Here is a 126,491-nt window from a genome sequence, read left to right as displayed (position 1 = left end):
CTGCGTGTGTGTCCCTCTTCTGTCTCTTACAAGGACACCTGCCGTCGGATTCAGGGCCCCCCTCATCCAGGATGAGCCCACCTCAGATGCTTCACCTGCTCACATCTGCAAACACCCTGTTTCCAAACGAGCCCCCATCCTGCGATTCCAGCTGTTAGGGCGTATCTTCGGGGGGGCGGGGGGGGGGGGTGGGCACCATGTAATGCACCGAGGACAGGGGATGGGCTCAGTTCCTTTAAGACAGGTGACACGGGGAGGGCGCTTCCAAGGCGGGGGGGTGGGGGGGGGGTGGGGGGGGGGTGGCGGCGCACGGTGGGGCCTGGCTGTGGGGATCCCTCTCGCTCTCTCCCCCTCCCCCCGCCCTTGGGAGCTGGGTCCTCCTGGGACAAGTTAACGCCGGGGCAGGACGGGCCCCGGTGCCCAGCACTGCGGTCGTCAGCACCTACCAGGCCGGCGGGCGGGAGGCGGGGTCCAGGCTGCGCGCAAGACGGTTGTGCGCAAAGTTCACGTGAGCAAGGACGGGGGCAGGGAATGTGCACTGGGCTGAGGGCCGAGGAACAGAGAGGGCGCAGACACACAGCAGCCAGACCACACCGGGGTAGTGCTAGTTTGTTTTAATTATTGTATTTCATTTTATTTCATTTTATTTTGTTTTATTTTATTTTATTTTGTTTTATTTTGCTTTATTTTATTTTATGTCTTATTTTATTTTGTTTTATTTTGCTTTATTTTATTTTATTTTATGTCTTATTTTGCTTTATTTTATTTTATTTTATTTTGTTTTATTTTATTTTGTTTTATTTTATTTTATGTCTTATTTTATTTTGCTTTATTTTATTTTATGTCTTATTTTATTTTATTTTGCTTTATTTTATTTTATTTTATGTCTTATTTTATTTTATTTTGCTTTATTTTATTTTATTTTGTTTTATTTTATTTTGTTTTATTTTGCTTTATTTTATTTTATGTCTTATTTTATTTTATTTTATTTTGCTTTATTTTATTTAATTTTATGTCTTATTTTATTTTATTTTATTTTGCTTTATTTTATTTTATTTTATGTGTTATTTTATTTTATTTTATTTTATTTTGCTTTATTTTATTTTATTTTGTTTTGTTTGTATCTTCGTTGACGTCCTCGCAGCGTATTTTATTCTGTTGCTTTCACTGAACGCAATCTCCGCGGGACGCGATGCCAGTGTTCCCAGCGTCCGGACGCCGCCCCCCGTTCCCCGTGTGACCTGAGTGTCCACCGTGTGTCCCCACGTCCCCCGGGGGCCGAACTGCATCCGTGCGCTGGCGCCCGGCAGGTGCAGGGGCCCATGAGCATCATCCTGTCTCCTGCGTCCACACCGCATCCTGGGAGATGACGTGGTGTCGTCTCTACTGCTCTGCGCCCCCGTCCGGTGGGGTCCCCGCTGCTGGGCTTCTCCTCCTCGCAGGCTGTGAGTCAGGCCTTCAAAGTCTCCGAAGAAATGCCCCGCTTTTCCGATGCAGACGACCCGGAGCAGACTGACCTGCCATCACACGTTCTGATTCATGGGTCGCTTCAGTGTCCGACTTGGGCTCAGGTCATGATCTCACGGTTTGTGGGTTCGAGCCCCGCGTCGGGCTCTGTGCTGACGGCTCAGAGCCTGGAGCCTGCTTGGGATTCTTTGTGTCTCTCTCTCTCTCTCTGTCTCTCTCTCTCTCTGCCCCTCCCCTGCTCATGCTCTGTCTCTCTTGGTCTCAAAAATAAATAAACGTTAAAAAAAATTAAAATAAAAAAAGATCACATATCTAGGGGCGCCTGGGGGGCTCAGTCGCTTAAGCCCCAACTTCAGCTCGGGTCATGATCTCATGGTTCGTGAGTTCAAGCCCCGCATTGGGCTCTGTGCTGATGGCTCAGACTGTGGAGCCTGCTTGGGATTCTTTGTGTCTCTCTCTCTCTCTCTGCCCCTCCCCTGCTCATGCTCTGTCTCTCTCGGTCTCAAAAATAAATAAACATTAAAAAAATTAACATAAAAAAAGATCACATATCTAGGGGCGCCTGGGGGGCTCAGTCGCTTAAGCCCCAACTTCAGCTCGGGTCATGATCTCATGGTTCGTGAGTTCAAGCCCCGCATTGGGCTCTGTGCTGATGGCCCAGACTGTGGAGCCCGCTTTGAATTCTGTGTCTCCCCCTTTCTCTGCCCCTCCCCCACCCTCGCTCTGTCTCTCTCTCTCTCAAAAACGAATACACATTAAAAAGAGAAGTTAAAAAAGATCACGTATGTACATTCATTCTCATGAACTCATTTTTAGCTGGTGTCTGTCCCGCCTCTTTGTGCACAGAACCTGCAGGTGCGACAGTGAAGGGCCCTCTGCAGGGTGGCGGCCACTCAGGACCGACACAAGGAGCAGCCACGGCTCACATTTGCTTGATTGAAGTGCAGGCTCAGCCCCTCGGAGGGGACGCCCCATCCCCAGCAGGTACAATCCCCCGGATCTCCCGTTAAGACGATTACTTTCCTAATGAGATTGAGGGCTGAGAAGGCACCGGATCCTAAGGAGAAAAGCTCAAGGTCGGTGCTCAAAGTCGGCCCCTTCGGAAGCAGAGTCTCGGACACGACTAAGCAAAGGACTCGAACCACAGAGCTGCTGGAAACGCCGTTCGCACGTGGCCGGTCATCGGGACAACGTCCATGCTGGGCAACTAACACCAACGGTCCGTGCTTCGGGCCAGAAAGACACGCCATACGGACGAGAGAATTCCCACCGCGCAAGCTGGAGACAGAACGGCATGTGCGTGGACAGGAGTTCTTTAAAAACGGACCGAGGTTCGAGCCCCGCGTCGGGCTCTGTGCTGACGGCTCAGAACCTGGAGCCTGTTTCGGATTCTGTGTCTCCCCCTCTCTCTGCCCCTCCCCTATTCGCGCTCTGTCTCTCTCTCAAAAATAAATGAACGTTTAAAAAAAAAAAAAAACAGACCCAGGCAATGGGTTTCTTTTGGGGGAGGGACAAAAATGTTCTCAAGTTCACTGGGGGTGACACTCACACACGACTATACCCCAAGATGCTGGATTGTACAATTCAAAGAGGCAGGTACGGGTGCCAAGGCCCTGGGGCAGAGCATGTGTGACCTGTTCAGAGAAGAGCTAAAGAACAGAGGTAGTTGCAAAGGCCCTGGGTCGCAGCATGTGTGACCTGTTCACAGAAGAAGAACGGAGGCAGGTACAAAGGTCCTGGGGCAGTGCATGTGTGACCTGTCCAGAGAAGAGCTAAAGAACAGAGGTAGGTGCAAAGGCCCTGGGGTCGCATTGTGTGTGACCCATTCAGAGAAGAGCAAAGGGGCAGGGGCAGGTGCAAAGGCCCTGGGACAAGACCATGTGCAACTTGGACAGAGAACAGCAAAGAGGAAGGGGCAGGTGCTAAGGCCCCGGAGCAGCAGCATGTGTGAGCTGTTCAGAGAAAAGCAAAAGAACACAGGCAGTTGCAAAGCCACTGCGGGCAGCCGTATGTGTGACCTGTTCAGAGACAGCAAAGAACACAGACAGGTGCAAAGGTCCTGGGGCAGTGCATGTGTGACCGACCCATTCAGAGAAGAGCCAAGGGACAGGGGCAGGTGCAAAGGCCCTGGGACAGAAGCGTGTGTGACATGCTCAGAGAACAACAAAGGAGCATGAACAGGTGCAAAGGTCCTGGGGCAGTGCATGTGTGACCGACCCATTCAGAGAAGAGCCAAGCGACAGGGGCAGGTGCAAAGGCCCTGGGACAGAAGCGTGTGTGACATGCTCAGAGAACAACAAAGGAGCATGAGCAGGTGCAAAGGCCCTGGGGCAGTGCCGTGTGTGACGTCCTCAGAGAAGAGCAAAAGAACATGGGTAGGTGCAAAGGCCCTGGGGCCGCAGCGAGTGTGTGAGCTGTTCGGGCAAGACCAAAACAGCATGGACAGGCGCCAAAGCCCTGTGGCAGCAGCGTGTGTGGTCTGTTGAGAGAAGGGCAAGGAACCAGCAGGAGTGCAGGGGGGAGTGAGCAGAGTAGGGAGAGGGGGTGGCGGGTGGAGAGGCCCCAGGCCTGCGGGGCTGAGACGCCAGGTGTACTGTTGCCAGCGGAGACCTCCTTGCCACGCCCCCTCCCGGGATGGTGCTCTCGGCCCCCTCCCCCTCCTCACCCGCCGCGCCACCCCCCTGCCCCCCGACGGGATGCGACGGCACAGGTGCTGAGCAGGTGCCAGCCGGCGTGGACCACGTGTGGAGCGCCGCGCGTGCACGTTCGCGCGCACACCCGGGTCCGGAAGGGTCCGCGTCCTCAAGGGTCCGCGTGGCGCACACGGAGCCTGGCTGCGGGCGTCACGGGCGGGGCTCCTGCGGGGAAAGACGGCGCCCGCGGCCCTGCCGTGTGCGGAGCGAGGGGCTGAGCGGCGGCCAAGGGGCGAGGCCAGGCGCGCGGGGCGCGGGGAGGTCACCCCAGGCGTGCGCCCGCCTCAACAACTCGGCGTCAGCCGGTGTCTGGGCTGCGGCGGCGGGAGGAGTAATGGCACAGGCGAGGCCGGGCGCTTGCGAACGACGGACGCGTGCTTGTCGTGGTCCTGGGGCCTGCGCGTCCCACATCCAGAGGCGCGCGGACCCCGGGGTCTGGTGAGGACCTGCTTCCTGATTCGCGAATGACCGCCCAACCCGCTCCCTGGCGCCGTGGAGGGGCCAGGGGGCTGTCTGGGGTCTCCCAGGGACGCCAATCCTGTTCATGGGGGCTGCGCCCTCGTGCGCTAACCCCCTACCCAAGGCCCCACCTCCTAACACCACCAGCTTCAGGGTCAGGATCCACTTACGAATCTCGGGGGCGACAGAGACACACAGCCGGGCACCGGCGCCCTAGTGGGGGGAGCGGAGGGGTGATGCGAGCCTGGGGGCCGTGCCAGCCCGTGCTGCAGGGAGGGGGTGTGCGCAGGAGCGAAGATGCTCCAGCTGGACAGGGAGGGGGCTGCGGGGAGGCGTCTACACTGCGCAGGATGCGGTTGGCCGCCTGTTTGCACCGCAAGCCGGAGGGAGGGGCTGCTGGCACGGGTCCTGGAGCAGGAAGTATACGCATGCGCAGTGGGGGAGGGGGGCACCCTGGCATCCACCGTACTTCCCCAGCCCCGTGGGGAGCAAGGAGAGGTGAGCGAGGGGGCGGAGGGGCGGGCGGTGAAGCCGCACACCTGGGGCGGGAACACGGTGCACCCTGGGGCGCCGGCATCCGGGCCTCCAGGGACCCTCCTGACCGAGGGCCTCTCTGCGCCCCCAGACCCGCCGGCGGGAGCCGGCCCCGTGACCTCACCCCGACGCTGTCCCCGTGCACCTGCAGGGCTGAAACCAGACCCCCGTCCTGGACACCGTTGCACACGTTCCCCCACCAAAGTTCATTTATTTTGAGAGTGTCAGCAGGGGAGGAGGAGAAAGAGAACCCCAAGCAGGCCTCCGTGCGGTCAGCGCACGGCCTGATGTGGGTCTGGATCCTGGACAGATCATGACCTGAGCCCACAGCAAGAGTCTGACGCCCAAGCCACTGAGACACGCAGGCGCCCCCACCTTCCCACACTTATGTTCTCTAACGTGTTCCCCAAAATGCAGACGGTGCGTGTCTGGGCAGACACTGGACATTTCTAACAAACTTTGCCTGCGGTGTTCAGGATGGGCCCCAGACGCCCCTGTGACCCAGTGCCCTTGGGTCTAGAGAACATGTCTGCTCTGTTCCTCCATCAGGGTGCAGCCAAGGAGAAACAGGGCCCCCAACAGTCGCCTCAGAGTATAAATCCGGGGGGGGGGGGCAGGGGGGGAGAGTTGTTCCAACGGCTTTAGATCGGGTGACACAGGGCACGTGAGGTACAGGGGACTTTCTCGGCAAAAGGGTGGACACATGCCGAGGTCCCAATTGGAGACGTAGGGACATCGGCGGCCCAGTGCTCAGGGAGAACCTCAGCGTCAGAAACCGGGAACGAACTAGGATCTCCCTTTGTCGCCCCCCCCCCCCCCCCCCCGGGGTGGAGAGTCGGCCAATTCACTTGTGTCAAAGTTCAGCCACGTAGAACCACAACAGATCAGGGGGCGGTTTTGAGTTCCCCACAATGAGATCATGATGCCGCTCACCTAGAAAAAGGCTTGGGGCAAAATGCTATAAAGGACAGACAGACACAGAGACAGAGGGACAAGCGGAGCCCCAACCTCGCCTCCCAAGTGTGTGGGAAAATGCTTGCGGGGTTGAAATATCCCGGTGATTCAGGACACATTGTCTATTCACAGCCCCCACTGTCTGCAAAACAGTCGCCTCGGCACGAAGGGAGAAACCCAGGTTCCGGCACAAGGATAAAACCTCATCAGTGACAAGCATGTTTCAACCGATCTGCACTCCTGCCGATGACCCCTTGTCGGCTGCTAAAATACCCGCAGGAAACAGTTCTTAGGATGTAACTGCAGTACGTGAAAAAATCCCACCCTCACTCCTGAAAAGAACAGGAGCGCCAAGTCCAAAGTGAACCGAGACGGTGTCCTTCACATCATCCCCACTTATCACTGGCCACCCCACTCTCCCCGTGGAATACACGTTAGGGAAAGCGGTTCAAAGCCAGGCACTCTGGTTCCGGATCCACATTCATCATCATGTTGCTCTGGGGTCTCCAGAAGAATCTGCTGCATGACAACAAAACTCCCCTGGCCTTCATCCCTGTCAAGTGCACAACGTGGCCGAAAGGATGCACTCGTGTGTCGAGCCACAACCCTTTTTCTAACACCCTTTGATATTGTGTGTGTGTGTGTGTGTGTGTGTGGCTAAGACTCCATCGTAAACCATAATGGACACCTCTTCCTGACAGATTTGTTTCTTCCCCGTTTCGCACCAGATACTTCTGAACAAGAAAAATTACCAGAAGACTAAAGAAGGGTATGCCCCATGACCGAGGAGTCAGTCCTCCCCAGAAAGGCCCATCCTTAACTCATACGCAACTAATAACACAGAGTCAAAACACAAAAGACAAAAACTAACAGGACACCAAGGAGAAACCGCTGCATGTACTATTATGGCTGGAGACGTCAACACTGCCGCTTTCAGGAACAGATGGATCCAGCAGGCACAGGAACAGTGAGGCTGGCCTGGACCGCAGCACTGTGAGCGCTCCACCTTCCTCGTAGCTCGGGATAGCATCAGTGGGTGGGGTATTCAAAACTCAGATTCCTCAGTGGCTTTCCCAGCGATACGCCCTTTGCTGTAGGTCTGGTGCTGGCATTCTCCAGCTTCCTAGGGCCCTCCCCGGACCCCATCCACATACATAGCCCACGCTCTGTGATGGCCACACGCACCCGTTGCACCTATCCTGGCCTCTCCCCTGAACCCCTTGCCCACACGACGTTGACACCAGTTGCCACAAGTCCCCTCCTCACCCCTGCTCTCTGCACCACTGTGTCACCGTGCCCCCAAATTAAAGCTCGCCTCCCTCTCCTTTTCTGCCTCCACTTCCCATTGCTGAACACACCGCCTCTGTTCCCATCACACAGACCTCTGCCCGGAGCACATCGCTCAGGGAGACCCACCTCACTGACCTCACGCAGAGACCTCCCCATGACCTCAGAGACTTCCCCACACCCGGTCCCAGGACATTGCCAAGAGCACAGACCGGACACACGCTCAGTGCTGGGCTACAGGGACCCCGACAGGACTCTTGAGGGGAATTTCCAATCACTGGGCATCTGGGCACATCTCGCACCCCTCGCCCCAGCAGGTGAGGGACGAAAAGCACTGCAGACGAGGAGATGTGCGGGTCGACTGTGTCCCTCGGGGTCAGGGAAGGTGCAGCGAGCTGGGGCGGAAGAGGAACGCCCCCAGCCACACACGTGCTGACAAGCGCTGCCTGTGAATTAAAGACGGACGGATGGTCGGACGAACGGGTGGAGGGCCTTTTGGGGTCTGGAGTCCCAGCAGGGCCACGGACGCCTTCCCACCTGTTACAACTGGAGGTGAGGAAAGAACCACCTTTACTTTGCGTCATTTGTAAAACGGGCTGGTAGCTGTGACCCGAGTGCTTGAGCGAATTTGCTAAGCTTGTACCCCGTGAAAAGAGCGAATGCTGCCTAGGACTCCGGATTCTCCGTCCACACGGTTATTTTACGCTAACAGCCCCCCGGCGAGATGCGTCGTTGACCTCGGCCAGAGTGATTTCTATCCTTTACGAATCTGCTCCACTGGGCTCCCCGTTCGGTACCGCAGACCAAAAGGCTCAAACGGAACAAAAGAAGGATGCAAAACACGAGTTCATTGGAAAAAAATTTTATTTCACAAAAAATGCAAACTGGAATAAACACCATCTTCCCTCACGCAAACATTACAGCTGCTTTTAAGTATCTCTCGCGCTTCACCTGGGGAAGCAAATGATTATAAAATTTAACAAGTGTGTAGCCTTAAATCTGTTTGAAACGTTCCAAGTAAAAATAATTTAGCAAAACAGCTTCTTAAAAAAACCACACACGCTAATTCTTGAGGAGGAACCAAAGCTTTTGACCCATCTTCTTTTTTTTCCTTCCGGCTTCGTCACCAGTTTGCGACGCGAAAGTGTGTGAGGCGAGGAAGAGCGCGGGACGGCACGTGGCGACTTGCCCCCCTTCAGGACCCGCCCGCCTGCACACGGCCGCCAGGCACCGGCCGGACCCCCGGGTTCTGCCGGCGCACCCCCCAAGCGCGCCTCCCGAGCAGCTGAAATTGCGAAGGAAAACCCGCGAAACCACCACCGGGGCAAGGCGCTCTCAAGTTCTCGGGGCCCTGGGGGGGGGGGGGGGGGGCCTGGCCGTGCATCCTCCGCAGTTTGTCCCCAGCGACGGGCCACGGGCCTCGCGTGCAGTCGCTGCCCGCGCGGGAGTCACCAAGCGGGACAGAAAAGGCGCGGCGGCTGCGCACTGGTCGCCGCCGCCGCCGGCCGGCGCGCTCTCCCTGATTGCGAGGGACGTGGTGAAGTTAAAGCTATCAGATGAACAGTTTCCGGGGAAAACTAAAGCTGGCGAGCGAGGCCCAGGCCGCCGCCACCGCCGCCGCCGCCGCCCGCGGGACACCGGAAGCGCGGGGTCCAGCCGCCCGGGAGGCCCCGGGGCCGTGCGCTCCGCGGCGGCTCCCCGGTCCCGGTCTTCGCGGGATGGGGGTGGGGGGGGGGAGTGGGGCGAGGAGGGGGGGGCGGGACGGCCTGCATTACCTGTTCCAGGTGCTGCGGTGCCGGCCGGGCGACCCTGAGCGCGAGCGGTCGCGGTCCCCGCGGCGGTGGCGGCTGCGCTTGCGCCCCGAGCCGCCCCTGCGGTCCCGGCTGCGCTCCCGGCGGCTGGAGCGCTCTCTGCTGTGGGACCGGCAGCGCGCGGGCGCGCTCGGGGCTGGCGCTGCGCCGCGGGGGGCTGTCGTCCGGGCGCGCGTGCTTGCGGTGGCGCCGCCGCTCCTTCCGCGGGGTCCGCGCGTCGTCGCGGCTGCCCGCCCGCCGCGGCCGGCTGCGCTCCCGCTGGTGCCTGTCGTCGTCCCCGCGGCCCCCGCTGGCCCGGCCGCGGCCCCCGCTCGGCTCGCGGTTGCACTTGTCTTGCTCGGAGCGCGCGTCCTTCCTGGGCGCGCTCTGCTCACAGGCGGCGGCGGCGGCGGCGGGCACGGCCTTGGGCTGCTGGTTGTTGTCGGGGATGCAGGCGAGGACGCCGGGGCAGCGCTTGTCCGGGGAGCCGTCGTCCGCCGCGCCGCGCCGCGCGCCCAGGCCTTCGCGGCAGGGCGCGCCCTCGGCCAGGCTGCCGTTGACGCCGCGGGGCGCGCCGTCGGCGTCCGGGCGAGGCGGCGTCTGCTTCGGGGCGCCGGGGGCCGGCGGGGCCCCCGGGGGGTGCAGGGCGGCGGCGGCGGCGGCGCCCGCGCAGCCAGCCGACACCGTGTGCAGGATGTCCAGCACGGGCTGCAGCAGGTCCGCGTGCGCCACGCCCAGCTCGTCGCGCGCCGGCGGCTCGTCCGGCTTCCTGCTCAGCAGGATGGTGAGCAGCCGCTCGCGCAGCTCCCTCTCCCGGCGCTGCAGCCCCAGCGCGCGCTCCTTCTCCTCCTCCACGCGCCGCAGCTCGGCCTCCTGCAGCCGCCGCCGCTCCTCCAGCCGCTGCAGCCGCAGCGCCTCCTCGCGGTGCTCCTGCTCCTGCAGCTTCACGGCCTGCGGCACAAAGGGGAAGGCGCGCGTGGGGGCTCCGCACCCGCCTGCTGGCGCCGAGGCCCGGGGTGGGGGGGGGGGTGGGGGGGTACCGGGCGCGCGGTCCGGCCGCGGTGCACCCCCCGCGCCCCCCACCCCGGGCGACAAGCACGCGGCCCGGGGCGGGGCGGGGCTGGCGGGCGGGGCGTGGCCCCGGCCCGCCGGGAGGTCGCCCGCGGTCACCCGCGACGGGGAGCGGAGATGACGGGGCGCACATCCGCCGCCGCGGCCGCTTGGGCGAGCGTCTTCAATATTCACCATGAACCAAGAGCGGAGCTGGCCCGTCTCAGCGCGCCTGCCAGTCTCCTTCCCGGGGACTTATCCCAACTGTAATCAGACAACAGGTTACGGGGTCGCCCCGCGCCCGACTCCGCGGGGACACGCAGCCTGGCCGAGCACAAGGAGGGCCCGGCGAGGTCCGCACGTGTCCCCCGCCCCCGCCTCTTGCGGGGGCTTCTGGCCCGGCCTCTGGGAGGAGCGGGAGGAACGAGGCGGCGCGAAGGCGCTCCTCTTGTGCTGCGCTGGCTGTCAGATCCGCGGCTGCGAGGACGGACGTGGCCCAGCCCGGCTCTGCGGTCCGCCCTGAGCTCCCCGGGGACGCCATGGCGCTGCTCTCCATCGCCAAGATCAGCCCGCACCGCCCCGTCCTGTCGCCCTGCCCACTGGCCTTTGGAGTCACAGCAGAGGGCCTCCTGTCCCAAGGGCCCTGGCCGCTGGCCCGTGGGGTCAAGGCAAGGCCCCTTGTCCAATCGCCCTGGCCGCTGGCCCGTGGGGTCACAGCAGAGCGCCCCCTCTCCGGTCTCCGTCGCCACTGCCTGTGGGGTCACAGCAAGGCCCCTTGTCCCGGCGCCCTGGTCGCTGGCCTGTGGGGTCACAGCAAGGCCACTTGTCCCGTCACCCTAGCCATTGCCTATGGGGTCACAGCAAGGTCCCTTGTCCCCTCACCCCGGCCGCTGGCCTGTGGGTATCACAGCAGACCCCATCCTGTCGCCCTGGCCACTGGCCTGTGGGGGTCACAGCAGAGCCCCCTGTCCCGTCACCCTGGCCGCTGGCCTGTGGGGTCACAGCAGAGCCCCCTGTCCCCAAGGTCCCGGCTGCTGGCCCGTGGGGTCACAGCAGAGCCGCCTGTCCTATCGACCTGGCCGCTGGCCCGTGGGGTCACAGCAGAGCCCCCTGTCCTGTTGCCCTGGACGTTGCCTGTGGGGTCACAGCAGAGACCCATCCTGTTGCCCCACCCACTGGCCCGTGGGGTCACAGCAGAGCCGCCTGTCCCATCGACCTGACCGCTGGCCTGTGGGGTCACAGCAAGGACCCTTGTCCCGTCGCCCCAGCTGCTGGCCCATGGGGTCACAGCAGAGCCCCAGCCTGTCGCCCCAGCCACTGGCCCGTGGGGTCACAGCAGAGCCGCCTGTCCCATCGACCTGGCCGCTGGCCCGTGGGGTCACAGCAAGGACCCTTGACCCGTCGCCCCAGCTGCTGGCCCATGGGGTCACAGCAGAGTCGGCTGTTCCGTCGCCCGGGACGTTGCCTGTGGGGTCACAGCAAAGCCCCCTGTCCCGAGGGGCCCCGGGGAAGACGGCGTGCAGCAGGAGGGGAGCCCTGGGGGCTGGGAGACCCTCCTCGAGCTCGGTCGCGCCCTCCCTCTGGGGGACCCGGCGAGCCTGCGCCCCAGCGCCCGGGCGGTGTGCCCGCGGTTGCGCCCGAAGTGCTCCGCGCCCCGTGAGCCTGGAGCGCGCGTTCTGGCGCCCGCGACGAGGCCGGGAGGCCGGCAAGTAGCAGGCGGCGGCGCGGCCGGCGTATTGAGAGCCGCGGGGAGGCGCCCTGGCGCGGCCCCCCGCCCCCGCCCTCCCCCGGGCTGCAGGCCCAGGACGCGCGCGCGCCCGCCCCCGCGCGCCCCGCCTACCTTGGCCCTGCTCAGCAGCTCGGCCACCAGGCGGATGGACTGCAGGTTCCGCTGCGCCAGCAGCAGCTTCCGCTCCTCCAGCCGGATCTTCTCGTGCAGCTTCCGCTGCTCCTCCGCCTGCTGCTTCTCCAGCTTCTTCTGCTGGCGGCGCAGCTCGCGGTCCCGCTGCTTCTGCTCCCGGCGCCGCACCTTCTCCTCCCGCTTCCGCTCCCGCTCCAGCTCCTCCAGCTCCTTCTGCTTCCTGCACGACAAGCGCGCGGCACCGCTCAGCACGACGGACCGCGCGCCCCGGCTGTGCGCGCGGGGGCGCCGGCGGGGAGGCGGCGGGGGGCGGGCGCGACACCCGCTGTTCCAACGCGCGTCCGCACGCGGGCCGCGGCGGGACCCGAGGATCTGCGCAGGAGGCCCCCCGGAGCCTCCGGAGGGCAGGTCTCGCTGGGGAACCGGACGCCGTGAAGGACGCGACCGATGGGCGGGCCTCGCGACACGGAACCTGCTTCTCAACGACACACGGCAGCTGGGGGAGAGGCCGGCGCGCCGAGGACCCCCCCCCCCCCCCCCCGCAGCGGCAGGCAGGGCCACCCCCGGGACCCCTGGCACGCGGCAGTGCTCACACACAGAAACGGGCACGTGCCGCAGGGAGAACGGCCGCCCACGCCACGGACGAATAGAGGCCAGACGGGAGCCTCGTGTGCGCCCGCGTGCTGCCCGGAGGGCCCGCCGCGCGCACACCCCCGTGCTGGCCCAGAGGACACCGCGGCGCACAGACAACATGCTCGCTCACTGCACACAGCCATCCACCCAGAAACAACTGCTCAGCGCACGACTGATACTCAGAGGTGCTGGCAGGGTGCACAAAGCCCCATCACCGGGGCTCCAGAGAGGCTGTGGGAGTCCCTACACTGAACGGAGGACCCGTGAGCAAAGCCACGCGGAAGGTTCTGGAAGCACCAAGCTACGGGAAAGACCACACACAACAGACGATGCACCTACGAACCCCTTTGCTCCAGAGTCTGGAAAAGGCAAAGTCACTATAACAAAAAACCCAGCACAGGGAATACCAGGCTGTGACCCCCAGGATCCGGTGAGTCCTGGGCTGTGACCCCCCCCCCCAGGAATGTGGTGAGCCCTGGGCTGTGACCCCCCCCCCCCCCCGGGGATCCGGTGAGCCCTGGGCTGTGACCCCCCCCCCCCCCCCGGGGATCCGGTGAGCCCTGGGCTGTGACCCCCAGGATCAGCGGGTCCCTGAGGGAGCGGACCTGCTGACGGAGTATAAGGAACTCCTGTGACGTCACCAGAGAAAAAGCACCTGGAGACGACTGCTTCCCTTTCCAGCAAGCCCTCAGGCCGCCCAGCAGCTTAGGTCGTCTGTGCTCGGCCAGAGGCGGGGGGGCCCCCACCAAGAGACCCCAAACGTAAGCAGGAGACCCCGGGCCAGGTCGGAAAGAGCCCCGGGTGAACCACCCTCACGTGCACCTTGATGGTAGCCTGAGTCCAACCCCAAGGAACGCGGTAGGAAAAGTCCCAGCTGCCCTGGGCAGGACGAGACGCAGAGCGCGAGACCGCCAGGAGCCCAGGTGGGACACGCCCAGGCCGCGGAAGGGCAAGGCCAGTCCTGGGCACTCCAGACGTGCAGACGTGCAACCCAGCGAACAGGGCCCGGGGATCAGGGCCCGGGGATCAGGACGCACGTAGGTCCCCAGCCCCCTCAGGACCCAGAAGGAAGCTGGGGCCTCACACTGGGACGTGGGAACAGACCCAGGGCCACAGCTCCCACAGAGGGAGGTGTACCAGGGCTCCCTAGCACCCGTGTCCAGGCCCCACAGGTCGGGGCCCAGCTCAGCATCCATCCAGGCCACACAGGTCAGGCCCCAGCTCACCAACTGTCCAGGCCCCACAGGTCAGGATGCACAACACCTGCCATCCAGGCCCCACAGGTCGGGGCCCAGCTCAGCATGTGTCCGGTCCCCAGCTCACCAACTGTCTAGGCCCCACAGGTCAGGATGCACAACACTGGCCATCCAGACCCCACAGGTCGGGGCCCAGCTCACCATCCGTCCATGCCCCAGAGGTCAGGATCCACAAGACCATCTGTCCAGGCCCCAGAGGTCAGGATCCACAACACCGGCTGTCCAGGCCCCACAGGTCGGGGCCCAGCTCAGCATCCGTCCAGGCCCCACAGGTCAGAACCCACCACACCGCCTGTCTTAGCCCCCCGCACAAAGAGTGAACCAAACGACGTGTCTGGGCCCCACGAGGTCCGAGGCCCCGTGCTCCCCACCTCCCAAGACAGGACGCAGCATCCAAGCTCCAGTCCTGCGTGGAAGCCAACCGGCCACGTGCACGCGCACCCGGACCGAGAACAGCGGCCGGGCTCCCCAGGGGGCAGCCTGCACACGCAGGCCGGGGAAGCACCCTCTGTGGGAACCGCGCGGCCCCCTCCCCAGCTAGCACCTCGCGTCCAAGCGTCAGCGACCACAGAGGAGGCACCGCCCACTGTCCGGGATCCCTCGGTCCTCCCCGCCTCTGGCCCAGCACACGGGGCAGCTCGTGCTGAGGGCCACGTGCCCACTTCCTCCCACGGACATGGTCCAAGACCGGCCTCTTGAAACTTCCCAGTATTTCGTGGGACGCGACAGGCGAGCGTGTGCGAGGGCAGGTGTGCAAAGGAGGCACGCTGGCCAGGGTAGGCGTGTGTGCGAGGAGAGGCACTCGAGGGCAGGTGAGGGCAGCGCCTGTGCGACAAGTGTGTACGTGAGGGCAGGCGGGGGCGCGAGGGGAGGCACACGAGGGGGCAGGTGAGGGCACGCTGGAGGGGACGCGTGGGCACAAAGGCAGGCGCGTGCGAGTGACGGCCCGGGGGCTCGGGGAGCGAGCGGTCGCAGGCTCGCGCGTAGTGACGGGGCCCGAGCGCACCGGCCCCCGCTGCCCCGCACGCCGCGCAGCGCCTCACGAAGCCTCCCGCCTCTGCCGCCCCAGAGCCGCTGCCTGGGGAGCCTGTTTCTCTGGGAGCCCCCCCCCCCCCCCCCGCCCGCATCCCGCAGGTGGGGCCCTGCAGCACCGCGAGGCGGCCGGCACGCACCCCCCCGCCCCCTCGGCGGCCCCAGACCCCAGCCCCGCCCGCCGCGTCTCCCGGTGCGCGTCAGGCCGTCCCCGGGCCAGCAGGCCGACTGTCCTCGGGGCGGGCGCGGAGCTGGGCCAGGACTCTCGCGCCCGGTCGGGGCTTGAGTCCGCTGCCGAAAGGAGGTGCGGACACGCCTTCCTCCGCGTCAGGAGGAAGGTCAGAACACGGCCCGCACGCGGCCGCAGGGGAGACGCCGAGCGCTCGCGACGCAGAGACGATCTCCGCTGGTAACGGGCGAACCCAGCAGGCCCGACGCATCTAAGCTGCGCACTCGCCGAAGGCGGAAAACGCGCCTGCGAAACCCACGCAGCTGGGGAGACAGGCCAAAGACCGGACTGGGCCAGCATCTCGCGCACGGGACAGCGAGCACAGCGGCTGTGCGCGGAGGACGTGTGCACACCTGCACGCACACACCTGCACACAGACTCCCGCACACGTGCACACACGCGGCCACACGCGCTGTGAACGGCCAGGCACGCGCGCGCTCGAGCCCGCACCCGGAAGCGCGGTGCCCGGGCGCGCGCGCGAGCAGGCAGGCCCCGCGGGCGCGCACGTACCTTTCCTCCGCCCTCTGCCTCTCCTCGGCCTCCTTCTCTCTGCGCTTCTGCTCCTCCCTCTGCTGCTCCAGCTCCTGCAGCTTTTGCCTCTCGAGCTGCCGTTTCTTAATGGAGGCGTCGCTCAGGTGCTTGGTGGAGTCGAAGGAAACCTGCGGGGGAGGGCGGCACGGAGCACGGTTCGCCACGAACGGCCGCGGGCCTCAGCTGACGGCGGCCGGCTCGGCCGCGCCGCACGCAGCGCGCTCGCTCCGCGGAGCCCTGCCGGGGAGCGAGCGCGGGTGTCGGCCGCCGCGTGGGGCCGGGCGCCCGCGGACGCCCCCGACGGCACACGCTGCCTTCGTGGCCGGGGACTGAGCTTCCCGACGGCACACGCTCCCTTCGTGGCCGGGGACTGAGCTTCCCGGCGAAGCCGCAACCTGACCCGGACGTGACCCGGCCTCAGCGATGACGTCCCCCTGTGACGCCGGGCGGTCTCGCAGCGTGCCGGCGGGATCCCACCGCGCGCTCTGGCCGAGGCCGCCACGGCGCGTCTGCCTCCGCTAACGAGGACGGCCAGCGCTCACAGGGGCACGCGGCCCCCGGGTCGTCCAGGAGGCCGGCGAGGCCGACCCCAGTGCGAGGTGGCGGCGGGACAGGGGACCCTCGGCCCCGGGTGACGGGGACGCTGGGGAGGCCCGCGGCCCCGCTGGGGCGCGGTTTCGGGGTGCTTCGGCGGCGAGGGTCTCCGCCTGTCACCCCGTCCCCCACACGGAAGTGCTCTCACATCCGCGTCCGGATGCGGGTGTGTCCAAGGCCGACTGCGTGTGGCCGCTGGTTTCGCCTGCACCTGCGCTGGCGGGGCGTGCAGCCACCCTGCCGGAGAGCCAGCTGCGTGCGTGTGTGCTGTGCGCGCGGCCGCGAGACAGGCCCCCGGGGGCCGGCGCGCGGGGCGGGGCGGGGCGGGGCGGGCGCTCACCTTGATGTTGCAGGCCACGGCCTTGCCGTCCTCGCCCTTGTACATGAGCTTCATGCCGCGCAGGGCGCTCATGGCCTGGATGAAGCCCACGTACTCGCGGTACTGCACGTACGCCTCGAAGTTGAGGTGGCCCCCGAAACTGAAGGTGTGGAAGTTGCGGCCGGTCATCTCCTCGCGGTAGGGGTCCAGCATGGGGATGTCCACGTTGCGGATCGCCCCGAACTTCTCGAACACCTTGACCAGCACCTCCTCGCTGGGCTTCTCGGAGCCCGAGTCCTTGAGCGCGAACCACTTGCAGGGCAGGCCCTCCAGGTGGATGGTGTCGGGCCGCTCGCCGGGCAGCGTCTCGTTCATGTCCTTGGCGTCGCGGAAGAAGGAGTCCCAGTCGTGGCGCGTGGGGAAGTCGATCCTGAACTCGGCCGCGCGCACCTTGAGGATGTCGGAGAAGCCGCTGAGCTTGATGGTCTTGCCGTCCAGGCAGGCCAGGAAGGCCTTGACCAGGCTGCGGTTCTCCACCTCGCCCTCGAAGCGGATGAAGTCCATGGTGCTCTTGGAGATGCGCAGCGTGGAGAACTGGTGGTGCTGCACCATGGCCTTCAGCCTCTCCATCACCTCCCAGTTGGAGATGGACTTGCCCGGCTGCTTCAGCTGCGGCAGCGCCACGCTGATGGTCATCTTGGTGATGGGCTTCAGGTACAGGCCGTACGGGGGGCACAGCTCCACCGCCTCAGACGTGTCGTGCACTATGGTGGCCGCGGCCATAGCCGGGCGCTGGGGCCTGAAACACACACACACCACACACACACACACACGGCGGCGGTCAGGGCCGGGGTCGGGGCGAGGGTCCGCGCTGTCCGCGGGCCGCCAGGGGACAAACGAGTCTGCGTTTGTCTCATCAAAAGCCGCGGCCGCCTGAGACGAGGTTCTGTCTCCTCGAACCGAAGGGAACAGAAAACGGGGGTGAGACACCATCGGAAGGGCCTAGCGGCCAAGCGGCGGCGGGCGCCCAGCCGCAGCCAGCCTGCAGGAGCGGGTCTCCCAGGGCCGCAGGGCGTCGAGTGGGCGGGGACAGCTGCCACCCCCACCGCAGCGGGCGCACGCACGCACGGCGCACGGCCCGGAACCGTCCCGCGCGCGCCCCTGCGGCTGCAGCCAGGACGGGACAGCGCAGGGCAGGGTGGGGCAGGGCTCCCGACTCCCTCCGGCAGCGTGGATGGAGGATGGGGCCCCCCAGGAACAGGAAGGAAGTTTCTGGCCGAGACAAGATCGGAAGCGTCAGCTTCAGTGACTCTGGGACTGGCGCGGTGTCCTGCTTGCCCGAGGCCGAGCGACAAGCGCAGGGCCCCTCCCGAGCCAGCAGCCCCCAGGGCGCACCTGTCCTCCCCCGCCTTCTCCGGGCAACACTTCCCCACTGGGCGGACCGGGGTTGGGGGGGGGGGGGGGTTCTTCCCCCACCGGAAAGCCAGGCTCCGCCACAGGAACCCAAACAATACAGGTGCCTGCTCCCGCCCCCACCCACGCCCCCACCCACGGGCGGCTCCCTCCCAGGCTTGTGGCGAGGCCCTGAGGCACGGCCCGGGGAGCGGCCCCCACACGGGCGGGGGCTGGGACAAGGCACAGTCCGGGGCACGGGTGACAGGCTCTGGCCTTGGCTGCGACCCAACACCTGCCCCAGGACACCAAGCCCACACAGGGCAGCGCCCCCACCCCGGTCGCCTGCTACCCACCTCCCCTGGGCCCCCGCCCCGTCACCCCTCCACAACCCCACCCCCTGTGACGTCACTCCCCCACCCCCAGCTGCCCGACCCCAAGCTCTGGCGTCCACCGAACATTACCCTGCGGACCCCGGCCCCGCAACGCCCCAGGACAAGCCCATCCCCCCACCCCTGGGCCATGGCCTCCAGGCCGCACCGGCTGCCCCAGGACCCTTGGCCTCTCCACCGCCCTCAGTCTCTCCAGCACTGCCCAGTCCTTCGCCTTCACAGGCCCCCGCCCCCAGTGCCCGCCTCATATCCCTGCTGCCCCCACCCCTGCCCCCAGCCCCCACAGCCCTGAGACCCCCACCCACTGGAGCTCCCAGCCCCCATCCCTGGCACACTCTGTCCCCCTCCCCTGCCACCGGCCCCAGAGACCCGCACACCAGGACCACCGCTGCCCTGGACCCTGCAGACCTGGGTCCCCAGCAGACCCCGGCTCCAGGAGCCCCTGAGACCCGGAGTCCCCAGCTCCACAGACGCCAGCATCACCCCCCCTCCAGCCCCTTCCCCGAGACCCAGGGCTTCCCAGGCTTCAGCCCCCCACCACCCCCCACCCGCGGCCTCGAGCCCCAGGGCATCCCTCGCCCTCTCTCAAACCCTGGACTCCACGGCCTTCATCCCCTTCCCCAGTTGCCGGGGACCCCCGCAGACCCCGAACCACCGGCCCTCGCAGACCTCAATCCACCCAGAGGCAGCGACCCTCAGAGACCCCAAACCCCTACAGTTCCAGAGCCCCTAAAACCCCAGTCCTCACAGACCCGGACCCCCAAAGACCCCGTGACGCTGGCCCTCGCAGACCCCGGAGCCCCCGTCCCCCCAGAGCCCACGTCCCCTCAGAGCCCCCATCCCTCACAGACCCCTTCCCCCAGGGGTCCCGAACCCTCACAGACCCCGGACCCCAGAGACCCCGTCCCTCCAGAGCCCCTGGCCCTGGCAGACCCCGGAGCACCTGTCCCCCCAGCCCTCGCAGACCCGGTCCCCCCGACCCTCGTGAACCCCGGACCCCAAAGACCCCGTGACCCTGGCCCTCGAAGACCCCGGAGCCCCCGTCCCCCTAGAGCCCTCAGCTATCACAGACCCCGGTCCCGCGAGGCCCCCGGCCCTCACAGACCCTGGACCCCCCAAGACCACGTCCCCCAAAGCACCCGGCCCTCACAGACCTCAATCCACTAAGAGGCTGAGACCCTCAGAGACCCCAGACCCCCAGAGTCCCCGAGCCCCTAAGGTCCCCAGCCCTCACAGACCCGGACCCCCAAAGACCCCGTCCCCCCAGAGCCCCTACCCTCGCAAACCCCAGAGACCTCGACCCTCGCAGACCCCAGACGCCCCAGAGCCCCTGGCCCTCTCAGACCCTGGACCCCCCGTCCCCCCAAAGCACCCGGACCTCACAGACCCCGGACCCCCGGAACCCCCAACCCTCACAGACCCCGTCTCCCCGGAGCCCCCAGCTCGCAGACCCTGGACCCCAGAAGCCCCCAGCCCTCACAGACCCCAGCCCTCCGGAGCCCCCGACCCTCGCAGACCCCGGAGCCCCGGAGCCCCCGTCCCCCCAAAGCACCCGGCCCTCAAGACCCCGGAACCCCGGAGTCCCCGTCCCCTCAGAGCCCCCGAACTTCTCAGACCCCAGACCACCCAATCCCCCAACCCTCGCAGACCCCGTCCCCCGGGGCCCCCGGCCCTCGCAGACCCTGGACCCCCCCAAGCCCACGTCCCCCCAAAGCACCTGGCCCTCACAGACCTCAATCCACCCAGAGGCTGAGACCCTCAGAGATCCCAGACCCCCAGAGTCCCCGAGCCCCAAAGTCCCCAGCCCTCACAGACCCGGACCCCCAAAGACCCCGTCCCCCAGAGGCCCCGGCCCTCGCAGACCCCGGAGCCTCCGTCCCCCCAGAGCCCCCCAGCCCTCACAGACCCCAGCCCTCCGGAGCCCCCGACCCTCGCAGACCCCGGATTCCCGGAGCCCCCGTCCCCCCAAAGCACCCGGCCCTCACAGACCCCGTCCCCCGGGGTCCCCGGCCCTCGCAGACCCTGGACCCCCCCAAGCCCCCGTCCCCCCAAAGCACCCGGCCCTCACAGACCTCAATCCACTAAGAGGCTGAGACCCTCAGAGACCCCAGACCCCCAGAGTCCCCGAGCCCCTAAGGTCCCCAGCCCTCACAGACGAGGACCCCCAAAGACCCCGTCCCCCCAGAGACCCTACCCTCGCAGACCCCAGACACCCATCCCCCCAGAGCCCCTGGCCCTCGCAGACCCTGGACCCCCTATCCCCCCAAAGCACCCGGCCCTCAAAGACCTCAATCCACTAAGAGGCAGAGACCCAGACCCCCAGAGTCCCCGAGCCACTAAAGTCCCCAGCCCTCACAGACGCGGACCCCCAAAGACCCCGTCCCCCCAGAGCCCCTACCCTCGCAGACCCCAGAAACCTCGACCCTCGCAGGCCCCAGACGCCCCATCCCCCCAGAGCCCCTGGCCCTCGCAGACCCGGACCCCCCGTCCCCCCAAAGCACCCGGCTCTCGCAGACCCTGGACCCCCGAAGCCCCCAGCCCTCCGGAGCCCCCGGCCCTCGCAGACCCCGGAGCCCTGGAGCCCCCGGCCCCCCAAAGCACCCGGCCCTCAAGACCCCGGAACCCCGGAGTCCGCGTCCCCCCGAGCCCCCGACCCTCGCAGACCCCGGACCCCCGGGGCCCCCGGCCCTCACAGACCCCGTCCCCCCAGAGCCCCCGACCCTCACAGACCCCGGCCCTCCGGAGCCCCCGGCCCTCGCAGACCCCGGAGCCCTGGAGCCCCCGGCCCTCACAGACCCCGTCTCCCCAGAGCCCCCGACCCTCGCAGACCCCGTCCCCCCAGAGCCCCCGGCCCTCGCAGACCCCGGACCCCCGGACCCCGAAGACCACGGCCCGCCGGACCCCCCCGGCCCGGTTCGCGGAAGAGGGTGGTCGCAGGTCGTCGCTTACCGGCGCGGGGCTCCGCTTGCGCCCCCGGCCGCCGCCGCCCAGGCCCGAGCTCACCGCCGTCCCCCGACGACCCCGGCAGCCGCGGCCTCTCTGCCCGGCGCCGCCACCGTCCGCCGGAGGCGCCCCAGACGCCACCCGCCGTCGCCGCCGCCCGCCCGCCCCTGTGACGCATTTCCGCTTCCGGCGCTCGTGCCCGCGGAAGCGGCCGCGCGGCAGCTCCCCGTTACGCCGGACGGCCCTGGCCCCGCCCCCTGGGGCGGGACTTCCGGGAGGCCCCGGGTGAGGGCGGGCCGGCCCTGGCTTGGCACTGCGCGTGCGCGGCTGAGCCAGTACGCTCCGCGCCCCCCACCCCCAGCCGCCACCTGTCCCCGCGTCCAGCCGGAGGCCTCACCTGGGGCGGCGCAGCTCCGTCCTCTGCCTGGAGCCGAGCAGGGGACGGGCCCGTGCTTCTGTCTGAATTTCCAGTATAATCGTCCATCGTACGGAACACAGCAGTAAGATCGGCCTCTAAGTCTCCTATTTACTCTTTAGTTACTTTTACTCACCGTTTATGTCCCTCCTGAAATATAAGTAGACTATAGGATACAATTACATAGGAATATGTAACAAGTGCATAATGTTTTCATACTTGAGCAATTTCATGTTTCTTACTTTGGTATAACTGGTTTTCAAATACATAAGATTTAAATGCCAACATATGATGCCTTTTACAGGTAATATATATATGTTTTTTAAACAATAATATGCCAACGTATAATGGCATAACATAATTATAAGCTAACAAATTAGAATTCAGTAAGCTCCCACGTTATGCCAGGTGCTGCCGGAGGCACGTCCTTCTCATGCCTCAAATACAGTATCTCAAGACGCAATGCATTTCACATGTAATATACGGTTTTTCAATAACAATATACCTATGTGTAATGACGTCATGTCATTACAGATTAAAAGTTACAATCCATTAAACTCCCCCGCTGATGCTTCCACCATGTCACAAGTCTGCATAGTGAAACTCCAGGGTGGACACCAAGTACACAGACCCTCCATTGTTCAACACGGAGCGCCAACACTGAAGCATTTGCTTCCCAGGGGGGAGGGAGAGGAGTGAGGGGACCCTGAGGTCAAGTGGGCTCCTGGATGGGTGTGGGGGTGCTCTGTGTGAGTCATGTTGTCCTGCTAATGAGCTGACCATGCAAACTAATATGATCACGAGGTCCTCCTCATGAGGAGGAAACAGACGGTCTGGGGTCCCTCAGAAATGGGAACACTGTTTGAACCCAGGCAAGCTTCTCAGTGGGGCTGTGCCCCTGTCTTTAGCTTCTCCTTCCTCTTGGGAATAGAGAGATGTTTGGGGTTCTCGTTAAAACCTTCTCCCCGAGGCTGCCCACAACTCAACGATGGCGTGTTTCCCTCGGGAACTGTTAAATTTGGAAACTGTTTTTCTCCTCTGCTCTCTGAAGCATTTGCAAAGCAAATTAAGAAATGAGATACTCCTTCTGAACGTGCACACTGAAGAAACGGTTATACTAATTTCAAAAACGTTCAAGGAAAATCCTTTTACATCTTGGGGCAAGACTTCCCTCCTATGGATGCACCTCACAAATAGAAAAACAATGCCCCTAATATCTGCGGCCGTAATCTTGTGTCCTGTTATGGTGTGTGTATAGTGATATACGTCACCTCTTACCAAGTGTGAATGGGGGTTGGGAACATGATGGGATTTGCTCCCAAGACTCTATGGCAAAGGTGGAGGAATTTTGCAGCTGTAATTAAAGTCCACAATCAGTTCATTCAAGCACATCGAAAGAAAAATTGCTGTGGGTGGGCCTGGCTTAATCAGGTGTAGAAGTTAGAATTAAAAAGGGCTCGAGATTTGAAGCAGCGAGACACAGCCTCATTACCTTGAAAAAGAAGCCATCTGCCTTATGGAGAAGAGCATTTGGCAGGATTTGGTGGCTGGCCTCTAGGGGATGAAGGCGTTAATGCTCCAACCACAAAGAACTGAATTCTTCTAACCACCAGTGAGCTTGTAACACAGCCCCGAGTCTCAAATGAGAACCCCACATCCTAGCTGACACCTTGATTTCAGCTTTTTGAGTCCCTAAGCGGATATCCAGTCAGCTTGTGCCTGGACTACTGAGCTACAGAAACTGAGATGTTTTATAATGTGTCTATCCCAGGGCACTTGGGTGGCTCAGTCGGTTAAGCGTCTGACTCTTGGTTTCGGCTCAGGTCATGATCTCATGGTTCGTGGGTTTGATCCCTGCATCAGGCTCTGCACTGACAGCACAGAACCTGCTTGGGATTCTCTCTCTCCCTCTCTCTGACCTTCCCCTGTTCGTGCTCACTCTTGCTCTCTCTCTCTCCCTAAAAAAAGAAAAGTTTACAAGTATGAATAAATAAATAAAATGTGTCTATCACACACTTATCACATGTGGGCGGGGGAGACTTGAACCACAGAAGTGTATCCTCTCTAGTTCTCAAGAGCAGAATCTGAAATCAGGATGGCAGGACTGTTCCTGCCATCGGAAGCTCTAAGAACGAGGCTGTTCCAAGCCTCTCTCCCGGCTCCTGGAGGTTGTCCACAATTCCTTGCTTGTGGCCCCATCCGTCACCACATGAACATCTTCCCTCTGTGTGTCTGTCTCTATGCCTCCTCTTGTCGTGAGGACAGCAGGCACGTTGGGTCAGAGCTCACCGATCTCCACCGGGACCTCATTATCTAACTGACTAGGGCTGGCACAGAGGGACCCAGGTCCCTGCTAGATGTAGGCATTCAATGAGACCAGCAAACTGGACGCTTGGTTCTAAATGCAGAACCCACCCAATTCTGGCTGCCCTCTAGATTAGACACTTCCCTCCAGGTTAGACCCCTCCTCCACTCTGGATTGGTATCTTTCCCTTTGACCCAGATTCAGAGATGCCATTAATGTACCTCTACAAGAAAAATGCCTGACGATGTAAGTGTGTAGATGTCCGTAAGTGTAACCATACGTGAATACCTATGCATCTATCCGTTATCTATCCATCCATCCAACCATCTATGCATCCATCCATTTTTCCACCTGTTCATCCTCTGACCCACCCATCCGTCCATCTGTATGTGCATTCGTGTCCTCCCTACCCACTCAATGCCTCCATGCACCCTCCACCTGCCCACCATCCACCAGTCAACCCATCTCTCCATCCATCTACCCATCTATCCACTCATCCACCATCCATCCACTCAGCCATCGAACATCCCGCCATCGAACGGACTCTACATCCAAGCCATCTCTGTCTCCATCCATCCACCTCATACATTCATGCCTCTGAAACCTTTATTCAAAGCAACTCCTTTCCACCGGGTGGCGCACCACGACCCGAATGAACACTAGATAGAGTAACACTAGAGTTCACTAGAATGAACACTGCCATGTTAATCCTCTGGTCTGGTCTGAAGCCAAAGGTCTCGAGGGTCACGTAGTTAATCCCTCATCCGTCCTCAGCAAAGGCGTGCTGTGTGGTTTCCCATGAACGTTACCCTATTTACGAAATCCACCCTGTGCAACTCATCCTCTTATTAGAAAGTTTATTTATCCCAGAAATTTTAACTCAGCCGCTGCCTTCTAAGCAGCGAGATAAAAAGGGTATTCTGTTATGTTTAGAATAGCCACACTGTGAGTTAGAGACGGGGCGGGAACTTCACTCCTCTGCTGGCATTGGGTGTGTTGATTAGGCTGACTTTTGCAACGCAATTCAACAACGCATTCAACCTTGTTGAATGGTAATGGTAATTACCATTAATGGTAAATATTAATTACCATTTTTCATGTGCCCACCTTCTCATCAATTCACCGATTCTCGTCCTGGAAGCTCATCCTATGGAATTATTCCCCACAGCCGGGGCGCCTGGGTCGTTCGGATCGGTTAAACGTCTGACTTTGGCTCAGGTCGTGATCTCACAGTTCCTCAGTTTGAACCCATCGGGCTCCGTGCTGACAGCTCAGATTCTGTGTCTCCCTCTCTCTCTGCCCCTCCCCCTGCCCCGCTCACGCTTTCTCTCTCTCTCTGTCTCAAAAACATTTTTTTTAATTTTAAATAATAAAACGTATGAAAAACAAATTATTCCCCACAGATACACAAAGGCGTATTTACAAGTTATATTGCATACAAGTATGCACACACATGTATGTGGATGTATGTGTGTGAAGCTCACACACATTTTACGTGTATATACTACACACATATATTCCCTGTATGTGTATAAGTTACATGTGCAATGAATGCTTCTGGCAGCATTAATTATGAGAATTGGAAGCAGCCCAGTGCACGTATTTAAGGTGCTGTGTAAGACAGATAGTACACCCCCTACGCTGAGTCAGGCAGAGGTACTCACTCGACACGATGAAACATTACATGAGCACGGCATGCTGCACACAGGCTCCATGCCCTCACTGATGTGATGGCATGGCATTCAAATTTTATTAACGTTTATTTGTTTTTTGAGAGAGAGACACACACACAGTCTGAGCTGTCAGCACAGAGCCGGATGTGGGGCTTGAACTCGCAGACTGCGAGATCCTGACCTGAGCTGAAGTTGGATGCCTCACCGACTGAGCCGCCCAGGTGCACCCATGGCATGGTATTCAATGCTGGCTTCAGAGTGTGGGAGCAGCACTTGGGGGATGGGGAGTGGGAGGTGAGGCACTGGAAGAAATGGAGAAAGCGGGATGAGGAGGGACAAAGGACTTCTAACTAAATCAAGGGTGTCTGCCTGATTGCAGAGGCAGGGGATAACGGAGATAAGAGTGACCCTGAGGACCCAGGCTCTGCCCACCGGGTGAGGTCCATGATACAAAATGCATGGGGAAAACCGACTAAGAGAGGCTCAGTTTGGGGCAGGAAGAAGGCAGGTGGGTCCAGTTGGGTTGACGCTGGTTTGGACACGGCTGCAGCCTTCATGTGAGGTGTCCAGTAAGATCAGGGGCTCTGAACGAGTCCAAGAGCAGGAAAAACCATGACACGGGAGCTATAGCCCTGGGATGGAAGGAAAAGAAACTGAATAATACATCAATCCATGCATCCTTCCACCAACTCATCTATCCTTCCATCCGTCCATTCATCTATCCATCCATACATTCATCCATCTCTCCTTCCTTCCTTCCATCCGTCCACTTATCCTTCCATCCATCCATCCATGCATCCATCCATCCTCCGCCCATCCATCCATCCCTCCGCCCATCCGCCCATCCACCCATCCACCCATCCATCCACCCACCCATCCACCCACCCATCCACCCATCCACCCATCCATCCATCCACCCATCCATCCATCCATCCATCCACCCATCCATCCATCCGTCCATCCATCTGTCCTTCCATCTGTCCTTCCATCTGTCCTTCCATCCATCCATCCACCTGTCCACCTGTCCATCCATCCATCCATCCACCCATCCATCCATCCACCCACCCACCCATTCAACCATCCATCCATCAATCCATCCTTTCATCCATCCATCCATGCATCCACCTGTCCACTTATCCATCCATCCATCCATCCATCCATCCATCCATCCATCCATCCCTCTGCCCATCCACCCACCCATCCACCCATCCACCCACCCATCCATCCATTCAGCCATCCTTCCGCCCATCCACCCACCCACCCATCCACCCATCCACCCATCCACCCATCCATCCATCCACCCACCCACCCATCCATCCATCTACCCACCCATACACCCATCCATCCATCCATCCATCCATCCATCCACCCACCCATCTGTCCTTCCATCCATCCATCCACCTGTCCACCTGTCCATCCATCCATCCATCTACCCACCCACCCATTCAACCATCCATCCATCAATCCATCCTTTCATCCATCCATCCATGCATCCACCTGTCCACTTATCCATCCATCCATCCATCCATCCATCCATCCATCCATCCATCCCTCTGCCCATCCACCCACCCATCCACCCATCCACCTACCCATCCACCCATCCATCCATCCACCCACCCATCGACCCATCCACCCACCCATCCATCCATTCAGCCATCCTTCCGCCCATCCACCCACCCACCCATCCACCCATCCATCCATCCATCCATCCATTCAGCCATCCCTCCACCCATCCACCCATCCACCCACCCACCTATCCCTCCACCCATCCACCCACCGACCCACCCATCCATCCATCCCTCCACCTATCCACCCACCCATCCACCCACCCATCCATCCATTCAGCCATCCCTCCATGCCCGCATCACTGTGCAACAATATGCATGGAATATTGCCAACCAAGGAGGCTCACTGGAGCCTTGGCATGCAGTTGCTATTGGCCCTTGGTGACACACTCTCCTTGTGGCTAACCTTTAGTCTCCAGCTCCTTCTGGAGGCTCATGATAATATCTTTAGCCTTCACCCCAGCTTGGAGGTTGGAACTAATCAGGCATGTCCCAAAGCCCCTGTCATAAACCACACCACTAAATGGTCAAATGACCAAAGCCCCCAGGCAAACAAAGACAGGACAGGACATGGTATGGCCTGAAAGTCACCTCCCAGGAGCCAGGAGCAAAGACCAGACCTCTTTTAAAAATCAGGTTAAGGGTTCACCACACAAAAACAAAGTGAAAAGGTGATACACTTTATGGGAAGTGGCTTGGAAAGAGATGTGAATGGGTCATAAAAAGCACAGCCAGGACAAGGACAGGGTTCTCTCAGGAGATCACCTTGGTAGCCCTAAGAGCTATGCCCAGGGCTGTTTGAAGGAAATTGAGGGGATACTGGCCTCTGGGTGCAGAGCGGTCTCCCCCACATCCCGCCACATTGTGGGGGGTGGCGAGTGGTCAAATGTGGTTATAGGACTTTCCTTGGGAGAGATCACATGAAGCTCCTGTGGGGTCCCAAACAGAACGGAACTCTCGTGGGTCTAGGGGCAAAGCTGAGCCCCACACCCAGCTCTCGGCATCCAGCAGGAGGCCGTCCTTGCGTCTCACTCCGTCGAGATCAGTTTAATCTCCTGCGTCCCCTCACCTGAGTGTCCTGTCTCGAATGTACGAAGAAAACACGGTGTTTCCTGGAGCTGGATGTTTTTTCACAGAGTGTCCCCCTGCATGGCTTGTCCCGCTTGGGAGACATTGCAGAAGTGTCTTCCGGCCTTGGTGACTTCTCTTTGCTTTCTCAACAAGAAGAGTAAGAAATCAGATGTTGTAGAGATCAGATCAAAGGGTGGCTTGAGAACCGGAAACAAAGATCCAGAAACGAGATACAGATGTGTCCCTCCCTTTGAGAGAAATGACGTCCCTGTACTTCTCACCAATGTGCCGGGCTTTCCGTTTCTCTTTAGGGTAGTTGTGGTGTCATTCAGAACAGAGGGTAAGGTACCAGGCTACAAGGAGCTAAACCAGGAGGGAGCATGGCCTGCAGAGCAAACTGTGCGGGGATAGGCCATCCGGAAAGTTCCAGTGACAAGAGACAGTTGGGGGAGGCTCGGGGTGCTGGCCTCATCATGAGGTCTCCAACAAGTGAGGCCTGCCAGAGAGACCCACAGGCAGGGCCCAGTCCTGAGACACCAGTGGGAATGCGAGTGACCAGTCACCTCAACCAGGATGCACTGTCAGAGCACTGCCACTCCTTGTCCTCTCCATCCACCCATCCATCGTGCCTTCCTTCCTCCCTCCCTTCCTCCCTTCCTTACTTCCTTCCTTTCTTCTTTCCATCTACCTATCCATCCTTCCATCCACCCTCTACCCATCCATCCATCCATCCATCCATCCATCCATCCATCCATCCGTCCGTCCATGCATACATACATACATCGTACCATGTATCCTTCCTTCCTTCCTTCCTTCCATTCATCCATCCATCCATCCATCCATCCATCCATCTATCCATCCCTCCATGTGCCCTTCCTTCCTTCCCTTCCTTCCATGCATCCAACCATCCATCCATCCATCCATCCATCCCTCCATGTATCCTTCCTTCCTTCCTCCCTTCCTTCCATCATATCCTTCTGTCTATCCTTCCTTCCTTGCTTCCTTCTTTCCTTCCATCCATCCACACATCCCTCCATGCATACATACATACATACATACATACATACATACATCCTACCACGTACCATTCCTTCCTTCCATCCATCCATCCATCCATCCATCCATCCATCCGTCCATGCATACATACATACATCGTACCATGTATCCTTCCTTCCTTCCTTCCTTCCATTCATCCATCCATCCATCCATCCATCCATCCATCCATCTATCCATCCCTCCATGTGCCCTTCCTTCCTTCCCTTCCTTCCATGCATCCAACCATCCATCCATCCATCCATCCATCCCTCCATGTATCCTTCCTTCCTTCCTCCCTTCCTTCCATCATATCCTTCTGTCTATCCTTCCTTCCTTGCTTCCTTCTTTCCTTCCATCCATCCACACATCCCTCCATGCATACATACATACATACATACATACATACATACATACATCCTACCACGTACCATTCCTTCCTTCCATCCATCCATCCATCCATCCATCCATCCATCCAACCATCCAACCATCCCTCCATGTGCCCTTCCTTCCTTCCCTTCCTTCCATGCATCCAACCATCTATCCATCCATCCATCCATCCCTCCCTCCCTCCCTCCATGTATCCTTCCTTCCTTCCTTCCTTCCTTCCTTCCTTCCTTCCTTCCATCATATCCTCCTATCCTTCCTTCCTTCCTTCCATCCATCCATCCACCCATCCCTCCATGCATACATCCTTGCATGTACCCTTCTTTCCTTCCTTCCTTCCTTCCTTCCTTCCTTCCTTCCTTCCTTCCTTCCTTCCATGCATCCAACCATCCATCCATCCATCCCTCCATGTATCCTTCCTTCCTTCCTTCCTTCCTTCCTTCCTTCCTTCCATGCATCCAACCATCCATCCATCCATCCATCCCTCCATGTATCCTTCCTTCCTTCCTTCCTTCCTTCCTTCCTTCCTTCCTTCCTTCCTTTCTTCCATCAATCCATCCATCTATCCATCCCTCCATGCATCCATCTATCCTTCCTTCCTTCCTTCCTTCCTTCCTTCCTTCCTTCCATCAATCCATCCATCTATCCATCCCTCCATGCATCCATCTATCCTTCCTTCCTTCCTTCCTTCCTTCCTTCCTTCCTTCCTCCCTTCCTTCCATCATATCGTTCTATCTATCCTTCCTTCCTTCCTTCCATCCATCCATCTATCCATCCCTCCATGTGCCCTTCCTTCCTTCCCTTCCTTCCATGCATCCATCCATCCATCCATCCCTCCATGTATCCTTCCTTCCTTCCTTCCTTCCTTCCTTCCTTCCTTCCTTCCATCCATGCATGCATACATCCATACATCCTTGCATGTATCCTTCCTTCCTTGCTTGCTTCCTTCCTTCCATCCACCCATCTGTCTGTCTTTCCAGCCACTTACCTATTGTTTTTATATTTGTACCCTCCCGACTTTAATAGAAGCATACTCATCACCAATATTCTCAAACATTTTTCTTCACTCATCTCGCATTTCGACCGACAGAATTGCCACGTCGGACAACTTCTCTTGACCGGATGACCATCACCCTCTCGTAAGGGTTAATTAACATCACCTCGGTGGTCCCATCCCTATGGCACACAGCAGTGTTTTGTCCATCATGGATGTTTTCATCCATGTTTATTGTTTTACAATATCGCGTGGCAGGGTCCACATTCGATTGGTCACTGCGCGTGGGGCACGTTTGTATCGCCTCCCCCCGGAGAGGCAGTCAGGACACATTAGGGAACGTCCGCGGTGTTTGTGTGGCACCGCAGCTCCGTTGCCATCACACGTCAGTGACCCAGCCTTGTGGGACTGCAGACGCCCCACATTCAGGTGGGGCTTCCGCAGGGCGTGTGGCTCCCCAGCGTGGGGAGGGAAGGTGGGGGTGGTTCACTTCCTGCTTTTCTCCGGCTGCATATCAGCGTATCACTCAGGAGGCATAGCGTGGCCTCCGTGACAACACTAACTTTCAGGATTCCAGGAACGTGCAGGGCTGGAAGGGGTGTTGGCCACCCTGTCCCCCTTCCCTCCTTCCACCCAGAGGGGCTCAGCAGCCGCTGCGGCCAGGACTCTATGCCCAGGTCTCTCCATGAACCGGCCAGTCTCAGAAGTCACTGCACGACCCTGCCGTCCTGGGCAAGGCGCTCGTGCCCCAAGGGACAAGGGCAGTAGGTGTGCTGGTGAGCGAAGGCACCCAGGAGCACCATCGTCTCCCTGGAACTCTTGTGCACGGCAGCGTGGGACCCTCCTCAAGCTGAAAAGGTCTACGTTTACCGGGGAAATGTGTCTGCACCCACAGCACCGTGCACAGTTTACCAGCCAAACAGCAGCCTGCCTGCAGGATGGATCTTTCCCGTCTGACCCGACGTGGACCCCGCCCTGCTTCGTCCCCCAAGCCCACGGCTGGGTCCAGGAACAGACCCCCATGGGCGAACGCGGGGGAGACTCCAACCCATAAACGCTGAGTACCTGCCCGCAGATGGCCAGCCAAATGACTGTCATCTCGGGGACTGTGTTCAGAGGGCGTCACTGAAATAGTACAACGAAAGTCATAGACAGTGACTCAGTGCACGAAACTCCACAGAAACTGTTCATGTGATGCATCGGGGTTTCGTAAACGTTCTCAGGCTGCATGGCTGTGGGATGGTCACTGATGCATTGGCCATTTTGGGGAACCCTTGACATCCAAGATATATTAGTGCAAACAGGAGACCGCCTCACCTGACCCTGGTTCCCCCCCAAAAAAAGTCAGCTCGCTTATGTAAAAATGGGTATTTCGGGGGGCGCCTGAGTGGCTCAGTTGGTTAAGCCTCCGACTTCGGCTCAGGTCACGATCTCAAAGTTCGAGCCCCTCATCGGGCGCTGTGCTGACAGCTCAGAACCTGAATCCTGCTTTGAATTCTGTGTCTCTCTCTCTCTCTGCCCCACCCCCGCTTAAGGTCAGTCTCCCTCTCTCTCTCTCTCTCAAAAATAAATAAACATTAAAAAAATGTTTAAACGGGTGTTTTTCTTCACTGAGGTGAAATCCACATAAAATTCACCACTTTAAACGGCACAATTCAATGGCAGTTAGCACATGCACATTTTTTTTTGATGTTTTTATTTATTTTTGAGAGACAGACGCAGAGCACAAGTGGGGGAGGGACAGAGACAGAGGGAGACACAGAATCCGAAGCAGGCTCCAGGCTCAGAGCCATGAGCACAGAGCCCAATGCGGGGGTCAAACCCATGAACCGTGAGATCATGACCTGAGCCAAAGTCGGACGCTCAACTGACTGAGCCCCCCAGGTGCCCAGCACGTGCACATTTGGACCACCACCTCTGTTCAGTTCCAGAACATTCTCAACTCCCCGAAGGAGACCCCATCCCCATTAGCAATGCCTCTGCACTCCCCGTCCCCAGCACCTGACAGTCACTGACTCAACTTTATTCCATGGACTTGCCCTTGAGCGGACAAGTGATACAAATGAAGTCACACCCTCCACAGCCCTGGGGGTCTGCCTCCTCCCTGAGCGTCGTGTTTTCAAGGTCCACCCACCTGTTAGCGGGTGTCTGACCGCAACTCCTTTTTCACAGCTGTGTCGTATTCCCCCGTCAGCTGCCCCAAGGAAAGATGACGGGCTATTTTCACTTAGCAAGAGAGCAAGGGGGCTTTCTCCTGATTTGTGAACTGGGTTTCTTTCCCGAAAACATACTGGGAGCAGGTGTGAACGGACAGCTTCCCCCTGCATACGTCTAACTAGCACGTGTCCGAGTGCCGGGGGGACAGAAGGCCCCATCTCTCAAGATGTAGAAACCTGTAGGACCCAGCTTGGGCTATGCTACCATCATCAGGATTCAGGGATGATTCACTGCCTGTAAGAAAGGAAACGCTGCCACCTTAGCCATGGGCAGTGGAAGGTTTGCGGGGGTGGGGGTGGGGATCCACGTAGCGTATGTTCTTTCCCTCGGGTCCTGTTGTGCTCTGTTCCCTGCAGACAGACTTTCTCTGCTCTCCGTGAATCATACGAGCAAAGACGTGAGCCCTTGACCTGTCAGCTCATGAGGCCATCCGTCTGTGATGGTTAACTGTGTGTGTCCAGTTGGCCGCGGCCATGGTGCCCAGGTATGTGGCCAAATACCATTCTGGATGTTTCTGTGAAAGTATTTTGTGAGTGACATACACAGTACAATCAGTGGGTTTTGGAGTAGAGGATATTGTCAGGCTTAATGTTGGTGGGCCCCCTCCAATCAGGTGAAGGACTTAAGAGAACAGAACTTGAACTCTCCCTCCCCACCCCCCCACCCCCGAGCAAAAGGTCTTTCAGCCTGTGGAACAGGCTTAAGGCTCATCATATCCATCCATCCATCCATCATCCATCGATCCATTCATCATATCCATCCATCTATCCATCCATCATATCTTTTTATCTATCTATCTATCTATCATCTATCCATCCACCCATCCATCATATATATTATTTATCTGTCTGTGTATGTGCCTACCTATCCATCATCTATCCACCCACCTATCCATCCATCCATCCATCCATCCATCCATCCATCTATCCATCCATTCATCATATCCATCCGTCCATCCATCCATCCATCATATCTTTTTATCTATCTATCTATCTATCTATCTATCATCCATCCATCCATCCATGCATCTGTGCACCCTTCCATCCACTTACCAATCTATCTATGCCCGTAGCTCACAACCAAGAACAGTTCTGCCCCAGGGGACATCTTTCATTGTCTCCTGGGAGACATTTCTGGTGTTCACACTGAGGAGGAGATCCTACTAGCATCTGGTGGGTGGAGACTAGAGACGCTGCCCCACACCCTATATTGCAGAGGATGCCCCACATTAGAGAATGACCCACCCACATGTCACTAGGGCCGACGCTGAGAAACTCTGCCCTAAAAGAAGGAGTCTGTCCACAATGTCCCTCCTGATTCCATCTCTGGCTGACCCCCCTTGACCGCACTCTTTGGGGGATGTTATGTGGTCCTCATGCATGTTGACGATAACATATGTGTGCATTGTATATTCACCGGACATTTCTACATTATCGTTTCTCTCTTTATCCCCTCTCTTTACCCCTATATGCCTCCAGACTCTGCCTTTCCCTGGTGGATTTAGTATTGGATGACATCTCATTTTTTCCTTACCACCTTCAGCATTGCTCAGGAAGGCGGTCGGAGGAACACAAATACCACGCTATTTCGCTTTTAATTTGTTTGTTTTTAAAGAATGCTTTGTGCCGTCCTTCCGACTCCTGATTTTTCCCTGATGACTTTTCTCTAAGAACCACCCCAAATGGGAGTCTGATCTCTGGCAGACCTGCTGATGGCATCAGGGCACATACTGTCTTCAGACATGTGACTCAAGCTGTGCCAATGAGATGCAAGTCCAGAATCTGAGCCTGAAGTCTGAGCCTGAAGCTCAGGATGGATGGATGATGGATGGATGATGGATGGATGGATGATGGATGGATGATGGATGGATGGATGGATGGATGGATGGATATGGTGAATGGATAGATGGATGATGGATGGATGGATGGATGGATGGATGGATGGATGGATATGGTGAATGGATAGATGGATGATGGATGGATGGATGGATGGATGGATGGATGGATATGGTGAATGGATCCATGGATGATGGATGGATGGATGGATGGATGGATGGATACGGTGAATGGATAGATGGATGAATGGATGGATGGATGGATGGATGGATGGATGGATGGATGGATATGGTGAATGGATAGATGGATGATGGATGGATGGATGGATGGATGGATGGATGGATATGGTGAATGGATCCATGGATGATGGATGGATGGATGGATGGATGGATGGATGCATATGGTGAATGTATCCATGGATGATGGAAGGAAGGAAGGATGGATGGATGGATGGATGGATGGATGGATATGGTGAATGGATCCATGGATGATGGATGGATGGATGGATGGATGGATGGATGGATGGATATGGTGAATGGATAGATGGATGATGGATGGATAGATGGATAGATGGATGGATGATGGATGTATGGATGGATGGATATGGTGAATGTATCCATGGATGATGGATGGATGGATGGATGGATAGATGGATGGATGGATGGATGGATATGGTGAATGGATAGATGGATGATGGATGGATAGATGGATAGATGGATGGATGATGGATGTATGGATGGATGGATATGGTGAATGTATCCATGGATGATGGATGGATGGATGGATGGATAGATGGATGGATGGATGGATGGATACGGTGAATGGATAGATGGATGATGGATGGATACATGGATGGATGTATGTATGGACGGATGGATGGATGGATGGATATGGTGAATGGATAGATGGATGATGGATGGATACATGGATGGATGTATGGATGGATGGATATGGTGAATGTATCCATGGATGATGGATGGATGATGGATGGATAGATGGATGGATGGATGGATGGATAGATGGATGGATGGATGGATGGATAGATGGATGGATGGATATGGTGAATGGATCAATGGATGATGGATGGATGGATGGATGGATGGATACATGGGTGGATAGATGGTGGATAGGTAGGTAGATACACAGACAGATAAATAAAAATATATGATGAATGTTGGATGCGTGCATGCATGGATGGATGGATGCATGGATGGATGGATAGATGATGGATGGATGGATAGATAGATAGATAAAAAGATATGATGGATGGATGGATGGATGGATGGATGGATGGATGGATAGATGGACAGTCAGATGGATGGAAGGACAGACAGATGGATGGGTGGATGGATAGATGGATGGATAGATGGATGAATGGATGGATGGATATGGTGAATGGATAGATGGATGATGGATGATGGATGATGGATGGATGGATGGACAGATGGATGGATGATGGATGGATAGATGGATGATAGGTGCATAGACAGATGAATAGACTGATTGCTACACACACAGATGCATAAATAGATGATTAATACATAGATGACATTCATATAGAAAGAAAGAAAAAAGAAAGAAAAGAAAAGATGGACAAGTAGATGATTAATAGATAGACATAATGTACCCACACACAAACATAGACAGATGAGGCTCTGCGCAGTTTCCAAGCTCTGGAAAATAGGGGAGCCTGAGAAGCAGGGCAGAAGGACCCCTCACCCTGAGCAGGTCTGTCTTTACTGTGACAACAGGACATCAGACAAGGGGCGGCCTCACACCGACCCCAGAGGAAAACCCCAAACCACATGGGCGTTGTTTCTTTCTGTGGGTGGACCCACAACCGTCAGCTACCTCAGGATCAACCTGTTCACCACTGCAAAAGCTAGCAGAGATCGGGGGCGGGGGGGAGGACTCTGGGGAGGCCCCACGACCCCCTCCCCTGCAGGTGAGCCCCACTTTGGGAGCTGAGAGCTTCTGGAAGTCACAGGGAAGGAGCGGGGTGGGGGGACAGGCGTCCCCATCCCCAGTACCACAAACATGTTAGTGCTTCTGTGCATCGGGACGTTTTCTCAGACCCAGCTTGTTTCTGGTGACTTTTAGGCAGTTGTGAGGCGTGTTGGTCAGGGAGCTTGTGGGACGTGACTGGGTTCACAGTTTGTTTTTTGCTAATCTCTAATCGCCAATCTCATGATTAGAGAGGAGTTGTGGGTTTGGGGGAGAAAGAGCACAGATGTGACAGTTTAGTCATGTCATATCCAGGGTGCCTGCGCTCAGCCTGACTCACCCCTGTGCACGCCGACCTTGGCCACCTGCCCTGTAACGTTATAACAGCCCCCCCCCCTTTGGATTCTCTGCTCTTGGAAGCAGCCCAGACTCGGGGAGGGGGGGCAGTTAGGTGAGCAGAAACGTTTATCTTAGTATATCATCACCCCACCCAGGCCCACTGCACCCCAGTTCTGTCTGTATTGTGCCATCCATCTGGCCCACCAAGAAAGGCCTTTGCTTATCGGCTATAGCAATAGTCCAAGCATAAGGGCTGGGTCGGGACAGGTGTGGTGGGAGGGGAGAGCCCTCCATGCCCAGCCGTGTCCTCCTATGTCCCATATTGCCTGGAATTTCACATTAGAGATTCATTCCTTTGGCGTTGATGAGGTACTTCCTAAAGCCTTAATTAACGACCATATTAACAAGAGGTAATCTTATGAACACTATGTCCATCCAAGGTAAGAATAGACCCAAGATGAAAAGTCAAGGATTGTCCCGACTACTTGGGTCATCCCTTCACTTCTTGGTGGGTTCACCAAGCTGATGATGCATCCAGGCGTTTCTGGCCCAGCATGCCCTACCTGGTCTTGTCCCTCTTGCAGTCTTGGGGTGACTCTGGCCCTCCCCAGGCCCCTCTGTCTATCCTCCCATCCAGAACGTGTGCATTCCCCAGACCAGGTGGGTCCGCAAGAAAGGCGATGGGGCGGACCCTCGAGGCGTCCCGTCTGTGAAGCATGTTACACATGTTGACGTCTTCCCCCCAGCAATCTCGGCGAGGCTCCCTTCTGCCTTTCTCCCCGCTGCTTTGTCTTTTACAGCACGACCAGGTCCCCGGCCTCCCTCTTGTGGACGGCCACCACTGTAGGACACGTGCGTCTGCTTGTCTCCAGCTCTGGGGAGCGAGCCAGGTCTGGGGAGCGAGCCAGGCGCGCCCGGGGCGGGTCACGACGGCCAGCCACCCAGCAGGTTATCATCGACTCGCACCTCCGAGCCCTGGTGTTTGCCTGGCGTATGTGTGCACGTTGTGTACCTGTGCACCTATGGGTGTGACCGTCTCGTGTTTGCCTTGGGGAACAGAGGCCCGTTTTGAGTTTGATATCCCGACAGGACAGCACAAATATATAAATAAAATGTCATGGCACAAGTCTCCTAGCAAATTAATATTCCTACCTCTATATGTAGTTAGAATATCAGATATACCACCTTATATGATGCACAGCATATGTATACATACGTAAGTGTTGTATATAGGTTGTATATCATCTAATGTTGTATACAACAATATATCGCATACATCACATATACTTACGTATATATTTGTGTGTACAATATAAAATGTATGATTATAAGTAAATATATAATAGTTATATAATATGATTGTATCATAAACATTATATATTACATATAATTATATATAACATTGTAATGTAATGTAATATAATGTAAGGTAATAACGTAATTATTACATATAATAATTATATGTAATACAATATACAATATACGATAGGTATACAAGAGGTTATATACAATATAACGTTATATGTAATAATATTACAGATTATATATAATTTTATATAATTTTACACATCATAATTATATATAACATATGATTATATGATGATGTCATATAATAATTATACATAATGTTGTATATATTATATTATTATATGCAACATTGTACATTATGTAATGTCGTATATCTTCTGCTTTTAAATATATAAACAATTATAATTAATTTAATATATTATGTATTATTTTGTATGTTTTAATGTGTTATTTATACAAAAATCATATCATTTTTTTCTGTATTTAAAAAATGATTTTGGGGGTGCCTGGGTGGCTCAGTCGGTTGGGCGGCCGACTTCGGCTCAGGTCATGATCTCGCGGTCTGTGAGTTCGAGCCCCGCGTCGGGCTCTGTGCTGACCGCTCAGAGCCTGGAGCCTGTTTCGGATTCTGTGTCTCCCTCTCTCTCTGACCTTCCCCCATTCATGCTCTGTCTCTCTCTGTTTCTAAAATGAATAAACGTTAAAAAAAAATTGAAAAAAAAAATGATTTTGTATGTTTGTATTATCTGTACACATAATGGACCATCACTCAGCCTGGAAGACCAGGGCCATCCCGCCGTGTGCAGGAACACAGCTGGACCTCGAGGGGGTGAGGCCGCGTGCAACACGTCACACAGAGGAAGTCACGTTCTGCACACTCACACTTGCACGTGGGTCTCAAGTGCTCAGATCATAGAAGCAGAGGGCAGACGCGGCTTCCAGGGGCTGGAGGTCGGGAGGCGCAGAGACGTTGGTCCAGGGGCACGAGTTTTCTGCTCTACGACGAGTCGGTTCTGGGGTATCTTGTAGATCGGTGATGGCACCTGACGATATTGTGGTGATTTGTGACCACCACACGGCAACAGTCACACACCCAGGGATTTACAGTGGGGGAGCTTGGGGGGCTCCTGGGCGTGTCTGACTCTTGATCTCCGCTCAGACGTTGATCTCGCGGTTGGTGGGTTCGAGCCCCGCGTCGGGCTCTGTGCCGACCGCTGGGAGCCTGGATCCTCCTTCGGATTCTGTGCCTGCCTCTCTCTCTCTGCCCCTCCCCACTCACACTCTATCTCTTTCTGTCTCTCAAGCTCCAGGGGAGAGACCTTCTGGAGACCAGACTCTCAGATCCAGGCAGGGCTGCTGAGATCCAGGAGGGGCAGGACCACTGAGACCCAGGCGGGGCAGGGCCCCTGAGATCCAGGCAGGGCTGCTGAGATCCAGGAGGGGCAGGACTACTGAGATCCGGGGGGATGGGGCAGGGCCACTGAGATCCAGGGAAGGCAGGACCACTGAGATCTAGGCAGGGTAGGGCTGCTGAGATCCAGGACGGGCAGGACCACTGAGACCCAGGCAGGGCAGGGCCACTGAGATCCAGGCAGGGCTGCTGAGATCCAGGAGGGGCAGGACTACTGAGATCCGGGGGGATGGGGCAGGGCCACTGAGATACAGCAGGGCAGGATCACAGACACCAGGAGGGGCAGGACCACTGAGATCCAGGCAGGGAAGGGCTTCTGAGATCCAGTTGGGTCAGGACCACTGAGATCCAGGAGGGGCAGGGCCACTGAGATCTAGGGCGGGGGGGGGGGGGGGGGCTCGGACAGAGCCACTGAAATACAGGGCAAGATCGCTGACACCAGGAGGGGGCGGGTAGGGCCCCTTAAATCCAGGCAGGGTTGTGCCCCCTCCTGAGGCTCTAAGGGAGGGTCCTTCCTGCCTCTCCCAGCTTCTGGGGCTCCAGGCGCCCCTGGGCTTGTGGCCACATCCCTCCCGTCTCTGCCTCCCTGTTCACGTGGCTTCTCCTCTGTGTCTGTGTCTCCTGTCCTGTCTCTTACAATGACACCTGCCATTGGATTCAGGGCCACCGTGATCCAGAGGGACCTCACCTCAGATACTTCAGTTTGTCACTTCTGCAAAGACCCTGGTTCCTAAACACAGGCTCCCGAGTTTAGGACTGGGACGTATCTTCCAGGGGCCCCCACTGAGACCTGCGGACCTGCCTTTGACAAATGACCTTCCCACGACGGATGTGTTGAGCAAGTGCCCAGAGAGCTGTGAGCACAGCAATCGCTGTTATTATGGAGATCGCTCCCCCTCCTCTTGCCCCGACACACCCCACCCTGAGGCTGCCTCTCAAGGTGACCATGGGGGGGAAAACAGCCTCCTTGATTCATGTGCCTCCTGGTGAATCAAATGCACATAAGAAGCCAAAGCATTCTGGAAGGCACCCAATTCTAACGGGACACACAGCAATTCTGCCTAGTGTTTGTCCCCAGCACACCCTCTGGGTCCCCTTGTGCCCCAGCCTCAGCCCCTGTGTTGTGACAGAAGCCAGATCTGACCTCAGCTGCCTGCACCCAGCCCCACTGTCCCGCCGTGGTCTGCCATCCATGGCCACTGGAGGTTGCCACAAAAGCCTGGACACAGACCTGATGCCTGGTGCGGTGGCAGCCTCCTTGCACCATGAGGCAACACAGGCGAGAATGCCGATTTACTAAGAGAGGTGCTGGGAAACCATTAAAAACCCAGGTGCCCTTGCTGACATCATGAAGCTGAAGCTGTCAACCCCGCCCTGGAGGGCTTGTCTCTAGAGTTCTTCCTAAGTAAAGAAAAAAATAACCATAATCATCCCTGGATTTAGGCCATTCTTTTTCATGACTTGCTGTTAGAAGCCTTCGTCATGAGTCAGTTATGTGAAGAGACAGGCACGCTTCTCCAGCCTCTCACTGAGTCCTCCCTCTGGATGCAAAGACCCCCTCTCAATGGCCCAGGAGGTGGGGTCCTTCGCCTCCACTTAGCATCTGAGACACATTACGCATCTGGGACAATCTCGCCTTTCAGAAAGCACTTCAGGGTGTCTGCCTGTCCTGGAGACACGTCAGGACAATGCATTCCTGCCTTTTTTTTTCTGCCAGTGATTGAGCCATATGACCAACGTGATGGCCCCCTTAGGAGGTCCAAGTGCCCTGCTGGGGCTCGCGGTGCCCCCACAAGAAGGGAACGCAGCTGGGGTCCCTCAGGTGTCACCCTGGCCTCTCCGTCCTTTGCTGGGGGCCTTGGGAGGGTGGCCGTCCACATGCCAGGAAGCTGATGTCCATGCCAGCCCTTAAAGGGTGCAGGAGAAAGCACAGCCCAGTTTCCCAGGGCCAGAGTGGTTATTTCCAGCCTGTTCTCCCTGCGGGACCTCTAGATTCCTCCCCACTCACTCAGGATCGGCCCCCAGCTCCCCAAGGGCACAGGGACATCCGGTCCCTCTGGCCTCCTCACAGCCAGCCCCAAACAACCTAGCCGCAGGGACCCAGTTGGCCTGTGCCCAGCTTCTCCTCCCCGTTTGACGTTTCTGGGGTCTAGGACAAATTCCGGACCCCAGGAGGGATATGAGTGCAACTTCTCTGCAAGGTGCACACACACAGCATGGCCACGGGAACGCGCAGCTCACGGCCAGCCCCAGCATATCCACCTGGGGGTGCAGCCCGTGGGCAGGGACCTCACTGTTCCACCCCGAAGTCAACCACAAGCACAGGGACCACAGAGCAGGGGACAAAAACTCAGCCTTCAGGCCTGATCCGGCCCCCAGCTTGCTTTTGTCAATAAAGTTTTATTGGCACACCGCTGTACCCATTTGGTTACACGTCGCCTCCGGCCGCGTTCACGACAACCGCAGAGTCGAGGGATCTCAACAGACGCCGCGTGGACCTCGAAGCTTAACTGTTTACCATCTTCTTCCTTTCAGCCGAAATGTTTCAACCCCGAGCTCAGAGATGAATATTCACAAAAAGGTGTCGAATGCACTCCACGGCCTTGGATGCATTCATCCAATGAAGGCTGATCTGGAAGAAAGGTATGCACCAGATCGTCTAAAAGCCTTGACTCGTGCCAGGGGGTTGCTTTATCCTTGGCGGCTGGAACCTGCCCACGGGACAGGACAGTGGGCACAGGTGAGTCCCTCTGGTCTGTTTAAAGAAAATGAAGGCACAGGGAGTCAGTATGCTTCCTGGAGATCCTATGCACCCGATGGATAGATACCTAGATAGATAGATAATAGATAGATAGATAGATAGATAGATAGATAGATAATAGATGGGTAGAGATAGATAGATAGATAATAGATGGATAGGTAGATGATAGATAGATAGATAGATAGACAATAGATGGATAGATAGATACATAGATACATAGATATGAGGGATGGATGGATGGATGGATAGATAGATGGATAGATGATAATACACAGATAGATAGATAGATAGATAGATAGATAATGGATAGATGATAGATACATAGATGATAGATAGATAGATAGATAGATAGATAGATAGATAATAGATGGATAGATAGATGATAGATAGATGATAGATAGATAGATACATAGATACATAGATAATAGATAGATGATAGATACATAGATACATAGATACATAGATAATAGATAGATAGATGATAGATACATAGATGATAGATACATAGATAGATAGATAGATAGATAGATAGATAGATACATAGATGATAGATACATAGATATGATGGATGGATGGATGAATGGATAGATACATAGATACATAGATATGATGGATGGAGGGATAGATGGATGGATGGATGGATAGATACATGGATAGATAGATAGATAGATAGATAGATAGATAGATAGATAATGGATAGATGATAGATACATAGATACATAGATACACAGATATGATGGATGGATGGATGAATGGATAGATACATAGATACATAGATATGATGGATGGATGGATGGATGGATGGATGGATGAATGGATAGATACATAGATACATAGATATGATGGATGGATAGATGGACAGATGGATAGATAGATAGATGATAGATAGATAGATAGATAGATAGATAGATATAATGGATGGATGGATGGATGCATGGATGGACGGATGAATGGATACATAGATACATAGATATGATGGATGGATGCATGGATGGATGGATAGATAGATAGATGGATAGATGATAGATACATAGATACATAGATAAACAGACATGATGGATGGATAGATAGATAGATAGATAGATACGATAGAGGGATAGATGAGAAATTATTGATAAGTAAATAACAAGTACATGGATAGTAGTTGGATAGATATGAATAGATACATAGGTATATATTAAAAGACAAACAAAGAGCTACATATTAATAGATATAAGCTATAGATATTGATAGGTATGGACACACAGATGATAGAATTCACATATAGATTAAGACTACAGGTAGAAATAAACAGATATTTGATCAATAGGTGGGTAATGGATAAACAGACGGGTAGGAATACGATGGATGATAAGTAGATGTAGACAAGCGATACATAGACAGACACACAGATCCCACCCGTGCGTTTCCCCCTGCAGGAGTGAGTGGTTCGGTACCTGCGAGTTCAGCGCTCCGGGACACCTTCCAGAATATCATCCCTCAGTCCCAACGCCTGGGTCTCCCACGGGACACAGGTGCCTGAGCTCAGAACTCGGCCCCCGCCCCCGGGGGGTCGGTGGTCGTGCAGCCAGCGAGCCCCGACCCCCCCCCCCCCCCCCCAACGCTCTCCCGAGGCCATCCCTGCGCCGCCGAGGCCTGGGCCTTCTGGCTGCTCGCCAAAAGATGTCGCAATGCACACAGCTTTCCAACGCGAACGGAAATGTGTTCCGCCAGCAATTTTGTAAAGTTCTTTATTAATTTAAAAACAGAAAGTACATAATTTCAGCGGAAAACAGGAGTTCGCCCCGTCTGGGGATGCGCCTTTCCTTACCCGCGTGCGGGGATGTTGCGGGGGGGTCCCTGCTGCGGGCCGGGGTTGCGCGCGATTGCTACGTGCGCACGCCCCCGGCGGGCCCTGCGGGGTCTCCCTGAGGCCCTCCGCCAGCACCCCTGAGGTCACAGGCTGCAGAGGTCACCCCCTCCTTCCCCTCCGCGGGGCCGGGCTGCGCGCGCGCGCGCCTCCTAGGAGGCGGGGGGGGGGGGGGGGGGCCGACGGGTTTGGCCGTCCACACAGCGCTCAGGCGGTTAGTAACACAGGAAATTTCAAAACGGGTTTCCTCTCTACCCACCCTGCCTGCCTCCAGGGGCTGCGTGCCCGGAGGTGGACCCCGAGGCATTTGCATTTGGACAACGGCAGGCAGACCGCGTCATGCGCCCCGTGCGCCCTGCGGCAGCCACACACCGGCCACCCGGGCCGGCGGATCAGTCCCAGGCCCGTCACCCGGCGGGGCTGCAGCAGGAGGCTGGCCGGCTTCCTGACCCCAGACGCTGAGCCACAGCTGAGGGCGGCCCTCTGAGACCTCGTCCCCAGGTGAGCGCTGCGCCCGTTCCTGCGCCCCTGCACGGTCTGGAAGGGGGGAGGTCGGGACCGGCGGGGTCTCACGGGTGCAAGGGGCAGGTGCACGTGACCGCCCCATGGGGGTGCACGCGGAAGCAGAGAAACCCCCAGAGAGGGTGCGCACGCCTCCCGAGCATCGAACCCCCTACCCCCTGCACACCCTCCCTCGGCCACAGGCAGCGGTGCAGAGGTGAGCCCCAGGGTGCCCCAGCGGATGCCCCCCGCCCCCATAAAGGGCCCCCGCGGGGACCCTGAGGCCACCCCCCTCCCCCCGACATGAGCTCGCTGGTGCGGGTCACTCACACAAAAAAAACTGGGTCTCTGAGCGTGAGCACAGCCGCCCCTGCAGCGTCTGGGGAGAAGCGACCCGGTGGCGCGGGCTGGACCGCGGTTTGGACACAAACACCCACCTGCAGGGCTCGGTTCACACTCGCTGGGGAGGAGGCGGAACTCCGGAGCGCGCGGTTCGGTGCCCAAAGCAAACAAGGTTTCCTGGTGTCCTTGTCGTGTTGTACGTTCAGAAGCAGGGCCCGGCGCAAGGGCGCTGAGGAAGCCGCACCCCCGTCGGCCCCCCAGGCACGGACCCACGCACGGCCCTGCCGGGAATGTGCGTCGGGCGCGAGGGGCCGGCCCTTCGCTGCTGGAACAGGGGCATTCCATGCCCGCATTGCCATTGGTGCAGGGAGACGGGGGGTGTGTCCCCCGCGGACGTCGGCCCCCAAATCCCAGACCCAGACCTCCGGAGGAGTCAGGAGGTCGCGCGTCGGCCTCCAGCCGCTGCACACGTGGTTGTGCCTGCCTCCCGCAATGTCCCCGCTCAGCCGCGCTGACCGAGGGAGGCAGGACAGACAGCTGGACCCCGTGCGAGGCGCACCTGGGACCCCCTCCCCAACGGCGCCAGAGGCGCGCCCGGGACAAGGGGGCGGGGAAGAAGGTCCTGCTGGTGATGAGGCGGCGCCTGGGAAACCAACGGGCCGCCTGGAGATGCCGCTTGGCCGGGCCGGTGAGCCCTCCCATCGACCCCCACCCTGGGGGGCCGCTCTCCTTTTTCTCCGTGTGACCACCCGCCCAGCGGCACCGCGGTTGGGGGCCTCCCTTTCACATCCCTTTCGGTGTCCCTGGAGGCAGCCGGGAGGGCGGGCAGGATATGAGGAAGCGAACACACACCTGCTACCTCGCTCTGTGTCCCCCAGCGAGGACATTTGCCAGGGCCCCCCCCCCCCGCCCCCCCGGAGGTGACCCACGGCTGCCAACTGAGCCTCTGCACCCTTCCCCGGGACCAGCAACGCCACGGGGAATCGTGACCCTGTGACCAAGTTCGGGCAGCAGCTGCGGGGACGTCCCTGGGGACCGCGCCGGGCATCCCCACCTGTGTGCGTCCGGAGCCTCGAACAGATCTGCCAGCTGCGTGCGCTTCTGAGATGTGCTGGGGTCTCGGGGGTCGGGGGCTGCGCCAACATCATCCTTGTGCTTCGTGTGGGGAAACTGAGGCTGGAAGGGGCGCGGGAGGTGGCCCAAGCACACTGCACCAGGTTTCTGGCCTCCAAGGCCTTTCTGCTTGGCCAGGTGCCTGGCCGCGGAACACCTCGTCACGTGCTGGGCTCAGTGCTGAGCTTTTCTGGGGGGAGGAGGACTCAAAATATTGAGATGCAGACCTGGGCTTCAGGCTGCGAGGATTTGAGGTGGGAAGAAATCCAGAATGGCTTCCAGGAAGAGGTGGGACTGGTGGCCAGGTCAAGGTGGCACCAGGGATGTCCTGAGAAGGATCAGGGGCAGGGATGCGGGGTGTGTGTGTGTGTGTGTGTGTGTGTGTGTGTGTGTTCTGGGCGGGGCTGGGGACGACCCCAGCAGGAGGGTGACATTTTAGCACCAAGCCCACAAAAGCTGTGGAAGCTTACAACACTGTTGGCAATTTTGGAGCTGAGCTTTGGAAAGAGAGCAGGTTGGGGCCGTGGTCCGGGGTCAGAATGTGAGTGGGGTGGGCGGTGCCTGAGTGGGGAACACCACACAGGTGGAGTCCCTGGGTTGCCAGCAGATGACAGGGGCTGGAATAGAGGGGAGGGGTGCCCTGTGACTCCCGATGGCTGGGAGGCAGGGAGGCATGGACCAAGGCAGGACAGTGATGTCTGTTGAACGTGGTGCCCTTGTCCACCAGCTGGTGCCGGCTGGACCCCCAGAGAGGCTTACAAACAGGTGTGGGACTCTTATTAGGGACCCCGGGGGACCTTGGTGTTGTTTACGGGGGACCCCAGGCAGGGGGAGGGGCCAGGGGAAGCTAGTGGCAAAGGGGGGGGGTTGAGGACAGAATCAAGTGTCAGATACACAGGGCCAGGGCATGGTCTCTCTGGTGTGGCACTGCTCACATTCGGGCTGGGTTATTCTGTCATGTTCTATGGCGCATTGGGTGGTTTCACTCGTCTGCACCCATCAGATGCCAGTACATTTCCTCCCCCAAGTTGGGGCAACCAGAAATGTCCAAAGTCCCCTGGAAGAGGGGCAAATTCACTGCTGGTCATGAACTACTGTGATAGAGAGATGATACACAGATGATAGATAGATAGATAGATAGATAGATAGATAGATAGATAGATATTGATGGACAGATGGATAGATGGTTGGATGGTGGATGGATGGGTGCATGGATGGATGGATGAATACATAGATGGATGAATGGGTGGGTGGATGGATGGATGGATGGAAGAAAGAATGTGTTGATGGCTGAATGGGTGGATAGATGGAAGGAAGGAAGGAAAGGAGGGTGAGTGGATGGATGGATGCATGGATGGAGCAATAGTTGGATGGAATGATGTGTGCATGGGTGAATGGACAGTTAGATAGATACATGGATGGATGGAAAGATGGATGGATAGATGGGTAGATGGATGGGTGAATGGGTGGATGGACGGACAGATGGGTGGATGGACAGATGGGCTGATGGATGGGTGAACAAATGGATGGATGGGTGGATGGAAGGATGGATGGATGGATGGATGGACGGACGGATGGATGGACGGATGGACAGATGGATGGGTGGATGGACAGACAGATGGATGTGTGGATGGGTGGATGGACGGACAGATGGGTGGATGGACAGATGGACTGATGGATGGGTGAACAAATGGATGGATGGGCGGATGGAAGGATGGATGGATGGATGGATGGATGGATGGATGGATGGACAGATGGATGGGTGAATGGACAGACAGATGGATGTGTGGATGGGTGGATGGACGGACAGATGGGTGGATGGACAGATGGACTGATGGATGGGTGGATGGAAGGATGGATGGATGGATGGATGGATGGATGGATGGATGGACGGATGGATGAATGGATGGATGGACAGATGGATGCGTGGATGGACGGACAGATGGATGTGTGGATGGGTGGATGGACAGAGAGATGGGTGGATGGACAGATGGACTGATAGATGGGTGGATAGGTGGATGGATGGATGGATGGATGGATGGACAGATGGATGCGTGGATGGATGGACAGATGGATGCGTGGATGGGTGGATGGACAGATGGACTGATAGATGGGTGGATAGGTGGATGGATGGATGGATGGATGGATGGATGGATGGACAGATGGATGCGTGGATGGGTGGATGGACAGATGGACTGATGGATAGGTGAACAGATGGATGGATGGGTGCATGGAAGGATGGATGGATGGATGGACAGATGGACTGATAGCTGGGTGAACAGGTGGATAGATGGATGGATGGATGGATGGATGGATGGATGGATGTGTAGACAGGTGGATGGATGGGTGGATGGATGGATGGATGGATGGATGTGTAGACAGGTGGATGGATGGATGCATGGATGGGTGCATGGATGCAGGAATAGGTAGCTGGATCGGTGATGTATGTGTGGACCGATGAAGCAATCCCAGTACCTCTCTCAGCACCTGTCTCTTAGGGCAGCTGTAACACATGAGCAGAAACTGGTGTCAGGGATGTTGGCACCACCGAGGTGGTGGTTACGCAACACGGTGAATGCACTTGAAGCCACTGCAGTGCTGACTTTAACATGGTGCCTTGTGTGTCAATATCAAAAAGACCGAGTGGAAGAAAATAGCCGTCGGATGCTGGTGCTCTTACTTCCTCATCCTGGGCTATAAACAGTGCCTACAGGACACACTGCCAGTGCCCTGGGTGGCACAGGTTCTGAGTCACGCTCACAGGAAGCCATGAAGGGGCGTTCCTGAAAACCCCAGCACAAGATGCCCATCCTAGGCCACAGCTGGCTCGTTTCCTTCCCCCCGAGCAAGGCTCCCTTCTAAATAAACACATTGGCCGCCATTTGTAAACAGGCGTGCACACAATGGAAACGCCGAGCGTCTGCATCTGGGGCGGTGTGCAGAATGTCCTCTGAGCTGTGGCCTTGATTCCCAGCTCATGCTGGCACCACGGTGACATTCGACACCGTGCATTCCACGCTGGCTACCCAGTGCTGATGTCAGGCTCCGTGCACAGCGCGGTTGGTGAAAACGGATGCTGGGGCGAGGAGATGGGGGACCAGAGGGATTATCCAGGGACCAGAGAAATGTTTAGGGACAAGGACATTTTGGGAACAGAGGGCTTATTGGAGACACATGCCGAGGATCGTGGCCCCGTCATCCACATTCAGGGATCTCACTGGGGTCACAGGGACCCGGTGAGTGCCCTTTCCCAAGAATGTCAACAGGCCACGTGTGCTCCGACAGAATGACCCAACTCACAGCATCTGACCTGTGTCCCAGCCCAACACAAGAATTCTCCTCAGATCCTCTTTCCTCCTGACACTAGTTTCCATTTCGCTCAGCACATCACACAACTTCCTTAGAGCTTTCTACTCATCCTGAGGCTCCGGGAGGCGTAACAGCAAGCCCAGGTCACATGCCCTGGGGCTTCCCATAGGGCACTTGGGGGCAGGGGCTGGGTGGCTCCTCAGCCCCCTGCCTGGTGCCGCCCTCCACATGAGGAGTGATGTCGGCATGGCGTGGTCAGGGCTGTCCTTGTAGGTCCCGCCTCCCTGAAGGTCAGGCTTCAACACCCTCCAAGCACAACCCAGCCCCTGCCTAACACTGCCATTCTCACCTGTCCACAAGGTGAGCACCCCACACCCCACCCCATCTTCTGTGCACTCACCTAGCAGGAGGCCAGGGACCCCATGCCATCCCCTGGCTCTCTGACCACTTCTGCTGTGATACCTCATGCACCTGGGTGGGATGCCTGATGACAGGTCCTCATATGAACAGAGTAACTGCAGGACACAGCTCTTCTCTCCCAAGCGCGTAGCCCAGACCATTCGAAACATGCTCAGACAGATACTTCTTCATAGTGGCATTACTCACAACACCAAAAAGTGGGGAAAACCCAAATACCTATCAATGGAAACATGGATAAACAGCATGGGAGGTTCATCCACACGATGGAATATGACTCCACCGTGAAAAGGAAGGACATTCTGACACCTGCTACCCCATGGATGGACCTTGAAAAGATGATACTCAAGGAGAGAAGCCAGATGCACAAGGACACATCATGTGGGATTCTATTTACAGGAACTAGAAGCTGAGGTCAGGGTGTGGCTGATTCTGTATCTGGTGGGAGTGTGCTTCCTAGTCCACAATGACCACCATGCTCCATGATGAGGAAAGGAGTAAAGACAATAAGTGTCCACAGAAAGCAGCTGCTGGTGGCCTGACGTGGCCAGACCTTACTGTCCAGGTGTTGGGTACACGGTGTAGAGTGACAAGCCATCTTGATTTGCCTGGGAAGCAGGAGGTCTTGACAGGCAGGACCTGGAGGTCTAAAATGGGGACAATCCTGGCAAAATGGGTGTAGTCAGTTGAATGGTGGACCCCTTACCCCCAAATATATGTCCATGCAATAATCCCCCCAGAACCTGTGGACCTTATTTGGAAGTCCACGTCTTTGCACATGTGGTTGACTGAAGGATTTGAGATGAGGTCATCTTGGATGAGGTTGGGGCTTAAATCCAATGGCAGGTGTCCTTGTAAGAGACAGAAGAGGAGACACAGAGGAGAACCCACGGGAAAATGGAGGCAAAGATGGGAGGTCTAGTACAGGATAAGGTTGGATAGATAGCTAGATAATAGATAGATGTATATGGATGGATGGATGGATGGATAGATAAATAGATACATACATACATACAAACATAGATAGATACATAGGATGGATGCATGGATGGATGGATGGATGGATGGATGAATTAGGTGGGTAGATAGATGGATGGATAGATAGATGGATAGATGGATAGATAGATAGATAGATAGATAGATAGATAGATACAGTGGGTGGATGGATGGATGGATGGATGGATGGATGGATGGATGGATTAGGTAGGTAGAGATAGATAGATAGATAGATAGATGATAGATAGATGATAGATACAGTGGATGGATGGATGAAGTAGGTAGATAGATAGATATAGATAGATGATAGATAGATAGGTAGATAGATAGATAGATAGATGATAGATATAGTGGATGGATGGATGGATGGATGGTTGGATGGATGGATGGATTAGGTAGGTATGTAGATAGATAGATAGATAGATAGATAGATAGATAGAATGGATGGGTGAATGGATGGATAGATAGATAGATAGATAGATAGATAGATAGATAGATAGATAGAATGGATGGGTGAATGGATGGATGGATAGATAGATAGATAGATGATAGATAGATAGATAGATAGATAGATAGATAGATAGATAGAATGGATGGGTGAATGGATGGATGGATGATGGATAGATAGATAGATAGATAGATAGATAGATAGATGATAGACCAGTTGTTTTTCATGCTAGGTCCTGGGCACTGCTGACATGTGCAGCTGGATGGCTTTATGAAGCTGGGCGTCCTGTGCACTGAGGGTGATGAGTGTGACCAGGAAAAAGAGCCCTATACATTGCAGAGTGTCACCTGGGGACCCAGTCACCTCCGGCAGAAGGCCCTTGGCCAACACCGAGCCTGGTTGAGCGGGAGCATTCATACCACATCTCATCGTCGCGGTCCACAGTGTTGAGACACGCTGGGGCTCTCCTTGGGGTCTCAGGGAACACCCAACCATATTGACTACAAAAATCCACATACGCTGCAGTGAATCCCGTGTATTAACACCGAGGCTAGCCCAGGGGGTTCTTTCGCCAAGCCCCAGGGAGTCTGTCTGGGGCTCCATGATGTGGATAGATCAGACACAGCCTCCGATCTCATGTGAGGCCCAGGACGTGATATCGTCATTCCGAGGGGCCTTGACAGTCAGATCAGTTCTGTGCCTCCATCGTAGGACACGCGGTAAATTAGGAAGTGTGATGCGTTATGAGCTCCGCGATGGTTTTCTGGTGTCAATGCTGCGTGGGGACCCAACGTTTTCACACAACCACCTGGTCCATGAGCGGTGGGGGTTGATCTTCTGTGGCACTCAGGAGAGTCCTCCATGGGCTCCAACACATGCCCAGGGCCCCCTGCAGGACAACTGAGCCCGTCTCCCCACCATGCTTCTTGTGCTTAGAGGCAGGCGGTGGGTTGCACCTGGAGAGGGGCCTCCAGGGGGGACAAGACGTCCTGGGGCCACACGCCTTCTGATTGAACCACCGAGGAAACCTTTCCCAGGACCGAGTTGCCCCTCTCCTCAGCCTTGTCCGGCGCCTGGGACCCCGAGTCTCCAACGCTTCTGACAAGATAACATCTCAAGGTCGACCCACATCCAATTCAACTGGAGCTGCCCCGATTCATGCCGTGTGCTTTCAAATAACCTGATTCCACCTTCCATGGAGAGTCTTGTCATTAAATATCCCTGGACCCGTCTGGAGGGGAACGTGCCAGTTCCAACGCAAGATGACATGTGTCTTTGGAAAGCAGAGGTCTCAGAGGTCAGAGAGAGAAATGCATTCACTTTCTGCGCTGGGAAAAATTAGCAACAGCCCCCAGGGTCTTCCTTCTCTGAGGGTTTCTGTGTTGATCGAGGTTCTCAACAGAAGCAGACTGTGGTGGTTGCTTTTATGTGTGAAGTTGGCTGGGCCTCAGGTGGCCTGGATATTGGGGCCAACAAGACTCAGGGTGTGTCTGGGGGAGATAAGCATTGTATCGGTGGACTGACTAAAGCAGACGGCCTTCCCCAGGGTGGGTAGGGCTCGTGCAGTCCTGCGATCCTTTCACGGCCAGAGGACAACACAAGGTGGCTAACAGGAGACCCAGCTCCCTCTGCCTCACCGTCTCCAAGCTGAGACATCTGTCTTCCACTGTCCCCAGACTGGAACATACAGAGTCCGCTTTCCTGGGCCTCCAGTCTGCAGACAGGAGACCACGTGAGGCTCTGCAATCATGTGAGCCAATTCCTTTAATAAACTTCTTTATATGTGTGTGTAGATATCATACTGGTTCTCCTTCTCCTTCTCTTATATGAATGACAAGGATCATTCATATAAGAAACACAAGGATGGATGGATGTAGAGAAAGGAGGGAGGGAAGGAAGGGAGGGAGGAAGAGAGGGAGGGAGGGATAGAGAGAGAGACAGAGAGAGAGAAAAAGAAAGAAAGAAAGAAAGAAAGAAAGAAAGAAAGAAAGAAAGAAAGAAAGAAAGGAAGGAAGGGAGGTGATTGATACATACATGATAAATAGGTAATAGAAAGATAGATGATGGATGGATGGATAGATAGATAAATAGAGGATAGTGGATGGATAGATAAGAATGATGCATAGACGGATAGTAGATGGATGGATAGATAGATGGACAGATCTACATCTATCTATAGGAGAGACAAAGACAGATAAGGAGACAGAGATCTTTTTTACTTATTTATTTTGAGAGAGAGATTTATTTTAAGGAACTGACGGCTACAACCGTGGATACTGGCAAGTCTGAATTCTGCAGGGTCGACCAGCAGGCTGGGGCCCAGGGAAGCAATGATGCTGTATCTTGAGCGTGAACACCATCTGAAGGCAGAATTCCCACTTCCTCGCAGGAGGAGATCAGTCTGTTTCCCTTAGAGCCTTCAACTGATGGGACGAGGCCCACCACCTCACGGAGGGCCACCCGCTTTACTCAAAGTCCACCAATTTAAACGTTAATCCCATCTAAAAGAAATGCCTGCACAGGAACATGTAGGCTCGTGCTTGACCGCAGATCTTCATACTGGGGCGCAGCCAAGTGGACACATAAAACTCCACATCACCTGGCAGCAATGAAGAAGGGCTCTCTCAAGGGTGCTCTGGGATTTGGGGCAGGTGGCACGGCCACATTCATCCCATGGCTCTCTACCCTGGGATGAGGCTCGTCTTAGAGGGCACGAGGGCACATGGTTTGTTGTATTTTGGTTTTTGCAGAAGTCTTTGTGTGGACGTACATTCTCGTTTCTTTTCGCCCCCATTTTATTGAGATATACCTGATGTATAACTTTGTACGAGCCCCAGGGGGACAACATAATAATGCACCATGTGAAATGTGCCAATGGGTTTTTATTCTTAAGTTTCGGAAGGGATAAGAAAGAACACTCGAGACCTTCGACCCTGGGAACCAAAGAATGAAAACCACTTTCCTGGCGAACTGCTCCTCTTGTGTTTTCTTAATCTAACTGGTCGTCCTCTGAGTTTCATCACCAGAAACCAAAGTGATATCTCTCGTCCACAGAGATACGTCACATGTATCAGGACGGGGTGGCTCGGTCTTTCATTCACCTCCTCTGGTGCACACCTTGTGAAATCCAGCAAGTGGATGGGATATGAGGACACAACACCCCAAAAATGAGACGCCTACTGTGGGGTCCTTGTGTTCACGGCAAGATACAGATCTGCTTCTCGTGATCTTAATCAGTTTTGCAACAGTGAGCCCACTGGCCTCCACACCACCCAGGAAACCCAGCTCTTTTCCTGCCTCCCAGGGGCCCTGCAGTTCACAGTGGGGGGCAGGGCGTAGGATTCTGTATGTGCAACAGCACGCCTGCCCTCCCTCCCCGGCTACCAGCCTAGAACACAGATAAAGGGTGTGTGTGCATCGGGAAGTCGTATGTAACTCATAAGAAGGAAGCCAACAGAAAAATGAGGGGCCTACTTAGAGAGGTACCAGAGTGACGTGTGAATGCAGAAACATCACCCATTTAGGTATGGGACTGTGTCATTACGGGCTGAACTGCGTCGAAAATTCAGCTGTCAAAGTCCTCACCCCAAGACCTCAGAATGTGACCCCACTTGGAAATGGGGCTTTTGCAGATGTAATTCGTTAAGACAAAGTCACACTGGAGGAGGCTGGGTCCCCACTGCAATATGACCGGTATCCTCCTAAAAGGGAGAAATTTGGATACAGACACACACACCGAAGGAGGACCACAGGAGGACACAGGGAGTAGATGCTATCTACACACCCAGGAGAGAGGCCTCAAAAAGAACCAGCCTCTACCCCACCTGGATCTCAGACACCCGGCCTCCAGGACCAGGAGGCGTAAAAATCTGTTTATTATTCTGTGACAAAATAAATTACAGACTCAGGTACTCTGTTACAACAACCATAGGAAACCCATACGGTCGGGATGACTTCCTACACAGCATTAGGACTCCAACCACTGTGGTTTTCTTTTCTGCTTCCTGCCCTGATCTGTTGTTTCTCAGAAATGGAAACCAGTTGCACCGAGAGCAACACCATGGCCTGTGGAGGATTCCTTGTCTCCCCCTGCAAGTCTTACTGGCCTCCGCACTTCAGTGTGATTTTCAGATGGCTTTCAGAGGGACTGATTGTGTCCACGACCACTCCAGCTCAAGACCTGCCTGGAACAGATGGACGGACACGCACTGCTCTGTAGAGTTCTCTCTCCCATCAAGTATCAAAGGGGGCACTCCACGGGTCAGAGGCCACGAGGAAGAAAATATGGACAGGACTCCCTCAGGCCACCCCAGATTTCCTTATCTAAATTCCAGACCCCACGGGCGTAAGGATCAGCTCTACATAGTCACCAAACACAACATCTTGTGGGTCTGCAGCCAACCTCACACGTTTCCAAGGATGGAATGCATTCCCGATGCCACTCTCTGACCTCAAGGGACTTGAGCTGGAAACAAGTACCGAACAGCCGACCAGATTTCCTTCCATGGCTGCACCCTTCCACATAACCCACGGGCCAAAGAAGGAATTGTGACGAGAACAGAAAAGATTTTGAAGGAATGATGTCATCCACAGACACAGCCCCACAGAGGCCCATGATGTCCTAATCCTCGTGAGATAGGCAGAATGCACAGAGCCCGATGTGGGGCTTGAACCCGCAAACCGCAAGATCAAGACCTGAGCTGAAGTCAGACACTTAACAGGCTGAGCCAAGCAGGTGCCCCAATACTTTGGCATTTAGCCGGAGAAACAGATTTCGGACTTCTGGCCGCTAGAACAGCGAGAAAGCAGATGTCTGCTGTCTAAAGCTTGTGGTGCTTTGTTACAGCAGCCTTGGGAGGCTCATACAAACAACAATGAAGACACAACGTATCAAAACACCTGAGATGGAACCAAAGCAGTAAACACAGGCAAATTCATAGCCTTGAATGCATGCCTGAGACATAAACACAGGCAAATTCATAGCCTTGAATGCATCCCTTAGACAAGAAGAAATGCTGTATGTCCAAGGCCCAAGATTCCTTCTTCAGTATTTAGAAAGAGCTAGCACAAACCAAAATAAGGTGGAAAGAATACAATTATGAAAGCAAGAGATTGATAGAATGGGGGGAAAATGTACAGGAGAGGAAGAAAAAAATGTGGACAGGTTATCCTTATGCAAAAAATGTGGACAGGTTATCCTTATGCTTGAGAGGTCCAGCGTTTAGATATGACTAGCGTCTACACCATGGAGTTGTTTCACAGGTTGAATGTGATTACACGTGTTTAAGGTTGGCTGACAGGAAATGCCTGATAAACACCCACTAATTACAATCAGGCATTCCAAAGCAAGTGACACCTTATTTCTGTTTTGTGTAACACCCTCTGTGTTGCATTTCACATCACTGTGAAAGGATGGAGGCTGGGCACATCCCCTGTAAGATGCTTTCCCGTTTCCCCAGCAGATACTGGTTTTCCAGGATGGATGTGAATGTTGGCTTCTCCAGCTACGTGCAGAGACTTGGAACCTCTGAGCATTCCACCTCCTGTCACCCACATCCCCTTCTGAAAAATGCAGAAACACCACGCTCCCACACAAAGCTAACATTTTGACATGTATTTCCAATCGCCCCAAAACAAAGCAGTTTCCCCGAGAACTGCTTTGCACACCGCCCCCTTTGCCTCAAGTCCTACGTGATCCCCCCCCTCTCTGTGCATGAAGATTTAGGGCACCAGGGGTCTCTAAACTGAGATGCCCAGGGCACCAGGGACCACCTGGGGATCCCTGTACACACTTAGTTTTTAAACAACCAAGTTGTGGGGCACCTGGGTGATTCAGATGGTTGAGCGTCTGACGTCAGCTCAAGTCATGATCTCACGGTTTGTGAGTTCGAGTCCCGCATTGGGCTCTTTGCTGACAGCTCAGAGCCTGGAGCCTGCTTCACATTCTGTGTCTCCCTCTCTCTCCCTCTGCCTGTCCACAGCTTGCTCTCTCTCTCTTTCTCTCTCTCTCTCAAAAATAAATAGAAACATTAAAAAATTAAAAACAACAACAACAACCAACTCATGACAAAAGACATAAAGTTGCTCCTTTTCTAATCAACATTCAGCTCCAATGCAAGTTCAAATACAAGCTCGAGAAAGTTCTAGAATTCTTGGCATACAAGAGAAAAGTAGGTCCTCCTCCAGGATAAATCCTACCATGGTGCAAATAGACCCCAGCAGGTCCAAAGGAGATGCCCACCCTCTTAATATTCAGCCCCACGTATCCCAAACCTGGAGGGTCCCATGCTGCCTCCCGGAGGCACCGGTGTTCATGGCTGGGAAAGTGACTCAGAAAGCAGGAGAAGCCCCACGTTCACCAGGGCAGATGCACTACTGACGTTTTCAGTTTATCCCCCTTCCCTCTTCCATCCCCAAAGAAGGAAGAGAAGTCAGAGGGACACACCGCTACTTTCCAACATGGCGGGATCCTTTCTCACTATGTGCAAGATACACAGTGGGGATTCCCATGGGTGACACTTGTGCACAGTTTCCTCCTGCTCTGGTCCGCGTTACTCCGTGAGTGAGCAACCCCTTATTGGAACCAATCGTGCTCCAGTGACCTTGACTCCTCCTGTGTGACCTTGTAAGATGCCTGGTCGAGTCAATGCCTGTCGAAAGCAAAAATAGCACGGTGGACGCATCTGTCGCTTTACGGATATTCCCTTTATTCAACGCGTGGGAAGGTCTCCACCAGAGTTCACCCCATTCGGGAAGTCGCGCCCGATACATTTCTTTACCGTCATGTTTAATAACTGTATCGAAGCCTCTGATATATTTATGTCACTTGCATCAATTTGACCGCACTGACCACAGACTCAGAAGAAGCTTTTTAGCACAGAGGGTCCGGCGGACAGGAAGTGAAACATGTTTCCATTTCAACCTGCGTACCTATCTTTGTCGTCCTGACTTGGATGGGGTCATAGAGCAAAGACTTTCAAACCCGGGTCTATAAGACTCTAGGCTCAGAGTCTGCAAAAGCACTGATAACAGAGTGGCAGTTTGAGGAGAGAGGGGAAAACAAAATAATGTAACATTGCACGATCTTTAACAAGAGTTCCTTCGCGGGTTGGTTAAATGCATGACACGGTACATGAAGGGGACACCGTTCGTGTGCCTTCGAAGGGGTCACCTGGCATTTGCATTTCTAAACAGTAATGTCCACGGTGTGTCCGACATTGTTTGCGTCTTTCAAATGTAAGATATTAGCTACAGTAGTAAATTCTTTTAGAGTCCACTTTAGAGAGGGTCATGTGTGATAGCATTGGGGGAGGGGTCTGTAACCCAGGCAGGGCAGGGCCGCTGAGATCCAGGCAGGGCAGGGCCCCTGAGATCCAGGAGGGGCAGGACTGCTGAGATCCAGGCAGGGCAGGGCCACTGAGATCCAGGAGGGGCAGGGACCCTGAGATGCAGGAGGGACAGGGCCCCTGAGATGCAGGAGGGACAGGGCTGCTGAGATCCAGGAGGGGCAGGACCACTGAGATCCAGGAGGGGCAGGACCACTGAGATCCAGGCAGGGCAGGGCCTCTGAGATCCAGGAGGGGCAGGGCCACTGAGATCCAGGTGGGGCAGGGCCACTGAGATCCAGGAGGGGCAGGGCCACTGAGATCCAGGCAGGGAAGGGCCACTGAGATCCAGGAGGGGCAGGGCCACTGAGATCCAGGAGGGGCAGGGCCACTGAGATCCAGGCAGGGAAGGGCCACTGAGATCCAGGAGGGGCAGGGCCACTGAGATCCAGGTGGGGCAGGGCCACTGAGATCCAGGAGGGGCAGGGCCACTGAGATCCAGGCAGGGAAGGGCCACTGAGATCCAGGAGGGGCAGGACCACTGAGATCCAGGAGGGGCAGGGCCACTGAGATCCAGGCAGGGAAGGGCCACTGAGATCCAGGAGGGGCAGGACCACTGAGATCCAGGAGGGGCAGGACCACTGAGATCCAGGCAGGGCAGGGCCTCTGAGATCCAGGAGGGGCAGGGCCACTGAGATCCAGGTGGGGCAGGGCCACTGAGATCCAGGAGGGGCAGGGCCACTGAGATCCAGGCAGGGAAGGGCCACTGAGATCCAGGAGGGGCAGGACCACTGAGATCCAGGAGGGGCAGGGCCACTGAGATCCAGGCAGGGAAGGGCCACTGAGATCCAGGAGGGGCAGGGCCACTGAGATCCAGGTGGGGCAGGGCCACTGAGATCCAGGAAGGGCTGCTGAGATCCATGCAGGGCATTACCCCTGAGATCCAGGCAGGGCAGGACCACTGAGATCAAGGAGGGAAAGGACCACTGAGATCCCGTGGGGGCAGGGCCGCTGAGATCCAGGCAGGGCAGGACCCCTGAGACCCAGGAGGGGCAGGGCTGCTGAGACCCAGGCAGGGGAGGGTCGTGCTCCCTCCAGAGGCTCCAGGGGAGGCTCCTTCCTGCCTCTTCCAGCTTCTGGGGCTCCAGGCGCCCCTGGGCTCGTGGCCGCGTCCCTCCCGTCTCTGCCTCCCCCTTCACGCGGCTTCTCCTCTGTGTCTCTGTCTCCTATTGTGTCTGTTACAAGGACCCCTGTCATCGGATTCAGGGCCCCCCTCCTCCAGGATGAGCTCACCTCAGATCCTTCCCTTAAGCACATCTGCAAAGACCCAGTTCCCAAAGAAAGCATCCTTCTCAGGTGCCGGGGGTGACGATGTGCACCGATCCTTTTGGGGTCACGTTTCCACCCCCAACCCCGTTGGAGACCACGAATCAGGGCTCGGTGTATGGGGTGTTGAGCGTGGCCCCATTCCCGTAGGGCCAGGTGGGGAGAGGGCGCGTGTGGGGGAAACAGGCCGGGCCCCCGAAGGTGCGGAGAAAGAGGAACCAGTCCCCGCGGGGGCCAGTCCCTGTCTGATTGTCACCCACAGCAGCACCACGTTAGGAGTGGGGGAGGGCGGGAGGCACAGCAGCCGAGAACAAGGGTGATAAGTCTGTTCTCAGCAGTCTACACTCGCTGACTTCCCTCCACCCACAGCAAGCCTGGAAATGGCTGCGGGTCCAAAGGTAGAAGTCCGAGCCCAACAGACACGGGGGCCTGCGAGGGTCCGCGGGGTCTGTCCCGGGGTCCCTGCAAATGTGTCCCCGGTCTGACATTTCCTCCTGCAGTCCGGTCCCGGGAATCACCCCAGCCCCTGCGGCCGCTTAAAAGGCCAGGGTTGAAGTTCCCCACGTCCCTCAGGACAGAACTGAGATGTTGTCTCACCGCCACGCTGGGCAGGCTTCACTTCCCTCCTGCTGGGTGTCGTGTCCCCCACACCCCACCCCCGGCGGGCGACCGGCTGGGCTCAGCTCCGGGCCCCTCCCGGGTTGGCCCTGAGATTCCCTTCTCCCGGGAAGCCCCTGGGGGCCCACTCCCTGGGCAGGCTGCTGGCCGCCCAGACTGCCCCGACTCGGAGCGGGGGGGCGTGTGGAGCAAAGGGGCACCCAGGCCGAGGGTGCCCTGGGCGCCCGGGGGTTCCCTGACCCCTTCTGCCGATGGCACAGGGGCCCCCGTGCCCCCTCGGAGTCTGGCGGTCTCGGGGAGTCCAACTTGCTTCCGAACTTTAAAAAGCACCCGTAAATGGCCCTCAGGCCCTTTCCCTCCTGCCTGGGACCGGCATCACGTGGGGCCGCGGGCCTCCCCGGGATTCGCGTCCACCTGTAGGGCCACGCTGGGCAGAGGAGACCCACTCGGGCGTGCACAGCGTCCCGTCTTCAGCCTGTCCGCAGCCACCCCAAACGCGACCTCGCGATGCACACGCAGAGTCCCCTGTGCCCCCGCGGCCCGGGGTGGCGAGCGGCAGCTTTACTGTGCTATGTGGCTTTCATTTTTCGTGGGGAGGACGGTTCCCACGCGACCTGCCTTCTGAGCACATTCGGACGGGCACGATCATGTCCCGCCGTCTGTAAGCACGAGGCCGCACGGCCGATCTCGAGGACCGTTTCGTCCCGCGAACCTGGAGCCCCGACCCCGTCAAGCACCCCCTTGCCTTTCCGTGTCTCCCTGCCCCTGGCGCCCTGCACCTCAGCACGTGAGGGCCGGGGGACCGCCTCTGCGTGGAACCGCCACGGATTTCCCCTCCCGCGTCTGGCTCGCGTCGCTGAGCGCTGTTCCCGAGTCCATCGGGGTCACAGCAGGTGCACAGCGTCCCTCCTGCTCGAGGCGGACTGCCAGTGCCCGGTGGGCGTGGACCACGGGGTGTAGGTCACGTGCTCACACGACCGAAGTCGCAGCTTCCCTGTGATGCAGCAATCCCAGTCGGGACCCCAGAGCACCAAGCCAAGACCTCGGACAGCGGCCACACCTGCGTGTTCCCGACTCCGTTAGTCCCGGCGGCCGAGACGTGAGAACATCCCACGTGTCCGCCGAGGATGGGCCGACGTGCAAATTCTCCGTGGTGGGAGTGAGGTCCGGGCAGCTAAGCTTGACCGCCCCACCCTGGCTGGTCCTGGGCTCTTTGCACAGGACCGGGAGCCCCATCTCGGGCCCTACAAACCGTAGGGGATGCAGACACGCTCAACCCCGATCCCGAGGCCGTGGGGATGGGTCACGGGCTCCCCTCTCTGGCCCAGGCTTTCCAGAGCTCTGTCCCCTTCCTGCTCCCCACTATGACCCCAAGACGCCCACCCCGTGCATCACCTCTGGTCCCTACTGCTGGTCCCCTGGGCTGAGATCCAGTCGGGGCTGAGGCTGGGGGTCTGAGATCCAGGCAGGGCTGAGACTGGGGGTCTGAGATCCAGGCAGGGCCGAGGCCAAGAGTCTGAGATCCAGGTAGGGCTGAGGCTGTGAGCCTGAGGTCCAGGAGGGGCTGAGTTTGGGGGTCTGAGATCCATGCAGGGCTGAGCCTGGGAGTCTGCCGTCCACGCAGGGCTGAGGCCTAGAACCTGAAATCCAGGCAGGGCTGAGGCTGGGAGGCTGAGATCCAGGCAGGGCCGAGGCTGGGAGTCTGAGGTCCAGGAGGGGCTGAGTTTGGGGGTCTGAGATCCATGCAGGGCTGAGCCTGGGAGTCTGAGGTCCATGCAGGGCTGAGGCCTAGAAAGTGAGATCCAGGCAGGGCTGAGGCCTAGAATCTGAGATCCAGGCAGGGCTGAGGCTGGGAGGCTGAGATCCGGGAGGGGCTGAGGCTGGGCATCTGAGGTCCAGGAGAGGCTGAGTCTGGGAATCTGATGTCCAGGAGGGGCTGAGTTTGGGGGTCTGAGGTCCAGGCAGGGCTGAGGCTGGGAGGCTGAGATCCAGGAGAGGCTGAGGCTGGGTGTCTGAGGTGCAGGCAGGGCCGAGGCTGGGGTTCTGAGGTGCAGGCAGGGCCGAGGCTGGGGTTCTGAGGTCCAGGCAGGGCCAAGGCTGGGGTTCTGAGATCCAGCCAGGGCTGAGGCTGGGGTTCTGAGATCCAGCCAGGGCTGCAGGTTGGGAGTCTGAGATCCAGGTGTGGCCGAGGCTGGGAGGCTGAGATCCAGTCGGGGCTGAGGCTGGGAGTCTGAGGTCCAGGAGGGGCTGAGTTTGGGGGTCTGAGATCCATGCAGGGCTGAGCCTGGGAGTCTGAGGTCCAGGCAGGGCTGAGGCCTAGAATCTGAGATCCAGGCAGAGCTGAGGCTGGGAGGCTGAGATCTGGGAGGGGCTGAGGCTGGGCATCTGAGGTCCAGGAGAGGCTGAGTCTGGGAATCTGATGTCCAGGAGGGGCTGAGTTTGGGGGTCTGAGGTCCAGGCAGGGCTGAGGCTGGGAGGCTGAGATCCAGGAGAGGCTGAGGCTGGGTGTCTGAGGTGCAGGCAGGGCCGAGGCTGGGGTTCTGAGGTGCAGGCAGGGCCGAGGCTGGGGTTCTGAGGTGCAGGCAGGGCCGAGGCTGGGGTTCTGAGATCCAGCCAGGGCTGAGGCTGGGGTTCTGAGATCCAGCCAGGGCTGCAGGTTGGGAGTCTGAGATCCAGGTGTGGCCGAGGCTGGGAGGCTGAGATCCAGTCAGGGCTGAGGCTGGGAGTCTGAGGTCCAGGAGGGGCTGAGTTTGGGGGTCTGAGATCCATGCAGGGCTGAGCCTGGGAGTCTGAGGTCCACGCAGGGCTGAGGCCTAGAACCTGAGATCCAGGCAGGGTTGAGGCTGGGAGGCTGAGATCCAGGCAGGGCTGAGGCTGGGAGTATGAGATCCAGGCAGGGCCGAGGCTGGGAACCTGAGGTCCTGGAGGGGCTGAGTTTGGGGGTCTGAGATCCATGCAGGGCTGAGCCTGGGAATCTGAGGTCTATGCAGGGCGGAGGCCTAGAAAGTGAGATCCAGGCAGGGCTGAGGCTGGGAGGCTGAGATCCAGGCAGGGCTGAGGCAGGGAGTATGAGATCCAGGCAGGGTCGAGGCTGGGAGTCTGAGATCCAGGAGGGGCTGAGGCTGGGTGTCTGAGGTCCAGGCAGGGCCGAGGCAGGAAGGATGAGATTCAGGCAGGGCTGAGGCTGGGGGTCTGAGTTCCAGGCAGGGCTCAGGCTGGGAGTCGGAGATCCAGGCAGGGCTGAGGCCTAGAAACTGAGATCCAGGCAGGGCCGAGGCTGGGGGTCTGAGATCCAGGCAGGGTTGAGGCTGGGAGTCTGAGGTCCACGCAGGGCTGAGGCCTAGAACCTGAGATCCAGGCAGGGCTGAGGCTGGGATGCTGAGATCCAGGCAGGGCCGAGGCTGGGAGACTGAGATCCAGGCAGGGCCGAGGCTCGGAGTCTGAGATCCAGGAGGGGCTGAGGCTGGGGGGTCTGAGGTCCAGGAGGGTCTGAGTTTGGGAATCTGATGTCCAGGAGGGGCTGAGTTTGGAGGTCTGAGGTTCAGGCAGGGCTGAGGCCTGGAACCTGAGATCCAGGCAGGGCTGAGGCTGGGAGTGTGAGATCCAGGCAGGGCTGAAGCTCGGTGTCTGAGGTCCAGGCAGGGCCGAGGCGGGATGGCTGAGATTCAGGCAGGGCTGAGGCTGGGGGTCTGAGATCCAGGTGGGGCTGATGCTGGGGGTCTGAGGTCCAGGAGGGCCTGAGTCTGGGAATCTGACGTCCAGGTGGGGCTGAGTTTGGGGGTCTGAGAACCAGGCAGGGTTGAGGCATGGAGTGTGAGATCCAGGCAGGGCTGAGGCTCGGAGTCTGAGATCCAGGAGGGGCTGAGGCTGGGAGTCTGAGGTCCAGGAGGGTCTCAATGTGGGAGTCTGACGTCCAGGAGGGGCTGAGTTGGGGGTCTGAGGTTCAGGCAGGGCTGAGGCCTAGAACCTGAGATCCAGGCAGGGCTGAGGCTTGGGGTCCGACATCCAGGCAGGGCTGAGGCTGGGATGCTGAGATCCAGGCAGGGCTGAGGCCTAGAACCTGAGATCCAGGCAGGGCTGAGGCTGGGTGTCTGAGGTCCAGGAGGGCCTGAGTCTGGGAATCTGATGTCCAGGAGGGTCTGAGTTTGGGGGTCTGAGGTCCAGGCAGGGCTGAGGCCTAGAACCTGAGATCCAGGCAGGGGTGAGGCTGGGACTCTGAGATCTAGGTGGGGCCAAGGCTGGGTGTCTGAGGTCCAGGCAGGGCCGAGGCGGGGAGGCTGATATCCAGGCAGGGCTGAGTCTGCTTCCTGCCGAGGCCTCTGTCCTGGGCGTGTAGATGCCGTGTTCTCCCCATGTCCTCACGTCCTCATGTGGTGGCTCCTGTGTGTGTGTCTGTGGTCTGACCTCCTCTTCTTCTAAGGACATCAGAGCCCTAGGGATCCGGGCCACCCTGCTGATGTCATTTGATTTAATTACCTGTTTAAAGACCCTGTGTCCAAATCCTGCACATTCTGAGGTCCTGGGGACAGGGCTCCAGGACGTGAATTTCAGGGGGTGGTTGGGGCGGGGGTGTGGGACACAATTCAGCCCATCGCAGGGGGGACCCTCAGAAAACAGGCCGTTGTACGTGTTCGAGCTGCTTCCTCGAGAACAGTGAGCGGTCATCCCATGTAAAATGATATTACAAGTATTGAAAGAAAACCAAGCTTCAGTCTCCCAGCTGTTCTCATCATGCACGAGCCCCCATCAAGTGCTGCCCTGAATATGTATTCAGGGGAACCTTTTTTCTGATGACATGTGTTTTAAAAAAAAATGTGTTAAAAATATGTAAAATCCCAGCAGCGACCAGGGAGCCGGCTGCGTAAAAGAGGAACCCCCATGCGCTGTGGCTGTGCCCTGGGGCTCCGCCTTTCGTAACCTCAGTGCGTTTAATTAAATCTGCACATGACAGGTTTTCGTTACAAGCGGCCAGCTGGGTCCCCGGGGGTTGGGGACCGGGTCGAGTGTGCTGGGGGACCGGCGGAGGGGTCCCGCGGCCTCCGTTCCTTCTCCACACGGACAGCCACGTCTGCACCAGGGGGAGGGTCCCCACCGCTCGGCTCTGAAACTCCACGGGGCCGGCTCGCCCAGGACGGTCACCTGTAAGTCATGGGACCCAAGGAGACGCGTGCAAGCCGTGGGGGGCAGGGGGGGGGGACGCTGAGGCAGGGCAGACCCCAGGGACCCACCTGCACGGGCTGCTCTGTGTCCCCAAAGACGCAAGGTCGCCTTCTTCAAAGATTTTTATTCCAGAATTGTCTGAACACCTGCCGTTTGCTCCTTGTTTTTTTTTTTTTAGTTTTGGTTTAATGGGGGCAGAGGGATGTTGCTTCTGGCTTTTAGGAATAATAGCTAACACGGAGGGAGCACTGACATTACACCGGCCACATTTACGAGGGATTTGTCCCGGGACTTTTCTGACACTTAATCCAGGCGGGTGCTCTCATTCCCGTTTTCCTGACGGGGAAACCGAGGCCCTGAGTTAAGTAACGCTTTGGATGGCAAACAACAGAAACTTGAGTCATGCGATCTTAGGTCAACGTGGAAATTGGCAAATGGGTACTTAGACGTCTATGTCAGCTTCAGGCATGGCTGGATCCAGGGGGCCTCGGCTGTCCAGGCCCGGACGTGGGGACCCTGCGGACGCCCTCTGCCTCTTCTGTCCCGGTGTTGTGACTCGTCCCCACACCCCGATGCTCACACCCTGCAAAGGGCAGGTGCGAACTCACCTGGCAGGTCAGGGTGAACTCTGTCAGGTGCACACAGTTCCCTGCATTTGGGGAAACCAGGGCTGAGTAAAGGGGGGCACAGGCGAGGGTCTCGGGGCGGTCCCCTCAGCCCTCAGGGAACGCTCGGCACCCAGTGTGGCCCCAAAAATACCCACCGAGCGCAGACAGCGAGACAGGCTGCTGGACGCGGTGCGGGAGGAGGGCTCAGACAGCGCTTGGCTCAAACCACTGCGTAGGACCCGGGTGCTTTCTACTCGTGGTCAGAAAACGTGGGCCTGGGCTCTGATGACACCTCTCACTGGCCGCTCAGCTTCCTTCGGCCCTCTGTGCCTCGGTTTCCCCACCTGTGGACGTGTGTCCGGGGCGCGTCTGGAGGGACTCTGTGCCTCGGTTTCCCCACCTGTGGACGTGTGTCCGGGGCGCGTCTGGAGGGACTCTGTGCCTCGGTTTCCCCACCTTGGGACGTGTGTCCGGGGCGCGTCTGGAGGGACTCTGCCTTGGTTTCCTCACCTTGGGACGTGTGTCCGGGGCGCGTCTGGAGGGACTCTGTGCCTCGGTTTCCCCACCTTGGGACGTGTGTCCGGGGCGCGTCTGGAGGGACTCTGCCTTGGTTTCCTCACCTTGGGACGTGTGTCCGGGGCACGTCTAGAGGGCCTCTGTGCCTCAGTTTCCCCACCTGTGGACGTGTGTCCGGGGCGCGTCTGGAGGGACTCGGTGCCTCGGTTTCCCCACCTTGGGACGTGTGTCCGGGGCGCGTCTGGAGGGACTCTGTGCCTCGGTTTCCCCACCTGTGGACGTGTGTCCGGGGCGCGTCTGGAGGGACTCTGTGCCTCGGTTTCCCCACCTTGGGACGTGTGTCCGGGGCGCGTCTGGAGGGACTCTGTGCCTCGGTTTCCCCACCTTGGGACGTGTGTCCGGGGCGCGTCTGGAGGGACTCTGTGCCTCGGTTTCCCCACCTTGGGACGTGGTCTCTCTCAGAGAAAGCGTTTGCAAACGTGTAGTGTGACGCATGCTCAGGGTGGGCAGACGCCCTCTTCGGGCTCCCTGGCACTCGGCCCATGCCTTCCCCGTCACCCCCGGGACGCGGGCCAGGAGGAAAGCTGTCTGCGGCCTCGGAAAAGAAGGAAATGAGAACAATTTCAGCCCCTGGGACCCTGAACCAGTGCATGCCGGCTTCCTGGGGGAAAGTGTTACTTAATCAGTGAAGGTGGCCACTCTCAACGCTTCCTCTCGACTCTGGCCCCGCCTGGGGTTCAACCGGCCACGGCAACCGCACACCAGGAGACGTGGGCGGCCAGCTCCAGACACCCCAGCAGTGACCCGAGGGGTGAGGCTGTCTCAGGAGGTGGGGCAAACGGGGGACAGCAGGGAGGACACAGGAGCAACAGCCGGCTGAGACACGGGGAACTAAAACAGAAATGTCTTCAGGCTCCCCCCCCGCCCCGTGACCCACGAGGCATGTGTTTATTGCGATGTCATTCACATCACACACAACTCACCCTTTAAAAGGAGACAGTTCGGGGGGCGCCTGGGTGGCTCAGTTGGTTAGGCGTCCGACTTCGGCTCGGCTCATGATCTCACGGTTCGTGGGTTCGAGCCCCGCATCGGGCTCTGTGCCGACAGCTCGGAGCCTGGAGCCCGCTTCGGATTCTGTGTCTCCCTCTCTCTCTGTCCCTCCCTGGCCCACGCTCCGTCTCTGTCTCTCAAAAATAAACATTAGAAAATTTTAAGAAATTTGGGGCATTTAGCACATTCTCAATTTACCACCTCTATCTGCTTCCAGAACATTCTCATCCCATGGATGGATGGATGGATAGAGATAGATAGATAGATAGATAGATAGATAGATAGATAGATATGATGGATAGATAGAAAGATAGGTAGATAGATAGATAGATAGATAGATAGATAGATAGATATGATAGATGGATGATAGATAGATAGATAGATAGATAGATAGATAGATAGATAGATATGATGGATGGATAGATGGATGGAATCATAGATAGATAGATAGATAGATAGATAGATAGATAGATAGATAGAATCATAGATAGATAGATAGATAGATAGATAGATAGATAGATAGATATGATGGATAGATAGAAAGATAGGTAGATAGATAGATAGATAGATAGATAGATAGATAGATAGATATGATAGATGGATGATAGATAGATAGATAGATAGATAGATATGATGGATGGATAGATGGATGGAATCATAGATAGATAGATAGATAGATAGATAGATAGAATCATAGATAGATAGATAGATAGATAGGTAGATAGCAGACAGATAACAGACAGACATAAATGAACAGATGGATATGTAGATGGATGGACAGATGGATGGACACATAGACAGATACACATACATACATACGTACATACATACCTAGATAACAAATGTAGATGGACAGATGCCTGGATAATCTAGAGAGATTCAGGACTTCACACATTCACGTGAACTATTTCCCCCTCAGTTGCCTCCTTTCAACGCCCAGTCCACCAGCTTACTTGAGAAAGACGTCACTTGTTAACTGAACCCTCCTTCAGAAGGAACCAGCCCTCCTAACACCTTGGCTTTGGACTTCTGGCCTCCAGAGTCGTGAGAGAGAAAGTCTCTGTGGTTTGTAGTGCCCCCCCATGTGTGGTCATGTGTTGCCGTAGCCACAGGAAAGCAATACTATCCCGTCTTCCAAGGTGGCAACTGGGCTCACAGAAGGAGGTCGCTGCCCGGAGGCCATGCACCTCCCACAGACAGAGCTGGGATTTGAACCCAGTCTTGCTAATGAAGCCCACCCCCGCCCTGAGTCTGGGCCACTCATCACCGGGCCATCCTGCCCTCATGGACTCAAGCAGGGCAGGCTATAGATTTCACATGGAAACAAATGTAAATGGGTCCATTTAGGGGATTTTCCCCTCCCCCACCCCCAGTCAGCCGTTTTCCTTCGACTCATTTCATGACACTGCTTCTCTGATGAAACAATAAAGTAAACATCTAATTTCATATAAATTTTAACTGTGGATGGGGGGCTTGCAGAAGACTAGTTTCAGTTAGTCTTTGTTAAGTAGGATGATGAATCATGCATTGAAATCAGGCGATCAAAGGTCAAATATGTGAGCTAAATGTGTTCCAGCTTCCTACCCATTTACCTAGACTATCCATCCACCTATCCATCCATATCTATCTATCTTCTATCTATACATATCATCTATCTATCCATCTATTATCTATCTATCCATCCATCCATTCACCCATCCATTATATCCATCTATCTATCTATCTATCTATCCATCCATCCACCTATCCATCCCTCATATCTACCATCTATCTATCTATCTATCTATCTATCTATCTATCTATCTATCATCTATCTATCCATCCATCCATTCACCCATCTATTATATCTATCTATCTATCTATCTATCTATCTATCTATCTATCCATCCATCCATGCATCCATCCATCCATGGGTGAATCCATCCATGCACCCATCCATTCTATCTATCTATCTATCTATCTATCTATCTATCTATCTATCCATCATCCATCCATCCATTCACCCATCCATTCTATGTATCTATCTATCTATCTATCTATCTATCTATCTATCTATCTATCCATCCATCTATTCACCCATCCATTATATCTATCTATCTATCTATCTATCTATCTATCTATCTATCCATCCATCTATTCACCCATCCATTATATCTATCTATCTATCTATCTATCTATCTATCTATCCATCCATTCACCCATCCATTATATCTATCTATCTATCTATCTATCTATCTATCTATCTATCCATCATCCATCCATCCATTCACCCATCCATTATATCTATCTATCTATCTATCTATCTATCTATCTATCTATCTATCCGTCCATCCACCTATCCATCCCTCATATCTACCATCTATCTATCTATCTATCTATCTATCTATCTATCTATCTATTTATCTATCTATCTATCTATCTATCTATCTATCATCTATCTATCCATCCATCCATTCACCCATCTATTATATCTATCTATCTATCTATCTATCTATCTATCTATCTATCCATCCATCCATGCATCCATCCATCCATGGGTGAATCCATCCATGCACCCATCCATTCTATCTATCTATCTATCTATCTATCTATCTATCTATCCATCATCCATCCATCCATTCACCCATCCATTCTATCTATCTATCTATCTATCTATCTATCTATCTATCTATCCATCCATCCATCCATGGGTGAATCCATCCATTCACCCATCCTATCTATCTATCTATCTATCTATCTATCTATCTATCCATTCACCCATCCATTATATCTATCTATCTATCTATCTATCTATCTATCTATCTATCCATCATCCATCCATCCATTCACCCATCCATTATATCTATCTATCTATCTATCTATCTATCTATCTATCTATCCATCCATCCATCCATTCGCCCATCCATTATATCTATCTATCTATCTATCTATCTATCTATCTATCTATCTATCCATCCATCCATCCATTCACCCATCCATTATATCTATCTATCTATCTATCTATCTATCTATCTATCTATCCATCCATTCATCCATCCATTCTATCTATGCATCCATTCATCCATCATATCTATCCATCCATCATCTTTATTTATTATCTATCTATCTATCTATCCTTCCATCCACCCATCATATCTATTATCTATCTATCTATCTATCTATCTAACTATCTATCAACCATGTATCCACGTATCCATCTATCCATCTGTCATTCCATCTTTTATCTGTCTATTTATCTAGCCATCTCTCTACCTATCAATCATCTATCAATGCACCCATCCATCTAACAGTATCTGTCATCTATTTACCTATCTGCCTAACACTATTGCCCATTACTCATCTATCTGTCCCTATCGTGTATTTGTTGATCTGCATATATATGGATACATCTGCACGGTGCCCGAGAGGGTTTACTATGGTGCCTTTTTTTTAAAAGACCCTTCTCTAGAACCCGAACACTTCCTGACATCACCTGGAGGTGCACCTGTGTCTGCCTTCATCGTCATGTTGGGGAGGTCTTCACGTCCACAACAGAGAGGTTTAAACACTGTCTGGAAATCAGGGAAATGTGTATACCCAGGGCACGTCATACTGAAGGGCTCCGGTCCCCAGGGGTTTGAATACAGCGAACAAGGGAGGGGACTCATCCTCAGGGTCAGGCAAATGCGAGACCACGAGGATGCCTTGGCCTCTCCTCAAACGTTCCTTGCCCGGGCTTTCTCCTTGGTAGCTTTGCTGGGCACGTTGCTAGAAACCGCAGTGGGACAAATCACCCTACTTATGGTTAAACTATTCTTTGGCAAGTTAGTATGTCAACCTACAGAAGAGATTTGAATGAGCATCTCTGAATAGAGGACAACATTAGCGAGTTGACCACATACCCCTCCCCCACCTCCGAAACTCTATCAACTCTATCAAACTCTATCACCTTCAAACTCCATCGAAACTCTATCAACCGGCTCAACACCCTCTCTCCAACATATTCTCCGCGTTTGCCCTTCTGGCTCCGTCGGGGTCGAGCGCGCCTGAAACTCCTGTTATGTGCTATTTCCAACCTACCACTTCCCGGCAGGTCCCCAGCGCCCAGGCCTGTCGGCTTTAGTTTCACAGAATAGGGCTTCACGTTAATTAATGCCTGCACGCAGTTGCTTCCTGCCCTACAGACGGAGGCTGGTGTGGCAGGTGCCACTCAGACAGCACAGCTGAGAAACTCCTGCGTAGGGGGTGAGCCTCGAAAATGGAAAAAAAAAAAAAAGCAAGAGAGACAGAAAACAGCGTAAGGCAGACAGAAAGCAAGGGGCGTCTTGCATTTCAGAGAATCCGGTCTCTGGCTGGTCAGCCAGCCCTTTGGCTGTGCCCCGAGTCTGGGTGGGGGGTGGGAAGAAAAAGACACAGAAGCGAAAGGACCCTGCTGTCTTGCAGGAGACGGAGATTAAAATCTGCACGCTCCACACTCGTTTGGACAGACAACGGCATGCAAATCACCCGTAATTTACGGTGCACTCGGGTTGCGCAATGCAGAGCGAAACAGCAGAGAGGAGGCAACACCACCACACGTGTGCCTGTGCGCTGAGCACCGACGGCTCTTGCACTGTGATCTGAGCACTCGGCCAGGTCCTCTGCCCCTCAGCCCCCAGCTGTCCCCGTAAACTGCGTTCTGTCACCTCTTTGAAGTCTTAGAACACAGGGTTCACTCGGAGGCGATGCAGCGGTCATGTGCATCTCCGGTCTACAGAGACGGGGGCCTCTGCAGGCATGGGCGGTATCCTGTCAGACTTCAAGAGGACGCCGTTACCGCCTCCAGGGTGGCCACGAGGCCACCGGTGATGCAAAGGCCCCCTCAGAATGCCCCTCGCTGACTGACGACCGTTGCACATCCTCAGCGGGGTTTGTCATTGCCAGTGGTTTCAGACCCCAGTCATTCCGATACCTGTCTGGTGGCATCTCGTTGTGGGGCTGATGTCCCCGTCCCTGGTGACACATCGTGGCCGGTGCTTCTGTGCTAGCCGAACGTCTCCTCTGGGGACGTGTCTGCTCAGGTCTGTTGCCCAAGTTTCAGACGGGGGTCTGTTTGTTCTCTTCCTGTTGAGCTTTAAAAGCTCCTTGAATATTTCACACAACTGTTTTTGGTTTAGACACGTCGTCTTCTCTTGCAGATATTTTCTCTCAGTCTGTGGCTTGTGTTCACAACACTCTCTTGACATTCTTTTGGAGGACTGTTTCATTTTGATGAAGCAGGTTTATCCGCTATTCGTTCCACGGATCGTCCCTTTGGCATCCCGTCTAAAAAGTCATCACCGCGGCTTAAGATTATCCAGATTTTCTCCCATGTTACTTCAGAGGAGTATTAGCCTTTTGCACTCTACGTGAGGTCTGTGACCCATTTTGAGTTATGTTTTTTGTGAAGGGTGTCTACATCCTCGGGGTTTGGGCGGGGTGGGGGGGGGTCAGGGAGGGGTTGATTTTTGGGTTTTGTGTATGGATGTCCCGTCGCTCCAGCCAGATCTGTGGAACAGACTATCTGTGCTCCAGTGTTTTGCCCTTGATTTTTGTCAAAGACCAGTTGGCTGTATTTATGGGGCTCTGTTTTGGGGGTCTCATTCTGTTCCATCGATCTATTTGTCTATTGTTTTGCCAACACCAGCCTGCCTTCATTTCTGTTGCTTTGTAGTTACGTCACGAAGTCGGGAAGCACGAATCTCCCAACTCTTGGTCATTACAGGTCCCTCGCTTCTCCAGACAGAGCCTAGGATCAGTTGGTCAATAGCCACATCTTGTAAGGGGACATTAGGATTGCAAGTTATCTCTCCTCTACCCCACACAGGCCTTTGCACGTTAACGCGAGGGCTTGCAACCCCAGCTGGGGGGACAGTCAAGTACAGATGGCTGGATGAGTGAGCCTGGGGATCTCTCAGGTACCGTCATTTTCTGAGAGTTTGTGATTTTATGTCGTGTTTTCTTAGGCCCCCGTCTCATACGTTCTCTCAGCACACACCAAGCCTGGGTTAAGAGCACACACGATGACAATCCCTGTGTGTGACAGCATGTGAGGAACGATTATAATACAGCTTGCCAACAGCCCCAGGATGACAACTGGAAAATAACAATAAAATTTCTTACAGCAGTCAGAAAAGAGGGAGGAGATTTTACAGTCACAGGGTGCCAAAGATACCTTGCTTAGGTATAAAATACAGAAGATATCACAGGAACATTTTGTGACATAAAGATATGAAACGTTAACGTCACTTGAAACACTGCCAACAAAATTAGAAGGTGGGTGGGTGGGTGGAGGAATAGGTAGATGGATGGAGATGATGGATGGGTGGATGGATGGATGGGTGGATGGAAGGATGGATGGATAGATAGATCGTAGATATGACAGTTGGATAGATAGATACGATGGATGGATGGATGGATAGATAGATGATAGATAGATAGATAGATAGATAGATAGATAGATAGATAGATATAGGTATGGATGGATGGGTGGGTGGATAGATATCATGGATGGATGGATGGATGGATGGATGGATGGATGGACAGATGGATAGGTACATATATAGATAGATGATAGATATGATGGATGGATGGACAGGTAGGTAGGTAAGTAGATAGATAGATAGATAGATAGATAGATAGATAGATATAGGGATGGATGGATGGAGGATGGATGGATAGGTGCATATATAGATAGATGATAGATATGATGGATGGATGGATAGGTAGATAGATAGATAGATAGATAGATAGATAGATAGATATAGGGATGGATGGATGGATGGATGCATGGATGGATGGATGGATAGATGGATATGATGAATGGATGGATGGATGGATGGATGGATGGATGCATGGATGGATGGATAAGTACATATATAGATAGATGATAGATATGATGGATGGATGGATAGATAGATAGATATAGGGATGGATGCATGGATGGAAGGATGGATAGATGGATATGATGAATGGATGGATGGATGGATGGATGGATGGATGGATGGATAGGTACATATATAGATAGATGATAGATATGATGGATGGATGGATGGACAGGTAGGTAGATATGATGGATGGATGGATGCATGGATAGATAGATACATATATAGATAAATGATAGACAGATGAGTCTGGGTGGAGCATTGTGTCTTCTACAGGCGTTGAGCAGTATCCCGGTGTCCCCTGATGAGTCTGGCAAAGTATCCCGGGTGAGAACCCCTGCGCTATGTGGACTGTCACCCCACCAGTACCTTTTATCCATCTAGGTGACCTGTCCTTTTCCTGAATCAATAATCAAAACGGTTTCTGTCCTCTCCCATGGCCGGCTCGTCATCTGTGTTACCTGGAAATCCTACTTTTCTCATGCTTGATCGTTTCTTGGAAGCCCTTCCCTTTCTTTAATGAAGGACGATTGTGGTTCGTATCATTTCTTTAGCTTGCTGGAGTCTGTTAATGAAACCCCTTCCCTCTTTTTTTTCATGCCTTCGTTTCCCAGAAATGTGCTGTGACAAATTACCCCCACACTGGGGGCTGAAACAGCACAAATGTATTCTGTCTCATCTCTGGGGACCAGAAGTCTGAGGTCAAGGTGTCCACAGGACCGATTCCCCCTGGAGCGTCTAGTCTGTTCTGTTCCTCAGTCCATCTTCTCTGCTTCCAATACCATGTGACCTCCTCTCCATGTGCCTGTCTGTGTCCAAATTTCCCCTTTCTATAAGGACCTCAGGCATATTGGAGTCAGGGTGGGACCTGACAATGGTCAGGTTTGACAATGGCCAAAGACCCTATTTCTAACCAAAGTCGCATTCTGAGATGTGGGCAATTAGGGCTTCTACATATGAATCTGGTGGCAGCGTGTTTGAGCCCATGACAACCACAGGCTTTCTTGTGTCTTTACTGAGTTGCCCATGGTTGACCAGAAAACCCAATGCAGCTTCCTCCCCCGGGGTCACATCATAATATCGGCCACGTCCTGGGGCTGTGGGTGAAAGGCGGTCTCCCAGACAAGACTGCTGATAAAGGCACACCGCTTCCTGCCGTCCATGTGCGAATGGCCAGACCTTGTGGGTGTCATGGTCAGACCCCAAAGCACGGTCTTCCTGCCTCCGCTGATGCACACTGGGCATCCCGGGGAATCTCTCCGAGAACGTCCCTCGGCAGCGGTGGGGAGATCACCGTAGCCGGAAGCACCACCCTGGGATTCACCGAGGATAAGCAGAAGCTGGGTGGAGGGAGGGCCTCCGGGGGGAGGCTCTCCTGCTGGTGACGCCCCTGGAGAAGCCACTCGTCACGGATGCTTATGCTCAACGCGGTTCTGCCCATTGGTTGAAGGCGCGGGGCCCAGAAGATACTGCAAACAGCTCTTAGGAAAATTCTCCTCCTGGACACCTTGCAGTGGGTTGCATGGGGGTCCCCAAAAGACATGGCCCCCAGAACCTATGAATGTGATGTGTTTGGAAAGAGAGTCTTTGCAGATGTCATGAGGGGTCTGAGATGAGCTCATCCTGCATCGGGGGGGCCCTGACTCCAATGGCAGGTGTCCTTGTAAGAGACGGAAGGGGACACACAGACACAGAGGAGAAGCCACGTGAAGGCGGAGACAGAGACGGGAGGGACACGGCCATGAGCCCAGGGACGCCTGGAGCCCCCAGAAGCTGGAAGAGGCAGGAAGGACCGTCCCCTGGAGCCTCTGGAAGGAGCACGGCCCTGGCCGCCCTGGATCTCCGACTTCCGGTCTCCAGAGCCAGGAGAACATGAATCCCTGTGGTTTTAAGTCCCCGGTTTGTGGTCACTTGTTAGGACCTGCTCCAAAGTGTCTCGCCTTCATCGGGTCACGGCCGAGTGACTGAACACCCACTTGGGTTTTCCAACCTCACCAGGCCTGCAAGGTGGTGGCACTTTGTGGGGCTGAGCCTCCCACGGCTGCCACAACAGAGCCCCACAAACCGGGCCAGCTGAAAACCCAAGACACGGAGGAGGAGAGACCAGCCCACAGTGTGGGGGACGGGGGGCGGCGGCTGGCTCGTGGCTTCCTGCGGTGGGGACCCTCTGGCGCCCGCAGTGGGCTCAGCACCTGGGACAGCTCCCAGCACTCCGGAAACGCCCACACACGGGGAGCCCGACGGAGACCTCCATCCCACGTGTCCATCCATCAGCGGTCGTGCCTGCAGGGGAGTGGGACTCAGCCATGAGAAGGCACCGGGCTGTGCCCACTGCCACCCCAACGATGGCACCTGGCGCCTGAAACTGTGACACTCAGTGAGGGGAGCCAGACATACGCGGGCCACCCCGCGAGTGATGCCTTTTCCGTAAAACGTGCAGAGAGGGTCCGGCGACAGAGACGGGAATTGGGTTCGTGGTCGCCTGGGTCGGGGAGGGGGGCCGCGGGGCGACGGCCTCGGGGGTCGGGGAGGGGGACCGCGGGACGACGGCTTGGGGGGTCGCGGAGGGGGGCCTCGGGGCAACGGCCTGGGAGGTTGGGGAGTAGGGCCGGGGAGGGGGTCGCGGGGCGACGGCCTGGGGGGTCGGGGAGGGGGGTCGGGGAGGGGGGCCGGGGAGGGGGGCCGCGGGGCGACGGCCTGGGGGGTCGGGGAGGGGGGCCGCGGGGCGACGGCCTGGGGGGTCAGGGAGGGGGGCCGGGGAGGGGGGCCGCGGGGCGAAGGCCTGGGGTGGGGGAGGGGGGTCGGGGAGGGGGTCCTCGGGGCGACGGCCTGGGGGGGTCGGGGAGGAGGGCCTCGGGGCGACGGCCTGGGAGGGTCAGGGAGGGGAGCCGCGGGGCGACGGCCTCAGGGTTCGGGGAGGGGGGCCGCGGGGCGACGGCCTGGGGGGGGGGGGTCGGGGAGGGGGGCCGCGGGACGACGGCCTGGGGGGGGCCGCGGGCGACAGCTCGGGTCTGTGGGGTTTCCTTCAGGGGCGACCAGGACGTTGCGGGGTTGCACTCTGCCTCGGACGCTTTCGGCACGTGAACCACACCCATGACGCCGTTAAGACCAAAAGCAAAAGCGACGCGGAGGCCGTACCCCCACCCAGGACGGCACTCGGCCTTCAGGCGCTCAGGCCGCCGCGCACACCATGACAGGCTGTCCCTCCCGCCGCCTCCGAGCGCCCGGCCCGCGGTCTCTCTGCAAGGGTCCCCTGTGCGCTCGACCGTGGGGGTCTTTGCTCAGTTCCTGCAATTTCCATCCCGCCGTCCGCGGCTGCCGGGTCCAAACCACAAGTGTGCGCGTTACAGGCGCCGGGTCCACCGGGGTTGATTTCTTTATTAATCACCCGTGGCGCTCAGGGGGCGGCCACCCCGCAGGGACCCAGACGCCCCGAGGCCACAGCTGGTGCTCTGGAGCACGCAGGGGGCCGCGTGGCCTCCCGAGATGACAGAAGAAACACGGGGGGGGGGGGAGGGGGTCCGGCGGGCAGGGTGGCTTCTTGGTGACGCGCTGACGAGCCAGCGGCCGCACACACCTCTGCTTTCAGTGCCGTTGCGCACCATGCAAATGTGTGCACCTAACCGGCCGCCACCTGGGGGACGACAACAATAGATCCCCACGTCCCCCGCTCGGTGAGCAGAAACGGAGACGATGGCCCCCCAAAGGCCGCCCTCTGCTCGCAAGCCCAGGGCCCCGTCCGGCTCAGGAGGGTCGCCTTCCAGCCTGCGGTCCTGTGCCCGGGACCTGTGCTCAGACGCCTGCAGTAGACACGCGGACACGCACGTCCGCTAGAGCTCACAGCCGCGTCCTCCTCCCTCACCGTCCGCGCCCTGCAAGGTATGGCTGTCTGTCCGCTCCCCACGCGTGTCCCTCCGCGGCTCCCGCGGGGACCCCGGGACCCCATGTCCCTTTGCGTCCTGGCGCCTAGGCCGGACCGAGGTGGCCCGGGAAACGGGCCCTTCCCCCCGCCCCCGGGTGCTGGGGGATCCGCACCTGAGCGTGCCTCAGCGGTGCAGAAAGCGTCACAGTCAAAGTGAAACTCGGGGCCATTTTTAAACTCGTTTTGAGGAACCTCTTTCCGCGGATGCCGGTGGCAGATGGCAGGCCTTCTACGCAGGAAGAAACGCCATCTCAGGGCACGCGGGCTCGACAGGGCAGCTGCAGATCTAGACGCGCTCCGGAGGCCGTGCGCTGGCCTCCCCGGCACGTGAACCCTGCGCGTCCTGCTGGCCGGCGCCCCTGCCATGGCGGGCGGGCGCCCCTGTGACCAAGCGGCCCGCGCCCAGGCCAGCCGCCCTCGGGGAGACGCAGGTCGCTGGGAGCAGCGGGGACGCCGCTGGGCTTTCCGTCCCAGGGTCAGACTGGGAGCCAACAGTCACAGCCGCCTGCGGAACAGCAAGCAGGAACCCGCTGTCAGACCCCAAGCGCCCGAAGGGAGGAGGACAGACCTCAGCAGCCCCCCCCCCCCCCACGAGTCCCAGACCCTCCTCCCGCGGGCCGTTCGCCGGGCTCCCGGGAAAAGAGCTGCTCACGTTGCCCTGACCTGCTCTGCGCTCGAGCCGGGGCCCCCGGTTTCTGCGTGAAGGCAGCCAGAACCAACGGGGGTTGGAAAAACCGCACACAACTGGTCAAACGGGGCAAAGAACCAGAATACGGGCTCTGGGATCTGCGCTGCGGGGAATAGACACCCGTGCCCATGGCTGTGACGGCCTGAGGCCATCACTATAATGGTAGTGGGGCTCCCCGTCCATAAGAAGGCCAACACAGCAGGTGATGCCCTGAGGCCATCAGTGGAATGGTAGTGAGGCTCCTGGTCCGTAAGAAGGCCAAGATACCAGGTGATGGTGTGAGGGCATCAGTATAAGGGTAGTGAGGCTGACAGTTCACCAGGACAGCAAGACATCAGGTGACGGCCTGCAGCCATCGGTATAACAGTAGTGAGGCTCAGGTTCACCAGAACAGCAAGACATCAGATGACAGCTTGAGGCCATCACCATAATGGTAATGGGGCTCCCAGTCCATAAGAAGGCCAACACAGCAGTTGATGCCCTGAGGCCATCAGTGTAATGGTAGTGAGGCTCCTGGTCCATAAGAAGGCCAAGATACCAGGCGACGGCATGAGGGCATCAGTATGATGCTAGTGAGGCTGACAGTTCACCAGGACAGCAAGACATCAGGCGATGGCCTGCAGCCATCGGTATAACAGTAGTGAGGCTCAGGTTCACCAGAACAGCAAGACATCAGATGACAGCCTGCGGCCATCGGTATAATGGTAGTGAGGCTCAGGTTCACCAGAACAGCAAGACATCAGATGACAGCCTGAGGCCATCAGTATAATGAGGCTCCCAGTTCACAACAAGAATGCCAAGACTTCAGGAGACACTACAGCCCCACTGTTAACCGCCCTGGGCCCATGCAAACCCCAGCTCTACGCTTGCCCCTCCTGGAACCTCTGAGTCCCGTGTGTAAGATGTGAACGTGACACCAGCCTCACCACTTCCTGGCCTTGCAGCAGGGACCAGGGAACGCCCTAGGGACTCTGTGATGTGCGGTGTCCACAGTGAGGGTGGGTCACGGTGACTCCGGGATCACAGGACCTCACTGCAATCACAGTGGGAGCGGTGCCTGCCGCAACGGCCTGAGGCCATCAGTATAATGTCTGGCTTAGCTCAGGCTGCTAGCACCGAATCCCAGAGACGGGGCGGCTTCGGCAACAGACATCCATTTCTCACGGTTCCGGAGGCTGGACGCCCGAGATCCAGGCTCCAGCCTAGACGGGTTCTGGGGAGGCCTCTGCCCTCAGCTTGCACAGGGCCCCACACTTCTGAGGAAACTTGGGGGTTCCAGGACGCATCTTCAGGATGCTTTACGGGAAGATTCTGTGTGACGTTGAGCATCCATCCCTCCGTGGGGGCGGAAGAGGTCGGGATCGGAAGTCAGCGGAAGAAACACACGCTCACGACTGGAGTTCCTTGAGCGGGGGAAGGTTTGCTCAGACCCGCCTCGTCCGCCGGCTTTCCACACTCGCGGCTGTCCCGGGGAGGGCAGCACGGTGCCCTGTCCTCACGCCGCTCTCCGTCAGGCGGTGAAACCTCACGGCCAAAGCAGCTGACGGAGGGGGCTGGGTTTCCAGGGTCCCAGCGCCCGTGCACGGGTGTCTGCGACTCAGATCCCCCGTTCCCCTCCGTGAGGAGCTCCAAGCCTGGCCGTCAGACCTCGGGGAGCACCGGGCGGGCGGCATGGGGGACCTGCCCAAGTCCCGGTGAGCCCGGCAGCAGGGCCTCGACCTGAGCCCTGTCTCTGAACCCCTGGGCTGTGCAGCATTGTCTGTGGCAGGCCCCAACGTGCCGGCTCCCCGTTGCAAACATGCTGTGATGAAAACTAGTATGTGGAGACGGGCCGTGCAGACGCCCAGAGCAGCAGGGCTGAAAGGGGACTCGGTAACCACTTTATCAGAGAAAATGTCTGTGTGAGAGCAAACAGGAAGCCGTTGGGGGAAGGCGGGAGCTGTGTGACCTTGATGTGAGTGGAGGAAGGAGGTCCCGAGGCAGGGGGCAGGCGCCCTGATTGCAGAGGCCCTAGGGGGGTGGGGGGGGGTGCGCACAGCACGTGGGGTCCTGCCCTGATTGCAGAGGCCACGGGGGGCAGGGGGGAGGGGGTGCGCACAGCACGTGGGGTCCTGGGGCCAAATGCGGCATCAGAGGCGACCCCGTCCTCGTCCCACAGGAATAGCACCTCTCTCCTGACGAGGACCAGCCTGCTGGCCCGGCCTCTGCACACATGTGGGGACAGAGGTCGGAGGCTGGACGTGGGGCCTCACCAACCACGCTGCCCTGGGGAGGGGGGGGGGCGGCCTATGAGGACCACACGTGCCCGTCCCATAGTCTCTTCACGTGAGAGTCAGCTAGGAACTGTCCCCCAGCCCCCGTGAGACACCTGGGCAGGAGGCCATCATCCCTGGGTAAGTCAGGGCCTCTCTGGACAAACACACACAAGGGGCCAGACATGGACAGACAGATGGATAGGTAGATAGATACGTAGACGACAGATAGATACGTAGACGTATGGATAGATTAGACCGTAGGTAGGTCAGCAGATACATAGATGGATAGATACGTGACAGACAGACCAGACTGAGGACAGCTGGGGTGCCCAGGGACAAGGCACTGTGGGCAGAAGACGGCAGGGGAGCAGGCACAGGGCGACGGTAACGCGCCTGCTGGGACACATCGATGCTGGCGGCACAGCGACCCCGTGTGGCCGGGCAGGGCAGCCAGGGACACACAGGACCTCTCCAGGAGTGGGGGAAGGGAGAGCTCCCCTTCCAGGCCCCGCCCCCCCACCCCGGAGAGACTCTTTTGCAGCTGGAAACCAGGTTAGGCACTTGGTCCCTTTGTAAGGGCGGGGTGTGCGGGGACCTGGCGAACGCGGCGGGGGCGGGCGGCAGGAAGGGTGCGGGGCAGGAAGGGGAGGCGGGGACAGGCAGGGCTGGGCCCCGTGGCGCGCCCCTCACCCCGCTCCCCCCCCCCACCCTGCGTCTTGCCTTCCAGCCCCGCCCGCGCCCGCCAGAATGGACATGAACGTGACCGGCCCGGACAACGCCACGATCCTCATGCTGCGGGACCCGACCATCGCCGTGGTCCTGCCCGTCGTCTACTCGCTGGTGGCGCTGGTCAGCATCCCCGGAAACCTGTTCTCGCTCTGGGTGCTGTGCTGCCACATCGGGCCCACGTCCCCGTCCGTCATCTTCATGATCAACCTGAGCGTCACGGACCTGATGCTGGCCAGCGTGCTGCCCTTCCAGATCTATTACCACTGCAACGGCAACCACTGGGTGTTCGGCGAGCTGCTGTGCAACGCCGTCACCGTGGCCTTCTACGCCAACATGTACTCGTCCATCCTGACCATGACGTGCATCAGCGTGGAGCGCTTCCTGGGCGTGGTGTACCCGCTGGCGTCCGCGCGCTGGCGCCGGCGCCGCTACGCCGTGGCCGCGTGCGCCGGGCTGTGGCTGCTGCTGCTGGCCGCCCTGTCCCCGCTGGCGCGCACCGACCTCACCTACACCGTCGAGGCGCTGGGCATCGTCACCTGCTTCGACGTGCTCAAGTCCACCATGCTGCCCAGCGTGGCCATGTGGGCCATGTTCCTCTTCACGCTGTTCATCGTGCTGTTCCTCATCCCCTTCCTGGTCACCGTGGCCTGCTACACGGCCACCATCCTGACGCTGCTGCGCACCAGCGACCCGCACAGCCGGGGGCAGCGGCGCCGCGCCGTGGCGCTGGCCGCCGTGGTGCTGCTGGCCTTTGTCACCTGCTTCGCGCCCAACAACTTCGTGCTGCTGGTGCACGTGGTCAACCGCCTGTTCCTGGGCAGGACCTACTACCACGTGTACAAGCTGACCCTGTGCCTCAGCTGCCTCAACAACTGCCTGGACCCCTTCGTGTACTACTTCGCGTCCCGCGAGTTCCAGCTGCGCCTGCGGCTCTACTTGGGCTACGGGCGCCTCCCCGCCAGCTGCCGCCACGCGCGCTCGGACAGCGTGTTCTCCGCCCGGACGCTGTCGGCGCGCTCCATGTCCAGCGGCCACGAGGGGCTGGAGGAGGCAGGGAGGCCCTCGCTCAGGAGGCAGGAGAGTGTGTTCTGAGCCGGGCACCCCGCCCCCGCCCCCGGGGACGGCTGGTGGGACGGCTCGCACGGGCCTTCACGCGTGCGAACCGCTGCGCGTCCACGGCCGTGGCGCGTGGAGAGGGTGCCCAGGAGCGCACGTCCTAAAACGGGCCACTGGGACAGAACGGCTGGGGGACGGTGCGCACCGGCCTTCCCCCGTGCAAACCGCTGCGCCTCCGCCGCCGTGGCGCATGGAGAGGGTCCCCAGGAGCGCACGTCCTAAATCGGGCCACTGGGACAGAACGGCTGGGGGACGGCGCGCACCGGCCTTCCCCGTGCGAACCGCTGCGCCTCCGCCGCCGTGGCGCATGGAGAGGGTCCCCAGGAGCGCACGTCCTAAATCGGGCCACTGGGACAGAACGGCTGGGGGACGGCGCGCACCGGCCTTCCCCGTGCGAACCGCTGCGCGTCCACGGCCGTGGCGCGTGGAGAGGGTCCCCAGGAGCGCACGTCCTAAAACGAGCCACCGGGACAGAACGGCTGGGGGACGGCGCACACCGGTCTTCCCCGTGCGAACCGCTGCGCGTCCACGGCCGTGGCGCGTGGAGAGGGTCCCCAGGAGCGCACGTCCTAAAACGAGCCACCGGGACAGAACGGCTGGAGGACGGCGCACACCGGCCTTCCCCGTGCGAACCGCTGCGCCTCCGCCGCCGTGGCGCGTGGAGAGGGTCCCCAGTAGCTCACGTCCTAAAACGGGCCACCGGGACAGAACGGCTGGGGGACGGCGTGCACCGGCCTTCCCCCTGCGAACCGCTGCGCGTCCACCGCCGTGGCGCATGGAGAGCGTTCCCAGGAGCGCACGTCCTAAAACGGGCCACTGGGACAGAACGGCTGGGGGACGGCGCGCACCGGCCTTCCCCCATGCGAACGGCTGCGCCTCCGCCGCCGTGGCGTGTGGAGAGGGTTCCCAGGAGCGCACGTCCTAAAACGGGGCACCGGCATGGAACACCCCACGGCGTAATGACACAGGACGCAGCGTGCAGGACGCACTGGGCTCCGCTCCTCAGGACGGGGACCCAAGCTGACCATGAGCTCAGCCAGCCCACCTGAGTCCCTCTGGAGCCCCAGCATCCACCTGCCGTGTTCTCTGTGCCTTGTGCTGGGGTCGCCCATGGCACCTGCTATTCCCCAGCCTGGCACAGCCTGGTGCTTTTTGTTCAGCCCACCCTTGGTCATCGTGCGTTCTGGGATTCACCCAGACCACCAGGCACAGGCCCCTTTGGGCTCGGTGCCCCGGGAGCCCACAGGACCCCCCCTGCATTTGATCTGCTGCCCCCAGGAGCCACCATGACAGCTTACAAATGGTTCGGTCACTCTGTTTCCTCGAGGCTCACATCCTACAAGTCACAATGTCCAGACGGGAAGGACATCCGTCCAGGAGGTGTGGCTCAGCCTCCCACTCCCCACACACAAGGCTTGAGGGTCTCCAGCTCCGTGAGAAGCTGCGGAAGCTGAGTCTTGGGAAGGATGATGTGGGGCCGCAGCTACTGTGGGGCTCCCTGACAGGCTCCAGGGTGCGGCCTCCCCCCAGGTGCCTTCCTGCCGGTCCTCTGCCTCCTGGTCCCAGCCTAGAGCCCCTGAGCCACGTGCGAGCCCTCCCAGGCTGTGAGGCGCCCTCATGCACCTCACCTGAGCCCTGGCGCCCCATGGCGCCCCGTGGCGCCGGGGGCCCCGGACAAGACTACCAAGCACACAAGCCTGCAGAAGGATCACACCCAAGCCCCCTCTGTGCCCGTCCGTTCCTGAGCCCAGGACACGGCAGTACCAGCCCCAAAATATGTGCCACTCCGGGAAGACGAGGACCCCTGTCCCTGGGGAGTCCGGGATGCCAAAATACTGGGTTTCCTGGAGCCGGGGATCCGTCTGGAACAGCACTGCCTGATATTTTGTTCATCACACTGGGATGCACGGCGTTGGGCTCAGGGACCCTCAGGCTGGGATGGCTGGGGGGCAGGCAGCGTCCCCACTGTAGGTTTGGCACAGATGGAGACTGGCAGCTGCCATCTGAGGGCTCTGGGAGCACCTGCTCCTGCCGTCACTGCTTTGGGAGAAAAGCAGACACAGCTGTCCTGGAGGGAATAATGTCCCCCCAAACCCACATCCACGCAAGTGCACAATGTGACCTCTCAGATCGGGATGGCCATCAATCCAATGGCACGTGTCCTTGTAAGAGACAAAAGAGAGACAGAGACACAGAGGAGAAGCCCCGTGAAGACACAGGCGGAGACGGGAGGGACGCAGACACAAGCCCAGGGACGTCTGGAGCCACGGAGGCTGGAAGAGGCAGGAAGGGCCCTCCCCTGGAGCCTCTGGAGGGAACACGGCCCCTCCTGGATCTCAGGGGTCCTCCCCTGCATGGATCTCAGTGGTCCTGCCCCTCCTGGATCTCAGTGGTCCTGACCCTCCTGGATCTGAGGGGCCCTGCCCTGCCTGGATCTCAGTGGCCCTGCTCTGCCTGGATCTCAGGGGCCCTGCCCTGCCTGATCTCAGTGGTCCTGCCCCTGCTGGATCTCAGTGGTCCTGCCCCTCCTGTATCTCAGTGGTCCTGCCCTGCCTGGATCTCCGTGGTCCTGCCTCTCCTGGATCTCAGTGGCCCTACCCTGCCTGGATCTCAGCGTCCCTGCCCTGCCTGGGTCTCAGCAGCCCTGCCCTCTCTGGATCTCAGTGGTCCTGCCCCTCCTGGATCTCAGTGGTCCTGCCCCTCCTGGATCTCCGTGGTCCTGCCCTGCCTGGATCTCAGCGGCCCTGCCCCTCCTGGATCTCAGTGGCCCTGCCCCGCCTGGATCTCAGCGGCCCTGCCCCTCCTGGATCTCAGTGGCCCTGCCCCGCCTGGACCTCAGGGGCCCTGCCCTGCCTGGATCTCAGCGGCCCTTCCCTGCCTGGGTCTCAGTGGCCCTTCCCTGCCTGGATCTCTGCAGCCCTGCCTTGCCTGCATCTCAGCAGCCCTGCCCTGCCTCGATCTCAGCGGCCCTGCTCTGCCTGGATCTCAGTGGTCCTGCCTTGCCTGGATCTCAGCGGTCCTGCCCCTCCTGGATCTCGGTGGCCCTGCCCTGCCTGGATCTCAGCGGTCCTGCCCCTCCTGGATCTCAGTGGCCCTGCCCTGCCTGGATCTCAGTGGCCCTTCCCTGCCTGGGTCTCAGTGGCCCTTCCCTGCCTGGATCTCTGCAGCCCTGCCTTGCCTGCATCTCAGCAGCCCTGCCCTGCCTCGATCTCAGCGGCCCTGCTCTGCCTGGATCTCAGTGGTCCTGCCCCTCCTGTATCTCAGTGGTCCTGCCTTGCCTGGATCTCAGCGGTCCTGACCCTCCTGGATCTCAGTGGTCCTGCCTTGCCTGGATCTCAGTGGTCCTGACCCTCCTGGATCTCAGTGGCCCTGCCCCTCCTGGATCTCAGCAGCCGTGTCCTGCCTGGATTTCAGTGGCCCTGGCCTGCCTGGATCTCACCGGTCCTGCCCCACCTGGACCTCAGACTTGGGTGTCCAGAGCTAGGAGGGATCCATCCCTGTGGTTTTAAGTCCCCAGGGGACAACTGCCCCATGACACACACCATTGGTGTCACTCTGAAATTGGAGGCCCATCTAAACCTCGTCCTCTGGGTGGGTAATTGCAGGGAACCTGCTCTTTGGGTCCCAGTCCCGTGGCACGCAGGCCTTCTGGGCTCCCCCAGGGTCGGCCCTGGCGATTCCCAGTGCGAATACTGCGCACCGAGCCGCCCGGACAGTCCCCAATGCCACAGCAGCAGAGATTTCCCGCCACCAATGCCTTTCTGCACACTGTGCCCCCGATTTTAATTCTGGAATAGGCCTCCCACGCGGACAAGGTGAGAGCACTGTGATCCCGGAGGCCTGGCCCAGAAGGCCTGGATCCCACGTGGAATCAGAATCCTGGCTCCCTGTGAGGGGCTGTGGCCCCCGGAGCTTAGCTGGTAAACTGTGGGCGCTGATTCCGGCCTCCAAAGCCTCCAGGCCCCGCCCCCTGTGCGTGGGCCTGGACTCAAACCCACGTTCCCAACTTGGGGAGGTGCTGGGGGGCACAGGCACCTGCAGGTGGAGACCCAGGTGAGCCTGTGACCCTCGTCCTTGGGACCCGAGAGGCAGCCTTGGGGTCCCGTCGACACCCTCCAGCCCAGGCCAGCATCGGGCACGGTCCTCGTCCACCGTCTTGCAGCTGGGACGTCCCTGCCGGGGGACAGTGTGTGAGCCAATCGGGCCTCACTGCCCAGCTGTGTGCAGGGGGCTCAGAGCCCCCACAGGGAGCCTTCAGAGCGACCCCCGGAGACTTATCTGGCTAAAGGTTCACTTGGGGGTGGGGGTGGGGGGCAGGGGGCCAAGGTGGCTCCAAGAAGGCGGGCGTTAGAGACCCGGATTCTCCAGAGAAGGATCCACGACCCCCGCCCTTCCCGACTGTCCCAAACCCGAAGGCTAGAAAGCAACGTCGAGGCAGCAGCATCCAGGGTCGGAAATCCTGAGCCAGCGAGACGCCCCACCCACGTGCTGGGCGTGGGCCTCGGTGAGTCTCATGCGGAAAAGCTGTGAAAACCTCAAACCACGGGGGCCTGTGACAGCTGCACACCTTGAACGCGGAGAACGCCCGTCTACATAATATCCTCGTCCACAGGATGTCGGGCCCTGTAGCCCTCCGGTGACTCCTGGGGTTCAAGCAACAAACGCACCTCGGACCACGTGTGCTGCGTCCGTGTGCGCCCCAGACGCGCACCCTGTTCCCGTTAAGTATCGAATAAAAATATCACACACCTGTGCACACGCGCGGATGAGAAATGTCTGTAAAGCTGTGACCCCAACATTGAGGTCATGGCAGCACGGGGTGGGGGGGGGGAGGTGGGGGCACCGGTGCGCTGAGACGTAAGACCCTGGACACTGACCCAAATCCCACCCGCCTCCCCCACCCCGTGCAGAAGGTGAGTACATTTCTCTCTCTGGCCCCTGAGACCCCTGCTTTCCAGACATGCGCCCTCTCTCTGAACCGCACGTTCCCCTCCGGCCGGACCCCGGGATCTTCCTCCTATGGCGGAGTCAGGTTATTTGGGAGCCCGAGGCTGAATCCGGGCAGCGCGACACGGAGGGCGCGTGGCATGAAGTCAGGGTTTTTGGCGCCGAAGATGGGGATTTTAAAAGAAATATTTTTGTGTAAGAGGTGTGTGTGCAAATATCCGTGCGTGTGATGATACAATGTTTGCTGTTGGACGTAAAATACCAGAGGAGGTACATGTACATGCACGCACTCATGCACAAGTACCCACATGCACACACGCACACGCACACACACGTAGCCACATGCACACACGCACACATACATGCACGCACGCATGCACACGTACCCACATGCACACAAGCACACGTACATGTACACACGCACACATACACACACGCACATGCACGCACGCACAGGTACCCATATGCACACACGCACACGCGCGTGCCCACATGCACACACGCACACGTACACACGCACACGTAGATGCACGCACGTGTACCCACATGCACACATGTACATGCACGCACAGGTATCCACATGCACACACACGTAGCCACATGCACACACGCACACATACATGCACGCACGCATGCACACGTACCCACATGCACACAAGCACACGTACATGTACACACGCACACATACACACACACACATGCACGCACGCACAGGTACCCATATGCACACATGCACACGCGCGTGCCCACATGCACACACGCACACGTACACACGCACACGTAGATGCACGCACGTGTACCCACATGCACACATGTACATGCACGCACAGGTATCCACATGCACACACGCACACGCACACACACGTAGCCACATGCACACACGCACACATACATGCACGCACGCATCCACACGTACCCACATGCACACACGTACATGTACACACGCACACATACACGCACGCGTACCCACAGGCACGCACGCACAGGTACCCATATGCACACATGCACATGTACATGCTCGCACGCATGCACATGTACCCACATGCACACACGCACACGTACATACGCACACGTAGATGCACGCAGGCGTACCCACACATGTACCCACACGTGTACATGCACGCACGCACAGGTATCCACATGCACACACGCACACGTACATGCACGCACTCATGCACACGTACCCACATGCACACACGCACACGTACATGCACACACGTATACAGTTACCCACGTGCACACACGCACGCACACTTACCCACACGGTACCCATATGTGCACACGTACACACATACATGTATACATACACATGCACACACATGTGCAGACACCCACCCATGCACATGCACCCACACACACGTACATACACGCACACGCATGTGCAGGCATACACATGCACGCACATGTACACACACGTGCAGACACCCACCCATGTATGCTCACGTAATGCACTCACATGGACACACGCACACACATGCACACACGTGTAAGGCACCCACCCATGTACGCACACATACATGCACACACATGTACGCATAGACACGCATGCACGAACATGTACACGCGTGTGCAGGCACCCACCCATGCACACACACATACATGCGTGCATGCACACACATACATATATAATGCACACGTGTGCACGTGGGCATCACACAAATTTGGGGGCCTCGAAGAAAAATGGGAAAATGCTGGTCGCTCACAATGGTTGAAGCTGGGTGAACAGAATATGGGGCCCCATTCTAGAATTCTCTTTCCTTTGAGCACATTTAAAAATATCTGTACAAAAAATGAGGTGTATTGGCAAATGTCACACAAAGACCTTGATTTCTGCCCAGTGTATCACTGAACCCTGGAAACCATGTCCGCTGGAATTGCATGCTATGGAAGAGACCAACGTTCCGACCCGGCTCTCTTTTTGTTTTTCTTTTCCTTCCCATTTCTTAAATTGCGATAAAATGAAACAGGCAACATAACATGTACCACCTGCACTGTGTTTAAGCATGTATCAAGGCATCATTGAGGCCATGGAATTAGCCCGGTGTTTAGTACGCATGCGCTAAAGGTCTCCCCAAACACGGCAGCACAGCCACAGGACGTTTGCACGGCCCCAGATGCCCGATGCCCTTTGTTCCCCGTCCATCCCTACGGCCAGCTGGATACGCTTTCTGCCTCCGTGGACTTGTTTTTCTGCTATTGCCACATCAGTGGGGTCACGGGGCACGTGGGGGGCTGCAGTGCTGACTTTCTCACCACGGTGTTCTTGGGGGGCTCACACGCAGGGGACTATCACTACTCTTCCCTCCTCGTTCCACGGACAGGGTGACCACCCCGTGCCCATCACGTGAGTCGTGGCAGATTTTGACCTCAAGCCCCAAGAAAGGTTCAGACTGGCTGTTCGCTGGAAAGCTTGAACGTTTGACCTCGGCTTTTATTTTATTATTATTGTTTTTTTTCTTTTCATGTCTGAGCTGTCTTTGGAAATCTGTGTGATTCCGTAAAGCCAGTGAGATTCATTTTTTCGTTTTTTTTTTTTAAGTTTATTTATTTTTGAGAGAGACAGAGAGTGAGCGGAGGAGAGGGAGAGGGAGAGGGAGAGGGAGAAGGAGAGGGAGAGGGAGAGGGAGAGAGAGAGAGAGACAGAGAGAATCCGAAGCAGGTTCCATGCTGTCAGCCCAGAGCCCAACACAGGGCTCGAACCCACAGCCGCGAGCTCACGACCTGAGCTGAGATCAAGGGTCAGATGCTTAACCGACTGAGCCACCCAGGCGTCCTCACTAAAGGTGGGACTGTTTAGTGCCCTGACCATACCGCCAGTGTGGGCGTAAACACCAGTGAAGACACAGGGAGAGGGGCCCCTGATGACGGTAGGCCGTGTAATGAGCACCCTAGTTTCTGGGGCTCACAGATAAGGCCCAAACAGCCAGGAACGGTCATAGGATAAACCCCACACCAGGGCATGCCCCGTCTGTCCCCTGCATGAGTCCCTCATCTGACTACAACAAGGTAGGTGCCGCGCCCATTTTGCAGAGGACGACACTGAGGCCCAGAGACGTGGAGGGACTGGCCCCGGGTCCCAGCGCTGGTGAGTGGGAGACCCCGAGTCTGCAAGTGAACCTGCCCCCGGAGCCCGATCCCGCCCTCGCTGGAGCCCAGCCGGGCCTGCCCACTGCGGCCTACAGCCCACGGCCCACCCCCTGACGTCACGTGTGGCCGGGCCCACCCAGCAGCGCACACTTCCGTCCACAGGTGCCTTTGCGTAGAAATGACGGCGTGTTGAGCGGAACAGAAAGGTGAACCTATCAGGAGCTGACTTCCAAAGAACGTGACCGGGTGCCTGGGCGGTTCAGTCGGTTAAGCATCCAACTCCCGGCTTTGGCTCAGGTCATGATCTCACGGCTCGTGGGTTCAAGCCCCACGTCGGGCTCTATGCTGACGGCACGGAGCCTGCTTGGGATTCTGTCTCCCTCTCTCTCTCTGCCCCTCCCCTGCGCCCACTCTCTCTCTCCTAAAAATAAATCAACATTAAAAAAATTTTAAAAAGTGCTTGGGATGTTTGGGGTCGGCTGTCCCGGGCGAGGCTAGCAGGCAATCAGAATGGCCATCGAGGGGCTGGCTGGTGGGGGCCAGCCCTCTGGTGACCGTAACCAAGAGAGGCTCCGTGGGAGGGTCCGGGGTGGGCCTGGGATGGACAGGCACAGGGGGTCAGGGAGGACGGGACAGGGGGTATTGGCTTGGATGCACCTGGGCATATTCGTCTGGGGACACTTCTGAAGGTCACGACAGTGAGGGGGGCGCTCCTGGCGTGTGCGGGGTGGAGACCAGACACGCTGCTCCACACCCTACCGCGCACAGAACGCCCCACCCCACAGGGTCATCCAGCCCCACGTGTCAGTAGTGCTGAGGCGGAGAACCCCGGACCTCACAAGAGGGACTCTATCTGCCTATCGATGGGTCATCTATCGATCTTCGCCGTGGTCAGGATTCTCAACCAAGGGGCTATTCGGTGCCCGGGGAAACCCCGGCCACGTTCAGGGGAGAATTTGGGTTGTCACAACTCGGGAGGAAGGTCCCGCCATCTAGTGGCGGAAACTGGGGATGCTTCTGAGGATCGTGCAACGAATCACCCAACCCCAGAAGTCAGTACTGCTGCGGTTGGGAAGCCTCACCGCAGGAGAGACCTTGTCTGTCTGTCTGTCTGCCTGCCTGCCTACCTACCTACCTGCTTACCTGTGTATCTGTATGCGGCAGTGGTTCTTAACCGAAGGCTATTCTGCTCCCCTCCAGGAGAACCCCTATCCCTGCCCCTCCACCGCCTCCCGGGACCCCGACTGCGCGCCCCTCTGCCACTTCCCAGGAAGCCCCCGTTTCCGCGCCCCAGGGGCGTTCGAGGGAGACCCCCCCATCTCCGCGCCCCTCCATCACCTCCCAGGGACTCCCATCTCCTCCTCCCCGGCCCCCAAATCCCCGGCGCCACAGGGGCCCCACGACTTCGCGCTCCCGGAGCCCGCCCGCCACCACATCCCCGCGGGCGCACCTGCTTGCGTGGGTTGGCGCGCAGGGCACACGCCGCCAGGGGACTGGACTTGGGAGGGAGGGGCGGGGCTCCGGCAGGCCTGGGCGGAAGGGGAGGGATCTGGGGGTGGGGCGGGGCTCCGGCTGGTCTGGGCGGATAGGGCGGGATCTGGGGGGCGGGGCGGGGCTCCGGCGGGTCTGGGCGGATGGGGCGGGATCTGGGTGGAAAGACGGGCTCCGGCGGGCCTGGGCGGACGGGGCGGGATCTGGGTGGAGGGGCGTGGCTCCGGCGGGCCTGGGCGGATGGGGCGGAATCTGGGGGGGGCGGCTCCGGCGGGCCTAGGCGGATGGGGCGGGATCTGGGGGGCGGGGCGGGGCTCCGGAGGGCCTGGGCGGATAGGGCGGGATCTGGGGGGCGGGGCGGGGCTCCGGAGGGCCTGGGCGGATAGGGCGGGATCTGGGTGAAGGGGCGGGGATCCGGCGGGACTGGGCGGGGCCTTGGGGGGCGGGGTTCCATTAGTCCCGGAGCGTGCGGCTCGGGCATCCGGATCCGGATCTGCGCTCGCGGTCTGGGGCCGTGCGCGGGGGTGGCGGGGGTCGCGGTGCCATGGTTCTGAGCCCGGTGATCGGGAAGCTGCTGCACAAGCGCGTGGTGTTGGCCAGCGCCTCCCCGCGCCGCCGGGAGATCCTCAGCCAAGCGGTGAGCGGCCGCGCCGGGCCTGTGGCTGGGGTCTGCGCCGGGCAGGTGACCGGGCCTCCTGGGGCGGGGGGGCCTGGAGCGGGGGCCTGGGGCCGGGGACCTAGTGACCTAGGGCATGCGGCCGGGGGACCTGGGGCAGGTGGGCCTGCGGCCGGAGGTCTAGAGACCTGGAGGCCTGGTGCCTGGGGTCCTGGTAACGGGGCCTGGCAATGGGGGCTGGGTATTGGGGGGGCCTGATAGGGGCCTGGGGCCGGGGTTCTGGTGACCTGGGGTGCCGGGGCCGGGGAGGGGGGGGTCTGGTGACCGGGGCTTCTGGTTCTGGTCCTGGGGGCCTGTGTGACCAGGGACCTAGTGACCTCAGGGTCTGGGATGGGGGCGGTCATGGTAGGGAGGGGCCTGGCACTGGGGACCTGGTTTTCCCGGGAGTCTGGTGACCCAGGGCGCCAGGTGGTCTGGTGACCAGGGACCTGGTGACCTGAGGGTGTGGTTTGGTGACCCCGGGGGTGTCTGGTGACCAGGGCCTGGTGACCAAGGGCCAGGTAGTGAGGGGCCTGGTGACCCTGGAGCCCTAGTGACAGAGGCCCTGGTGCCCGGGGTGCAGTGACCAGTGACTCTGGGCTGGGAGCTGGGGTCTGCAGACTGGAGGTCTTTGGGCCACGGCGTAATGACTCAGGGTCCTAGTGACTCAGGATAGTGGGGGTCTGTGTGATCTGGGACCAGAGTCTTCAGGCCAGGTCTAGTGGCCTGCTGGCCAAGGGGGTACAGAGATAGGGGCAGGTACACAGCCCAGAGGCAGGCAGAGGCCTGGGTCGGGGAAGGTACAGAGTGAGGGGTGCTCACTGTACCTCCCGAGGAGGGTTGTGGGGGGTACAGACCAAAGGAAGGCTCACAGGGCAGTCCAGGGGACATGGGGGTGTAGGAGGTCAGCTGCAGGGGAGCCTTTAGAGAGTTAGGGTCAGGATGAGGAGAGCCACTCTGGAGCTGTGCAGGAAGGTGCCTATGGGGTTGGAAACACCCTCTGTGTTCCAGGCCCACATTCCTGTCCCCACACGACTCTGGGGGGGGTCACTCTCTACGCAAGTGGCTCCCCACTGGGGCCTGCCTTGCCCACGCACACGGGTTTGGGGACAACGGTAAAGCAGCCATCTTCCCTCACAGGTCTGCCCTTTGTGGCCCTGTGCGCGGGCGGTATGTTTTCAGCTGTTAGTGCACCCGTGGGCGTGATGTCCTGGCCTCAGTGACACTCTGGGAGCCCTTTGACCCCTCAGAGCCGGAGACCCCACCCAACTCTCCTGCTGGGCTCTGTGTGGCCGCCGCGGGTACCTGTGCCTTCAGGCGGGTCCGCCAGGGCCCCCGCCAGCCTCCGCTCCGCTTGGCTGAGCTCATCATCGGTCAGTGACGAGGTGTGAGGGAGACACAGGGCACGTGGGGGGAGGCCGTGTTTCCTGGGAAACCAGCTCATTCTGCTCAGAGGCCTTCCCTCTTCCCGCAAACCCTCCAGACCCCCTCTTCCTCCTGTTCCAGGGTCTCAGGTTCGAGGTGGTTCCGTCCAGGTTCAAAGAGAAGCTCGATAAAGCCGCCTTCGCCACCCCTTATGCTTACGCCATCGAAACAGCGAAGCAGAAGGCCTTGGAGGTGGCCTCCAGGATGCACCAGGCAAGGGGGCCCTGCTACTGCTTTCTTCCCTGTTCTCTTGGGAGGACGGGACTTTCCGGCTTTAAACGTACATGTCACGGATCGGTGCCGTCTACCGTATGCAACCCCAACAGCCTACCCGTGGCTCAGGGTTACTGTGTCGCATGCTGTTACAATCACTGTGGCCGTGTCCTTGATATGAGCCTCCATAATTGTCGTTAACAGAGGAGCGTCATTGACGGTAAAGAATCAATACAGGTTGCTTATTACCATATGCTAGCATGTAGCCCAGAATCACAATTAGTGTGGTGATATCATTTCCAACAAAGAATGAACACACTTTGTCTGTTTCTGTGTATTACTACGTAATATGCTATTTTAATGAACGTAACAGCATTTATGACACACTATTTAACAGAGCTTGTCTAGGGAGCGTAGATTCTACGTTATATGCAGATACTGTTGTAATTAAAACAATAGCATCTTTAACTCCTATTTTGCAACAGTATCACTTATGATACAGAACTAATGTAGATTATCCATTGCTTGGTATTAAAATAATATACTATTGCAACTAATGTCCTATAGGGAGTGCTTTGTGCCCAGTGCCGTATAACAACCATTGGTATAAATAAAGGAGTATTGACCGATTGATTTTCAGCAGTGGAAAGGTTAACATGTTAACTTTAACCTAAGTTCAACGTTCTATACAGACTTCAGATGTGTGCGTTCAGCCCCAAGCCTGAATTTTCCACCTGGACTTATTTTATTGTCTGGAGAACTTTTTTCTCAAATCACATTGAGCAGTTCGAAAAACCAGTTTTGTCCTTTTTTTTTATATTTTATTTTTTTTAATGTTTATTTATTTTTGAGAAAGAGCACGAGCGGTAAGGGACAGAGAGAGAGGGAGACAGAGGATCCGAACGAGGCTCCAGGCTCTGAGCTGTCAGCACAGAGCCTGGTGTGGGGCTTGAACTCACGTACTGTGAGATCGTGACCTCAGCTGAAGTCAGATGCTTAAGTGACTGAGCCATCCAGGTGCCCCCAAACCAGCTTTGTCTTTAATTCAGCATAGCTTGGGGAGGACTTGGGGCCCTCACCCACCTCTCCTGCAAGGGTCCCCTGCCCTGAGGGAGGCGGAGCCCATGGGACTGGACACTGAGGTTTGCAGTGCTGTCCCTCAGGTGTCAGGGAGGGAGCCGCCAGGTGCTGTCCCCATCATGTGACCACAGAGCACCTCCAGGCTACAGCCCCCCACACGTCCTGAGCCCTGCAGGGCAGGCCTCCCGGGGTCACCCTCGTGTCCTTGCTGGGGACACCGAGGACACCCACATCTTCCTTTCCGAAGTACCACCCGTCTCACCGCCAGCGCATTTGCATAAGACACACGGGTGTGATTTCCGAAGCTGAGTTTGCATTTCTTCCAGAAAGACCTCCGGGCCCCCGACGTCGTCATCGGAGCCGACACCATCGTGGTGAGTCCCCCTCGGGGCCCTTTTCTGGCCTCCAGTTTGGTTGGTGTGCCCTCGGTGACTGAAGTCAAGGTGTGGACATCGCGGCTTCCACAGATCCGGCTTGGGGACAGTGAGCGCCCCCCGCCCTGGTTCTCTTGCAGACGATCGGGGGGCTGATTCTGGAGAAGCCAGCGGACAAGCAAGACGCGTACAGGATGCTCTCCAGGTGGGTCCCGGACTGTCCTCCTCGGAAGCAGCCTTGCCTCAGATACAGCCTGGGGCGGGGTCAGGACCTTGGGCGGGGTCAAGGTCTGGGGTGGGGTCAGGACCTGGGGTGGGGTCAGGGCCTGGGGTGGGGTGGGGTCAGCTCCTCTGTTGTGGGTCCCAGGGCAGGGTTAGGGCCCAGGGTGGGGTCTGCCGTCTCCGCCTGGGGCAGGGTTACGTCCCAGCCAGGTACCTGGGTCGCGCCCTGAGTGGGGTCCGTGCTGGGCCTTCCCGGCCACTCTTTTGGGTGAGATCAGAGGATGCAGCCTCGCACTTAATGCGGTGCTCACGCCCCCTAGGGGAACAGGGTCTCGGGGCAGACGGGTAGGTGGACAGGCGCGCAGGGGGACAGGCGGGCAGGTTGATAGTCCGCGCAGGTGCGCAGGTGGGCAGGGGCACAGGCAGGGAGGCGCACAGACTGGAAGGCGGGCAGGCGGGCTGGTTGATAGTCGAGGCAGGTGGACAGGCGTGCGGGCGGGCAGGTGCGCAGGCGCACAGGCGGGGAGGCGGGCAGGTGCGCAGGCGCTCAGGCCGGGAGGCGCGCAGACAGGAAGGCGGGCAGGCGCGCAGGCGCACAGCGGGCCGGCAGGCAGCGTCCCTCCGTGCCGAGCACCGCCCACCACGCATGTGAGCGTGTCTCCACGCCTGGGCCCTGCCTTGTCCGTGGGCTGGCATCCCCGTGCCGCAGGGACGCGCACAGACCCTCCGAAGAGCGGGTGGCAGGGAACATGCTGTCCCACAGGCTCCCCGTGGACACACTGCATGTGGGTCGTCCGTTGCAGGTTGAACGGGAAGGAGCACAGCGTGTTCACGGGCGTCGCCATCATCCACTGCTGCAGCGAAGGTACCTGCCGCCTCCCCAGGCCCCGCGCCACCGCGGGAGGAGCCGGGCGTCCTGCCGCCCCCGAGCCCTCTATGTCCCGCCGTGAGGGCCGTCCCCTCCCTCCTGCCTGCCAAAGTCGGGGCTGCTTCAGGCCTCGGTTCGCTTCCCGCTGAGCACCTGTGGGAGGCGGGGTGCCCCGACCAGCACGAGCCACACAGGTGCCACCTTTAGTCCAGAAGGGGGAGGGCCTTGGCTGTGCAACCTGAAATCCTAGGAACACGGGGGCGCCTGGGGGGCTCAGTCGGTTCAGCGTCCGACTCCGGCTCAGGTCATGATCTCGCGGTCTGTGAGTTCGAGCCCCGCGTCGGGCTCTGTGCCGACAGCTCAGGGCCTGGATCCCGCTTCGGATTCTATGTCTCCCTCTCTCTGCCCCTCCCCCTGCTCGTGCTCTGTGTCTCTCTCGCGAATAAATAAACATCAGAACAAATCTGTTTTAAGCACCAAAATGCTGAGGACCCGCTTGGCAGAAGGTGCCCGCTGGGCTGTGCCTGGCGCGTTTCTCACCTCCTACCGAGGCACGGAGGCCACCCCGAAGTTCAGTTCCCTACAGGGACACCTGAGCCCCCCACCGGCCTGGGTCTCCTTCCCTGATCTTGTAGCTTTCTTTTCCCTGCTGTTCACCGTTCCCGCCTCTCCACTAGCTGTTCCTGCCCGAGTTGTGTATCCCCAGGCCCGGGGCGGATTTCCCGCAGGTGCCCGGCCGTGTGCCCGCCCCGTGCCCTGACCTGCCCGCCCTTCTGTGTTGCAGACGGCCAGCTGGACACGGACGTGTGCGAGTTCCACGAGGAGACCACGGTGAAGTTCTCAGAGCTGTCCGAGGACCTTCTGTGGGAGTACATCGACAGCGGGGAGCCCATGTGAGTGCACACGGGGTCTCACGGGACGCTGATCCCGGCACGGCGGCTGCAGCCTCCGACTGGACCCCCTCCCGGAGGCCCCAGCTCGTCACAGCGTCCCCTTGGGGGTTAGAGCTCACCCTACGAATTCTGGGGGGACACAGACATCCAGTCCACGGTGGTGCGCTTGCCGTCCTGATGTACCGTGGGGGCTGGGCCCAGGAGTGCGAGCAGGGCTGGCTGAGGAGGCGACCTGCCCGGTTCCAGGGCAGTGGATGAGGAAACAACTCACAGTGGGAGAAACAGTCAGGCCCTTCGCCCTGTGCTGCTGCCACGGGACTGGGAGGCCACACAGGTTAACACGCCTGCTCCCCCGACACCCCGGAACGGGGCCGGGCCAGGGACAGGTGCATGCATGCAGGTGGGGGGGGCGGTCTCATCGCTGGGGGCGCCCAGAACCAAAACCTTGTGTCCTTTTGGGAGCCTGGGGTCCGGGAGGCAGAGGAGGGAGGGTCGGATGGAAACCACGACGTGCCAAGTCGGGGTCCAGGAAAGGGTCTTTGAAGGCCCGTCCTCTGTCCCTAAGGAGGGGTCCACAGAGGCTCCTGGGCCAGCGGTGCAGATGTGGACAAGAGCACGGCCGGGGTCGGGGTACTCCCTGCGCTCCCCCCACCGGGACTACCGCGCAGCCCTCGCATTCTGACTTCTCCGTGTCTCCCTCCCGCCCCGGTCTGCCTCCTTCCGCCCCACGCAGGGACAAGGCCGGCGGCTACGGGATCCAGGCCCTGGGCGGCATGCTGGTGGAGTACGTCCGTGGGGACTTCCTCAATGTCGTGGGCTTCCCGCTGAACCACTTCTGCAAGAAGCTGGTGGAGCTGTACTGCCCGCCCCACCGCGAGGACGTGCAGCGGGTCAAGCACGACTCCATCCCCGCCGTGGACACCTTCGAGATCGCGAGCGAGGCTGCTCAGGGGGACGAGGGCTGCGGCCCCAGCAGGGCAGGGGTGCACGGTCACACCGGACAGGCTCCTGCTGGCCCCCAGGGCCCAGACACGAATGGGCTGGTGGAGAACCCGCCCCCCTTCCCGTCCGACCTTCTAGACCTCATAGACGGCTTTAAAGCATCCAAGGTACTGGTCTGAGTGTCCTGGGCAGGCAGTGCTGAAGGACGCCACCCTGACTGCTTAAAACCCAGGGTGTGTCCTCTCCCAGCTCTGGAGACCACAGTCTGAGATCCAGGAGGGGCAGGGCCTCTGAGATCCAGGCAAGGCAGGGCCACTGAGATCCGGGCAGGGCAGGGCTGCTGAGATCCGGGCAGGGCAAGGCCTCTGAGATCCAGGCAGGGTGGGGCTACTGAGATCCAGGCAGGGAAGGGCCACTGAGATGCAGGTGGGACAGGACACTGAAATCCAGGAGGGGCAGGGCCGTTGAGATCCAGGCAGGGCAGGGCCACTGAGACCCAGGAGGGGCAGGGCCACTGAGATCCACGAGGGGCAGGGCCACTGAGATCCAGGCAGGGCAGGACCACTGAGATCCAGGAGGGGCAGGGCCACTGAGATCCAGAAGGGGCAGGGCCACTGAGATCCACGAGGGGCAGGGCCACTGAGATCCAGGCAGGGCAGGACCACTGAGACCCAGGAGGGGCAGGGCTACTGAGATCCAGGAGGGCAGGGCCACTGAGATCCAGGCAGGGCAGGACCACTGAGATCCAGGCAGGGCAGGACCACTGAGACCCAGGAGCAGCAGGGCTACTGAGATCCAGGAGGGCAGGACCACTGAGATCCACGAGGGGCAGGGCCACTGAGATCCAGAAGGGGCAGGGCCACTGAGATCCACGAGGGGCAGGGCCACTGAGATCCACGAGGGGCAGGGCCACTGAGATCCAGGCAGGGCAGGACCACTGAGACCCAGGAGGGGCAGGGCTACTGAGATCCAGGAGGGCAGGGCCACTGAGATCCAGGCAGGGCAGGACCACTGAGACCCAGGAGCGGCAGGGCTACTGAGATCCAGGAGGGCAGGACCACTGAGATCCACGAGGGGCAGGGCCACTGAGATCCAGGCAGGGCAGGACCACTGAGACCCAGGAGGGGCAGGGCTACTGAGATCCAGGAGGGCAGGACCACTGAGATCCAGGAGGGGCAGGGCCACTGAGATCCAGGCAGGGCAGGACCACTGAGACCCAGGAGCGGCAGGGCTACGGAGATCCAGGAGGGCAGGACCACGGAGATCCACGAGGGGCAGGGCCACTGAGATCCAGGCAGGGCAGGACCACTGAGGCCCAGCAGGGGCAGGGCCGCTGAGATCCAGGAGGGGCAGGGCCGCTGAGATCCACGAGGGGCAGGGCCACTGAGATCCAGCAGGGGCAGGGCCACTGAGATCCACGAGGGGCAGGGCCACTGAGGCCCAGCAGGGGCAGGGCCGCTGAGATCCAGGAAGGGCAGGACCACTGAGATCCAGGCCGGGCAAGGCCACTGAGATCCAGGCAGGGGAGGGCCACTGAGATCCAGGCAGGGGAGGGCCACTAAGACCCAGGCAGGGCAGGGCTACTGAGATCCAGGAGAAGCAGGGCCACTGACATCCAGGCAGGGCAGGGCCACTGAGATCCAGGAGGGGCAGGGCCACTGAGATCCAGGCAGGGCAGGTCCGCTGAAACCCAGGAAGGGCAACGGCTCTGAGATCCAGGCAGGGCAGGGCTGCTGAGACTCAGGCAGGGCAAGAGCACTGAGACCCCGTTGGGTGGGACCCCTGAGGTCTAGGCAGGGCTACTGAGATCCAGGCGGGGCTGTGCTGCCTCCAGAGGCTCCAGGGGACGGTCCTTCCTGACTTGCAGCTTCTGGGCTACTGATGTCCCTGGACCGCTGGTCACGTCCTTCCCGTCTCCGCCTCTGCCTTCCCGTGGCTTCTGTGTGTCTGTGTGGCCTCCTCTGTCTCTTTCCAGGACACCTGCCGTTTTCCTAGGGCCACCCTGATCCAGGATGGGCTCTTCCCACATCCTTCACTTACTCACGTTTGCAGAGACCTTGTATCCAAATTAGGTCCCCTTCCCAGGTTCTAGGGTTCAGACTTCAGCATATCTGTTGGGGCCCCTATTCAGCCCATTGCAGTGTCCCCAGCTGGTTTTCTGCCTTCAGTCAATGGCTTGACACAGAGCTGGTGACTTCTGGGTCCGAGAGCCTGTGACCTGACCTGCCGGTCTGCTCGTTCTGCCTGGAATGTGGGCCTTGTGCTCGGGGCTGTGAGGGCGGAGGCCTGTGTCCCTCTGGGACGCGGTGTCTGGGGTGTTTGAAGGTGAGCTTCACAGGGCCCCACCTGGGGCCGGCGGTGCACCCCTGACCGACCTCCCCCAGCCCGGGAGACGCGCCCAGGTGCTGGGCCACCCCCCGGCCGGGTGGGAGGTCACCCCCTGCCCGGAGGGATCTGTGGGTTCCTCCCGCTGTGGCCTTGGGATCTGAGGCAGCTGGCCCAGCCGGAGAGTGTCCCAGGCGGGGTGGGAACCCGCGGGCCGGCTGGGTGCGTAGCCGCGGCCTCCGTTTCCTTCCTGCGTGCGCGGTCACACGCCGCCCCAAAAACAGCCGGCTGCCCGTGCCCGCCGGGCCAGCGCAGGGGGCAGAAGCCTGCCCGGCCATCCTGCACCGTATCTGCGAGGACGGGGCTGGCCACGGCCGTCCCTGCGCTCCCGTGGGCCCCCCGCGCACACCCGCCCTGCTGTGCCCTTCGTCTCCGCACCCCCTCGCTGCCCCACGTGGCCGACCCTTCCAGCGGCCTCCGAGGACAGCCCTGCATGGGCTGGGCGGGGCTCCACGTCGGCGGCTGGAGGAGAGGTGGGGATGTGGGTGTGGGACTGGGGACCGCCCCTCCCCGCTCCAGCCCCGGCCACGCCCCTGTGACCGCCTCGCCAGGAGAGAAGTTCTGGGGTCAGGAGGGAGAGGTGGTTCTGCTGTGCTGTGCCCAAAATACCTAAGTCCCCCGGGAATAACCATGCGCACGGTGTCCCCACGTGGTGCAGCTGTGCCGAGGTCCCGGCACCTACCTGTGTCCCTCTGGGGTCTGTCCACCCAGCCACCTACCTCCGCACGTAGCCTTGCAGCGTCCCTCACTGATTACCTGTGCACCTGTGTAGCTGTCTTCAGACTGTCTGCCAACTATTTATGTGTCTGCCTACCTCTCACCTATCTGCCTGATCTAACATCTACCCCTTTGTCCGTCTACCCACCTACCCGTGTTTCCTTCTGCATACCTGTTCGACTGCTCTCACAGAAAGGTCTCCCGGCGGTCAGCTGACCCAGCCACGGGGCTGTAGGGACTCAGGGAGCACATGTCACGTTGCCAGTGCATCGTGAGGGTTCTAGAAACAAGCCAGCATCGTCGGGCCCTTCATGCAATGGCGTCACTTGTCGAAGAAGGTTTCTGCGTGGCCGGGTGGGGGTACAGGTGACGGGGGGTGAGACCCCTGTCTGTCAACACAAGGCCCCACACGCCTGATGGAGACGAAGAACGGCAGTGTTCTGACTTCTGAGGCAGTGCCTTGGCTTTCACACTTAAATGTTCTGAGTTCTGAGGCCTTTGGAAGAGCAGACACACCCCACACGCGAAGAAGGTTTTTGCATTACCCACATGAGTATGTGTCCTGAGCTGCGTAGGCCCTCTGCTCCCGAGGACAGGCATGTTTGTCTCCAAATCCAGCCACGTCCTGAGGTCCTGGGACGTCGGGCTTCAACAGATCGATCTTGGGGGGAACACAGTTCAGCCCCACATACGAACACGTTGGATTTTCTCCCATGGGACAGTTTTTCTCCTTGATATTCACTGATGTGCTTTTGTCTTGTGCGAGCCCGGTACCAGCTGGAGCCTGCATGCACTGTTCTCTGGAGAAGAAGCTTCCATGCACAAGTTAAACAGTTTTGATAGCTGTGGCCTCCCACTTTTGGGTCTGTGGGAGCGAAGGGCACTGCACAAGTCCCGTCGTAAGTCTCGCTGTTGTTGTTTTTAACGGACAGGCTCTGTTCACGGCTTGCAAACTGAAGGTGTTTGATGTCCTGAAAGAGGAAGGCCCCCTGAAGGCGGTGGATGTTGCACGCAAACTTAACGCCTCTGTGTGTGGAACTGGACGGCTCCTGGATGTCTGCGTGGCCCTGGGATTACTGGAGAAGACAGACACAGGTAAGGGGACATGCGAAGTGTCCTGATGAGAATCTTTGCAGCTGGAAGGAAGTCATCCAGTGAAGGTGGCTTCTGGACCAGGGCAGGGAAGGCCCGACCGTCTATCCTTGTGCCCTCAGATCGTGGCTTTTCAGCGACGGTAAGAAGTACAGGATGAGGGAAAGGAAACACACAACTGTGTGTGTGGGTATGTGTCTTTCAGAAGAGTGGTTTTTAAAAAAATCTGTGTCTGACAGAGAGAGAGAGAGAGAGAGCAGAAGCAGGGGAGGGACAGAGACAGAGGGAGCGAGAGAATCCCAAACAGGTTCCGCACTGTATCCACAGAGCCAACACAGGGTTCAATGTCATGACCCATGGGATCGTGACCTAAGCTGAAATCAAGAGTCGGGCTCTTGTTTGTGTTTTTTAATGTTTATTTATTTTTGAGACACAGAGAGACAGAGTGAGAGCAAGGCAGGGGCAGAGAGAGGGAGACACAGAATCCAAAGCAGGCTCCAGGCTCTGACCTGTCAGCACAGAGCCTGACACGGGGCTTGAACTCACAAACCCTGAGATCATGACCTGAGCCAAAGTCGGATGCTTAACTGAGTGAGCCACCCAGGCGTCCTCTTTTTTTTTTTTTTTTTTTTTTTCATTTTTTTTGATAATGTTTATTTTGAGGAAGAGAGAGAGTGAGAGCGGGAGAGGGACAGAGACAGAGGGGGACACAGAATCGGAAGCAGGCTCCAGACTCTGAGCTGTCCGCACAGAGCCTGACGTGGGGCTTGAACTCACGGACCATGAGATCATGACCTGAGCCAAAGTCGGATGCTTAACTGAGTGAGCCACCCAGGCGTCCTCTTTTTTTTTTTTAATTTTTTTTATAATGTTTATTTTGAGGAAGAGAGAGAGTGAGAGCAGGAGAGGGACAGAGACAGAGGGGGACACACAATCAGAAGCAGGCTCCAGACTCTGAGCTGTCCGCACAGAGTCTGATGCGGGGCTCGAACCCACGGACCAAGAGATCATGAGATCGTGACTGAGCTGAAGTCAGACGCTTAAGCGACTGACCCACCCAGGTGCCCATAGGAGAGTGACGTTTTCTTGGGCTCTGGTCTCAAAGAAGCTGTATCAGTCAGGGTTCACCAGAGAAACAGAGCGAGTGGATTATATATGTGTACAGCATGGGTACATGTTTGTTTTTACTTGTTTAGACAAATACGTGGGTACATAGATACAGATTGGTAGTAGATGTGATGATAACTAGCTAGGTAGACAGATGATAGGAGATTTGGATCGACAGACAGATGGATGCATGGATGGATGGAAGGAAAAAAGGAAAAATGGATGGATACGTAAGTGAGTAGATGGATGAAAGACGATATGGAAGGATGGAAGGAAGGGATGGATGGGTGCACAGATGGATGGTGGGTGTTGAGTGGATGGATGGGTATGTAGGTGGGTAGATGGAAAGATTGATGGATGGAAGCATAGATGAATGAAAAGGTGGATGGATGGATGGATGGATGGATGGATGGTATATAGGTAGATGGATGGAAGGATGGATGGAAAGATTGATGGGTGAAGGATGGATGAATGAAAAGGTGGGTAGGGGGGTGGGTGGATGGATCGATGGATGGATGGATGGATAGGTAGGTAAGTAGGTGGATGGATGGATGGGTGGATGGATAGGTAGGTGGGTGGGTCGGTGGTTGGATGGATGGATGGATGGATGGATGGATGGATGGATGGATGGATGGATAAGTAGGTAGGTAGGTGGATGGATGGATGGGTGGATGGATAGGTAGGTGGGTGGGTTGGTGGATGGATGGATGGATGGATGGATGGATGGATGGATGGATGGGTAAGTAGATAGATGGATGGATGATAGATGGATGGATGACAATGTGTTTCCTGAAACAGCGTTGTGGCACTTGGTCTCAGAGCAGAGGGTCCTATGGATGGTCCCTGAGCAGCTTGGGAGTGGCAGGGGGTGAAGGACCCCAGGGCAGGAGAGGCCGCTTTGCTTCTGTGACCAGGAGGAAAGTGGGGTGCTGGCCCAGGCCCCAGAAGCTGCCCTCTGTACAAAAGGCGTAGAAATCTGTGGTTAAGATTTGGAGCCTGGGAAGCAGAAGTCTCCCCCAGCCAGACCACTGTAATGATCTTCTCGTCTATGATGACCGAGCATCCAGAAAGCTCCAGCATCCAGACTTTTAATCACTTAGGAGCTTCTCCCACGTTTTGGCCCATGCCTCGCACGGTTCTGCGGGAGAACCCCGGGAACAGTTCTCCCGTGTGCGCGTGGGGCGTGTGTCCTCTTCCAAAGGCGAAGAACTAAGAACGTTTAAGTATTAAAGGGTGGGATGTGCCGTTATCTCGGAGGATCCCTGGGGCCTTCCATTCACAGATGGGGGTCTCACCCACCATCACCTGCCTGCACCCCCAGCCTGTGTTCTCTAGATGCAGGGTGGGGGGCCACGTCCTGCAGACAGATGGCTCGGGCGAGAGAGGAGGGGCCCCACACCAGTGCCGGCTCTCCAGAGAACTAGAACCCACGGGATCTACAGCTGGCGGTGTATCGCAGGGCAGTGGGTCATTCGGTGGCGGGGCTGTGGCACCTGAAATGTGTAGGGCAGGCCGGCTGGCTGCCTGGGAAATCAGTACATGCTGGTCCTCAAGTCTTGAGGCAGAATTGCTTCTTCGTCAGCGAAATCTCATCACTGCTTTTAATGCCGCCCACTGATTAGATGGGGCCCACCCACATTGCTGAAGGTCACCTCCCTTACTTCAAGTCCGCTGCTTCTAGACATCAAACCACACCTTCGAAACCCCGTCTCTTTGGGTTACCCGTGAGTCGGTATCGGCACCGGTCTGGGCTGTGTCCCCGCGGGGCCGCCCCCTGAGCGTGCGTCGTGCCCCGCTCAGGTGGGTGAGGTTGGCGCCAGCCCCAGGATGCCAGGCCGTGGCTGCCCATGTGGGAGGTGCGCTGGGGCGTCGGCTGGAGCCTGCATGACGCCCCTGTCGTGTCAGGTTACGGTAACACGCAGCTGGCAAGCCGGCACCTGGCGTCGGAGGGCGCGTGTTCTCTCCACGGCTTCGTCGCGTACAACGATGAGCACGCCTGGACCGTGTTCACAGACCTGGAGTCTGCGGTGCGACAGGGACCCCGCGCGGCTGCGGGGAGGCCGGCGGAGGACCCGTCTCAGGTAGCGAACATCAGGACGCGTGTGTGCACACCGCGCGTGCCCCACAGAAGCACCCACGGGCACGGATCTGCGCTCTGGCCGCCGGGTTGACCGGGCCGTCTTGCAAACCCGCTGACCGTTGGCCGTCGCGACAGCAGGATCACGTGGGGGTGGGGGTGGGGGCACGGGCAGCCGGCGTGGGTGGGAGGCCTGGCGGGGGCGTGGCGCGTGGCGCGGGGGCCGGCCAGGTGCCGTGGGCCTGCGGGGTGCGGACGGGAATCTCGCAGGAAGGGCCCAGCAGGTGGCACGGAATGAAGGCACCGCGTTTCCCGCGTGGGGTTCCATCGCACGGACCCTGTCGCTCGAGCTCGGTCTGCAGAGTCTTCCTGCTGTCCCCCCCTCCTTCCCCTTTCCCTTTGGGGAACCTTTGGGAGTTGACGTTAAAGCTGCGTGTGTCTGCAGGGCAGGGCCCGGTGGGTGCTTTGGGGTGGGCGCGGCCATCCGCCGCCTGCGTCCCTGGCAGCCTTTGCTGAGGGCAGAGCGCAGGGAGGGCTCCGGGTCGGGCTCCCCGCGCGATGCAGGAACGGGTCCGCCAGAGCACGGGGCCTGCATCAGGGCCGGGCGGCAGGGACCCAGACGGGGTGTCCCCGTCGCTTGGGCTCACAAGGCTGGAGGCTTACAAACAGCGCGCAGTTACTTCCCACGGTTGCGGAGGTGAAATCCATCCGAGTCAAGGCACCTGCAGATTCGGGGTCCGGACACCCCTGCTTCCCGCCTCCCATCCGGCTGTCGTCTCGGGGTGGGAGGGGCCGGGGGTCTCTGCAGCCTAGTCCATAAGGGCACGAATCCCCCACGGGGGTCCACCGTCATGACCCGGTGACCCGCCCCACCCAGAGCCCCCCCCCCCCCACTCCTGAGACCATCCCCTTGGGGGTTGGGGTTTCACATAGGAAATTGGGGGCCAGTGGGGGGAGGACACAAACGTTGTGTCTCTGATGAAGACAGACACGCAAAGACGGAGACCCAGAGAGACCCGCACTCCTGGAGACAGAGAGAGACTGGGCGGGAGGGACAGAGAAGCCACACGGGGCCCCACGGGGTGGGGGATGGGGGGGCTGGGGGAGGGGCCAGTGTCTCTGTAAACAGTCAGCCTGTCACCAGCGAGTGCGGCGACGGCTGCAGGGGCCAGCGGGGGACCCGACCCCTTCCCTTCTCCTGCTTCGTGTCCATCCAGACCTTGCGCGGGGCTGGTGGCGGCCTCCGGGGTGACTGTCCCCATTCACTGGCTTCAGACGGGGAGATGCAGGCGTCTGTTAGGTCCCGCACATCCCAGGGGAGCTGACAGCCTGAAGGACCAGCCCCTTCTCTGGGCTGTACTCAGCCCTGCCGCCCCGGACCGCCCTACTCAGCTCGGCCCCGCCCCTCCCCTGCACCCCCTGCTCAGCTCTGCCCACCAGGCTCCGCCCCACTCTGGTTCTTTCTGCCCCACAAGATATCCCCCCCCCCCCCCCCCCCCGCAGCCCGGCCCGGCCTGGCCCCACCAAACCCCGCCCCGCCCTGCACCCCCCCCCCCCCCACCAAACACCCTCCACGCCAGGCCCTGCCCATCCCCCCAGGCCCCTTCCTGGGTCAGCTCTGCCCCATGAGATCCCCTCCCCATCACTCCCCTCTGGCTTCGCCCCCAACCCCCTACCTGCCAGGCCCTGCACCCCCCCCCCCCCATCAAACCCCCTCCCCGCCGGACTCTGTCCCCCAAACCCCCACCCAGCTGGGCCCTCCATCCCGAATGCCCTCCCCGCCCAGCTCTGCACCCTGAACCCCTGCCAGCCAGGCTCAGACCCCCTGTCCCCCGAAGGCCCTGCCCCCCCAAGCCCCTCCCACACAGGCCTTGTGCCCCAACCCCCCCCCCCCCCCAACAGCCGGGCCCTATACCCCGAATCCCCTCCCCACCCGGCTCTGACCCCCCAGACCCACCTCCTCCACAGGCTCTGACCCCCGAATCCCCTCCATTGCAGGCTCTGACCCCTAAACCCCCTCTCCCGCAGGCCCTGCCGCCTGAACCCCCTCCCTTGCAGGTCTGATCCCCCCTCTCCCCCACAGGCCCTGCACCCCCAACCCCCTGCCCGACAGGCTCTGACCCTCTCCCCCCTCCCCTGCAGGCCCTGCCCCCCTCCCCCCCTCCCGCCCACCCCCCGCAGACTCTGACCCCCTCCCGCCCCCCCTGCAGGCTCTGACCCCCTCCCCCCTTCCCTGCAGGCCCTCCCCCGCATGTCCTCCCTGCAGGCCCTGCCCCCCAACCCCCTCCCCCACAGGCTCTGACCCCTAAACCCCTTCTCCCGCAGGCCCTGCTGCCTGAACCCCCTGCCTTGCAGGCTCTGATCCCACCTCTCCCCCACAGGCCCTGCACCCCCAACCCCCTGCCCGACAGGCTCTGACCCTCTCCCCCCTCCCTGTAGGCCCTGCCCCCCTCCCCCCGCAGGCTCTGACCCCCGGCCCCCTCCCCTGCAGGCCCTGCCCCCACAACCCCCTGCCCTGCAGGCTCTGACCTCCTCCCCCCTCCCCTGCAGCCCTGCAGGCCCTATCCCCCCCCCCCCCCACGCCCTTCCCTGTGGAGCTCCCTACCCTCAGAACCCCGGGGTGGGACCACAGCCAGTGCGCAGGCTCCCCTGGGCCCCCGTGTGGGTCTCCTCAAACCCCGTTCTGTTTCAGAGCAGGGACCAGAGGCTGCGTTTCATGCGAGCCATGCACGGCCTCACCCAGCTGACAGCTCGCCAGGTGGCCACGGCCTTCGACCTGTCCCGATTCGCCTCTGCCTGTGACCTGGGAGGTGAGTACCACGCCCCGCCCCCCGCCAGGCATCGGGCGCATTTCTTGCGTTAGGTCGTGGCCACCTCATCCGCTGAGAAGACGTCCAAAGCGGGTTTACGGCTTTACAAGCATAAGGCCAGGAGTTTGGCTGTGGCGGGTGCCGGGACTTGGATGGACATCCCCAAGTCCAAGGAGGCCCTGGGGGTGGGTCCTAGAGGTTATGGGGCCCTTTCTGCTGGCTACCGATTTGGGGGAGAGGATCGCAGAGCCATCTGACCCCGTCTTGTTGGGTGTAATTATGCCCATATACCTGCCACCCTATTCCAACTTGCTCCTTATCCCAGGGCAGCAGACGTGAGCTGATGCCTGCCCAAGGGGTACAGTGGGATTAGGGGTCCCAGGGGGAGCCCAGAGCTGCTGGCTTTCATTCCCCTGCCACCTGCACACCGTTCCTCCTGGTGGCCCAGAGTGGCTGCTGTGGCGCCAGCCATGTCGTCCACATTCCGGCAGCGGAAAGGAGATGATAAGAGTGTGGCTTCCTCCCTTCCCAGCTGGGCTCTGATGCTCCCTCTGTGCGTCTGTGCCCCCCCCACCCCGCCCCCACTGATGTGCGCTGGGCCAGCAAGGTCCCAAGGGCTGCATGAGACCTCAGTGATCTCTGCCCGCCGCTGGCTTCCGTTCCCAGACCGGGCCTCCAGCCGTGTTCTCAGACCTCATTCTGGTTTTGCCAAGGGGCCATCTTGGAGACCCGCCAGGGGTGTGGTGCGCTGGGCGGGTCAGGTGACCCTGTGTGTGTGTGTGTGTTTGCTTCCCCGCAGGCTGCACAGGTGCCCTGGCCCGAGAGCTGGCCCGGGAGTACCCGCGTCTGAAGGTGACCGTGTTTGACCTCCCGGAGGTCATCGAGCACGTGTCGAGTTTTCACCCCGAGGGCCGGCAGCCAGAGCGCCTCCGCTTCGTGCCAGGTAAACGCAGCTTTCTCTGCGCTCTGGGTCGGCGTTGGGCCAACCGCGTTCGCCTCTGCACAGCGTGGGTGTGCGTGCGGGGCCTGCGCCTGTCTGTGCGTGTGTACCTGCGTTTGCACGTGTGTCTGAGTGTGTCGGGCCTGTGCGCGTGTATCTGTGTTTGCACGTGTATCTGCGTGTGATATCTGTGTGTGCGTGTAGACAGGTCTCTGTGTGCACACACGTGTTTGTCTGCACTCGTGAGAGCAGTGGGGCTGTGGCGCTGGAAGCAGTCAGGGTGCAGGCGGGGGGGGCGCGAGGGCGCAAGTGGGGGGGCATGCAAGCGGGCAGGTGGGGGAGTGCGAGAGAGCAGGCGCGGGGGTGCGCTAGGGCACAGGCGGGGGGGGGGGGCGTGCGAGGGCGCAGGCGCGGGGGGGGCGCGAGGGCGCAAGGGGGCAGGTGGGGAGTGCGAGGGGGGGGCGCGAGGGCGCAAGTGGGGGGCGTGCAAGCGGGTGGGGGGGGGCGCAAGGGGGCAGGCGGGTGAGTGCGAGGGGGGTGAGAGGGCACGGGCGGGGGGCGTGCGAGGGGGCACGATTGGGGGGGCGTGCAAGGGGGAGGGGGGGGCGCGAGGGCGCAAGTGGGGGGGCGTGAAAGGGGGCAGGAGGGGGGTTGCGACGGGGCAGGCGGGGGGGCGTGCGAGGGCGTAGGCGGGGGGGGGGGCGCGAGGGCGCAAGGGGCAGGAGGGGAGTGCGAGGGGGGGGCGCGCGAGGGGGCACGGTCGGGGGGGCGTGCAAGGGGGCAGGCGGGGGACACAAGTGGGGGGGCGTGCAAGGGTGCAGGAGGGGGGGCGCAAGGGCGCAGGCGGGGTGCGTGCGAGGGTGCAGGTGGGGGGGCGCAGGAGTGTAGGCTGGGGGGTGCGAGGGCACAGGTGGGGGCGTGCGAGGGGGCACGGTCGGGGGGGCGTGCGAGGGCGCAGGCGGGGGGGGGGGTGGTGCGAGGGGGCAGGCGGGGGCGTGCGAGGGGGCACGATGGGGGGGGCGGGCAGGGGGGGCGCGAGGGCGCAAGTAGGGGGGGGTGCGAGGGCGCAGGTGGGCGTCCACAGGTTCCACGACCAACCAAGGGCACGAAGGGAAGTCACCCAAGAGCTGGCGCGGGAAAGCCTGGAGTCAGACGTGGTGGAGAACTTCCAGGGGCAGCTGTGAAGGCGGGAGCCCACCCGGCACTCGCGACCGCCGTGGCCCGGCCCGGGGGCCGACGCGCCATGGGACCCGGGGTTAGGACTGGACCGTGTTGGGGTTGGGGACACGGCATTTCTCGGAGCGGGGCGGGGAGCGGCGCGGGCCCCGTGTCCCCGCCGTGGAGCGCCAGCCCTGGTGTCCCCGACTCCCGACGTCTCCCGTTCCAACCAGGTGACTTTTTCAAGGACGACCTCCCGGACGCACAGCTGTACATCCTTTCCAGAATTCTCCACGACTGGGCGGACGACAGAGTGCACGAGCTACTGAGCCGGGTGTCCCGCAGCTGCAAGCCAGGTGAGACCCCTCCCGCTGCGCGTCCTCCTTCCGCTTGCAGAGAGGGAAAGGGAGGGTTTTTACCGACAGCCAGGCGCCCCTGCGCCCCCGCGCGCACTCTGCCGGCCCCCTGCGGACGTGCAGGAGGCGCCAGGAGGGCGGCCGCAGCTTTGGGACCTCCTCACCCGAGTCTCCCCGTCCTGGCCCCAGGAAGTGACGACATCTGTGTTCTCGGGCCGGAGGTTTGCCGGACGCCCCAGCCTGTGTCCCAGGGGGCCTGGAGCAGGGCATACCCAACCCCCCCCCCCCGGGGGCCCCTTCCCAGGCCTCCGAGGTCCCAGTGGCGCAAAGCGCAGCTCGTATTCCCGTGCCCCGAGCGCCTGGTGACTTGCGAGACACTTCTGTTACCTCCCCGTGCGGTTAGGGAACACGAAACAGCAGTTCACTTTCCAGTTTGCCGGAAACAACCGTCATTTTCGGTCTCGTATTTTGCACAAAGGGTGAAGCAAGGGTCAAGTGTAATCGTGTAGGTTGGGACTCCCCAAATCTGCAGGCAGCCGGAGACCTGGGACTAGTCCCAACACTGGTTGGAGGTAGAATTCCCTCCTCCGGGGGGACAGCGGTGTGTTTTCTCTTGAGGCCTTCAACTGATTAGACGAGGCCCACCCACGCCGCGGAGGGCCAGGTGTTTTGCCCCAGGTCGCACATTTAGATGATAATCTCATCCAAAAGGCAGCTTCACAGGACCACGAGGAATGATGCCCAACGATGATCTGGGCCCTGCAGCCCCGCCCCAACGACTTGTAACATGAGCCATGGCCCCACTGCCCCCATACCCAGCCCCTCCCCTGGAGGGCGCTGATGCCCTGCACACCTGGGAAGCCCGTCTCTGCTTATGCTGGGGACCCAGGGACGAGCGTGTGTGGAGATGCAGTCACACGCCAGGAACTGGCACCAGAAGCACCCAGGGTCCCTCAAGAGCAGCGTGGCCGTGTGATAAATTCGCGGGAAACCTATTTGCACAGACGCCCACATTCCTGGGTCACATCTGTGGACGCGGAAAAATCCCACAGACGTTTGTGGACTCGATGCGCCTGCCGCCCACCCCTGCCATTCTGAGGAGGCTCCTGGAGACGATCTGGGGGGAAGGAGAGACAGACGGCCCGGAATCGGTTACCAGAGCTGCTCAGGCGCGGGACAAGGTGGGGGCCCCAGGTGACGGCCCTGGCGGGGACAGGGGAGGGGTGGGGACAGGCCCCGGGGGGCCGCACACTGAGAGACGGGGCCCCAGATGAGTTACGTCTCGCGTCCCAGGGTTTGGAAACAGTATTGCAACGTGTTGGCGAATCTACCCGAGCGTTTGGGAACATATTAGGAGAGCTGCAGAGAAAATGAAGCAACTTCTTATGAAATGAGGAAATGTCTGTGCCGAAGAAGACGACAGAGCTAAGGCATCCTTGTCGGTCCCTGTAGCAGCAGGATCGGAGTCCCTTCCCACCCCCCGAATTCACATCCACTGGAAACACGCGAACAGGAAGTCATTCGGAAACAGGGTGTCTGCAGATGGGAGTAAGGGAAGGATCTGGGATGAGCCCATCCTGGATGAGGGGGGCCCTGAATCCAATGGCAGGTGTCCTTGTAAGAGACGGAAGGGGACACACAGACACAGAGGAGAAGCCACGTGAAGCCACAGGCAGACACGGGAGGGACGCGGCCACAAGCCCAAGGACGCCTGGAGCCCCAGAAGCTGGAAGAGGCAGGAAGGACCCTCCCCTGGAGCCTCAGCAGGGAGCACAGCTCTGTCCTGCCTGGATCTCAACAGCCCTGCCCTGCCCTGCCTGGGTCTCAGTGGCCCTGCCCCTCCTGGGTCTCAGTGGCCCTGCCCCTCCTGGGTCTCAGTGGCCCTGCCCTGCCTGGATCTCAGTGGTCCTGTCCCTCCTGGATTTCAGTGGCCCTGCCCTGCCTGGATCTCAGTGGTCCTGCCCCTCCTGGATCTCAGGGGCTCTGCCCTGCCTGGATCTCCGCGGTCCTGCCTGGATCTCAGTGGTCCTACCCTGCCTGGATCTCAGTGGTCCTACCCTGCCTGGATCTCAGCGGCCCTGCCCCTCCTGGATCTCAGCGGCCCTGCCCCTCCTGGGTCTCAGAGTTGTGACTTGCATGGCTGAGGAGAGGGTAAATGACTGGTCTGTGGTCATTTGTTACCACAGCCTCAGGACAGGCTCACTGGCATGGAGAGGCAGAAATTTACAGGTCACACGGACAGTCAGGCTGCTGAGCAGGAGGATGTGTCCCTGGAGGGCGCGTCTGTGCCTGTTTAGTCCCCGCTGCATTCCCAGGGCCTGGAACAGAGCCCGCCGGGAATAAGCGCTCACAAAGCAGCAACACTGTATCATCCGCTGGAGAGGAGGCGGGGTTGGGGAATGAGCGCTGAGTCCTCAGCTCCCTCAGGAGACAGCGTGGAGGCAGTTAAGCTGCTCCTCGGTTTATTCTGTGCAGGGTTGGCGGGAGGGGGGAGGTGGGGAGGGTGCAGGGTTCCTCCGACCCTCTCCCCTGCTGGCTGGAGGTGCTCCGTAAATATTCAGGTCCTTGCAACATAGGAGCTGCAGGAAAGAGCTCAAAGTGCCCGGTTTTGTGTGTGTGTGTGTGTGTGTGTGTGTGTGTGTGTAATGTTTATTTACTTTTGAGACAGAGACAGAATGCGAGTGGGTTGGGGCAGCGAGAGAGGGAGACGCAGAATCCAAAGCAGGCTCCGGGCTCCCAGCCTCAGCACAGAGCCCCACGCGGGGCTCAAACTCACGAGCCCGCGAGATCGTGACCTGAGCCCTCCAGATCGTGACCTGAGCCGAAGTGGGACGCTACACGGAGCCACCCAGGCGCCCCTCCCAGCGCCCAGTGCTAACATTCAGTCTTTCGGAGCCGGGCCATTGAACCGCATGCATATGTTACTTTGAAAAACCCAGATTGTTACGATACCGAGGGAGCAAACGCCCGGATCCCACGTCAGCCAAGTGCGTACAACCAACAGCAGAAGACGCAGCGGAAGCCAGCCACGTGTGGCACTGCTGTGTCCCTGTCTCCTGTGTCCCTTTTCTGCGGATCCCCCTTTGACAAAATCGGCAGGGGCCTCTGGTGGCTCGGCAGCTTAGCGTCCGACTCCTGGTTTAGGCTCAGGTTCGTGAGATCGAGCCCCGGGTGGGGCCCTGTGCTGACTCTGAGGGGCCTGCTTGGGATTCCTCGTCTCCCTCCGCCTCTGCCCCTCCCCCTAAAATAAATACACTTTTTAAAATTAAAAAAAAAAAAACACACACACAGAGAAGGAGCAAACATGTACAAGTTTCCTCTCGGCCTCTTTTGATCGAGGGTGCTGTTTGCTTGGCCGGGTTTCTCCGTCATGAACGCTTTTGAAAACAAGTAGACGCCCAGACAGACGCGTCCACGGGCGTGCACATGCGCGTACACACGCACCCACTTTGTGCTTGAAGCCCCGCTCTCGTGCGGCCATCACCCAGAGTTCCCGGAGCCAGGCAGCCCGCTTGGGGCATTCCCAGAGTGAATGCGCGCTGCCTGATGGCATCCTGCGTGCTGCACCCCCAGCCCCGGACTGGTTTCCCCCACGCGCTGAATCCGTGTCCCTGTGCACCGGGCACCCTCCCCCCACACCCCCAGGCTGGGCCCTGAGACTGCCGGCTGCTCCCCTGTCCGTCTGCCTGTGTTCCCCTCTCTCCCTTCGTGTCTCTGTCTCTCTCTGCCCTTCTCTGCTTCCACGGTGCGCGCCGGCATCGGCCTCCCCACGACCTGGCACGCGCCGTCCTTGGCTTCCACTGCCCTCGGCCTCCCCGAAAGTAGTTCTGAGCGCCCATCGTCGCTGACTGGCCGTGCGCTGAATCTTGCCCACGACTCCCTCTGGCTCTGTTGTCCGCAGGCGGTGGCCTCCTGGTGGTTGAAACGGCCCTGGACGAGCGGCGAGCGGCCCGGGCCAGCCTGCCGGCGGCCTTGAACGCGCTGGTGCGGGCCCAGGGCAGGGAGCGCAGCCTGGCCGAGTACCGCAGCCTGCTGGGGCAGCATGGGTTCCGGGACGTGCAGGTGGCGCAGGCGGGGGACAGGCTGGACGTGGTTCTGGGCACCAGAGCGTCGTCGGCGCCCTGAGGCTGCCAGCGCGTGACGCTCTCCCGGGAGGCTGATGCGGGGGGGGGGGGGGGGAGGCTGGAATTTGGGCGTCAGGTGCAACATTTACTCGGATCAGCTTGTGTAACCAGACGGATTAAACCAGCAAAACGCACTTGCTCTGAGCTCCTTTGTGGGTCCCGACCTGGGGCAGGTCGCGTGGGCAGGAGGGCCGTGCCCTCAGGCGCTCATCTGAGGCCCCGGCCACTTGGCTGGAGACTCCCTCCCCCCCCCCCCGCCCCCCCCACTTCCTGGCCTCTGGAAAGGCCTGGAGTCCCCCAGGGGCGCGGTGGAAGGGCCCCTCCGGCTCCCGCTCCGGGACTGCGCGTGCTCCTCGTTCACGCCTGTTCTCCATGTGTTTCTGCGCGTGACTTACAGCAGGTCGACCCTGGGGCACCCCGTGTCCCACGCTCTCTGCCTGGATGTTGGTGGGGGGGGAATCCTGGGGCGTCCTCTCTCCTACCCTCTGCCCGGATGCTGGGGGGATCCTGGGGCGCCCCGTGTCCCGCGCTCTCTGCTGGGATGCTGGGGGGGGGGGATCCTGGGGAGCCCCGTGTCCCACGCTCTCTGCGCCGATGCTGGGGGGGATCCTGGGGAGCCCCGTGTCCCGCGCTCTCTGTCGGGATGCTGGGGGGGGGGGGAATCCTGGGGCGTCCTCTCTCCTACCCTCTCTGCCCGGATGCTGGAGAGGATCCTGGGGCACCCCGTGTCCCGCGCTCTCTGCCCAGATGCTGGGCGGGGGAGGGGATCCTGGGGCGCCTCGTGTCCCACGCTCTCTGCCCGGATGCTGGGGGGATCCTGGGGCGCCCCGTGTCCCACGCTCTCTGCCGGGATGCTGGGGGGGATCTTGGGGCGTCCTCTCTCCTACCCTCTCTGCCCGGATGTTGGGGGGGATCCTGGGGCGCCCCGTGTCCCGCGCTCTCTGCCCGGATGCTGGGGGGGATCCTGGGGAGCCCCGTGTCCCTCGCTCTCTGCCGGGATGCTGGGGGGGGGGGGGGGATCCTGGGGCGTCCTCTCTCCTACCCTCTCTGCCCAGATGCTGAGCCGCATGGCCGCTTCCGTCCACAAAAAGCATCAGAAGTCGTGTCTAGGGAGCTGGTGGTTCACGCGGCGGTTTAACAAGTCGAGAGGCCTGCTGGCCACCTGTGTCCCCAAGCGACCTATTTCCCGCTCGAGTCTGCTGGGTATTTCGCTAATTTCTCTCGTCGTCAGGCCATCGTATGATGATTATAAAAATATACACGGACACCTTCATTGATTTATTTACTTATCTTGAATGTTTATTTTTGGGAGAGAGAGAGAGAGAGAGAGAGCCAGCAGGGGAGGGGCAGAGGTAGAGAGAGAGCATCCCAAGCAGGCCCCGCAGTGAGCCCCACACGGGACTCGAACTCACCATCCTGAGACCATGACCTGAACCCAAGTCCGAGGCTCAAAGGACTGAGCCCCCCAGGAGCTGATGGGAGTCATTTCGCTCACACTTTCCGACTACAAGCCACTGTACCTAACTCATAAAAATGCACAATTACATGCAAATTAGCTTCCCCTGTGTACAAATGTGTTTTATATAATTCTGTAGCTACGCATACTTATAATGTATATACTACATGTTGTAGATTATAATTCTAGATTTCCACACAGACATTAATTCTTTTTTCTCTAATTTTCTTAAATTTTGTATTTATTTTTGAGAGAGAGACACACACACAGAGTGTGATCGAGGGAGGAGGAGACACAGAATCGGAAGCGGGCTCCAGACTCTGAGCTGTCAGCGCGGAGCCTGATGCAGGGGTTGAACTCAGGAACCGTGAGATCTTGACTTGAGCCAAAGTCGGACGCTGAACTGAGCCCCCCAGACTATCCCAATGTTTTTTTGTTTTTTTTTTAAATCAGAAGTCGTGTGTCTGTGGGAGGCTGGGATGGAAAAAGGAATGAAAGGCTGATCCGAGGGGAGGGGCGGGTGCCGTCCGGTGGGTCCCCCGTCTCCTGCCTCCTCCCCACCCCCCTCCATGTAAGAACACAGGTGAAGGGCTCCAGCCTCCTTCATCCCCCAGTGCCGCTGTCTGTGGGACGACCTGACCCGCAGTAAAACAGCACTGCTCCTGCCCTGGGTCCCCTCCCCCACCCCCCCACCCCTGGCTGGTGCTCAGCAGCCTGGAGGGACACACCCGCCTCGTGCCAGCCCCAGCCAGGCAGAGCCGCGTGACGCTGACCCGGTCACCTTGGTCCGCCCGTCTGCCTCCCCGCCCCCCCCACCCTGGAGGGGCCAGGCCCTGCGGTGGGCGCGTTTTATGTGTCAGCCTGGCCGCACAGCCCTGGCAAGGACACCGCGTTTGTTCCCAGCGACCTCGACCAGCCACGTGCCTGGGCCGCCGCGCGCAGAGCTCAGCCCGCCCGGAGTTTGCACACCCACAAGTGTGCCCGTAAACCAAGGACCCGGGCGGAAAGCAACCGCTCACCCTCCCGCGTCTGTGTCTGCGGGAACTTCTTGAGGCAAGACATCCCCAAAATAGGAAGAGAACGTGTGACCTCCGTACTATACGTCCTGAGCTTTCTTTTACTAGGAATATTGTGACAAAACGGGCTGCCTGGGTGGTCCGGCAGTCACGCGTGTGACTCTTGACTTTGGCTCAGGTCACAATCTCACGGTCCGTGGGTTGGAGCCCCACACGGGGCTCTGAGCTGACATCATGGGGCCTGCTTGGGATGCTCTCTCTCCGTCTGTGTCTCTGCCCCTCCCCTGCTTGCACTCTGTCTCTCTCAAAACAAAATACATAACTTTAAAACGAGGAATTTTGGGCAAAAGGTATGTTTAGAGGAGTCAGACAAACAATGGATAGTGTGTGGGCACAGAGTGCAAAGGAGTTTCAAGGATCTGTGGTCTTGACGAATGGAGGAGGTTGGAGTTCTGTGGCTGACCTGAGCCCCACCCTCCAGGTGAGATTCATTGACTCATTTTTGAGAGAGAGACAGAGCACGAGCAGGGGAGGGGCAGACAGAGAGAGAGGGAGACAGAGAATCCGAAGCAGCCTCCAGGCTCCGAGCTGTCCGCACAGAGCCCGACGTGGGGCTCGAACCCACGAACCGTGAGATCGTGACCTCAGCCAAAGTCAGACACATACTCCGTTGAGCCACCAGGCACCCCACGCATGGTCTCTTAAAATGCATTTTCATTAAAATCTTTTTTTTTAATCAATAGGCCCATTTCTCAGATGCTCTGGGGAAGCAGATTTAAGCATCGACTGCCCACCAAAGGCTGGCCTCCAGCTCCTTCCAACCGCTGGCTTAATTCTTAGCCTTGGGGACCTTTCTGAGCCTGCCCACAGGAGGCGGGAAACGTGAGCCTCTGCTGGACCCCGCCCACCCTGCGTCCCCCCACCAGCCCCTTTCGGGCATCCTCTCCCCCTTGCCCGTCTCAGGGGGGCAGTCTCCCCAGACCGGCTGTCCCCAGGTACACGGGGTTCTGGGCTTCTGGTGTTGGAGACGCCGCTGCCCTCTTGCGTGGCACCCACGCACACCCCCCCCGCCCCCCCCAACCACAGAGACACAAAGGGCACACAGTGGAGTGCCTGAGTCGACCCGCCGCGGAAAAAACGTGTTCTGGACAGCGATTAGCGATGAGGGAAAGAGACTGTGTGTCTTCCTTCGTCCCAGAAGCATTCTCCAGGGACCATGGGGCTCAGTGCGGCCCGCTGGGGTGGTCACTGGGAATCCAGGCGCAGCGCAGGAGCCGGGGGAAGGGGAGCGGACCGGAGGGTAACCGCCCCCACCTGCTCAGGACGCTGGCTGCACAGAAGCACTTCATGCCAGGTCCTGGGCCTGGAGTCCCAGTGTCATCCGGGGTGAGCAGCTGAGAGGCCCTGGAGGTCCCTCCCCCCACCCTCCCCTGCCGGGCGGGGATCATCACTGCCAGGGTCCGTTCCAGCCCAGACGGGCTGATGCTGTTCTCACCTGGGAGCGCCCAGCTCCAGCCCCCTGAGCTAACTGCCTGGTCCCCGGCGAGCATCCCCACCACCTCCCGCTGCAGAGCCCCTTGGCTGCTCCGGGTGGCCGTGGGGCCGTCCGGGGACATTCTCCACTTCCTGTCCCTGCGAAGCCTCGAGAATGTGCCAGAACCTCCAAGCCCCCCCCCCCTCCCCCCACAGCCATGCTCAGGGGCCCAGACCCTGTCACCGTTTAAGCTACTTCTGAGTGCCCCCCCCACGCCCTCCCCTCCCCCCCCGCAACAGGGTCAGCGTCTGCATTGCCGGCCAGCCTCAGGCGCCCTGAGCAGGACCGGCCTGTCCTGGAGGTCAGCACAGAGCAGAGGCGGGCGTTGGCAAGGACACGGCGCACTGGTGCCCGGGGCTTTCCCGGGCGCTTTGCGGGCACTGATCCATCCGGTGCCAGAGGTTTTCACCTGCTACTGGGGACACGGGAAACCAGTGTGGCGAGCACAGAGAAAAGGGGAAGGAAGCAGAGGGCAGAAAGGAAAACAAACAGGAAGACAGTCCTGGGGTGAGGATTGCTCCCAGGATCTGTTCTCGAGCTTCCAGTTTACAGCACGTAAAACTGAGCCAATGTTGCGTTTCCTAGTCGGGACGTTTGCTTGCGACTCAGTAAAAAGCTCACCACGTCTTAAGCCGTCTGGGCTGGTGAGCCTCCCGGCAGGGATGTGCTGCTGGGGGCGCAGGGGGGTGGCGGGTCACGCGGGCGCGTGTGTGCCACGTGTGCGGCTGGGGGAGCAAGGGCCCCCTGCGGGGAGGGCCACCAAGGGCACGGACGGGTCCTCCAGGGGGACGGGGCGCCCGCAGAGGCTGGACGGTCTGGGGTCTCGGGCAGGGGGGGCGCGCCAGCCTGGGGGGTGTTCCGGTTAAGGACGGGCGGGGGCAGCCAGCGGTGCAGCCCGAAGAGCCTCAGGGTGAGCGTGGGGGTGGTGACCGGACCTCGGGCGTCGGCAGCGAGGGGGTCGCGGCTCAGACAGGGCTTTGGGGGGGGCAGCCTGAGGGCCGCGGCGGAGCACCGGTCAGCGGGACGAGGCAGGAGGTCGGGGGTCAGGGCCCGAGGTCTTCGGGGCGAGCGCTGGGGTCGAGACCTGACCTCGGAAGGTCAGCAGGGAGAGCCCAGGGTCTCGGCTGGCGCTCGGGCGTCTTCGGCACGAGCGTGCAGCTCACAGCCGGGCATCGGAGGTCGCCGGGACGAGCGCCTCGCAGCGTCTGGGAGGAGCCCGAGCGCGGGAACCCAGCGCCCCCCAGCCGCCTCCCTCCGCCGCGCGCTGCTGCCCCCGCGTGACCTTGACAAGGTCACGGGGCCGGCCGAGCCAACCCCCCGCCTCCACCCGGCCCGTACGGCGCATGGGCGGGGCCCGGCTCCCGCCAGGCCCCGGGGCGAGGCGCGCGGCCGGCAGCAGCGGCGCGGCCAATGGGCGCGGCGCTCGGGGCCGCGGGGCGGGGCGCAGAGCGGCTCCCGGCAGGCCGCGGGGGCGCGGCGCGCGGGGAGGGGCGGGGCGCCGGCGCGCGGCGCAGCCAATGGTGGCGGCGGGCGGGGGCGCGGGGCGGGGCGTCGTCCCCTTAGCGGCTGCGCGCTGGCCGCCCCGTCTTTTCGGTCCCGGCGGCGGCAGGGCTGAGCCAGCGGCGCCCACCCTCCGGCTCTCCGCGCCCGCAGCCCGCACTCCTCCCGCCGTGCCGCCCGCCCCGCCACCATGACGGAACAGGCCATCTCTTTTGCCAAGGACTTCCTGGCCGGAGGCATCGCCGCCGCCATCTCCAAGACGGCGGTGGCCCCGATCGAGCGGGTTAAGCTGCTGCTGCAGGTGTGTGTGTGTGTGCGCGCGCGCGGGGACGGAGGCGGGCGGGGGGGGGGTCGGCGTGCGCCCGGTGGCGGGTCCGGGGTCCGGGAGCGGGGAGGCGGCATCAGGCCCGGCGGGCCGCGTGCAGCGGAGCCTGCAGTCGGGCGGGCGCCGGAAGTGCGAGGCCGCGCCGCTTTGTCCGCGCGCCGCCGGGTTCCGGGGCCGGGCCGGGCGCGCGGGGGTCACGTGGGCGCTGCTGCAGGCGTGGGGGCGGGCCCGCGGGCGCGCAGGCGCGGTCCGCGCCGGGAGGGCAGTGGCGCGCGTGCGCCCGGGGGCTGGGGGTTGGGGGCGGGTGACGGAAGAGTCGTTCCCGTGGAGCGGCTTCTGCCGCCGGGAGCGGGAGTGGGGGCGGCCCGGCGCCGCTCGGGGGCGCGCCTGTCCTGGGGCCCTGTTGCCAGCGCGCGCCCGCCCGCCCGCCCTGCAGGTGCAGCACGCCAGCAAGCAGATCGCCGCCGACAAGCAGTACAAGGGCATCGTGGACTGCATCGTGCGCATCCCCAAGGAGCAGGGCGTCCTGTCCTTCTGGAGGGGCAACCTGGCCAACGTCATCCGCTACTTCCCCACGCAAGCGCTCAACTTCGCCTTCAAGGATAAGTACAAGCAGATCTTCCTGGGGGGCGTGGACAAGCACACGCAGTTCTGGAGGTACTTCGCCGGCAACCTGGCGTCGGGCGGGGCGGCCGGAGCCACGTCGCTGTGCTTCGTGTACCCGCTGGATTTCGCCAGGACCCGTCTGGCCGCCGACGTGGGCAAGTCGGGGCACCGAGCGGGAGTTTCAAGGGCCTGGGAGACTGCCTGGTCAAGATCACCAAGTCTGACGGCATCCGCGGCCTGTACCAGGGCTTCAACGTGTCGGTGCAGGGCATCATCATCTACCGGGCGGCCTACTTCGGCGTGTACGACACGGCCAAGGGTAAGCGCGTGGGCCCGGCCGGCCAGGGATCGGGGTGGTTCAGACGCAGAGGTCCGCTGAGTGCCCAGTGTGCTTCAGATGGGGGGGGGGGGGAGGGGCGAGGGACCAGGGGGGTTTCACAGTTGTTGATGTTCCGCTGGCTTCTTGGGTGTGTAGAGGGTGGTTCTGCCCGTGTGTTCTTGTGTGACCTTTCTGTGCGTTGAGATTTCACGTTTTTAAAAATTTTTTAAAGTTTACTTACTTATTTGGGGAGGGACAGACAGGATGTCAAGCAGGTTCCGCGCTGTGAGCACAGAGCCCAGCACCCTGGGTTCGAACCCCCAGACCCTGAGATCATGATCTGAGCCGAATTCAAGACACGTAATTGACTGAGCCAGCAAGGTCGTCCCTCGCTTTTTTCTTACAAGGATTGTCCGTCCTGCTGCTTAGGACCCAGCCCACTTTGATGACCTTACTTTCACTTTTTAACTTTTGTTTTGTTTTTTTTAAGATGCTCTGCCTCAGTACAGCTCGATTTCTACCTGCTAGGCATTGGGGCTCCTCTGTGAGTTTCAGGGGCTCACAGATCACACCCTGAAAGCAAGCTGAGAGCAGCTGTCGTCAAGGTTTGGGGGTCTTTGCAACAGAGCAGCCTTGCGTTGGGGCGCCTGGAGGGCTCAGTCGGTTGAGCGTCTGACTTCAGCTCAGGTCGTGATGTCACGGTTCGTGGGTTCAGGGCCTGCGTCCCCACTCGGGCTGTCTCAAAAATAAAGGTCCAAACAAAGGACAGCCTCGCGCTGTCTGGCGTGACCACTTCCAAGGTTCGTCCGGCCCCTGCTGTAGAGGGAAGTCACTCTCAGGCACTAAGCATGGGTCTCTGGCACTGTACCGTGGCCTGCACGAGGCTTCAGCACGCCCACCCCCCTCCCCGTCCAGGCTCTGTGGCCGAGCCCGTCTGATACCTGGTCTCCGTGACCCGTTTGCTGGGAACCCCTCGAGGGGGCAGGGTGGGCAGCACTAGGCCTAACGTCGGCTGCTGACCCCGCAGGCATGCTCCCGGACCCCAAGAACACCCACATCGTGGTGAGCTGGATGATTCGCGCAGACGGTGACGGCCGTTGGCGGGCGTGGTCTCGTACCCCTTCGACACCGTGCGGAGGCGCATGATGATGCAGTCGGGGGCGCAAAGGAGGTATCGTGTGGCCGGACGACAAAGTCCGAGAAACCCTTCCTGGCGGGAAGGGCGTCCTGGTCGCAGCCTTTAAGGGGCTCGCGTTCCTCACGTGAGCCGCTTCCCACACCGCTTGGGGCAGCGTCTGGTTCCAAAGTGTGCCGGCTTCGCGGGGCACGGGAGGCCGTGCTGAAGGGCGCTACTCTTGTCCCGCCAGCCCTTGACCCCCGGGCACCTGCTCGGTCCCTGGTCTCCCGAGTGGCCAGGGCCTCGCATGGTTCCCGAGGTGGGGGTGGGGGCCTGAGTTCCGCATTCCTCCTCGACCACGACAGTGGGCCGGCAGGGCTGTGAGCTGGGGCCACGGGTGTGCGCTGCCTCCCTCTTCTCCCTGACGAGGAACCACGTCCCCCCGGGTCGCGGCAGCTGGTTTCGCTGCCTGCCACATGCCTTTCGTGGTTCCCGTAACGTCCTCTTCACAGTAACCTCCCAGTAAGTGTCGTCTCTCTCTTACAGCCGACATCATGTACAAGGGGACCCTCGACTGCTGGCGGAAGATCTTCAAAGACGAAGGGGGCAAAGCCTTCTTCAAGGGTGCGTGGTCCAACGTCCTGCGGGGGCATGGGGGGCGCCTTGTGCTCGTGCTGTACGACGAGCTGAAGAAAGTCCTCTAGGCTCCCCTCCCCCGGACACAGGCACCGAGGGAATTCTGTAGAATACTTGTAACTGTTACGGACCAGTGATCTTCGAGAAATTCCAGGGTCCCGGCCCCGGCCAGATCGCCTCTAGAGGCCTGGGGCAGGTTCTAAAGGGGCTCATTGTGATCGACCATTGGCACCAGATTCCATGTATTGGTTGGGGGGGAGGGGAAGGAGGACGTCTGTCTTCACGAGTCCGCAGGCAGGCAGGCAGGCAGCTCGGCCACAGACCTTAGAGTCCAGGTGCTTGTGGGACCTTAGTTGTGTTTAAGTATTTATTTAAAAAAGAATCATGTCTCCATTTGTACTTAAGCACTATTCTCTTTTGCACAGCCGAATATTTGCAATTATGTTTCATGTCGGGCATTCTGCAAAACCATAAAAAACGGGACAGAGAGAGAGACTCTGGTGGTTTGTTTTCAGCTGAGTGTGCCAGGGAGAGGGGGGGTTCCTCCGGCAGCCCAGGCAGCGGCAGGGGTTGAAAACAGTATCCCCCCTCCTCGCTCCCCCTCAAGTGCTGTGCTGTAGCAACTTGTGCTAAGAAAACCCCAGCCCAGAAAGGGCCTCCAGGAACCGCGTCCCATGGCCCACGTTAGGCCTGGCTCCTGCGGGGACCCACATGTCTGGGCACCAGACCTCGGGGGCAGGTCCTGTGCACCTGTTGCCCGAGTGCACCGGTCAGTGTGGGAGACGCCCTGCAGGCTGAATGTTCGGTCCTGGCGTTGCGTCCGCCTGTCACGAGGGCCACCCGGGGTACGCAGGCCGACCCGATGTGAAGCACCGTTCCTGGGCTGTGGGGTCCTGGCCGTGGGAGGCGGGGCTCCTCAATTTGAAGACGTTGGTAAATGCAACCGTCCTTTCTGCCGCAATTACGGGTCCCGTTAGACACGAGGGAATTTGGGTCGCGAGGCAAGTTAAAAAGAGGCCGGGATCTGTGCGGCCTCCTTGGGGACCTCGCGCTCCTGACCTACTTGACCCGTGGTGCTCTGGCCGGGGCGACGTGGGTCTTGGGTGCGGGCTCCCGTCTGGATCCGTGTTCGGGATTCGGAACTGCCTGTTCGCTCTTTGGCTGAGACCAACCCTCC

The 126,491-nt window shown here is 58.9% G+C and overlaps 6 protein-coding genes across 11 annotated transcripts; 4 read left to right on the top strand and 2 right to left on the bottom strand.

Annotated features, from left to right (window-relative positions):
- Positions 1-9,053: 9,053 nt before the first annotated feature.
- Positions 9,054-21,593, bottom strand: AKAP17A (A-kinase anchoring protein 17A). Its single transcript, XM_053891854.1, is given in 6 exon segments — positions 9,054-9,318; positions 9,320-10,135; positions 12,075-12,315; positions 15,756-15,904; positions 16,711-17,488; positions 21,423-21,593. Coding segments are annotated over 5 exon segments (2,121 nt in total). The 5' UTR covers positions 17,473-17,488; positions 21,423-21,593; the 3' UTR covers positions 9,054-9,165.
- LOC128773790 (basic proline-rich protein-like) lies at positions 17,931-21,705 on the top strand. Its single transcript, XM_053891377.1, has 4 exons — positions 17,931-18,135; positions 18,508-19,549; positions 19,843-20,269; positions 20,359-21,705. The coding sequence occupies exons 1-4, from the start codon at positions 17,931-17,933 to the stop codon at positions 21,703-21,705; spliced, it is 3,021 nt and encodes a 1,006-aa protein (XP_053747352.1).
- Positions 21,706-42,292: 20,587 nt separating this feature from the next.
- LOC109256157 (uncharacterized) lies at positions 42,293-46,163 on the bottom strand. Of its 3 annotated transcripts, none has more exons than XR_002075523.2 (2): positions 44,484-44,640; positions 42,293-42,667 (listed from the first exon to the last, which is right to left on the bottom strand). XR_002075523.2 is itself a non-coding variant. In XM_019431143.2 (2 exons), the coding sequence occupies exons 1-2, from the start codon at positions 46,065-46,067 to the stop codon at positions 42,444-42,446; spliced, it is 831 nt and encodes a 276-aa protein (XP_019286688.1). In that variant the 5' UTR covers positions 46,068-46,163; the 3' UTR covers positions 42,293-42,443. The 3 variants fall into 3 exon arrangements, 2 of the variants coding, with proteins under 2 accessions (XP_019286688.1, XP_019286689.1); XM_019431143.2 differs by lacking the exon at positions 44,484-44,640 and adding an exon at positions 45,461-46,163; XM_019431144.2 differs by lacking the exon at positions 44,484-44,640 and adding an exon at positions 45,461-46,163 and having other exon boundaries at positions 42,293-42,544.
- On the top strand, positions 44,709-83,952 carry P2RY8 (P2Y receptor family member 8). Of its 4 annotated transcripts, none has more exons than XM_019431138.2 (2): positions 44,709-45,023; positions 82,725-83,952. In XM_019431138.2, exon 2 carries the CDS (start codon positions 82,745-82,747, stop codon positions 83,816-83,818), a length of 1,074 nt encoding a protein of 357 aa, XP_019286683.2. In that variant the 5' UTR covers positions 44,709-45,023; positions 82,725-82,744; the 3' UTR covers positions 83,819-83,952. The 4 variants fall into 4 exon arrangements, with proteins under 4 accessions (XP_019286683.2, XP_053747834.1, XP_019286686.2 ...); XM_053891859.1 differs by lacking the exon at positions 44,709-45,023 and adding an exon at positions 65,771-66,062; XM_019431141.2 differs by lacking the exon at positions 44,709-45,023 and adding an exon at positions 78,162-79,011.
- A 9,853-nt stretch (positions 83,953-93,805) lies between these two features.
- On the top strand, positions 93,806-116,854 carry ASMTL (acetylserotonin O-methyltransferase like). The gene is made up of 13 exons (XM_053891855.1): positions 93,806-94,004; positions 95,529-95,660; positions 97,067-97,114; positions 97,255-97,319; positions 98,140-98,201; positions 98,989-99,097; positions 99,831-100,206; positions 104,074-104,236; positions 107,246-107,421; positions 110,110-110,227; positions 111,027-111,170; positions 112,559-112,681; positions 116,583-116,854. Exons 1-13 carry the CDS (start codon positions 93,912-93,914, stop codon positions 116,804-116,806), a joined length of 1,833 nt encoding a protein of 610 aa, XP_053747830.1. The 5' UTR covers positions 93,806-93,911; the 3' UTR covers positions 116,807-116,854.
- A 5,573-nt stretch (positions 116,855-122,427) lies between these two features.
- SLC25A6 (solute carrier family 25 member 6) lies at positions 122,428-125,803 on the top strand. The gene is given in 7 exon segments (XM_053891861.1): positions 122,428-122,612; positions 123,073-123,408; positions 123,411-123,561; positions 124,589-124,638; positions 124,640-124,660; positions 124,662-124,737; positions 125,225-125,803. Coding segments are annotated over 7 exon segments (903 nt in total). The 5' UTR covers positions 122,428-122,501; the 3' UTR covers positions 125,383-125,803.
- Positions 125,804-126,491: the final 688 nt, after the last annotated feature.

This window comes from Panthera pardus, unplaced genomic scaffold (assembly GCF_024362965.1).
Source record: "Panthera pardus isolate Hobbes unplaced genomic scaffold, ASM2436296v1 HiC_scaffold_27, whole genome shotgun sequence".
NCBI lineage: Eukaryota > Metazoa > Chordata > Mammalia > Carnivora > Felidae > Panthera > Panthera pardus.
This window is presented reverse-complemented; position numbering and strand designations above follow the sequence as displayed.

Bases quoted from the DNA above. Each gene is read 5' to 3' on its own strand.
- P2RY8 (XM_019431138.2), top strand. From the start codon at position 82,745: ATGGACATGAACGTGACCGGCCCGGACAACGCCACGATCCTCATGCTG.
- LOC109256157 (XM_019431143.2), bottom strand. From the start codon at position 46,067: ATGGGAGGGCTCACCGGCCCGGCCAAGCGGCATCTCCAGGCGGCCCGT. The intron at 42,668-45,460 runs GTGGGTGTTTGT...TTCTTTAAACAG, and splicing joins GTGTGAACCGAGCCCTGCAG to ACCAGAGGGACTCACCTGTG.
- ASMTL (XM_053891855.1), top strand. From the start codon at position 93,912: ATGGTTCTGAGCCCGGTGATCGGGAAGCTGCTGCACAAGCGCGTGGTG. The intron at 98,202-98,988 runs GTACCTGCCGCC...TCTGTGTTGCAG, and splicing joins CATCCACTGCTGCAGCGAAG to ACGGCCAGCTGGACACGGAC. The intron at 110,228-111,026 runs GTGAGTACCACG...GCTTCCCCGCAG, and splicing joins CTCTGCCTGTGACCTGGGAG to GCTGCACAGGTGCCCTGGCC.
- LOC128773790 (XM_053891377.1), top strand. From the start codon at position 17,931: ATGGGGCCCCCCAGGAACAGGAAGGAAGTTTCTGGCCGAGACAAGATC. The intron at 19,550-19,842 runs GTCCCGCGAGGC...GTCCCCCCAAAG, and splicing joins CTCAGCTATCACAGACCCCG to CACCCGGACCTCACAGACCC. The intron at 20,270-20,358 runs GTCCCCAGCCCT...CCGTCCCCCCAG, and splicing joins CAGAGTCCCCGAGCCCCAAA to AGCCCCCCAGCCCTCACAGA.